The following is a 144,179-nucleotide window of genomic DNA, read 5'->3' on the forward strand; positions in this document are numbered from 1 at the left end:
AGTTGGCTTTGTTTAGGGGGGATTCAAGTCTAATGGACCCCCCACACACGCACACGTGCGCGTGCACACACGCAGGTCCTGGCACCACTGCCCAGCGAGCAATGAAGGCAGGAGAATTTGATGGTCATGACTTTGACTACAGAAATCTGAGTAAGTCAACCTCAAATCCCAATTCTGTTCTCACTTGCAGCCTAACCTTGGACAGACGACTCAATTGCTTTAAACTTGGAGGAAATGGGGAGACATTCTACATCACAGGACTGTCACACAGAACAGTGAGATAAGGCACATGAAGCAATGAGCATAGTCCTGACCTGCAATGGTAAGTCCTCGTACATAAATAAGGCTGGCTGCTGCTGTTACAATATATACACAGCTGGAAACCCTAATGCAAATGGGGTGGGGAACATCTAACCCTAGTGCATGGAGAATAAGGAAAGCCAGGTTCCATCAACCCTTTATTTAGGAATGTGAACCCCACTTTGTTTCTCATAGCCCACTCTCGGTGGCTGCCACCACTTTCCCTCCCCCACTCAGAAATGGTACTCACACTTTTTAATTAAAGCACATCCTCACAAACACATTTCTCAAACTCAAAGCAAACTTTGTGTTTCAGACACTACAGAACTTGCCAAATAAAATGGATGCAAGGAGAAAAAAGAAACTGAGACTACACTGTAGAGACAGAGCTGTGAACAGGACAATGGGAGTTGGGGGACACAGGAGCAGAGGCTCCTCTGAGCGACAGAAATGGAGACTGATGGATCCCTTTCCTTTCTGGTGAAGGCTCACTAGGGAAAGTGAAAAACACTTAGCGTTTCTCACCTTCTGCAGGCCAAGGTCGCACTTCTGCAAACGTGATTAGCAGTCATAACAAATCCCATGTTAGCTGACTAACGTCTGACCCACAGCGGGCCGGGAGCCACTATGGCCCTGCCCCCTATCAAGACGGGCCCAGGACTTTCAGAGCTGCGGGTTTTGTGGTTTGCATGCCTGGCTGGCCACCACGAGAAGGCGGGTTGTTCCCCCTGGGCGGGGTTGTCCCTTGGGGTGTAGTGGTCCCCCATGTGTTTAGCCCTGCCGCCAGGTGAATAAACGGGAAATGTCTCCTCCTCCTCCGGCTCCAGTATTTCTTTGGACTGTCCTCGGATCTAGAGTGAACCTCCCTGGCCCTGAGTGGCCACTACAGTTGTAGTAGTCCTTGCATGACACTCGGCCTGATCCTATGTGTCACAGCTCACTATCCACAGCCAAACTCCTCTCGGCAAACCCAGAGCCAGTGCCCATCCTCTCCAACACCTGTCTTCCCTCCTAGAAAGCTATCATCCCTGTGATTCTTACCAAGTTTACTGAATACGTTTCTCATGATCAACCCTCCTTACTAGCTGTTTGCCCTTGTAGATTTCATATTAGTCCAAAAATTATTTATAGAGCTCTACTAACATGGTACTGTCTAGCCCTGGCCAGGTAGCTCAGCTGGCTGGAGCGCCATACCCATGTGCCAAGGTTACGGGTTCGATCCCCGGTCAGGCACATACAAGAATCAACCAATGAATGCACAAACAAGTGGAACAACAAGCCCATCTCTCTCTCTCTCTCTCTCACTCCCTCTCTTCTTCTCTCTCTAGTCAATAAATTTAAAAAATTATAACAAAATATGGTACTATCTATGCAAAGTGTTGTGGAATTTATAAGGATTAGTAAGATAATACAGTTTTGCCTTACAGTAATTCCAGCAGGGTTCAGCAAATTTTGGCCCGAGGGACAAGTCTGGCCACGCTATTTGTTTACATGCTTTTTTATTATAACAGCAAAATTGAGTTGTGATCAACATCAATGCTTTTCAAAGCTGAAAATATTGACCATCTTTCTTTACAGAGTCTGCCAACCTGTACAGGAGATGCAAGTATAACAAAAACGCCCACTTTACTAAATGCCAATTAAAAAGCTAAAACTAAAGAATTTCAAGAATTCAGAAGGTTGCAGAGGTCACTTTCGACAGGGTTGTTTTGAGAAAACGTTTTTGGAAGAGGTGCTAATAGCAATAGGACTAAAACAATGAGAACAGAGGTGGGCTAAAAGCTTCTAGGCAACAAAAAATGATGTATGTGAAGCAGGGAAAGGTGAGAGAGGATGGAGCTTGCCTGTTACGCTGGGCATAAACTCTCCTACAAAGATATGCCAAGGCCTTTCACCTTTACCATTTTCCGTTTTACAGAAATCACAGTCCATATGCCTCCTAGTTACACGCTTCCTTTCCAGCTTGCTAAAGAGACAAACTCACAGATAAGAATTTTGTAACAAATAAACACTACCATTAATGGCATTCTCTGAAACGCTGGCTGCCTTTGGTTAACCTTCTTAATCTTCTCTGTCATTTGATATTTAGTATTTATTTAGCACCAAGAGAATGAGACATTCTTTTCCTGCCAAAACCAAGTCACATGACTATGTACCACAGTCACTTGCGAGGATTATGTGTTGCTCTTCTCATTTGTGTCGATTCCTTTCCCAAAGTCGCCTGAGGCAAAAAGCTAGACGGATTACTGGGACTCCTAATCTTAAAAGACAAAAATGCATCTGGTTAAAACAGAGATGATGTATTACACCCACAGGTCCAGGGGAGCTATTTAAAAACTCAGTTTGCATCAAAAAATTTTTATTGCAAAAAGACAATTTACACTTACACGAACATGTAAAAATATCTTGGGCTCAATACTAAAAGCTGCTGCTGTATTACCTTCTGGCCAGTTATCCAGACATGGCTGTTTTTATATCCTGTTTTATGTATTTACAACTTAGAACTGTGAACTATAGTTTTCAAAAAACATCACCACCAGTATTTAGAAGAGAAAATAAATGTATTATTTAAAATAAGCTGTAAAAGAGCTACAACATGTAAATCTTTAAGTATTATAAATTAGGTAAAAACAAACAAATACGACCCTAGCTGGTTTGGTTCACTAGAGCGTTGCCTGCAGACTGAAGGGTCCCAGGTTCAATTTCAGTCAAGGGCACGTACCTGGGTTGCAGGCTCAATCCCCAGCCCTAGTCGGGGTGTGTGAGGGAGGCAACCAATCGATTATCTCTCTCACATCAATGTTTCTCTCTCTCTCCCTTCCACTTTCTCTAAAAAGCAATGGAAAAAATATCCTTGGGTGATGATTAAAAAACAAACAACAAAAACAAATACTGGAGGGGGAGAGAGGGATAGACAAAACAAAAAAAAACCCACCTTCTAAACTGAGACAATCCAAATTCATATAACCATTCTCCTGCTGTGAAGAGAGAACGGAAAAAAGGACATTCCAAACTCAAAGGCTACAATGTTTTACTATTTCAACATAAAATTCCTCCCAAACTCTCATATGTACATGAGCCTAGAATAAGCTTCTCACTTCCTAAATTATTAACAATGTGTACATTTGAAAATAAGTATATACAATATTTCAAAGCAAAACCTTCAAGACCATATTTAAGCAACTTGACATCCAAGGAACTGAGACACCATGAAACATTTAGGATTCGAGGTATCTTGAAGATTAAATGTCCTTTCTCCCTTGTTATTCTGAAGTCTTCATTATACACAGGTTGCTTCTAAGGTAGTTTTCTTACAGAGTCAAGCATGTTGATGGAACAAACCCAGTTTCATTTTCTCCAGTACTATAAAAATTAACACAAATAAAGAAACAAACAAAATAATTAGCTTCACTGTTCACAAAGAAAGATAAACAGTCTATAATTTTATAAAATGCTTACAGATGAACACATAATTTTTTTTTTACGGAAAAAAACACCTTAGTAACTTATTCCAGTCTTTAAAAAACAGTCCTCGCCCGGCCGGGCGTGGCTCAGTGGTTGAGCGTCGACCTAGGATCCAGGCGATCGGGGTTCGATTCCCGGTCAAGGCACATGCCCGGGTTGCAGGATCAACCAGTGACTCTCTCATCATTGATGTTTCTATCTCTCTCTCTCACTCTCCTTTCCTCTCTCTGAAATCAATAAAGATATATTTTAAACAAACAAAAAAACAGTCCTCTATTAAAAGAAGTTAAAGAATTACTTTATTGAATGCCATGAAGAGGATTCCAATGAACCACAAGATACAAGATTCCTGACACTTGGCTTAAAAATCAGTTTACATGAGAAAATATTTTAGAGAAGAAATATTCGCTGACTGTATGCTCAAAGTGACCCAATTATTATTACATGGCAGACAAATCCAGCTCTAGGAAGGCAGAAACCCCACTGAACTCTGCGGTGGCAGGTAATATTTTGAGGAGTGTGCTTAGTTCTTGGTGCAACATTTTTAGAGAGGTGGTGAAAACCTGTAGTTTATTCCACAGACCACTTCTACAACTACTTCACTGCACAACCACTTCATTCCAGAAAAGGTTTGGAAACAAATCAAAGGAAGTAGTCCTGAAGGAATAAGACAGGCCCAATCAAGAGTTATTTGGGGGCCAACACATGAACAGTGTTCAACATTAAAATATCCAGTAGAATGAAAGAAATCAGCATTTATAGCAGCTATCTTGTGCTGGGCACCCTTCCAGTCATCTTGTATGAGGCTTGTAAAGAAGTGTGGTGCTTATAAATTCTTTGGTTACTAGAGGGACTGGGGAGAGGGAAGGGATGGGGTGGAACGGGTCATTGGGGAGAAAAAGGGACATCTGTAATATTTTAAACAAAACAAAACAAAACAAAACAAAAAGAAGTGTGGTGCTGCCCTCTCTTCATTATTATCATCTCTAAATTCACTCAGTGAAATTGATGAAGGCTACCTACTACTTCTGAGGACTATTAAATGAAAAAACAGTTGCCAAGAGTTAATGGTTGTCTTTACTGTGTACGGATGCTATCAATCGCCCACGCTCTGGGTAAGGGCAACTCTAGTCATTCTGTCAGGGGAAGACACACTGAGTCACCCACACCTCATGTGCTCTCTTGTTCAATACCATTCGTGCTGGCATGACCTCACAGAGAATGAACTGAGAATGCTGTTTCTGTGTAACTTCACCTCATTACTACTCTGAGGGAAACATGAGGGGGAAAAACCTCACTAACAAATGTGTTTGCGTGTGCACATGCGTGTGGATGTGTAAAAATATGAAAGATGCCAACTGATTTTAATTTGATACAATTTAATGTAGCAATTCCAGAAAGAATATGGTAAGATTTGTTTTTAATGCTAATAAAAGGAATGTAATTTACAATTTAAGAACCTGTTTAAATGTTTTCTTAAAAGCAGTATCAGAGAAAATAAAAGTAAACTTCTCGAATGGTCCTTGGCACTTGTGTAAAACCACATACAGTTAACTGGTGCCTACTGTGTGGCAGGGATGATTCAGCTACTTAAGACAAAATGTTCATATATAGGAAGAATCATAACACACACATCCAAACATTAGGCAGATGGGTGTGGAACTCATCCTAGGAAAAGAGCAAAGGTGTACTGGCTGGTGGGGAGAAGAAAAGGGTTGTTGGGTATGAGGAGCTGTCACATGGACAGGTCATTAGAGCTAAGAAGAATCTTTGTGGTTGCTGGTGGAAGACAGAAGATGAATTGCAGGTTAAAGACAAATTATGAAGGGTCCTCACTGACATGTTAGGAAGTCTAAAAATCTTGAAACAATTAAAAACTGCCCAAGTGTATGTATGTTTGTGTGAGAGAAATGCTGCTATTGAATAGATGGTTCTAATATATTTCCTAAAAAAATTAGAGATAACTGTGTAGCAGAGCCAGTCCCAAATATTCAACTCCCAGTACATTTGAAGAATTTATATAAAAGGGTTTCATATAACACAGAGGGGCAGGAAAAAAAGCAGTATAACAATTAACCTTATTAAAAGCAATTATTGAAGCAAATAGGCAAATCTTACCACGGATTACATTTAAGTGTTTGAAACTTTCCTTAGAGAAGGAAATTAAATTTATACAGATGAAAAATGAACTGCAGGACATTTTAGCTGAAAATTATGGGACACTCTGCTGACTGTTGCTATTACAATTTTTAACTGATCTGAACACCTTACACATTTACAATGTAGCAAGTGCCTGTGTTATGTGTTTAAACATCATGGGTTTAGTGGGCTGTGTGAAGAGTGCTGACTATAGGGCAACAGGAGAGCACATGTGGGCCAATAAAATTCAAGACTGGTTTTTGGCCAACAGGCAAAATAAATGTTATCCCATATTTATCATATTTATCTCTGATTAACTGTTTTCAATGCCTCCTTTTTATATCATACTCTATGGGCTGTTTGCTCAAGTTTTTCTTTTGATGGTCAGAGGAAAGATTAAGGAAAGTTAAAAGATCATTTAAAAAATTTACAGGTAAATTAAAAAAACTAGCTCCTCACAATAAAATTTATTCATATCTAATAAAGCTTTGATGTAGAATGGGAAACACGAAGCTACTGTCTATTTCCACAATCCAGGGTTTGAATTTGAATCTGAACTGTCACCTATTAACCTTGAGACCTTGGGCAAGTTATTTAACCTATCAAGCCTCGGTTTCTCATCTGTAAAACGGGCCTGGAGATACACCTACTTTATAGGTGTGAGGATTCAGGGGGGTGATACTTTACATAACTCCTGGCACATTTAAGTGCTGAATACGCAGTTGTTATTACTGTTATTGCTGTTGCTCTGCTGCTGTTCTTATTCCTCCTGGGATAACTGGAATACGTGAGGAATAGGTCGAGACACAGAATGATACCAGTTTCGCATGACATGCTGGTGTTACGCTATTTACTTAAGCCACTGGCCTGGGAACGATGTCTCTGTTCTTCCACAGAATTCAATATGCTTTGTTTTGTTCAATGAAATATTTTACGGGGCTGCTCTTTATTCCTAGTGGTAAAATAAGGTCCACATATAACATAAACTCAGAAATGATGCTCTGTTCTCTTCTCCTTTGGGCATCTTTTGTGTCTATGCCTTTTCAAAGCAGATGAGAGAGTAGTGCACTTACAGCACAAACATCCCACACAGGGCTTAGGTCAGCACATAAAGGTAAAACAGGGATATAAACAAACAAAATTACAAGGAAAGCTCTTCAAAAGGCAACATATTAGAGACAGTCATCTCCCAAAAAGTCAAAAACAGGAAGCTTTCCCCCTAGCACGGTGCTGACGCAAAAACAACAAAACACCCATTTCCTCGAGCAGAACAGGGCAGATAGCGCACTTGGAGGCCATGCTGTACAGAAACAGAGAGAACCTGCGGTGCTGGAGTCCCATTAAGCAGGTGAGATGCCATGTCATGGGAGGCACGTGGGATCCGAAACTCTTCTATGGGGGAGTGCCTCTCACACTTAGAGGACATACGGTCTTCACGGGAAATGTCAGGCAGAATAACACACCATTTTCCTTCTTCCATTGTGTTTTTTTAAAATTAAAATCCCCTCAAATACATGTAAACTGCCTTCCTTTGGAGAAACGTGCCCGCTGCCTGGACCCAGGGTCTTCCTCCTTGAACACCACAGGGCTCAGCAAGCACGCTTGCCAAATGGAAAGCAGTCATGCGCTCTTAGTACCCTGAGCAGGAATTCAGGTAAACTTTCTGAACCCAATCTGTTCTTATATTTTTACATTCAGTCTGCAAAAAATACATCTCTGACCCCAGTTAGCCTACCAAGATTCATTCAGTTAGATTTAATGTGTATCAAGACTGCTGGGAATCATACCCCATTCTCCAACCTCTACCATCAATCAGTGAGGACAGAGACAAGCAAAAAAGGAAACAGGGAAGAAATGGGCTGCGGTGTGACAGTCCTTGTTTTTGAGCTGTCAGTGACCCCAACTAAGTGATCTCTACCCTTCTATGCAGGAAAGCCCACCAGAGGTGATTTCAGCAGGGAGAAAAGTTCTGATGACGTCATTTCAAAGACTGCACCCCAAATAAAAGTGTTTTTCAATGGAAAATTTGTAACACTAATAGGGTGTGGCTAGGCAGCAAATACTGCAGTGTTTAATCTCTACCCTTCTCAGGGAATGGCATGATGGAAGAGAATAAAATAAACTTCAGCATGTCACATAATAGATGGATCTGGCAATTTTTAAGTCTTCTTTTAGAATATCAGTTCTTTTGTGCTAAAACAACTATAACTTTTGTTAACATTTGCATCAGCCTTCTTCCATTTTAAAAAACTATGTTCTATAATTCATAGTAATTTACAGGAAGGCGCTAAAATTAACCTAAATCCATTAGCAATATGCATCCTTAAAATAAATGCTGAGTGACAAAAGATGTTGATCACCAGAATTTGTGTGTGCATGTGACTTTTTAGTATCAATACTTAGAAAATATATGTAAAAATGTGAGTTTCAAAAAGAACATAAACTTCAGAGATTAGTTAAGAACCAGGTACTTCTGTAACTTTATAATTTAACCAGACTTATGTGAAGCTAAGCCCTTATTTAGTATCTCTTGTTTCCTTCAATGCCTAATCAAGTTCCAGTGAAATTTAACATCCTTAGGTTACTCTTATTTTGATAATGCTTCAGTGGCACAATAGTTTGGGCACAGGGGACATATTTAAGGAAACCTGAAAAATAACACGAGCATTTTCAAGCTCATTTCAAGAATAAAGAACATGGGATTCTGGTATGAAGACCTGAATCTGGTAAGCTAGGAAACAATTTTTATGTGGTTTAGTCTTCTCATCTATAAAAGGGGGTAATGCTAAAACTCATTTAGATGGTTATAGTAAGAATTATATGATATTAAAAAATGGGGAAGCACAATATGAAGCACAAAGTTCAAATAAATAAAGGCTACTGCCTCAGATACTTTTACAAAATGGAGCGCTGAGATATCTAAAAAAAGTTGACTACATAAATATCCACACTGCATCAAACCTCCACTTTTACCAGTCTAGAATGACAGTGGTCCTTCAGTTTCTGAAAGCATCCAGGTATTTGCTCTTAAACTCTTATTCATGTGTTGTTATTGCCCTGTTTTTCTACACTATTTTGTTATCAAGGATAGATCCTAGTCCAAAAGAATTTGTAACGACAGAGGCTGAAGTAATTTTAAATAATTGTTCAAAATTTCTATATCTTATTTATTTTACTAAACAACTAGAAAACAGGAATCTAAGAAACAGACATAATGCTTCTTTCCAAGACATATAATTATCTATTAGTTAATGGTTATAAAATGATCTTTCCAATGTCTAACTTAAGAGTGTGCCCATCTCATGCTTTCGCTATGAACAGAAAAGGTACATGGAAAAATTCTTAGTTCTGAACAAGTTCATAATTTAACCATTGGAACAGGGGGAATTTCCTTTAGTCTGTGTGGTAGTCGATATTAGCTTTATATATGGAAAGTAATTAACTTTTGTACATCTCTGACATTAAATTTAATTTTTACCTCTGTATCAATCACTTGATAGATGTGGAAACTGGGGTCCAGAGGTCCCTTTTTTATCAGGCTCTTCCTCTCCTCTATTTTTAATACAAAGAATGAAGCAAAATAGTCCTACTAGTCTTAGATCCAGCTAGCAAAGCAAAACACACACCTTATGCAAATTGATAAGAGAATTTCAAAACTAGACCACTATTAATTTTACGGAACCTGAAAGCTCAGACCTGAAGCTGCAGCACATTAGATGAGTGGCAGTTAAGTCTTTAAAGATGACACTAATCCCTCTCCTCCCTACACAGGCACCTTCTCCTCCCATCAAGAGGTGGAATCTATTTCTTCTCCCTGTGAATCTGGCCTGGTCATGTGGCTTGTTTTAAGAGGCCTTCTACTTCTTTCTTGGTCTCTTGGGGAAGCAGGTGCCATGCAGTAGGCCAGCAGCTGGGGCTAGAGTACTGTATGGTTGGATGATCGCTACCCAGGAAAAGATCAAATGTCACAATTCGAAGTACAGTTTCTATGGAATGTGTGTAACTTTCGCACCATCATGAAGTTGAAAAATCTTCAGTCCAGCCTTCATAAGCCGAAGACCTTCTGTAGCTTAAAATGTTAGCAGCAGAAAATGATAGAAAAGGATAATTAAAGAAATGATTAAAGACCCAAACAGGCTTGAAGACATACTGGGTACTGGGTGAGGGAGAAGTCCAAGCAGACAGGCTCTGAGCCTGGGAAATTAATCAAAGTATTATTAACTGTGTGAAAAAGTCAGGAAAGAGTTCACAAGGAGAGGCGTGTGAAGGTGTGGGAGAGAAAAGAGGCCCAATTTTTCTGTGTGCTAATCATTTTCAGAACCATCATTATGAAATTCATAATTAAAGCAGGTTTTAAATCTAAGGTCTGCCATCATTAGCTAGTGCGAAAAGGTCTTCCCTCAGTCAGTCATTTGTATGAAAGATGCTATATGGACAGACCTTTTCAGTGTGTGGTATGCTCTGCTTTCTTAGTCTCAAAATCCACTCCTAGAACTTCCCCATTCACAAAACCTAACAAGTGTTTTATTTATTTTATTTTATTTTTATTTTAAAAAAATATGTCTTTATTGATTTCAGAGAGAGGGAGGGAGAGGGGAGAGAGAGAGAGAGAAAAACATCAATGATGAGAGAGAGAGTCATTAATCGGCTGCTTCCTGTGTGCTCCCCACCAGGAATCGAGCTCGCTACCCGGGCATGTGCCCTGATCGGGAATGCAACCGCGATCTCCTGGATCATAGGTTGATGCTCAACCACTGAGCTACACTGGCCTGCCCCTAATAAGTGTTTTAAAGTCTCACTTTCCAAGGCCTTTATCAAATCCAAAGTCATTCTCAAGAAGGGTTTATAATGACCACCGAATACAAAGGACAAAGACACTGATGTTGACACTCCATAGTTTATCATACAATTTTACATTCCAAGAAAATTTAGGTGGAATGTTTTAGAGTTAAGTATGCATGAAACATGTTCATATCAGCTGGCTGGTGAGATGTCAAAAAGGCTAAACAAAACAAACCCAAAAAACAAAACAAAACAAACCCAGAAGAGACATCAGTGGGCTTGAGGAGTGTGGCTCTCTGAGGACTCTGGAGTAGCACATGGAGAAGCTGATGCGAACGCCCTACCCTCAGGGAACTCACCTGGGCAAACTTGTGAATCTGTTCCACCACTGCAGCGAACAAGGCGTGGACACTCTCGTCAATCAGACTCTGCATGTAGTGCACGGCCTCCTCATCGGACAGGTCTAGGCGGAATTTATCCTGAACCTAAAAGGTCACAGTCTATTAGTATTTAGTATAAAGAAAAATAGACATATTGTGAAGAGACAGACTTAAACTAATAAAGACATTACAAAAATTATGAGCTACTTCTATGCCAAATAATTCGTAACTTGTAAGTTTTGAATACTGTTCAAGTGTGGAAGTTTATTGTTTTTGCTATATGCTCTTTATAAAAATTTTAAAAATTTATGGATTAACCTTAGAGAGAGAAGGAAGAGGAAGGGAGGGGGAGAGAGAAACATGGATCTGTGGTTCCCTTATTTATGCATTCACTGGTTGATTCTTGCATGTGCCCTGACCAGGGATCAAACCCACAACCTTGGCCTATCAGGACAATGCTCTAACCAACTGAGCTACCTGGCCAGGATGCTTTATGTTCTTTATGTGACTCGATCCTTGTTGGTGGCAAACATTTTTTAGAAAAAGAAATAGAAAATACGATACTGTTCAGCCCTATAGACTTAAAAGTAGATTAAAAAACTGTTCTTTTGCCCAGCTGGGCGTGTCAGTGGTTGAGCGTCGACCTGGGATCCAGGCGATCGGGGTTTGGTTCCCGGTCAGGGCACATGCCCGGGTTGTGGGCTCGATCAATGACTCTCTCATCATTGATCTTTCTATCTCTCTCTCTCCCTCTCCTTTCCTCTCTCTGAAATCCATAAAGATATATTTAAAAAAATAAAAAAATAAAAAAAATAAAAAAAAATAAAAAACTGTTCTTTTAATGCAAAGGCGTGCTTTATTCTCTTGCATTTCAAATCTAGAACTACTACGTTTTAAACCGTGATATTTATGAACACTCTCCTTTACTGTTTCCCTGTAATTCACTGTGAAATGGATACAGCATGGTGAGGCTATATTGATACCCTCCCTCACCTTCACTGCCTAGACAAGAACAGGAACTATGTCAATCACTGGCAAAATAAACTAACCTACATCTTCTAAAATGCTCCTTTCCTATACCAGTTCCCAGTACATCTTCAAAGAACTACTTCAATTGGTCTATAACTTTCAAAGACAGAGAAATTTTTAAAATTCATTTAAAGTTACAGCTGATTCTCAGTAACAGTAAATACTAGAAAAATATGTAGACATATATGTGACAATGGTTACCTAAAATATAAAAGCCAGGTACTGAATGACTACTTTGTGCAAAGCACTGCAAGACTGCACTCGGCTCCCAGATGGCTCTGAGGCAGAGAACATCTCCATCTGTAAGATGCAGAAACTGAGGTACGCAGAATTTATGAAGCCAACCCAGCGGCCCTTAACTGATAACGGGCTTGTACTTCCAGACAACCTTACACCACTGCATCTAACCATTCCACTCTACTCCTTTTTCTTCCAGCATAACTTCCCAACATTATTTTGAGTTATTGTCAAGTTTATGAGGCAACTGATTACATCACATTCTTGATAAAACAACAGAAAACAAAGAAACCTTTTCTGAAATACCCTTTTGGGGGAAACTATAGTGAAGTACCTTTATTCAGGGTTCACTTAACTGAAACTAGAATACTCAGCTTGGGAGCACTAGTCTGAAGAAAAATGACTAATGAACATACTTTATTTTTCTTCACAAAATGATTTGCTTCATATTTTGAAAAATAGTGCCATAAAGATGGCTGGTAACAAAGGGCACTGTCATTAATAAAATCATGACTTTCTAAAAGAGAAACTGAGATGGAACACAAGATCTAATAAGAACAAGAACAACCTAACTTAATTGGCAGAAGAAATTGGAAGACTCGGTTTGACAAATACTGTTAGAACTTTCATAAATGGTTTCTGAACACGAGTGAAGCCAGGGAAAAGTGACATATGACAGAGATAAATGGGTTTAAAATAAACAGCAAAACAGACCCTAAGAACAGCAATACCAAGAAAAAAACAAAACAACTTCTGAAATCAGGGGCAGCCATCAATTACAGCTAGGGAAATTTTCATCAACCAATTTGTATTTCTTGATGAATAAGTTTTAGTCAATAAAATAATAAAATAAATGAAAAAATAAGCTAGGCCAAAATCTAGTGTGGTAAGTAGTCTATTTCCTACGAGCACGTAAAGGTGATTACTGGATAAAATAATAAATGAAATTCTAATAAGATCATAATTTTCTAAAATGGCTAAATAAAATATTTAGATTAAAAGCCCTCTCCTTGTTTGCCAAAAACTTATAAAATTAGGTAAAAAAGGATTAGCCCCATTCACGTTTGCAACAGTCTGAATATCTGTGCCTCCCCCAAATCCATGTTGAAATATGAATGCCCAGTGTGATGGCATTAGGAAGTAGAGCCTTTGGAGGGTATTTAGGTCATGAGGATGAATCCCTCATGAATGCGATTAGTGTTCTTATGAAACAGACACCACAGCGCTCCCTAGATCCTTCCACCACGCAAAGCTAATAAGAGGCCTTTGACCTCAAAAGGCCCCTCGCTTGACCACAATGGCCACCCTGATCCCAGATTTCCAGCCTGCAGAACCTTAAGAAAAAATTTCTGTTGTTTATAAGCCACCTAGTCTCCGATATTTTGTTCTAGAAGCCTGAATGGACTAAAGATAATGCTCAATCCACAAGGGTATCTTTCTAATAATGTACAGAACCAGTTATGTCAGAACTCAGAGCTTTTAGTGCCAATTACTGAATTCAACCACCAGAGAAATTCCATCCCTGGCACTGCTATTGCCCTTTAGCAATTTTATATACTCTACAAGGTAAAGATCATCTTACGTTATTTTTGGGTAAATAAAGTGTTTTACATACACTCCCCTCCCTCCCTCTCAATGAATCAAGTCAGAAGTTAATTTGGACAAAAAAAAATCTTCAAATCCACTACACCCCCTCCCATTTCCTGCTGAAACTCATGGTCAGATAGTTCTGAAAAACTGTTCACCTATGTGACAGCTTTCCTTTGTTCTTCTCTTTGCAGGATGAGTGAAAAAGCAGGTCTCTACTCTCCTGATACAGTAAGGAACCACTGTAACCATGGGTATGGATGGGAAGGATAAAGAATGGCTGTTTTCTCCTATATGCTATTAGAGCATTTTCTTTCTGATCCTTAGCATGCGTGGCCTGGGAGCCCCAGGAATCAGGTACTCTATTAGGAATATTAAAAAAGAGCTAAACTTTTCAGGACAAAAAGTAAGGGCCGTGGTAGAAAGTTTTCTCTCTAAATAGAGTGACCTATTCTTATGACTGCGGGTATGAACAGGGAAGGGGACTGAGCTGGCTGCAGAGGACTTGGGAGCCCGTTGTATTCTGCAATATGAAAAAAATTATATGCAAGGTCTCCTTCTTAATTTGTGTTACTTAAGAATCTAGGGGCTGAGACAACAAGGGGAAATGGGTTGTTAAAACCGTAATATCTCTCCTGAATGAAAAGTAGACTGCAATGTTCAATGATGTAAAAAAATTACCTTTTTCACAGTTTTATCTGGTTCCAGAGCAATATCTGGAATGTTTGCATCCACCATCAAGGAAAACAAGTTCAAAATCAGATTAGAATACCTAAAAGAGAATGGGGGGGGAAATAGCAATGCATTAGAATTCTGCAGTGCTAATATCCAGAACATTCCTAGAAATAATGGTACCTGGATCTTTATAATTATTACTGTTACTCAGAAGGAAAACAGAATATAAGACTATTCACCAGCTGTCTCAATGAAAAGCAAGCCTCGAAAAAATGTCTTATTCTGGGCTCTAGACATAATACCATTTCTAGGTCCCACACTATGGAACAAACTTTTGGAATAACCATCTAATGACTTTTTCCCCCCATTTTTAGGGAGTATCTTCTTTTTGATGGGGTCTAAAGAGAATCCACTTTATACCTAATTAGCATTTCATTAAGCAGTGAAGATCAGCCTTTGCTAAATGATAAGAGTCTGCCAATTTAAGACCACCTCAGTGTCATGGGCCAATGAATGACAGGGAAATACTGCCATCCCACTAATCATTCAGGAGTATCCTCCAGGGACACTAATCACAATTTTTAGGGCCACAGTGACTGGGCTAAATAAAAACAATGCTAAATGAATGAGAAAATAGCTGGTACTCTGCTGTACTACAAATGGGCAAGATGTTTAAATGGTGTCATCTCTGGATTACATTGACCTGGCAGGAACTAATGGTTTATCCCCACCAATCCTCAGACTTTTCATCTTATTCCAAGTGTTCCTTTCCAAAGGAGGAGCCTGGGGGGAGGGGGGGGAGGGCGCAAATGAGTACACACAGGGTACGGTCCACCTCCTGCTGTCCCAGAACACTCTCCTTGAACAGTCATGCTCTCAGCAGTCCCTTAGCACTATAGGGACAAAAGGAGATTTTAAAACCAATGGTAAAGTCACCATGACTGCTGGGTTTTCTTCGGTAACATACAGCTGTTATACTGTACACAGGAAATGGGAAGACAGACCTTTCTGATTAGAGTTTCAGTTTCAGCAGGTGAGATTATAGGACTGGGTAAAAAATGCCTAAAAGTTTGGAGGGAGAGACAGTAAGTGTGATAACATTTTGGGCCCATAAAATTCAATGGGGAAAGGAGAAAAGTGAGAATATGTGGTAGATTATATGTGGTGCAGGGTGATGAGACTGGAAATATCAATGAGGTTGAAGACTTGTAGGAATGAGGACACATCCAAAAAGAGCTGCAAGGACAGCTGGTGTTGGTTAGAGGGTAGAAAGCTTGAGATCAGGATCTTAGGAGGGGCAAATTAACTAGTGCCGAAGGAGGGAGTGGCCAAGGCTGGGTCTAAATGAGGACGAGACCCTAAGAAGGCAGGTCATGGCTGGGCCATTCACTTGGATGCTGAAGTCACAGCAAAAGACGACAATGTTATGAAGAAGACGACAATGAAAGTTTACAATGAATGACGGTGTGATCTCATGGTGTATGCATGTCTATGCTTTTCTTCTGTAAGAAAAAAGAAAAGAAATGGCAAGGAAAGAAACAGTTTCGAAGTGGCATAAGGAGCAAGAAGGGCACGGAGCCCTTCTCTAAGCTCTGTGGTCTGTAGGATATGGAAATAAAGAAAAAGGTCCACCTGAGAGAGCTGCAAGGACCAAAGTGTCTGAAGAGTACAGCCAGCTGCTACATGTTATGAAAAACAGATGCTCTGTCAGTGAGCCCCAATGACTCAGTCTGCGTGTTGATTATATACATTTCCTCCCTATCTTGCCACAGCAGAACCTCAGGAGTCTGCCAGCCCAACACAGGGGAACACAAGGCTTGTTTCTGTTTATTATCCTCTTCAAGGATATTTTTCCATTGCTTTCAGAGTGGGAGGGAGGGAGGGAGAGAAACATCGATGTGAGAGAGACGTACTGAATGGTTGCCTCCCGCATGTGCTCCAAGGGGGGCCAAGGATCAAGCCTGCAACCAAGGCACATGCCCTTGGTCATAATCGAACTTGGGACCCTTCAGTCCACAGGCTGACGCTCTAACCACTGAGCCAAACCGGCAGGGCACAAGGCTCAATTTTGAAAAGGATATTTCAGAGGTTCTCAAACCTGGTTGCTCATTAGATGCACCTGGGGAACTTCTTGAAACTATCAGTGCCTGGGCCCAATCCCAGACCAATTAAATCTGATGGGGTCCAGAATGACTCCCCTCCCCTAACGCCCATGGAGCTCCCCACGTGATTCTAACGGGCAGCCAGGGTCTATGTGAAAACGCCTGCCTTTACATAAACATAATGCGTTCCTTTTTTAAAGGCAAATATTAATGTGTTCTGGATTATACATTGGTTTAAATTTAACCACACAAGCGTCTATTATTATAGCAAAGGGGAAGCGAATGTAAATAAACAAAAGAGAATATTCTGTAAGAACCTTAAACATCCAATCACTCTGTGGATAGTATGTCACTACCTTGACTAAATGCTTTACATGTTGCCACTGACCTGCATTTTCCATTTAAGACAGAACAAAGTGACCCAAAACATAAAGTATATATTACAGTAGTCATTCAATATCCTACCCCCCAAAACCAGACTTAAAGGTTATTATGAATCTGTAAAACTATTATCAAAATATATATAAGATTAAGTTTAAAAAAAATGATAGAATTAGGAAAGTGTACAAAATCAAGTCTGTAAGATGTAAGGATGGATGTGACATATTTAATTTTTTTAAAGGACTGGGTTGAGTAGTGTTCAAGGAAAATGCACCCTTTCTTTCACCCACGTTTATGCCAGCACCATGCTACTCGTTACACAAAGATAGTCTACGTTTTTCAGGAAAAAGATGGTCTACATTTTTCAATACTAAAAACAGAAATACATTTAAGTACATCAAGTGAGATTTTTAGTGTTTCAGAGGTCTATTTCCTATACAATCTATCCATTTTGCATGCAACAATTATCAAAGTAGAATCATACAAAAAAGATTTTTTAAATAAATGTACTGTTTCAAGGAGGGTAAACATGATGAAAGGAGATGAAAGGAAACGCGATCAATAAATTCACTACTATTTGGTAACTAGGAAAACATCCTTAGGACAATGTAAGAACTCTCCTTGATACAGTTAAATGTATTCCTAATTTCAGTATTCTCACTGAAAAGTTTAGGCCATCTTTGTATCTTCAGTGTCTAGCATAAACATGGGTTAAGAGAATGAGTTGTTTCCCATGAACACTTATGATTTAAAATATTTTAGCATTACTACTGTTTCCACGGGAGAATATTCAAAATAAATTGACTAATTACTGGTATAATATGTATTGATAAATAATATATTTATAAGAGACAATAAAATGTTATATGAAAATCACACCATAAAATGTGTTCTGTCATCTGCACAACTGTAACCACTTAAAACGTAGTTCAAATGAAACTGCTGTTTATGTGGTCCACTCTTATTCAATGGTTTCCCGTTGCAGAAATTAATCAGCAATCAACAAACACCATAAAAAGGAGATGGTTGGTCTTACCTACAAACCCTAATAACAAACATTCAAATAACTTGAGCTCCAAACTTTTGACTACCACCTTATGCCCTACAGTGAATTTTTACTAAATGAACCATCTAAAACACACCATTAAAAAATAAATGTTGATCTAAATATCAGGGTCCAGCTAGTCTTTACTGAACTACACTAGCATTTTTTTTTTTTTTTTAATATATCTTTCTTGATTACAGAGAGAGGAAGGGAGAGGGAGAGAGAGATAGAAACATCAACGATGAGAGAGTCATCATTGATTGACCGCCTCCTGAAGCTCCTGACTGGGGATCGAGCCGGCAACCCGGGCACGTGCCCTGATGGGAAATTGAACAGCGATCTCCTGGACCCTAGGTGGATCAATTGCTGAGCCAACCCGGCCAGGCTACACTAGCATTTTTTAAAATGAAAATTAAAACAATTTTCATGAAGTCTTAACATAAAATTATTTAATCTCTTTGTGTTTTTCATAATAGTGAGAAAAGTTAGCTTTGTCTCCACATTAATAACCTGCCTCTTTTTTCTCATCCTACTGAACTGCTATTAATCCATCACCAGCGACAGTTTTTAAAGCACGTTGCTTTCCTTCTGCTCTTAGTACGACAGGGGACCTTTGCCATTTCTCTAGTTATCATCTCATGATATGTCACCTGCCTCCTCACTGAGATTGCCATGGTTCCATCTAGTTTTCTGTAGGCTCTGACTATTTAAACACTCCAGATATTAAAGTGGCAATCTCATCTTTCTGAAAGTGCTTCTGCAAATCAAAAGAACATTGATCTTCTCATTATTTCCTTAGCACTTCTGGAAAGGAAGATTGAGCCACTCTGCAACCCAAAGGAGAAGTAACGTGGCTATTTGTAAAATGCACGTTCGAGTTCCTGGCCTGTGGTAGAGACTAAGTTAACAATGAAGGCCTACTGAGTCAATGCAAAGACTAAAACTGACTAATATAGGATGGTAGTCATTCTGCTGCAACCAGCAGCATCAACATTACCTGGAAACACAGCCTCACCCCAGATGTGAAGCACACATTTTGGGGGTTCTCATACAAATACTGAAGGTTCTCATTCAATAAAAATACACTGTCTAGGCTCTAACCACTATATGATATTAGTAAAAGAGAAGACAGAGCCCACATTCACAGGCAACCCACTGTCACGGGTTATATCCTCACCTGGAAGACTATGTAGTATGTCCCCTAAGCTGGGATTTTCAGCTGGACTAAGAATATTTATTTAGGTTGAACACAGAGTTAGAGTCAACTGATCTTGTCATTTCTGACCAATCATCAGAGCCATGACCTGAATTTAACAAACATGATTTTGTTTTGTTTTTACTTATGATATATGATGTTCAGTCCTAAGTAAACTAGATGAAGGAAGCAGAGAAATAGTAGGATTGGAGAAAAAACAAGGGATAGTGAAAAATCAACATTTTTTAAAAGCCAAATGACTGATAAGGTGTTGGACAAAGTCATATGAACATTTATTCTTCGTTCATTTAACAAACTTCTGAATGCTCCTGAAAAGAAAACAGAACTAAAGCTGATAAAGGTGCTGAACAATAAAAATGATTGTATTACTATCACCCTAAATAAGATAAATCCTTCACTGATAAAGAAGTAGGAAGTCAGCTAGGGAGGAGAGTAATCCAACATTGTGATTACAATCCTTTGAGGCTGACCTCTGGGCGAGCTGAATGATAGGCAGCATCCTAACCCTTTTCTATCCCAGCACTGTCAAAACACAGAATATATTTTATTAAAATGATTTCAACCCACTGATTTCAAAGCCTCTGTGTTTGCATAATCGCGTGTAATGCCAGTCTCCTGTGTGGTGGGATTTAGTAATCAGATAATTAGTGGAAAACAGGAAATTCTTTTTCCCTTTAATATCAGGCTTTTTATCAAATTAGACATCAAATGTACATTAAGACATACTCCTGCCTGTGTCATTCTAAAAAAGAGTGAGGCTAAAGAACACACACATCTGAACAACTGTTTCTTCATCTATGAAATGAATTTACCAAAATTATCTATGTCGAGCAGATCAACGTACCTTCGAAGGTGGAGGAAGGCGGTGTAGCACTGCTTACGGAACTCTTGGTACTGCTCGCTCTGTGTGCCTCCCATTCCTTCTACCATTTCTTTATTCAGCTTCATCGGAGGAGGAAGAGGCTTTGGATCCCGACCCAAGATATATCCAAAGTCTATGTGGAAGAGTTTGCCTAGGTGTTGATAAGAAACTCATTTGTTTCCTCAGTTATCTTAAGAAACAGGGAAGGGGATATGTCATACAATTGGTCAAGCAGTGTCTCTTCATAGAGAATACTCATTCATGGTGAAGTCCATTAAATTGCCGACCCTCTAATCCCAGGCTTGGGAGTAGCCTTCAGAGCATATTTTAGTTTGTTTCAACTCACATTCATTCGGATAAAATTATGCTTAAAATCATCCCACAGTAATATTAAAAACTTAAATCCTACTTTTAATTCTCCACAAAGTTGGCAATGCCTGAGCAAATTCTTTTAAGGTATTAGCATAAATAAATAAGTTTCTTGTTGCAAATTTCTCATGCTAAAGTTTAAGTGAACTACCCTTCATAGAGCAGACAATCATTTATTTGAAGTATTCCTAGGACGAAGCCTTCCTACAATTCATCAAAATCCCCACCACTCCCTGCCAAAAAATCCCTTAAATTTCACATTATATTATTAGCTTCATCTGAACCATTTCCAACTCATCGGTGCCACTCATTAACTGCAGACTAAGAAACCAAGCACAGTATTCGTATCTGCCAAGAGCTGAATACAGCTGCACTGCCCACGAAGACAAACCCTGGAGCTGTCATCTAAACTCACGGCCAGAGACCTAAGAATGCGGTCCTCACCCTGACTCAGGTGGCTGGGTGCCGTACTGTGCACCAAAAGGTTGCCCGTTTGATCCCGGTCAGGGCACATGCCCGGGTTTCGGGCTTGATCCCTGGTAAGGGGTGTGCAGGAGGCAGCCCATCAATGTTTCATTCTCACATGGATGTTTCGTTCTCTCCCTTTCTAAAAACCAATTTTAAAAATCTTTTTTAAAAAATGTGACTGTTCACTTTACAGAATGACTTACCATAGAATTCATAAAGCATCTTGTGATTTATAAGAAGGTATAAAATAGGCATACACCTATTTCTTTTAAAACACTTCGGCTAAGTGTATATTAAAATTATTTATCTTTCTTCTCCACACTAAACTGTTAAAGAACCATTAAGAATCTTATATTCAAAAATCTTGTCTTACTGCCTGACCAGGGAGGCCCAGTTGGTTGAACATCTCCCATGCACCAAGAGTCCCTGGTTCACTTCTTCATCAGGGCACATGCTGGGGTTGAGGCTCTGTCCCCAGTAGGGGGCACGCAGGAGGCAGCCAATGGATGTTTCTCTCCCTTCCTCTCTCTAGAGTATTTTTTAAAATCTTGTTTTATTTATTTTTGTTACAGTTCTGAAACCTGGGTTAACACCTAGCATACAGGAGCATTCAATGTGGCTATTTTGCATTTATTTAACCATTGACATCTCAATTTCACATTTACGGCTTAGACAACTTCTAATAACATTGTTGATATGAAACGTTTTCTTCTAGAAATCTGAAAGTTCTTATAATAAGTTGTTTTCTTTTAAAATTGTCTTCATTTCCATGAAGATCTATAATAAAAATAATAAAGGCCAGCCATGGACGCGTGGCTCAGTTGGTTGGAGCATCGTCCCGGACACCGAAAGGTTGTGGGTTCAACTCTTGCTCCGTGCACATACCTACTAGGTTTTGGGTTCAAGCCCCGCTCAGGGTGTGTACGGGAGGCAACTGACTGATATTTCTCCCCTCCCTCTTCTTCTTTCTCTAAAATCAATAGAAACATTTCTTCGGGTGAGGATTTAGTAATAATAATAATAATAAAAGAGGTCAAATCTGGATCAGCAGGATGCTACCTTACTACTAGTACTGGTGTGTTATTTTGGTGTTTTTGACTGAGTTAGTATCCAACAGCAAGGCAACTTAAACTGTTGCAGGCTATTACTAACAGAAGCAGAATGTTTTACCTTGAAATTACATGACAGCATCCTGAACTGGAGGTTATGAAGTAGTTCAAGAGAAAAGCTGTATAAGAATATTCACATGGGATATGATATTAACAGCACTGAACTCAAACTCACTCTATATTATCTGTACCATCTCACACTGCAAGTGACAATTTAAATATTACTTCTCTCATATTAACGTTAGATTAAATTTTGCAAGTATGTAACATGATTTAATTTATAAATGTTTTTATTTTAGTTATGTAAGAGTAAATGTACAAGAAGTTAATACTAGGTTTTATGTAGTACATGTTTAAGATTATAAAACACAGTATGTCAACACAGGGGGTTTAATTTCTATTTAAAACAGTTTTGTGTATTACTCATAATTGAAAACCACCCTTTCAGAATCCCAAAATAGGCTCCAGGGGTCTCTAAACACAATGAAATCAATTTTTTAGAAAATCCCGAGAGTTCACCAAATTCCCAAGTGAAATCTATGATTCCAAAAAGATTTAAAAAACTAGTTTTAGAATAAGATCTGGTCATTGTAGTACTCACTGGGAAAGCATCATCTCCTAATCTCTCTCTCTTTTTAACTTTATTTTTTTGTTGAGATTATTACAGATGTCCCCGCCCCCTTTGCCCACCTCTACCCAGCCCCTGCCTGTCCTTCCCTCTGGCCATCACCACACTGTGGTCTGTGTGTCTGTGGGCTATGCATGTATGTTCTTTGACTAATCCCTTCACCTGCTTTCATCCAGCCCCTCTCCCCACTCCCCTCTGATGGCTGTGAGTCTATTCCACGTGTCCATGCCTCTGTTACTATTTTGCAACAGCATGCAGAAAACTGGAGAGTATTATGCTAAGTGAAATAAGCCAATCAGAGAAAGACAAATGCCATAAGACCTCACTTACATGTGGAATCTAATAAACAAAATAAACTTCGAACAAAATAGAAACAGAGACATCTCCTAATCTGTTAAGGTTCAACGGAATATGCTATCATTAAATTTTCTAAGATTTGGTGAAAAGTCCATGATCAATTTCTGTTAATGATTTCACTGCCTTCAACTAAATACAGGGTGGGAAAAAAGTAGGTTTACAGTTGTTCCTATGGAAAATAATACAATAATTAATAAATAATACAAGAATAAACTGTTTCACGTACTCACAAGTGTGAGCCTACTTTTGCCTGAGCCAGCCTGTATGTATCCTCTGTCCAGCTAAGCTGAGCACTTTATTTTGTGCTTTATTCTCATTCTGGGGTCCCCATTTATTTTCTGCCTTGTTAGACAAACACCATCCTCCCCTCATTATTGTAAGTACGGGTAAACCTTCCTTGGTTTTATTTAATTATTTAAGTAATGTTGCTTTGCTATGAATGTGATTCTTAATGGTACTCATCATGTGAGCAGATAACCTATCTGACCAATCTTTGATTCAAAATTGCCACCATTAATGAATCACAACATCCTAGCATCAAATGCTATCAGCCATCACCCACAGTTTATTTAATGGGCTCCATGCTTTTAATAGGACATTCAGCCCTACTTTTCATTTCCTTACAGGCATTAGTGGAATTCCAATGTCACTATGCATCGCAGCTTTCAAATGAAGAGTGTATTTCTATTCTTCTTATAAGAAAACTCTCAAAGAACAGGATTGCTGCTTAATTATAAGGCATAAAAGATTCAGTATCTAACAATGAAACCATTATTATGCTTTGCAAGTTCACAGAGTCATGTATTTTGAAAAGAGGCTATTAATGTTTCAAGAAAATGTATCCTCTTACATAGCAAACGGAACTGCTCTTTGAAAGTTAATACCTGTAGATGAAACTTGTAAGGATTTTAAAAATGCACTTCATAAAATTAAAAGTTTAATTAAGAAATTCAGGAAGTGTGGTCTTATTCAAATCTATTACCTTAAATAGTCAAGAGGTAAAGTGTATACATAAAACAAACTGAATGTTGACAGTAATTATCTTGTCCCTGACCTATAATACAAAGGGGTAAGAGGAGTTAATTAAACTTTCCTGTTACTGGCATAAGTAACAAGAACTCATTTCTAAAATTGTAGCCCAAGACATTTGTAGACTTATAGATATAACAGAAATTAATAGTATTTAACAGAGTTTCTTAAATTTCCACTTTGTCTAATAATTAAATGTGACCAATGTCAAATGTTATTTATTTTCCACACCACTGCTTAATCTCCTTCTACCTCTCTTCTTCTATTCCCTATAATCCAACCCTATTTCTTTTTAAATCCCACAAACTTGAATGCTTTAAAACATATTAAAATTTAACCTCCCCTCAAATTATTCATTGCAAAACAAACAGTGTCTACCCAGCATTAAGAAATACATCACCTGATTAGAAAACTTACCAAAAAAAATTTAATATCGGAATCTACAATTTTACTTCAGTGACTGACTTTGGCTTTGCCATATAAAGAGCGATCCAAAGGAAGGTAGAGTGACTTCCCTCCACAATCTGACCTCAAAGTAATCTACCCAGCCTAGGGGTGTGCTGGTTGCAAAGGCAGTGTTTGTTTCAGTTTCTGGGATTTGACTAGAGTATGTGCTTTTCTCCACTTGCATCACATACACACCCAAGACCTTTTTCATTACCCAACCTAAGTTACTTTCTCCATGAAGTAACGCTAGCTCCTTAGGCACACAGAGTGTACTACCTTATCATTTTTTACTTCTTATGAGAAGAAACAATGTCCTTCTAAAACAAACTTCTTTTTAAAAAGCACACTTACAACAACCATTTTCTTTATGAAAAGGTTTCAGTAAACATGAGGAGACTTCTCGATACTGAATATTCAAGAAACTTTCAAAAGATAAATTTTAAATAATGTATAAAAAGAAAACTATTCACCCGAAGACAAGTCCTTCTCATTATTTAAACAACTAAAGTACTGACCAAAGACTGAAAAAGTAATTATGGATAAAAGGTGAAGGTCTTATGTGTCTGGATCCTTTTCGTATACTTTAAGGAAAATCGAATTGGTAGATAACAGTACATCCAGAGTCTACAACAACAAAAGTGTAGACAGAAAAGAGGTTTTCCTGGAAACCCTAAGAATGGATAAAAATGACACAGAAACACCTGGTCCACTTATTCTAAAAGTACGCACTGGGTGCTTACTAAATACACAAGTTTTTATATCCCTTTCTCTCATTTCCCAGAAAATAAACATGTACATTAAGAAAGTAAGTCTGTAGTTTTAGAATCTGGAGCATATTTAATCTACCTAACTGAGTAACTTAAATACAGATAGCTGAGGATGCACCACCATTTGAATTGTAACTAAGTTCTTTCCATGTAAGATTTTGAACGTTATAAACAACTGCATTATGTCTTGAGGAAAAAAATAAAATAAAAATATAGTATATTTTTAAAATATCAAGCTTTAACTTAAAACACAGAAAGGACAACATCAAATCAATGATCAAACTGACTGCGTCTCTTTTATAACCTTTCCTATACTACTAAAATAAAGAGCTACTCAGAGAATTTAGAAGGTGGTAACTTTAAAAAGTTTGGGTTTTAGAGTGGGGGGAAAAAGAATTTTTGAAAAAATTATTCTCTTATCTCTAAAATTGTCATTCCAAATATCAGCTATGTAAGTCAAAAATGGAAAGCATTCTTACTTCCTAATGGTAAAGCAAACAAGCAAACAAAACCCAAGAGCTAACCAGCCCCCAAGAATTGTTTACTATGTGCTCAGTACCACAGAAAATTCTATTATGTATCTAATTCAACTTTCACAACACCACCAGGAGAGGGGTTCTATTACTATTTACACATTCAGAAGAAAAGATTGAGTCACAGATATATTAGATAACTTACCCAATGGTGGAGGGGCAATTTAAACCCAAAGAATTTGACTCTGAGCCTGACACATTAACTTATGCAATGCAAGAATGTTCCTAAGAATTAAAAAAGGAAGTGAATCTATTTCATATAAAAGAATGATAAAGATCAGGATAGGAAATATATTTAAACATTTCTACAATTAGGATATAATAAAAATGATTGTTTTTCTTTCAGTTTTCTGATAGAGGCTCAAAGGGTATTATTACTCTGAAGTGCCAAGACAGACAAAAAAGCCACCATTCCTCTCACTCTACAAATGTGTAAATCCAGATTAGAAGGGCCACCCTTAGAACCTACAACTAACTTGCCTGATACTATACACATTTATTTCCTTGTTCTCACATGTGAATGTTTTTCAGTTATTTAGATATTAATTTTATATGTTAATTCTATTATAAAGTCTGTATACCATAAACAATGAACAAGTTTTTCCAGTTACAGTGGTACTTTTTCTCTCCCTCAAATTCTCAAAAAATGAAAATAAATCTTTCTCCAAAGTTAGGATAAATCCAAATCATGTTTCATTTGAGTCCTGCTACAAATGAATACTCTGAATAAACTTAAAACTTCCTCAAGGACACTCTGAAAAAAGTCCATTTTGTTTCAATCCCATATCACAGCTTAACTTTTAAAATTTCTTGCTCAAATAATGCTATATTAATGCATTAATAAGTGAAACTTGATTCACTCCAAATCTGCTTCAATAAAACGACGTTACAGTTGACCACATGACAATACACTGACAAAGGAACTGAGAGCTTTACATTTATCGTGGATACACAGCGCCCTCTGCTGCACAAGATGAAGAAATGTCAACCAAGCTAAAAGCATCCAAAACAAACCAAAAAAAAGCATGAGTTTCTTGGAAATCAATAACTGACATTATTTTACAGTTTGTTTCAAATTACCATTATATAGATTTTTAAATTCTCTATATGTAGTGATGCACTTTCCTCCACACACCCCTACACTTCACTTCTTAGTCTGACCCTTTTAGGTCCTCATCTATACTTACAGGATACAACAATGCATTGGAAGGAAGTCCCCCAAAAACCCCAGTGAAATGAAATCTGGGTATCTCCTTTCTCTCTACACCTCTCATACCAGAGAACTGGACATAGATGAATCAGTGGGACTCTGATTAAAATTCCAAACCAAAGGAGAGTCATAGCTTTTAAGGCTGTCCAAATTGGCAAATGAGAAGAACAGAAAGGTGTTTTTGAAAATGGGAGAAATCTGACTTTTCATTTAAAAATGCTCCATTAACACTAAGAGACTGTACAGTTACACAAGAAATTTTAAAGTTCAAAATATTTAATATTACAGTCTGTATTGAAAGTATAATGGATCCAAAATATACAATGGAAGATGTTCATGATATTCAAGGCATTTTTAACTACCAGCACTGAAATGTATTTCCTGCAATAAACCACATTTAAAATGCACCTTGAATATATAAAAGTTGTCTAAACTATACAAAGTCTATTTATAACACATATGTAATTAATTTAACTTGAAATTGCTTTGAAGTATATGGACTATTAGTAAAAGATGACTAGAGACACAAATACAGTATTTTAAGATAAGTTATAAATTTTTAAAAGTTGAAGAACACATTATACTTCCATTTGCCTCATAATCAGACTTTCCTTATTTAATCTCATTTAATTCAAGTTGAAACTGAAAAGATTTACCCTGGTGAGGAAGACTTACACCTGGATGAAACAATTAAAAAGTAGTTAAGAAAAAAATAACTCAAAAAAAGTTCTGTTTAAAAAAAAAAAAAAAGAAGAATGTAATGTGCCTCTTACCTAGCACATTTTAAGGAAAGTTATGTTTTTAAAGGCAAATTTGAAGCACCCTCTAGTGGAAAACTAGTAACAAAAAGTTAAAACTTCAGTTTCTGAAACTTTATAAATCAATTGCCATAAAACAAGTAACTAAGAACTGGGCCAAAAAAGTAGATTAGGTACTCCTCTTTCCAAATCTTACTCTTAAAATATCCAAAGAGACAGGAAGACAGACAGACAGACAGACACACACACACACACACACGGCAGAGCAGTTCTTAAAGTCCAGGAGAGATAGTCTATTATTTATTAATTTAAAAAAATATATATCTGTAAATATAATATCATAGATATATGTTACTCTATACATTACAGATTCTGTTGTGGTTATAAAATAATTATAGAAACACATGGAATCATTTTGGTAGCTTGATACATGTGGTTAAAAGATTCAGCCAAAAAAGAGAACACCACAGGAAAACTTCTTCAAAATTACAACTCTCCCCAAACACACTGTAGCATTTTATAAATAGCCTTTGCTAAACTAGCAAACTAGGTGAGAACCTCCAGGGCAATGTGGTTATATTCCTTTGGTCTTGATTAAAGCGATTGCCTGGCTTTGGCATAGACATGTTTCCCGCAAGCAAATTCTACCACAGATGATTTTTACATTAGTGATTTAAAACTGAGTACATGAAATGCCAGATTATGTAAATTAACAGGGTTTCCATTAATAATTAGACAACATACTATGCAATATGTAAATTCTTAGTATCACAATTTGGAGAAATACTAACAAAACAGAAAATGTCCTTAACTGAGAGACCATTTTAAAAAATAACTTAGAATCTATTTTCTGAGGAAGATTGAAAACGCTTGAATTATTTAGCCTAGGGAAGACAAGGCTCCATGGAAGAGCAGATGACTGAACACTGGTTTACTGACACTTTAGGTATAGTTCCAGGCTCTGAGGCATGGTGGCAAGCTGGACGAACAAGGTCCCTGCTCTCATGCAACCTGCGTGTTGAATGGGAGATAAGAAATCAACAAGCTCCATTAGGGTCAGGATTTCTGTGTTCTATGCACATTGGTATTCCTAGCACCTACAATAATACCTGGCACATAGCAGGTGCTCAATAAATGATGATTGAATTATATATTTTTTAAAAACTTCAGTTAGTGATGAGTAGTATAAAGAAAACAAAACAGCATAATCAATAGAGAGTAATGGGGAAGGGTGGAATGGCAGGCATGTTATTTCAGATTACAGAATTAGAAAAGACTCCTCCTCTTAAGCAAATGCCACTAGAACTTGGACTTAATAACCAACATCAGACTTGCAAAGATCTGAAAGAAGAGCTTTCCAGGAAGAGGAAACAAGGGCACTGGCCTGAGGCAGGAGTGGTCTGACATTTAAACATTCAGGCTGGTCAGTGTGGGCAAGTCACAGCAGCCATAGTCAAGAGGCAGATTTTATTCAAATCGTTTGGGCAAAAGATGTTGGTTTCAAATGGGGTCAAAGCAGTGGAAATAAAGAGTGTGTGTAACTTCTTGATCTATTTTGGAGGTGAGGAGTAGACAGGATTTGCTGATAGGCTAAATATGTGAGATGAGGCCACGAGTAGTATTAAAACTGTCTCCTAAGTTTAGTCCTTAAACAGCTGGGTGGATAAGGCTACTCACTGGGATGTTGGAAAGGGTGGTGAAGAGCAGTTGCAGACAGGTAGTGCAGGGAGGGGGCAACTTTTACAACCAGCCATATAATCAGGAGTTCGAATAAGTGGTTGTATGTTTTGGTTTGAAGCTAATAAAGCAGACTGAGGTAAAGAGCTGTAAGTTTGTAAGTTGTTTCCAGAGATTAGGTTTAAAGCCATGGGACCAAAGAGTTACTAGGAAGAGGGGGGCATGGAAAAGCAAAGAATTAAAGATAGAGGTTAAAGTGAGTTAAGTTTGATGAGAGTTTAATAAGAGAAAGAACATTCTAACCAGAGTTGTACAGAAAGAGATTAGACTACTTGCATTCATCCAAAGGAGGCATTTCAAGAAGCAAGGACTAGATGACCAGCTGGAGGGTTATTAGTAAAGAGATTCCTATAAGGGATGGGGGTTTCCCCTAGATGGCCTTCCAAGGTACCATTTAAAGGGACTTTTAAGACTCTATGATTTACCTTCACTTATACATATTATTTTGTTACTAAGTAGATTCCAAGGTAAATACACACACAAACACTGGCATATAAAACGTTTATGTACTAGTAGCCATTATATGTTACCTGTTTTTGTCAGTAAGAGGTTATCCAAGTGCCTGTCTCCAACTCCAAGTATATATGTAATCACACAATATCCAGCTGCAATAACAGTTAAAAAAACACACAAAACTGTGAAAAACACAGGCAAACCAGGTTATACGGAGCACTGAATATAAAAGCAATGTGTGCTACTTTAATTTTAATTTACTCACTACTAATTTTGATTTCTCAACTAAATTCTCAAATTAAATTTATAAGCTTTGACTCTATGAAGAGTTTATTATTTGAAACTCAAAAGAAATTACTATTTGCAACAGAAAAAAACATGTAGAATTTTGTGAAATTATAAAAGCTACTTGTATCAAAAGTGAAATCAGGTTTCAGGTCTACCACTTCTCCTTTCAAACTGGACACGTGTTAAAGATGATGGTGAAAAAGAACATCTACAGAAATGCACATAATGAAGTCAGTCATCCCACAGCCGTGCTGTCTACAAGGAAACGAAGTAAATGCAGGATTTAAAAAAAAACACTTTAGGAAAACAATCTAGAAGTGCCAGCAGATAGAAATTAAAAAAATTCACTTAAGTGGTAAAGACATTTATGAAATTGACACCATAATCTTCTAAAGCATTAAGAAAAATTACATGACCAGGGCCAGGGGCAGTCACTGGCTCTACTTTTTCTCCTTTATCTTTCTCTTCTAAAGAGTGTGGAAACTTGGCATATGTTGAAAATGCTCAAACAAAATCTGAAGCATATTTCTTCCTCTCCCTTTCTCTCATTAGTAACCTGACGACAAATATAACTTGCAAAAATACATATTATTGTAACAGTATTTACAAAAATGTTTATTTCAGCCAATATGAAGAAAAACAATTAGACCACCTGTTAATGATCAGATCAACCCTGTCCACATTCAGTAAACACTGAAGTTCATTTGACTCAGGTTCTGAAGGCCGTATCCAAAGTCCAGAGGTGATTTAATTAATGGTTTGATCACAATATTAATCTTTAATTATTAAGTAATAATCACAGTTACAATTCATTGAAGCCTAGCCTCTTAGCAAAGTACTTTACTTTCATCATCTTTAACCCATCCTTCAAATGTAAAACCTCATGCTCCAAGGGTTAACGAGATTGTCCAAGGACAATGGGCTGGAATTTGAATTTAAGTTTGACTCAGAAGTCCTTGCTTATACCATTTTTGCACTGTTTAATTTCCTCCTTCCCAAAGTGGCTATTTTGATTGGTGCACTACTCAACAACAAATTTAAGCTGAAGTATATTTATTTAGAATAAATAACCATATTCTAAGTATAGGTAAAGATATATATTATCTATTTAAAAATATGTCCGTATCTAGAGAATGAACCATATCTAGAGATCACATACCATTATTCAACAAATGCTTCTAACTGTATCACTAATCTACTAACAATTTTTACTTAACTGTAACAAATCAGTGATTCTCATGATATAGTCTGTAGTATGCCAGGGATTAACACTTCGCCTATGTAATATTCTATCTACGTTTCTTCCTTAAAACAAAACCAAGCAAAGACTTATGGGGAAGACTGTGCCTAGGTAAAAGACTACATTTCCCAGACTCATTTGCATGTATCTGTAACATATTGTTCTGCTAATTTTACTAAATGAGCAGTTTTCAAATATTTGTAGGTTGTATATATGTGTATATATTTCAAATAGAAAAAGTATTTATTAAATAGACTTATGATATGAAAAAGTTTACAGCTACTATCTGAAAGTCAAGTAAAAAGGGTAGAAGATAATTGGGGCATGCAAAATATCTCATTTAATAAGGTACTGAGAGCAAGGTGTGGTGAATTAAAGATGGCAGCACATTTCTTAACATTCCTTTCATTCAAGGTGGAAACTATATTCCTTCCCCCAAAGTACCAGCTTGTCAGTCCAGCCTTCAGAAACCAACACTTTCTGCCTTCTGTCTTCTAGAACACTTCCTCCTGGAATCCGGCTCTGAGAAGCCCAAGCCTCAGAAAGGCCATGCACAGGTGATTCGATTGACAAGCCTAGCCGAAAAACAATATATACTACCTGTCTTGTGAGGGATCTATCACCTAGCCAAGTCCACAGATGACACATAATTTTTTCAGATCATAGAAAACAGAGAAGGTCTGAGAAAAGTGAGAAGGAAGAAAAAAGGGGGAAGGAAGGAAAGCAGGAAGCAGGGAGAGGACAGAGAGATACAGAAGGAGAGAGCAAGGGGGAGTGAGAGGAGAACACTTTTATTCTTAATATTTCAATCAGCGTTTCTTAGTCTTTAAATCTAACTACCGTGTATGTAATCATTTTCATGGGAAACATGGTCACATGTAACACATTATGTTCCGTTTGTGAAAATAAGAATTAAAAACAAAGGATTCTAATGGACACACACATTTTATTTCAGTGTTTGCAAGTTTCCTAGGAATATATCATATTTCTACTTCTCAGCTAAAAATGTATCATCAAGTGTCAATTTGGAGATAAGTTATGGGGTTCAAAATAATCTGGAGTACCACTTCACAGGCACAATGCTCAAAGTTAAAAATGTGGTGTATAACAAATCACTTTCTAAACCAAAAAGTGATGTTAAAGTTTAAATATAGTTGTTATATGTCTGGAAAGCCCTGCTCCCCCAGCTTTGATTGCTCAAGTATATGTGGAAATATGGACATAAACAAACATTTATATGAAACAGGAATAACATACCATACAGCATTCAGAGCTCAAATCTAATGTTAACTCCCTTATTAACCCTCCCTTAAAAAAATCTAATTAACAAAACAAAAACAAAAAAACAAACCTCTTTAAGAAAATAAAAAATAATTCTCTAGAATGTAAACTTCATGAGGACAGGAACAAATGGTTAACATATAGGAATTAATCCCATAGCATGCTGCTACTTATTTCCAGGAATGGACCATGAGTACCATTTTAAAATACCATGAGAGGCACCCTCATAACACAACACTGTTATCTTAGCTCTTGGTTTATCGAAGCATACAGATTTCTGACTGAGACTTCTCTGGAAGTCTACTTAATTGCAGTTACTCAAACACAGGGACAATCTAGGGGGAAATTAACAGATTCCAGGAAGAGATCATTTGTAATTATAAAATAGTTACGTGACTGCAAAAGTAGATTCATTAAAGACTAAATCGAATTTATACCTCATTATTACTATTAATCAAAAACATTAATGACTTCTTTTACCAACATTTTATATGTTTTAATCTTCTCACAGTGCATTTTTGTGCCTACCCAAAATCCACATGTTGAGATCCTAATACCCAAAGTGATGGTATTAGAGGTTGGGACCTTTGGGAGATACATAGGTAATGGGGATGGAGCCCTCATGAATGGGATTAGCGCCCTTATAAAAGAGACACCACAAACTCCCTAGCCCCTTCCACCAAGTAACACATTTTATAACAGGAGACCAAAGGGACTGAGACAGTATCTCAACATATTCTAAATGTGTATGAATATGGCAATCTCAGAATAGACTACTATCCTTCATTCAAAAGTATCAATGGAAAGTAATAGTTTGTAAAACTTACCACAGCTTTTAACATAAGTGTCCATAACCTCAGCGCTGATGCCATAGGGCCCATTGTCGCTTGGTGCATATTTTCTAAAAAAGTTCTGAAAAGATGATATTTACAGGTTAACAAATTCAATATAATCCTTAAACACACTAGGCATTTCAGAACTGTAAATAATGAACATAGGTGTCTAATCCAAATTTTAGTCAGTAATTATAAAACCTAGATTTCAGGAAGCATGTTCTTCAGAAATAAGTCTATTGCTATGCTTACAAACTGTTAAGACAAAAGACACACAAACAAAAAAACATATATATGCTGTTACTTCTTCAACCCAAGGAAAATAATTAAATAAAATAAATTACTACTATATCTCCATACTTAACGTATCAGTTTGTTTCATCTTTCTCCTGAAAGTGAACATGAGGGGTTTTTGTCTGTGTTTTTAATTCTCCTGAACATGAACATGAGCCTTTTTTTTTTAAAATTACAGTCAGCCCTTGGTACCCACAGGTTCCACAGTCATGGATTCAACCAGCCACGGACCAAAAATATTCAAGGGAAAAAAGGTTAAGTGTTGCTAACACATACTATGCAGCTAGGCATATTATGGTTACATCTGCACTGAACATGTAACAGAATTTTTCCCTTGTCATTATTCCCTGACCAACACAGTATAACAACTATTTACACTGTATTAAGTATTCAAAATAATCTAGAGATGATTTCAAGTATATGGGACAATGTTATATTAAAATACTATGCCATTTTATGTAAGGGACTTGAGCACCCATGAATTTTGGTATGCTTGGGGTTAGGGCCAACAGCTACTAAACACTGTTACCATTAACAATCTCAATAAAATTAAATCTAAATCTTTAAGTAATTATGATGCAGAGTGCTAAGAATTCTCAAAATTCAGCAGAAATTGATGGGTAGATAAATATAAGAGCGATGCTGACAGAACAAAAGAATCAGAGGAGCACAATAAGTACATTAGTGTCCGAAGAGTCTGAAAACAACAGGGGAAAATAGTGTATTTAACTTTTTTAAAAGGAAAACACAGAGTGTATTTAAAAAAATAAGTCTATCCTATGTTTTCAGCTTTTATGAAAACCCTGTAATTTCAACATTGGATCTATACCTAGAATATGTAAAAAACTACTATAAATCAATAAAGAAAGACAAAGAACCCAGCAGGAGATGAGGAAAGGAAGTGAGCAAGTACTGCACTGAAGACATAAATGGCCTATACATTTATTTTAAAATGTTCAACCTCGTGGGTAATCAGGGAATGCAAACTAAAACCACAATAAAATACAAAAACTTAGAAGTCTGACAATATCAAGATTAGGCAAAGAAATGTAGCAATGAGAAACATAAGAAGTGCAACTATTTTGGTAAAAAAAATTATCTACTAAAGTTGAAGATGCAAATAACCTATCACTCAGCTCAACTATAAACACAGATCAAACGTGAAACCAAGAATCAATACAAAACTGCATTTTACAAAAGTATAACTGCACAAAGCAACACAAGAATCAATAACTTTAGTGAACAATTACTTCAGTTAGAACCTATATTAAAGCTCTGCATATATTTTGTGCAATCTTTAGAAAAATACTAGAGCTAGGTACTATTTGTTTTTACCCAAATTTTGCAGATGCAAAATCTAAGGCTTGAAGATACTGGTATGTTAGGGGGTTCTCAGGCCTCGGATAAGTCTGGTTTGTTAGATGGAGTCACAGGCTCAACATACAGTTGTAGCACAAATAAAGTTTATTATAGCAACAGGCACTCTCTGCCTAGCAACTACCAAAATGTTAAAAGGAAAGATAGTTGTTTGCTATAAATTATATTATTTATACATTATAGGCACAGCAAACCATCCTTATCAGTTACAAAACAGAGAAAATACACTGAAAGGCAAGTTCCCTGATACCAGCCAAGGCTTGACCTTGCAATGAATCAATCAGGCCTTTCTCAAGACAGTAGCTTTGGCCTGCTGCTGCGCTAACTCCTCTGCGCAAAGGGTTAAGCAGTCACTCAATGTTAATGGCTAGAAAGCTGCAGAGCTAAAGTTGAACCCCAGTTTGATGATCTGAGCCTGACTTTTTAACCACTGCGCATAACTGCACCCCAAACATAAGAACAGAAAAACTATTTGCTCTGTCAAGAATTCAGAGCAACGCTTTTCTGCAAATCTAAACCCCATACCAAATTACTGGGACACACTAAACTGAAAAACACAAAAACACACTACAGCAAATGTCCCCTTATCAAGCCCCTGTTGTATTATCTTCCATCTCAGGCATATCAGTTATTCTGTGAGAATTACATACATTTTTCTTACATAGGAAAAAAGAAAAATTATATTTTAAAGGTAACAAAAATAAACCAATAAGATGTAGTAAGAACTAATCATATATTGAAAATGTAAAAAATTTCCAAAGATACACATGGCTTAGTCCTAGGATCTACTTGTCTCTTCTTATGCTAAACAAGAGCAAAGAGGTTGGAAGGGAGAACAGGGGTCTTGAAAAATAATTCTGTAAAACATGTATGAGCAAGAATATTACTATAGCACTATTCTAAACAAAATACTGAAATAATGAAATTGTTCATGCATGGTTAAATTATAATATTTCCACACTTTGAAATATACCCATGAACTTTAAGACATTTTAAATTTGTTCACCAATTAATTACTGATCTCCTATTACGTGCCAAGCATTATTTAAGAATCTGAGCATCTATATGTCCTGACATGAAAGCATTTCCAACTGTTAGCATTGTTTACTTCTAAGGAAATGAAAAAAATACTTGAAGGAAAACGGGTGATGAAAGGAGACTTTCATTTTTAAGTTACAAACTTTTATAAAGATTGAAATTTTTATAACAAGAATATATTCATTGAAATCTATAAATCTTTAAATAGATACTATACCTGAATGCTTCCTTCTGTATCAAGAACTTCAGCAACAGGAACTGATTGGATAAACTGCATGAAGCCTACACAGGAATATAGGCATAGCCTTGAGCAGAGTTATTGGTTAAGCAATAAAGATAAAGGTTCTGCTACAAATAACCTTCACTTGCTAATGTATACACTACATACCTGAATAACTTAAAAAGGTCTGCAAATACTATTTAGGTTTATACTGGCGGTTTTTTCTTGGGAATATGGAAACTTAAAAAAATTAAGCTAATTTAATCTGTATGTTTTTCTAGGCCAATTTTTATTGTCATACATAAGGAACACAAAAATTTAAGAAGGCCAAACAAACTTCTTACATCTGGCATAAAAATTTATTTCTGTATTTTGTAGGTTTTTTTAAATACATATCAATTAAAAATGTCCATTCCACATTTAAAATCACTTTAAGAGCCTGGCCAACATGGCTCAGCAGTTGAGCAACAACCTTTCATTCAGGAGGAGATTGAGGTTCAATTCCCGGTCAGGGCACTGCCTGGGTTTCAGGCTCAATCCCCAGCAGGGGTGTGCAGGAGGCAGCTGATCAATAACTCTCTCATCATTGATGTTTCTCTCTCTCCCTCTCCCTCTCCTTTCCTCTCTCTGAAATCAATAAAAACATATTTTTTAAAAGTCACTTTAAGAAATCTGAAATTGTATAATATCAATCACTGAATCTTAAAACTGTATTGTTTATTAGCTTTTTTAACTCCATCTTCTGCTCTTTACTGGAAACAACAGAAGTATAAATCCTTTAAACTGCCAAAAAGAAGGGGGAGGAGATAGTATACAAAACGATGAGAAAAATCTGGGAACAACAGGAGTACAAAACAACAAATACAAGAAAGAAAAAAGTTGAGTGAAGGAAAGGATTTCAGGATCACAATTATGATCTGGTTTTGGTGAGCCTTACTCACAGTTATTTGCAAGCAAATCAGGAGATTGGATACTCTTTTAGAATATGAAATGTCTCATTCATTACTATATCGTAAACACAAAATAGTCTTCATTAATTCACTTAAGATTTTTATTGTTTTCCTACTATGTAGCAAGAACTTTGCCAAGTAAAACATAGAGCCTGGACCCTGACTTCATACATCATACAAGCTTGCAAGTTTTAGTGGGATAAATACTATAAAATGTAAGAGTACTACGAAAGGGAATAGTGCAGGGAGACCTAAATTACAAGAGAGATCAGAAGGCATCTGACAATTTCAGCCACGTTTTGAAGGATAATGAAAGTTAACAGGTAAAGCTGTGGAGGAAAGAATGTTAAAGATAATGAACACAGCATATATGAAAGCCTTAAGGCTGAAATACCACAGTGCACTGGAGAACACGGAAGGTGGCCAGTATGGCTAAAGCCTCGGAAGCATGGGGAGAGTGGAAAAAGAGAGGCTTCAGAGATAGGGGCAGGGGTGATGTCACACCCTGCAGAACTGAGGCTTTTTGTCTTTGTCCCAAGAGCAAATGAAAGCTAGTAAATCAATTTAAGCAGGATAGAAAAAGAGCATATTTGCACTTTTAATAAGATCATTCTGAGAGGAAAATGGGAAGAGGAATCAAGAAGATTTGGAAGTGGCAGGGGAAGGACAGGAAACCTAAGAGAGATACTTTTTGTTTCTCTAGGTACTTAAGGGTAAGAAGATCTAAGAGTAACAAGACTGTGGAATTCACAACAGGAATTAGACTAGCATTCCTAGGGAATCTTCCACTAAACTTTCAGAGGTTATTCAATCTCAGAAGGATGTGAATGTTATAGATCTCTATAAAAAATTAGTTAATTAATGGCTTTTATAAGCAGGGCACAGTACAAAGCCACTCTGGCTGTAGTAACTCTGAAATGATTCAGGACAGACTGCCGTGTAAGAAACTACTATGAACTATAACCAGTTTTAAATGCAAAGAAATACACTATAAAGGTTTTCATTTTTCTTCCAAATATGATGTTTAATGATTTCAAAGAGTGGGAGGAAAGGAGAGAGGCAGGTGGGCCCACACAACTGGTCTTCAGTGCTACAAATGAGTTCAATCTCTTGTTTTAATTTTCAACAACTTTAAATTAAAAAAGGAAAAGTATACTGACTGGACATTGAAATAAACAATCACTATGTAAAATAAACTTACCATGTTTTGTACTAGTGGCTAATACTTTATAGGGTGTTAACTTCAAATCCAGATTTTCTTTCCGTAGCAGCTTTTGATAAAAAAAAAAAAAAAATACATTAACTAAATGTAAAGATTATTATGACACAATTTTATAGGCAAGTATTATAGCAGTTTAATATAAGAGATTCAAGAGGTGAACCTAAATTAAGGTTTAACTAAATTAATTACTTAACTTTCATTATCAAAATAAATTTATAAGCACTTTGGATGGTATGCCAAATTTTTATCTTATTCTAAATCACTGTCAGTAGTTTCCAATGAACAGGAGACTTTTTCCTACTAATTTATGCAGTATTTTTCTGCTCAAAGTATTTTAGACTCAGAAAAAAAAGAAATAAGAGCAAATATGTTCCTTTAAAATCCAGGGCTAGGGATGGGGTTTTAAAAAGAAGATCTAGTTGACTAAGAGGAAGGAAATGACCAAAATCCAACACTGAGAGAACTTAATTGGGGAAACCGACTTTATAAAAAGAAACATATGCAGTTTCATTTTATACTCATCACAAGAGCCATTCTGCAGTGTTCAAATACAGCCAAATTTGTTCAAGGTCAAGTGGAGACTGCTGAGCTTTCTGTACTGTGCCTGAACGTTACAAAAACATTCTGTCCACACACAGTATATATACTAAACTATAGTTTTCTAAAATGAAATGATGTTCCCCACCAACATAAGGTTACGTTCACCTTGTCCATGAGTGAAATGATTTGAAGAATAAGCTGGTCTTGGCGTAAGTCATCCCCATGCTTAAATATAACTGGATATTTGCCTCCATCTTCTGTCTTAAAGAACAGCTGTGCAGGCATAAGGGCACTCTGAAAATAAGAATACTCCTTTGAAATTTTTATACAAGTTAATGTATGAAAATTTACTATACACTGAAGAAAATGCTGACATGTAAGATAAACAAACAGGTTAAACAGGACCTAAGAAACAAGAGGGGTTGGCAGCAAGATGCATTAGGGTGCAATGGAGAAAACAGTAAGCTAGCTAACAGTACAGAACAAAAATGTGCCAAACAGAGAGTCAAGAGCCCTGGCTTCTAAGGGCAGGTATATGACTAGCTTTGCAGCTTTGAGACTTACATTACTCTTCTATAAAATGAAGGGAGATCTCAAATACCTTTATCTCTTATTCTAGAATATCTGTATGTTTTCCCCCAGAATCTTTCACTTAATTAGATGAAATCTGACTTAGTTTAGGTATATGTTTAAAATCAACAAATAATATAATTAAATTCTCTTTAAAAACAAAACCTCACAGAGAGAAGAACCGTAAGACCATCGCTTTTGGAGGTAAAAGGTCAGAACACTGTTCTGAGAGATAAGTCCCATTGGTTTTGATTACTGAGAAATTATATAAGTTAGAAATCTGGAGAAATTTATAACTTAAAGAAAAAAATGAGTGTGACAAGTAAGGAAAACAAATGATTATAATCTTAATTTACATAGGCCATGAGAAATAATAGCACAAAAAGTGTAACACAGAATGAAGAAACAAGTGACAAAGCATTTACAGTAAAATGTTAATTACAGAATCAAAGTGGTAGGTATACAGTTATTTACTATAAATTCTTTCAACTTTTTTGTATGTTTTAAAAACTTTCTTATAAATTGCTGGGGAAAAAGCATCAAAAATGCTTCAAAAATATATGTTTAGAACTTACAATCTCTAGTGGATTGAACTTTAAACTTCAAATTATCTTAAATTTGGAATATCCTTTTATCAGCCAAGGCAAAAATGTATTTTATAAATTACCTTGTGCTCTAGTTCACAAAAGCTCAATTAACTGGGAGTGATCTTCCCCAAGATAAATGACATGCAAGAGGACCTTGGTTGTAATTTTCCCTTTCAGGTTCAGATCTGATTCTAAAATTTAGATTTCACCTGAAATCTAAAGCAAGCAGATGACCACCACAGAATAACTAATACTATTCCCAGTTCCTTAAGGGATTCACTACAATATACTCTTTAAAAATACCAAACACTAAGTCTGCAACCCTTTCACCCCTAAGGAGTACATCAAAGGACAGTAAGAATCCATGGATTCCCTTGAACTGTGTACAGAAACCCAGTGTATGTGTAAGCAGTTGGGTAACTTTCTCAAAGTATACAAGGCATTCATGACACAAAAATGATTAAGCATTCCTAAGCTGGAACCATTACTCCTAAACATCAATTCAGAATTTCCAATGTTGAAATATTTTGCCTTTAAACGTATCCTTAAAGAAATCTGAACTATTTCTTACTGTAATGATGTCCTTTTTATAAATCTAAGCTGTTATTCTATGAGCCCTTTCTTATCTGATGCAAAGTAATATCTCAATGGAACTTATGCCCTTCCACCCCTAGAATCACAAAACCTGAAACGCCATGTCTCACACAGACCTGTCATTATGATGCCTGGCAGATAATGCTTCATAGGTAATTATGCTTCACAAGTAATTTGGCCCAATTTTAGAAGACAGCTGCCACCGACTGGCTGTTTTTAACTATCCAAGTGATGGCTGGTCAAAAGGAAGCCTAGCATGCTCTTCAGGACTACAGAGAATTACTGTACTACTTAAAATATTAAGGAAAAAGTTAAGCCATAGGAACAGACAGGTTGAGAAATATTTAAAAGGTTCACTGGGATTCATATCTAACCATGTGAACCTATGAAATGAATGCATACGTTTTTCAATTTAACTTTTTTATAAAAGCTAAATTGGAAAAAAGTAGGTGTGGCTCTTAGTAATAAAAAGTCCAAAAAATTAATTAAAAAACAACCCAGATATACAAAAGTATTTTACACATTTCATACTTAAATACCTACTGGTAATACAAGATCTTAAATCAAAACACACTGTTAAATAAAGGGAACCTTTTTTTCAGCATTTACTAAATCAAATAAAATTAGATATTACCTGCATTATAGTAATCTTCAAAGGTAGTGCCTCTGTTCTAGCTTAAAGAACTAGGTTCTAATCATAGACATTAGAGATCCATCACAATTACCTTGAATAGTGTAGCCGTTTCTGGGATTATTCCTCTAATTTTCACCTGGGGTTCTAAAGGCAATGGGATAAGTTCCACATCTGACAAGTTCATCTTTTCATTGTCCCCAAGCAATGCCTGTAGTCTCTCATTCTAGGAGAACAAGTCAGAAAGGATTAATTAGGTTAAAATAAAAACAGTTTACACAACATGGTAAAGACATAAGACTGATTCCATTAACTTTAAAACATCTGCAAAGCACCACAAAAAATATGTGCAAAGTAGCATAAGGAGATGGTATATATGTGAGAGCTGCCAGCAGCAGGATGCTCTAAAAGAAGCAGTCCTTTGACTACGATGAGCTGGCCTTTCACAAGGTTAAGGAACACATTTCACACATTTCTCTTGCTGCAGCTAAGAATCGGGAATATATTCAAGCTAGACTTAAAAGATTTGATTTCTGTTTTCAAAGGATTTGTGAAGCCACAAGGAGAAACTAATTTCATTTGAAGCTCAACTTTTGCATGACCAAATACCAAGCAAGAATTTCATTATGCTTCTCTTGGGCAAGTTTCGGGTTTAAAAAGTAAACTCAACTCACTCAGAGGAACTTGGACCCTACCTTTTACTGTTCATTGACTCTGACTGAGAAAACTTTTCCTAATAAATCATTTATTTTCTTCAGCTCACACACACACTGCATTGAGCCAAGATTTCAAGTCACAGTGAAATAACTTTGTCATTGAGCAACATCTGTCGTATTTAGACCAAGCCCTTCCAATCAATTTCAAAAGAACATCTATTTCCTTTGAATGCTGTAAAAGTCATGCATTCTTTGAACAGGTGAGCTTGTTCTTTAAGGGAAAACTTGACTTGTCAGTCCCTGCAGCATAGAGCACTTCAACTGTACTACTACTAAAAGGATGTATGCCTCAAAGGACAGAACTCTAGAATCAGTGAGATGGAAGTTCAGAAAAATGTTTTAAGGACCACCAGCACATTAATATAAATTTTTCCCTTTAGTAATGCCCCAATTCTCCTTTTGAATCATGGAAAGTTCAAGTTAAAGTCAACCAAAAACTGGTATGAATTTCAACATATCCCCTACAAAAATCAGTAAATCTACCTAACCAAACGTCCCATTAGACATATACTAGTATAAAGTGACATCAATTAATCTGAATTTCCAGTTATCCCAATAAAATAACCAGAAAGCAGATAATAGGAGAAGGGCGAGAAATTCAGCCACTTCTTTCAACTGCCACTGCTCTAAGCCCTGGGGTCCAAGCCACCATCATTTCTCATCTTGATTCCTCCAACAGTCTCCTGACTGCTCCTCTTCTTCAACCTCTGCCTCTTACAGTCTCTTATTAAAAACAACTAGAGCCCAGCAGTCTTGGCTCAGTGGCTGAGCATCGACCTATGGTCCAGGAGATCCCAGTTCAATTCCTGGCCAGGGCACATGCATGGGTTGCGGGATCAATGCCCACAGGGGGCGTGCAGGAGGCAGCCGATCAATGACTCTCTCTCACCACTGATGTTTCTATCTCTCCCTCTCCCTACCTCTCTCTGAAATCAATAAAAATATATTAAAACAAACAAAAAACCCAACTAGAGTGCTGCTGCTAAAAAGAAAGTCAGATCATGTCACTCTCCTTTCAAAACCTCTAACAGCTTCCACTCTGACTCAATGTTTAAGTCAAAGTCCTTATAATGGAGAATATAATGTGCTTCTTCATCCTATTTTCTCCCTCCTCACTTGTGAACACTGTTCCATGTACATATCTCTTCTAGCAATTCCCTTTAGACCTGATCCTGTCTCTGAACTGCTGACTCAATTTTTACCTTTCCCTCTCCCCACTTTCCTCTCACAAGCCTGGAGAGCTTGTATTGTGTTGTTTAACACAGGTCAATGAGAAAGACCTGCCTACTATGGGATTAGGTAAAGAGACGATATCAAGTGAGTCCTTCACATAGTTTAGGCTACTGATTAAGAAAAAGTGGCATATGAAGAACAGATACTCATCTGTCCTCATCAAGCAGAAGTCTCACTGTTGAGAGAGAGAGAGAGATCAATGGGCAGGGCATGCAGATACATTCAAAGCCAGTGCTGTTCCGAATGACTAGACTGCAGCCCTGGGTAAGTAGCTCTGGACCTGCACTTTCACTGAAGAATCCTAATCCAAATGATCTCTAGGGTCTTTCTATGTGAAATGGATTATATTCTAGGATGCTAAGATTCTAAAATAAGAGCCAATAAAACACTGTAGATAAAAATATGGACTCAGAGCATCTGGGAACAAATCTCAATGCAAACACTTGCTGAGGACACTGGACAAATTAACTTAACCTCTCTAGTTCCTACTTTTCCTTACAATCCGGATAATAATAGTACCCAACTTACAGGGTTGTTATGAGGATTAAATCAATATACATAAACTCATAAAACAGAATCCTGTAAATAATCAGTATGGTTAAGTGTTCCTATTACTAAAATTAGATAAGATTTTCATAAATGATATCAACCCAAAAAGAAAGTACCAAAACTGAGAATTATATCAAGATATTATTAGTATAAATAAAAAGCAGAGCCCATAAGTTTACCTTTTTCTTACGATTTCCGCTTTCACGCTGCACCGCCTTCATTAGATGCACAAGCCGATCCACAAACGTCTGCTGTGCAGCCAGCAAGGAACGCATAACTCTGACAGACTTGTCACCCTGAAGGGATTCAATGGGGAGGAAAATTAGTTCTATGTAGCACAATGATCAGGGCTTCTTTAAAAGCATGGGTGGTTTTTATTTATTCTTCTAATAGCTGTAAACTTCAATACAAAGAGTAATTGAAAAAGATAAATTATCCTGATTCAGAAATCATGAGAAACCTGCTATCTTAAACACTACCAACTCTTCCATAGTTGAAATATTAACCGAGTCTTCAGCAAAAACTGGTCTATCAAAAATAGCATCTTTTTTTATATACAACCATGTGACAAGATAGAATTCATTCATCTAAAATGCATTCACTCATTGATTCAGTAAGTATCTGGACGCCTATAATGTCTTCAGAAATGTGCTGGGGATATGGTAGAAACATATTAGTAGAACTAAAAATCTACCAAACGGGGTAAAGTTCTTAGGTAGCAACACTTTACATGCTTATTTAGTAAAATAAAAGTCATAATAATCAAATGCTGAAGTCTTAGGTAGTGATTCCCAGCTCATAAAATATTATAAAATACATTTTCTCATTAAATTTTCCAATTACATTACGCTGGGCAAATATTATCATCCTCAAGTTGAAGATGAGAAAATTTAAGCTCAGAGGAACTGAGATTTCTTCACATAATGACAAATGCTGTGACAGAATTGAGATTAGAATAGAGGAACAACTGCTTATTTGCTAATCAGTTTAATGGAGCAACACTCTGAGCTCAGAGAACTATATAAAAGTTTAGTCTCAATGAGCTCAATAAGAGGTGATTTAAATATTTAATAACATGAAACAGAAGATAAAAAATGCAATATTTCTGTAAATCACAGATTAATACGAGTTTTCTTTCATTGCCTGTGCACCCTCTGCTGGCTGAACTATGACACTGCTTTAAGAGTCATAAACATCGGGGGGAAATAGCTTTACAAATCTCTAAAAATTGTTTAAAAAGGAAAAATATATGTTATATGGAAATTATCTGCAATACGACCATTATCTGCAATATGACCATTGCCAGATTTGAAAATAAAAATAGCAAACATATGGAAATGAAAAAGGAAAGCGTTAGGGATTTTGTTCCACGTATAGGTTTACTTCCTTAAATCAGGAATCAACAAACTTTCTGTAAGGACCAAGGAATAAATTTAGGCCCGCTGGCCATGCATTTTCCATTCCAACTATTCAACTGCTATTATACTGCAAAACTGGCCATAAACAATATGAAAACAAAAGGCATGTCTAGGTTCCAACAACATTTTACTTAAGAACACTGAAATTTGAATTTCACATAATTGTCCTGTATCGCAACAAAATATTCTTCTTTTCAACTGATTGAAAATATAAAAACCATTCTTAGCTCAAGGGATATGACAAAACAGGCAACACGCCAGATCTGGTCCACGCAGTGTTTGCCAACCCTACATTAAACGGTTACCTTCAACAATGCTTGGCTGAATCGTCTCATTACATTCAAGTACATCTCATGGGTCTTTGGGTCTCTTTGCTGAGTATCTTGATCTTCACACTCCACTACCACATACCTTAAAAATATGTTAAGTCATTCAGATTATGTGAAATGAAACTCAGATTCATTTTGTAAATATTTCTGCCTTTCCATTAAAAGAGTAATTCATATTTGCAAAAATAAATAAATGGAAGTAATGAGATATTTCATCATCCCTCTTTCAAAAGTGGAAATGCAAAGAATCTATAAAAAAGGTAAATGAATAACAGTAATTAATTTGCACACTATCTTAGATTTTCTAAAAATTTTGGTATAAAAAAAAGCATTTTCCCCCAATGCTTTATGAGGTTCATAGAGCATTACCATCAGAAATTATCAAAATTCACACACGTATCTATCAAGTAACTCAAGATCGAGAATATTTTCACAATCTTACGTTATTCTTTTGGTATTACTTAAGACTCTCATTCTTAAAACCAATCTGAAGCTATTTCCTTCATTAAGTTAACATTCTTCTGAGAGATAAATAAAATTTTAAACTCAATATGGCCCTATTCTAATCCAATCCATTTCCTTCTGCCCTTTAAAGTCCTTGATTGTCTAAATGACCTTAGTATATTCATTGCATTTTCCTGTGTGTTTATGCAGCAAACTCATTTCCAACTGAGCAATACAGATGACTATACTGTGCAGGCTCCTTGCTCTGCTAAGGTCTCCTAGACCACCAAGTGAACACAATGGCCACAGAGATTTCTTGTGATTGGGGGTACAGACTGATGCTCATGATAAAGGTCAAGTATCAAACACCTCTCAAAATCATTTAAGCCAAAGTTCTGCTGCAAAGAGAAAGTCCATATAAATGAAAAGAAGTGTTTCCTTGGCCGGTGTTGTTCAGTGGTTAGAGCCACTGCACTGAAGGGTTGTGGGTTCGATTCCCAGTCAAGGGCATGTACCTGGGTTGCAGGTTCGATCCCCAGCCCTGGTCAGGGCTCCTGTGGGAGGAAACTAATCAATATGTCTCTCTCACATTGATGTTTCTTTCTTTCTGCCCACTTCCCCCCCCCGCTCCACTCTCTCTAAAAGTCAGTGGAAAAAATATCCTCGGGTGAGGATTAACAAAAAAAAATTTTGAAAGAAAAATAACAGTGTCATTTCAAAATACGAAGGACAAATTTAGATCAAGACTAGAAAGTGTACATTTGAATCATTTCTGAATTCTCTGTTCAGAGCAGTAAGCTAGATTCTACAAAGGACTCTAAGGGATTCCCTTGAAACCTGTCATCTTCGAGTAGAAAGGCAGACAAAACTGTCCGGGCACCCATTGTAAGATGACATCAGTGGGCCACCTTACCTGTTTCCTAGCAATTTTGTTTTGTGGGGTAAATAACCTTTATTACCTTGAAAGATCTTAAAAGTTATAGAAAAGCATGTCAAAGCATCCAAAGTTTACTTTCAATTTCAACATACTGGAATAGCTATAAAAATAAAACACTGAAACGATTTATAGATCCTGATGCCCAACATTTTACAGATTGGAGACTATAACTCTCCTCTGTGGCTTAAAAGGTTGACACTATTCATTTTAAAAGGATTGTTTGCACAACAATAGGCCCCTAAGGATTCAGCTATAGCAGAAATCCCATTTAAATCACTGGAAAGGGAACAAACAAATGAAAAAGGAAATTCAAAATGTTCAAAAGGAAATAGATCAATTAAAATTTATATTTTAATACATTTGTTGTAATAGAGTAAGCTTACAATGAGAGGCATTTAAATTGTTACATTTGATTAATATCTTTATACTATTCTGTCCATGTTAAAAAAGAATATGATCATTTTAAACCAACTATTTGAAATAATTTCCCACGTTCTCTCCTACAATCACAAAAGCAGTGTCTACCAAAGTCACAAGTCCATATCAATAACTTTTCCCCCGAGTGTTTCTGAATATGTAATATGCAGACTGTAAATATGGGAAAAAGAATTGCTCCTCAGAGAATAAATAGAGCACATACCATTGCTTCGATGAGTCAGAGATATAGTGGGAAAACACAAATCAAATCAAAGTTTGATGGAATGTTTGTAAGACTGGGAGCTGGGGTTGCACTTTGTTTATTATCTAGGAGGAGAACAATGAGCTGTTTCTCAACAGAAACTGTAGCCCTGTTAGAAACTGCTCATCTAATAGGTTTCCTACTGTTCAGCAGCTTTCAGAATGGCTTGAATACTCTTCCTACTTGAAACAAGAGATCAAAGATTCAGGAGCCTGGGGTCGGGGGGGGGAGGGGGGGGGATTGGGGACATATGTTCAACAATAAAAATAAATTTAAAAAAATAAAATAATAAAGGGGGGAAAATTATTATTAAAAATCAGGTTCTATCACAACTAATTTCAGGTGCTACAATGAAATCTGGTCTACAGGAAATCTAAAGAATACATAATTTTAAAACACTACAAATCAGTATATGCACACAGCTCTTATACTAGTAACTACTCTAGACTATAAATTATGAGCCAGAAAAAACTTGCAATCAATATGGCAAGAAAATAAAAATACCTATAAAGAAATTCTTAGTAGGTAATATAAAAATATATAAAACCTTAATTTTAAAATACCTAGGAAGCTTATAAGTACTTACTCAAAAACTCAACAACATGCCCCACATTTTGTCTTTATTTCCTTTTAAATATTTCCTTAGATTTTCATGAGAAAATATTTTTCTGTAACACCAGTGAAGAGACATGCACTTAAGAATTCAGACTGGAATATGGAGAACATTAGAAAGTAAGAGGTAACATTAAAAGGAAATAGTAGCTATTTGGTAATAAGAGAATTTCTAAGTAAACTTTTCAAAGTAAAAATGGTGATTAACAACTAGCAAAAAACTTCTGTGGGTGTATTTTCAAGGACATACTGAAATTTACTGTGAGGGAAATGTAGTTTTATGAATATTATGTTAAACTACTAAAGTAAAAGCAAGGAACTATTTTTCTTCCCGCTACTAAAGCCAACAGGAAAAAAAAAAAATCACACGGTCCAACAGGGGTAAAAATGACAGATTTAGTTAAGATAACTGATAGAGGTTTTATTCTTTGTAAAGAGAACCGTAAAGGCTGAAACTAAACAGTTATTTACTGTTTATGTAAATAATGAGCACCTGTGTTTGTAGAGAGCCCTTCAGTCAGTTACCTATTTACTGGCTTACAGGGGCAGTGTCCACAATAACGTTACAGCCAGAGAGTGGGACAACGACGTAAAACAAAAGACAATATTTTGTTTGATTTTGTCAAGGAAAGCAAAATGCCTCATTATTCTTCACAAATAATGAGCTTTCAGAATGGATACCTATTAATTTGTACTGTTTAAGCACAGTAAATTGAGCAGCAAAATTATATTAGAAATCATTTCTAGTGTTAAAATATATCAAGTATGTCAAGAAGTTTTAAATGTTCTCTCAATGTTCAGAGGCTTCAGGTAGGGCTTATTCAGCTGACTCTTCCCTTTGTTTACTCTGTAAAACTGGGTAAGGCTCCCTTGTCTAGTGTTTAATCCTAGTGCTATTTTTTACTGAACCAAAATATTCCTCATTGTGGCTTAAGCTTCTTGTCCTTTACACTTTAGAATTCTGTAGCAGATAAAGGGAAACATGCTTCATATGAATTATGTCTCAAAAAGACAATTAGCCTCCCTCTGCCTTAGTTTCTTCCTTTCCTTCAACTCAAGAGACCTAGAAAATAGAGGTATTTATACTTGCCCTATTTAACTTCAAGGGAAAAATGTAAAAAGGTCACTGAAAATACTCTGTAAATGGCTAAGTGCTAGATAAATACCTAACCCTAGTTCAGGTTCTATCAAGTTCAATTATATCATGCCTCTGCCTCAGTTTACTCATCTATAAAATAAGCAACTTCAAATTCCCACTTTGAATTTCTGTATGCTTCCAATGTTTTGGTAAATAATGTGAAAATACACACTCCTAAGGGATTCTGAAGTATCATACTTAAACGACTTAGATACCGTAAAAGGCAAACAGACATCAAACTGGAAAAAACAACCCATTACCTTACCCAATCTGATTTTAGATACTGGAAAGTTAGTGAAAGGTAGAGAAATAGTGGTGCTAACAAGCATTTCCATGAGCGCAGTTGTAAAGGAATACAGTTATATATAAATATCACACTTAGATTTTTGATGGTTGGCCATACCTTATTTAAACTGACTTAAGGTTTATGGTATGGGGGAAAAATAGTCTTAAAAAGTGACAAGAAAATGAACAGAAAATTATTTTCACATACCAGTATAAATAATTAGCCAGTGTTGAGTTTTTGCAGGCTCTTGATATCAAGAAGGTACAGAGATCTTGCTGAAAGAATTAAAAGAAATGTATATATATATTATATTATGATCTACTATTAACAAGGAGGAAATAAGAATCTACATTTGCCCATCTGTTTTCATCCATACATCTTATGTTCACAGATCAGATTTCATGCGTCCATCTAACCCAGGCAATATTATGTGAGAGGTAAAGATGCCATGGTTCAGAGTTCCTTGTCCTGCTGGAAGCGTAACATTTAGTGTAGGAGAAAGACATTAAAAAAAACAGTAGTAGAACTAGTTTAGATTGGGAAGTCAGGAAAGGCAATGAGGATGTGATATTTAAGCAAGACCAAAATGAAAATGTTTACAAAGGCCCTGAACTTGACTGTTCAAATATTAAAAAGGTCCAATGTGGCTAAAATAGAGTGAACACTAAAGTAAAGGAGGCTGAAAAGGTAGGCAAAGGTCAGGTTATGCAAGAGCTATAAGGTCACAGAATTCAGCATAAATTTTACTTTCAAAGCGATGGACACTCAGCAAAAGATCTTAAGCAGGGGAGTGAGATATTCTGATTTACATTTTATGAAAATGACGTCAACTGCTGTTCTGAGAGGTACAGACCTGTGATCAGAAGTCTAGAAGAGTGAATAATGAAGGTGGAGACAGAAATACAGATTTTTAAAAAATACTTTGTAAGTATAATTAATAGGAATAGCTGATAAAGAGGAAGTAGAAAGGAACGAACGGAATTGACAGTGACCTACAAATGAACAGTTTAGCAAATGGACTAATTTGTTATATCACAGATGAAAATTGTAGGTGAGGAATGCGCTAGAGAGTAGGGAAGGAGAGTTGTATTTTGAAATATAAGTTTGAAATGACTGTCAGATACGTAAGGGAGATCAAGTAGGTTGATCCTTTGGAGATATGAATCTAAAACTCAGGTGAGAGAAATGCACTAGGAATATAAAAATTGAGTCATCCAGTACAGCCTAGGGAAAGAGTATAAATTGAGAATAGAAGAGGACCCTGAGGAACACTAAGATGTCAAGCAGTGGAGAAAAAGTGCCGACAAAGGAAACAGAAGAGCAAAAGAGGTGAAGAGGAAACAAGGATGTAAGGTACCATCTAAACCATGAGAAGAGTTAGTTTTTTGAGGGAGTCATTTACTTTGCTGAATACTGCTGAGAAGACATTAAAAACTATGCACAACCACAAACAAAGTTATTTACTACTGCTGCAAGGTAAGTTTTAATACAGTGATGGGAAGCAAAGGCCAGAATGACATGTTAAAGACTTGAAAGATGGAAAAGAAAGGAAGGAGAGTCAGCAGGTACAAACAACTCCTTTGGGAAACTTGATCATGAAGAGAAGTAAAACAATAAGGTGGGTTTCAAGGGATATGGTGTCAAGGAAGAAGTTTTGTTTTGTTTTTTCATATCTGAATTTTTAAGATGAGAGATATGCACATATTTGAACATTCCTACCAAGGAAAGAAGAGAGGTGTCCTTGAAGGAAGCTATGTTTCTGCTGTGTAAGAAAACACAAGGAAAGGATGGAAAGCGACTTATGTCTATAAATCTGGTGATGAGAAATTGCAACCATTGTTACCTAGTGGTTTCTATGTTCCCATTAAAGATGAGGCAGAATTGTCATCTGGATATTGGGAGACAGGCATAAAAAACAGAGTAGAAAAGGTGAGAGGGAGTCACTGTAGGGCAGGGTCAGCAACCCAACTAGAGAAATGTAAAATGGCAGACAGTGTTGAGTGCCCACCTGACCATTGTGATCATGAATTCATAGTAATACCAACATACGAGGCTATGTCCTTTTCTTAGCAGTATTCAGGCATAGAGAAATCAGGCAATTAATTAGGCCTATCAAGAGTGAAGATTGTGCCAGGGGAACTGAAGGTACTAATAAAAGAATGATTAAGATAATAAGGTATGGGATAACAGGTATATTCAGAGGAAAGGAAAAGTTAGAAGGGGCTGATGAACAAAGAAAAGAGTAGAAATCAATGAATTAGAAGTTTTAATGCAATAGGGGTACTTCAGAAAGTAAGCTAGAAGTTTACCACAAAGCAGATACTTTCAGAGGCGGCAAGAATCTTATCTCTAATTTTAGAGCTAAAACTACAGTTTAAATGTGCAACACTTAAAAGCCCTCAATTAGAAAGCCATAATGTAATGTTGAATCTATGAGTTTAACAGGTAGAACCTAGACCTAAATTTTTCCTTTGACTATATGAGGATACTATACTTTTATGTAGTATATGTAACTTAAATAGAAAAACCTTGTTTGACAATGTTTTTTTCATTAAAAATTATTTACAGAGCACAAATAAGGAAGTCTTACATTTAAAATCATTTGTGAAATAGGAAACACATACTGTAAAATTTTAAACTCAATTTGGATGAACAATATTTTTAAAATTTAAAATAAAAGATTGTTCTTTAGGCAAAAATATGACCTCGTATTGAAGAGATATTTTACTAAGTATACAGGTAAGTGCCTCTAAACAGGCATTGATTGTATATAATATTATCATCTAATTTAGGGGATTAAATAAAATAGAACTAAATCACTGGATGAAAATTACACACAGAGAAAGTACTGTTTTGGATAAGGGTAATACTGATTATGCCAGACTTAAAGGATAGATTTTAAAATATCTATGATAGCCAGTAAAATAACTGAAACAGACAATATAACCTCTAAGCTAGGGCTAGAGATGGAAAATGAGGAGATCCAGGCAAACACAGGCAAGGGAAAAATAAAAAGATATATGAAAAATAGAAAGTACCACTTAAGATAGTAAAATAATCCTAATATAACTCTAATCACAATAAAAACAAATGGGGTAAAAATTCTAGTTAAAAGACAAGACTGTTAAGCTGGATTAAAAAACAAAACCTAGCTATAGTGATATTTTCACAAGAGATAAACCTAAAGTATAAGGCTACAAAATATTTAAAGGAAAGAACTAAAAAGAATAGCAGTAAATAATACTAATCACTACAAACAAAGCTCTATTAATATCAAACAAACCAGACTTTAAGACAAAAAAATATAACAGGAGTTACTAAACAGCGATAAAAGATTCAATTTACTTGAATGCACATGATAAAATAACCTCAAAATATTTAAAACAAAAGCCAACAGAAATAGGAGAATTTGATAATTTCACCATTATACAAGAGTGAATTTTACCCTAATTCTTTAAGAAATTAAGCATAAAAGTACATCAGGAAGGGCAGAGAAGATTTCAAGAACACAATGAATATGTTTACACTAGTGATATATAAACAATGATGTACCCCAAAATTGGGGAATATACCTTCTTTTCAAGAATCATGGAATTTATAAAAAATAATCATATTTGGACAATGAGCTTAAATGATTTCTGTTTTCTAACATTTGGCAAAACGTGAAGGGTGGTTTCCCAAAACTCCAACCAAGAGAAACAGGGCAAGAAAAGGGTAAGCAAAGAAGACACTCCTCAGGTGTCAAGGAGGAGACAAGAATGTTGGTATCTGTAGAGATAAGGGAGGGAATCCAGCTTGGTTGGAGATCACTTTGACATCCCTAAACACTAATTGCCTAGGGATATCTCAAAGGGGATGATAGTTGGTGCAGTATTATTACTCTACTTGGGGCAGGGGATGGGGAGGGAAACCGTACCCAAAATAATTCCCAGTGATTTCTGGGATAGCTTGGACTACCTACAACCTTCAAGGAACTATTCAGCTGACAAAAGGTAAACAAGCTTAATCAGTGAATGACAACAGTCAAAAAACAAATATCAAAAATATATAAAAACTATTTTTATTTTTAGGCTAAAATTTTTGAGTGCTAGGCAGTATGTAAAGCTATATTCTGAACATAACTTTCAGAATCCAATCGCTTCACACAATCTTTAATGTAAACCACACTGGTTGAAGCTACCAGTAAATCTCTCCTGGACTGTTTCCGTAACTTCCAAGTAAAAGATACCTGATGCCATGGTCTACAGGGCCCTGCATGACTATCTCCTGCTTTGTCGGACTCATTCGTCCACCATGCTCCTCTCCCTTGCTCACTCCCCAGAGTCAGGCACACTGGTCTCTGCTGTTCTCAAACATACTTAAGCTCTGGTCTTGGGGCCTCTATACTCCATGTTCCCTCTGTGTGAAATGCCAATCCCAGATCACCACATGGCTGTTCCCTCACCTGCTTCATCTTCATAAAGATGTTACTGTACTTTCCCTGGGAGACCTTCACTGGGCAATCTTTTCAAAACTGCAACTGACTAACCCCACCCCAACACTCCCTATTATCCTTCTCTGATTTATATTCCTCCACAGAAAATAAATATTATCTCTTCTACTATATACAAATATCAGCCCAAACACGAGAATGTAAGCTCCGTGAAGACAAGATGTTGACTGCATCATCTCCAGCACCTAGAAAGTTTCTGTACATAACAAGAGCTCAAAAAAATCTGTGCGAATGGGTGAATTAATCAATTCATTAGTACCTTAGCTTTGAAAGGGCAGAGTAACTAAACTGGAACTGAATGGTTCTTTAAAGGGCTCCCCTAAGGATTCTATGATCTTGTAGTATAAAATTCCTGTTTCAATATTTTGTATTATATCAAAAGATAAGCAGACATCCAAACTTTGGTTAACATTTAATAGTAAAAACAAGAGAGTCATTCAATCATCAACATTAACTCCTAAGTTTAAACTAAAAGTAATATATATATATATATATATATACACATTAAAAAACATTAAGTTTAAACTAAAAGTAATATATATATATATACACATTAAAATCAACTGAACTTTCTAATATCAAAACATGTAATATTTGTTTTAAACATCAGGGGTGTGAAAGATTCTTCTCAAATTAGAAGTCTTAGGGAGAAATTCAACAATACATACTAGTGCTTCTGCAAATGCACTTCCAAATGTACTTTTCAGGGCAGCACCAAATAGGCCTATTTTACCTCAAAAGTCTACTTATCTAAAGGGATTTAATTTTCCTATGAGTTAAAAACAGCTTCACAGTACATCAGCCTTAGTATCAAAGTCATACATTTCTACAATGTAATCACAAACACCAACAATTACAGTAATGTGCATAAATATGTTAACAATAAATACTGTTTCTTTAATAAAATACCAAAGCCAGGTTATTTTCACATTGCATATGAACCCATTTATATGCCCAAAGCACCAATAAAAAGCCTCAAACTGAAGATTATCTGGTGCTTTTTGCTGAGAGGAAAAGTCATAAACATGCATCATAAAATAACTTATTTAATAAAGTTTTAATATTTGGTTTACTTATCAAATCAATGTTTTAAAACCACTGTAGGCCCTGGATGGTGTGGCTCAGTGGCTAGAGTGTCATCCTGTGCACCAAAGGGTTGTGGTTTGATTCCCAGTCAGGGCACATACCCAGGTTGCAGTTCAATCCCCGGTCGGGGGGTGAATGTAAGGCAACCCATCAATGTCTGTCTGTCTGTCTCTCACACATCAGTGAAAAACATATCTTCAGATGAGGATTTAAAAATAAATAAGTAAAAGTAATGAAAAATAAAAACCACTATTAAATGTTTATCTGGTATGATCTCTCCTATAGGAAACCTGAAAAGCTCTGTACTCACCTCTAGATTTTCACCATCTGAACCTTCTTTTGTTTTAGATGCAGGAGGAGGGGAAGACACTGGAGGAAGAGGGCTGGTTATAATTTGAGAGCTGAAAAAAAAATAGGAGATATCACTGATATGTAAAATATTCAGTCTGGAACAGAAGATACACTTTTTTAAGTATAGTTCACCTCAACTGTGTCTGGATAATATGTCAGTTCCTAAAGTGTGTTCTGTGCAACACTAGAGTCACCGTACACTCTGGAAAAGAGGCCCCATTATCAAGAAATATGGGTAATAGCCTCTTGGAGATATATGTGCAAGTTTGCATATTGCTAAGTAGTGGAGTATTTTTTTAAAAAAGCCCATTTTACTTTAAATGAGCATTTCAGCATTTCTCAAACATATTCAGTCACAAGACCACCCCTACCTAAAATACACAAATTAGTGACCAGCAGACCATGGTTTGGGGAAATATTGGGTTACAGTTTATATCCTGTTATAAAATCTTAAGCAGGCTCCTAGAAAAACATTCCATGTGGCATAAGCAAGGAGGAAGGTAAACATGCATGACTAGAGACTGAAGGCCTCCAATGTACAGTGGCCGAAAACGTAAGGGTCTCTTCTCTTAAAAATAGAAAAATATAAAGTAGCCTAGGGAAGAAAAAATGTTTTTTCCTGTTTCTCAGTTCTTCTCCAAATGAAACAGAGAAGATAAAAACAGCATTAACATAACCATAAAAAATTCAGAAATATAATCTTGAGCCCGTGTCATAATTGAAGTAATTAGACTAATTCAGGTAATGATTTCCAGACCTCATTCTGTCACAAATAAATCTCATGACCTTTCACAAAACAACTTGATATCAGTAGGCCTCAAAGTTCTCACCAAAGGTTCCTATTCATCTCAAATTTTAAGATTTTATGAAAAGCACAATGGCGAAGTAGAAAGAACAGGGACTCTGGAGTCAACTCTACCTTTTGCAAGTTATATGCTTTGCACAATTTACTTCACTTCTAGGTAAGTCTAAATTCAGGATATGAATACCTACTTCAGTGAATTACTGCAACAAGCCAATGTATGTAGACTACCTCACAGTGTCTGCTACATAGGTGAGAGTTCTTAATTGTTATTATTGTTACCAGTTGCTTTTAATTCAAATAGCATGCAATTTCTTTAGTGTAACTACCAAAAACACAATTTTAGAAAAAAAGTTTGATTCCACTGACATCCCGTCCTTCATTTCATTTTTGCATGACTAGTTAATAGTACCTAGCACTTATTTAGCACTATGTGTCAGACACTTTCCTAAATGCTTTATGTGTATTAACTTAGTCAGTCTTTCAACAACCACTAAAGATCAGTTACTATTGCTATATCCCCATTTTTAAAATGAGAAACTGGGACCAGAGAGAGAATATGTAACTTATACATGTGTACACGACTAGTAAGTGGCAGAGTCAAGATTTTAACTTACGTACTTTGACTCCTACAAACACTGCACTGTAATGTTTGTGTTTTTTTGAGTGCACATGTCATAGCCATTGGTAAAACTTCAAACTTAGTATCCACTAGGGTTTGGTACATGTACAGAAAATGGAAAGAAGACAGTGTGAAAAGGAGGGAAAGTATCAGATTTGAAAATAACTCCTCCTGGGACATCCATACCTATCTATTTCTGCAGAATTTATTCCAGAACTTGACACACTCTCTGACACTGAACCCTGGCTATCCTTCTTGGTAGATTCTATTCCATTCTTTATATCATCAAAATTTTCATATTTGAGAGCTTGGACCAGCTGTAATAGATACATCAATAAATCCTGAAAAACAAACAAAGAAATAAGATAATATTAGAAAAACAAATGCAATATGGTTATAGACATAATTTATTCCTAAACATCCAGCTAACAATTCACTTTATCTACCTCTTATCAGCTATGTTACCTTTGCAGATCACTAGGATGCCTAACCTTGAGGTGTCACTGGGTCCGCATCCAGAAATGAACATAATCACATGAGGATTAAATCAATTAGTAGAAGAAAGTCACAGAACAGTGCCTGGCACAGAGTAAGTAGCCAGTAAATGCCTTTGTTTAAAGTAGCATCCAAAAAGCAAGGTAAAAAACAAAAACAAAAACAAAACAAAAAAAGGATTGATATGGTTCATGTAGAACTAAAAAATTAAGGCAGGATCCTTTTTTCAGCAATAAATTAGATAACAGCATTTTATGTCTAAGATTACATAAGAAACTCCAAATTTTCAAGTGTCCCAAGAATTTCTGTTTCACAACCTTTTCCGGTTAGGATTTTTAAAATTCTGTTTCTTTCATTTTTCCTGAAAGCTCAGGTTTTAAAGAACTTGGATTGCTTCTTAAATAAAAATCCTACAAAACAGGTACTTTAACACTCATGGTTAAGTGAAATACTTACTTTCCTGACAACTACCAATATTGATTTGAAAAAACAAATTCCAAAGCCTAAATTTACCAAACTTCTATTGACAATCAATGGGATAATTAGAACTAAAAGGTGTCAATAAAGTAGCTTTTACTTTTCTGAATGTTCCTTTAGCATAAAAAGACACTTTACGTTTAATGTTTAGGACAGAAATATTTCCTGTCTTATTTTACAAATGTAGTTCTTAGCCTTTTCCAATGCTTTTAAAAACATCTAGTATATTCCTGTTGCAACTGTCACTCACCTAATTAGCCCCCTGGAACTTATAATTAAATAATTTGGAGGCCCTGCAACTACCAATTCAATTTCAGTCTCTTCTTTTAGCCCACAAACCAGGTTAAATACCCTGTAAAAATTTCATGGTGTACCATTTTTCCCCTATTTGTAACATAAACTATAGCATTTGTAATTACTTGCTTTACTCTTTGCCTTTTCCATTATATTATAAACTCTGTGAGGACAGAGACCACTTTCCAACAACCTATTTTCCCTTACTTAATACAATATATTTTTTCCATAATTTTTTTCTAACATTGACATAGTCAACATTTTTATCATTACCCAAATACTGACAGAGTAATACACATGATTTCACCACTAAATGATTTTTTCACAAAAAAATCAAAAGAAAGGTTAACTGGCTTATTCTTATTTGAACATATCAATCAATGTCAGTGACTATCAAAGCACCCCTATGTAGACTGTTGTTTCTAAAATCTGTTTTTAACTGGAGCAATAAACATATGATTTTCTATTATCTTATTTGAGATTTATGGCATCTAATAATCATAGGTATATTTCCATGCTTTTGTAATGAAAAAAAGTGAATTACATATCAGAAATATTTATATAAATATAAATGACATGCTTTAATGACAACCTTCTTGGGAGGTATAAGTAATTCAGTTTCACTGCTAGCCTTCATTTCTAAGGCATGCTTTGGAAACACTGCTGAATGTTATCACCTGTTGTATTTTCCTAATTACAGAAAAAGACTTATCACATAACATTTTTTAAAAAGCAGCATTGTATTTAAATTCCCCAGGAAGGAGAAATTCAGAAGATAACTTTCCTCTTTTTAGTCACTCATCGCCATCTGATTTGTTGGTCATCTGGTATTCTATATTCAAACTACACTTTCCTTCATTTGTATGGAAATTAATTAACTTCAATAGTAAGTACAAAGTCTGTTTGCTCATTATATAGTCATATCTTGAAAAATATAAAATTCCTCCAAGCATGAAGGACATAAGCATAAGAGTAAAGCAAAAGAAAAAAATCAAGTATCCATCTCAGACAATTCAGGAAAAATTTCCCAAAGGCTATGAAATATTATCTAGATAGTGATCACCATCTTTCTCAAGAACAAGTTAATTCTAATGCTTCAGAGTGCAAATGCCAAGTCCCATGTCAAAATCACTCACTGTCTTCTCATTTCTTGCTGAATTAAGAGTAACTCTTCACACAGGCATTAACAGCTAGAGACATGGGTTCTGATGCTGCCTCGCAGATGTAAGCTACATCTATCCCACACACCTGTTTAAGTGAATGCTTCCTATTTTCCTGTACTTTTCAATCACCTTGCCTTTGCTCATACTGCTCTCTCCACTTGGAATGTAAACTCACGTTCAACTGTGAAAATTCTACTCTTCCTTCAATTCCTATCTCAAATACCATGTCCTCCTCAAATTCTAATGCGGAATCTCTCCTCCAGAGTGGCAAAGCAGTAAGAAATAAATCTTTAAAATTTTCCTAAGTAGAATCAAATCTGAAAGGTATTAAAAGAGCGAGTAAAGATTTATTTTACAAATGTACTAGTATAATAGGTTATCTATAAGCACAGATTTCATATATATACTACATACTGATGTTTTTCAGATAGCATGATGCTATACATACAAAAAACAAAAACCCACCGAACACCTATTAGAACTAATAAGAACAATCACTAAACTGACAAGGTAAAACATAAATATTAAAACAAAAACAATTTCCATTTAACTAACAAAATAAGACATAAAAGGTATAAAGTAGTTCTTAACAATAATTGTCACGGAATACATGTAATTTTTAAAAAATGCATAAAATTTCTACAAAATCAAAGTTTGAACAAGAAATATCTTCAGGAGGGCAGATTTAGTATCGAAAAGATGTCAATTTTTCCTTAATATAAAGTTTTAATGTAATTGTACTTAAGATTTTGGTGGAATTTCAAGAAAATGACAGTATTATTCTAAAATTCTTAGGAAGAGTAAATGCATAGAAAGTATAAAGGAAGATCTATAGGTATCCATAAAGTCTAGAAATATAGTAATTTTTTTACAAATTAAAGATGTCTTTGACATCATTTTTCTAGATATTCATTAGCCTGTTTCCAGACTTTACAAACACCAAATATGTGTTGATAGTGAGAAAATCTCCAAGACTGTGCTGTTTGGTCAATAAGGCAAGTTTTTATCAATATATTTACAGCATATTCATATTTATATTATTTTGTAAAAAGAGGTATAAACACTGTACATGGATACATATGCTTGCAATATGCATAGAGAATATATGAAAAGATATATGAGTAGCTACCCTTCTGGGGATAAGAAATGGTTGGAGGAGTGGGGTTCTATATTATTTCTTTCACAATTAAAGAGCAAAGTAAATTGGGGGGAAAAGGTTAATATTACAATAAAGAAATAAACCAAACTGTGGGAACAAAAAAGAAACAAACAAAAATGCTGCATGCTTCCGGGGATGGTTACAAGAGCTTTCCCAGAGATGATGGTATCTGTGCTCTAACTTGAAGGATGAACAGGGGAAAGGCATATGAGACAACGAAGAAACACAGACAAAGACATGGCTACTAGAGAGACTGTGACACATTCAAGACATCAGACTAACTGTCCAAACATAAAAAACAGTATTTTTCTTTCAAATGTTCCAATTGTCCAAGATGTAGCTATTTAGACAAAATGACCTTTGATGTATCTTTTGATGTGCTTATCTGATTCTATTATCTTCTGAAATACCAAAAGACATTTTAAGTTTAAAAAACCATAAATACTGTACTCCACAGATTCAGCAAAAAGGGAACATTTTACACTAATTAGGAATGAAGAAACAACATGCATGGTTTTAGTATGAAATTTACATAATATAAATGTGAGCTCTTTCTGCACATGTACATGAGTACAGTTTTCAAAACTTTGCCCCACATAATGTTTTCTTCATAACTATCAAGCGACATGAGCAACAATTATCACTTTTTTTGGACAGGAAACTGAGGTGACAATAATACAGTATACAGTGTTCCCAAAGACATATAACATAGGCATAAAGAGTTAGAGAAAAGATAAAATTCAAATCTTAATATACATCTAACAAGTCAGTAGTAACAGAATTAATGACTCAACTAAGTTCGGAGAAAGGAAAAACATGAGCTAACTTAACCACCATACTCTTTACACATATCTTTAAAATCTCAAAAAAATTAACAATTAATAATTGAACCATATTTTGCAGTACAGAATGCATGTAATGTTTCTATCATTCTCTACCTCGTAACAAAAATTATAAAATGGTCTAGAAATAGCTCAGTATCTACATGTACCCTGGTAACTCCAGACACAAATACTTAGCCTCTAAGCTTGAGGGAACTAAAGCCAGACAATCCAAATAATGATTTACAATTTTTCTATTTAAACTCTGAGCCCACATTGAGGGACTGTGTTGACTACACCACAGAGGCCTTTATTTAAACTCTTAAACATAGAGAATTAATGACTTGAGTGAAATTTCTAATAAATTCCAAAATAAATATTTTGATATTTCAAATAAATATTGTAATAAAATTTTTACTTGTGATACAGTAAAGACAATTAGAAAGGAGATGAGAATATGCTGAATCATAATGGTTAGAACTGCTCTTTGACAGGAGAGTAAATAACATCCTATTCTGACAAAATTAAACAATATCTGAGATTTTCCTCAAAGTAATCTAGTGGAGGGTAGGGGAATGGAGAGGAGAGAGTAAGAGATGTTACAGATGAAATACGATTGGCTATGAGTTGGCAACTGTTAAAGATGGGTAAATTATATGTGAGCTACTCGCTATACTATTTACTAAATTTTACTGTAATTAAATACACATGCAAATATTGACCTTAATAACTGCTTTGTTTTGCTTCTTGAAATTCAGATACCACTATGAATCCAAAAGGATTTAACTATTTTAATAAAGGTCTTTGGCAATAATTGTTCTATGGGATCAGCATTCCTATATACATATCGAGGCTTGAGAAGAATTATCCCATATCCCATAAGCACTGCAGGGTAACATAAGACTATTAGCTCATATCTGAGAGCACATTCACTCCACCAAAATTCATTAGTAAAAAAAACACTGCTGGATTAGTCTACCTCATTAGAAATTACTAAAATTCAAAATCCAGCAATACTTTGTGTCAACACAGAGTGTTCCTCCTTCCCTAGTGGCCTGAGGTATAAACAAAGCCAGTATAAAGTTCGCAGTCTTTGCTTTCCAGAGGATTCAAAACCACCTTCAGAAAATCTACACATCCACATAATTGCCAGCAACCGAAAGTATAAAGGAGTCTGAAGGAGAATAAGATGACCGTGCATCTCCACGTTTTAAAGGCCCCATGGGCTTTTCAAGGCTACAATTAAATGTGGCTTGTTGTATACTGACTAATAGAGGGGATCTGAATGATTCCCTAGCCGGTACTGCATTAAACCATTTTTCATTAGAATTCCTCTTTCCAGACAGAGCGATGCAAGCTCTGCTGCCAGGTGAGCGTCCTGGGAGAGATTGTCCTATCACGAAGCAGATCAGGAAGTAAATTTTCATTTCACAGGAGTCCCTGGAGGAGTATTTTAATTTTACTTCTGAAAACACACCTAGTACATCCTCTTCCCTTCTAAAAGTCTCCATCCCGTCCCCTCCCTTACACACACGCACGCACACTCAGAGTCTGCATCAGGCTCTCCTGACAGTGCGCCCAGGAGCCATGGATAATGATGTACCTCATCATCTGCCTGTCGCAGCCGGGCGACAGCATAGCGCCGCACTGTCGGGTTGGTGTAATGGGAGGACAGGAGCTCCAGGGAATCCTCCACGTCCATTGGCTTCCATTTGCCCAGCAGTTCCAATGCCTGTCTGGCCTCCTGAGGTAGATCCCAATTAACACATTTCAAGAATTTTGTCAAAGCCTAAAATGAGAAAAGATTTTTAAGTTAGAAACAGCAGCCTATTAACTGGGGTAGGGAAGGTCAATGGTGACTAGGCAGAGTCCACTTCGCCCTGATGGAAGTGCAGAGTCAATGACGGACTCCTTGTGTAAACACTAAACAAAATTGTACATTCAATCCTAGAAAAACAATGCAGGGCAGAAAAATAAAAAAGCATGTTGCTTGTAACTTTACAGGTAAAACTACTTTCAGACCACTCTGAATTTTTAAATTTTCTTTGGCTTTTCTTCACTATGCTTTTGTTTTCTTTAAAATACTGTAGGCCTCAAGACATAGTTGAGGCATGTCTCATGAACTCAGATGGCTCTGAGATGACCTTCATTTCACAACATCTACATGTGACATAAAATAAAGTAGCCAATGAATGAAAGTCTGAAGCCAAATGAGGGAAGATTCCTCACCACTAACCCCAGTCTTGAACACTTCTCCAGAGTTACTGGGTTTCCAAGATATTCATATTCACGAGGACTCAAATACACTGATTGTTATATCTTTCTTCACAGAAGAGAACACCAAACAAAAACTCTCCAGAAACAAGTATAAAAACAGATAAACACAGCAACAGTAGCAAACATCCTATGATTCAGCTAGCATCTTTCTGGAACCTCACTTCTTTAAGTAGGTTGCATACCGATGTTTTCACCAGACTGTCAGGTAAGAAAATTACTTTGGAGCATGTCACTCATGGTTGCATACATAATAAATGCTCTTTAAAGAAAAGTGCATACCCGTCAAAAATTCAACTTTTCCAGGATGTTTTCAGCAACTTTCAGTTCTTCCTTTAGTAGTTGCCTCAATATTATTACCTTCATTTAAATGATGCTCTTTTCTAACTACCAAATACGTTGTGTGTTTTTTTTAATATATTTTTATTGATTTCAGAGAGAGAAGAAGGGAGGGGGAAAGAGATAGAAACATCAATGATTAGAGAGTCATTGATCGGCTGCCTCTTGCAGGCCTCTGGCTGGAGACTGAGCCCAAAAGTAGGGCATGTGCCCTGACCAGGAATCGAACCGAGATCTCCTGGCTCCTAGGTCTATGCTCAACCGCTGAGCCACACTGGCTGGGCTTGAGGGCATTCTTATCTCTACAACTGGAGTCTGCATTCCCCAATGATAGCTATCTGTTTCTTCTGCACTTCCTGTACACCGCTAGTATAGTGTTTCATCTCCAAATAAGAACACAAAATGCAATAGTAACAAGCCATACAATTATTTTTCACATCTAAAATGTATTTCTAGGTTGAATGTGGAAACAAAGCAATACTTTCTAAATAACGACAGCAAAAGGTTTTCCATTTCATTGTACATCGGCAGCCTGAATAGAAGTATGTGGCAATGTGCTTATTATAAGCAAATCTTGCAGCATGCCAATATACTCAGTTCAATAACTGAAACAATCTAACTCCCAGATTCTCAGATTTATAGACTTATTAGTAAGATTTGTAACATACACTACTGCCAAGAAACGTAAGGCACTATACAAATATTCCCACAATTTTATAACGTTAAATGTTACAAACGTAAACAAGGAGGTAGTAGAATGAAGGATACAAGGAGAAGAGGACTGATAAAGACAGAAAGTATAAGAATCTGAAGACAGAATAATGATGATGACAATTCATCTTAAATCCTTTAAAGATACTTTATTGATTTACGTAGAGTACTCAAATATGATATTATCCCTAGAGCTTCCACAGATAACTAGAGTGCACATACGAGCTTTAGAGCGAGTATGTTAGGGTCAAATCCTAACTCCCAGCTCCATCAATTATTAGTTGAGTTATTTGGAGCATATTATTTAACTTTTAAGTGACCTATTTTATTAGGTTACAGTGAAAATTAAATAACTTATTGAATATAAATGCTTAGGATGGTACTTTGTAAATAATAAATACCTGAAAAATGTTAATTATTTTATTATCCAATATTATTGTTATTCTATTTCTGATGTCGAGTCCAATGGTAAATGTTAACATTACCACACTTATTACATTTTATATTAATAGCAATAAATATTTTTGTTAACTTCCCTTTGATTTTAGTTAGAATCACCTCACTAGTACCTCCTATTCTTACAATCATAAGCACAATCACTTTAGAGCTGAAAACACTGTATTTATCATATATATTTCTAATTTTAACTTCTACCAACTCAGTTAATGGAAATTTCTACTTTGTTCCTATAGGAAAACCCATTACTCTATTCAAGACACTCCTGACACCAAACATATGAGTTTTCTACACCACCCAATTCCCTACTTCTCTGAGGAAACCAACTGGGTGTCCTACAATTTAATTCAATTCTGCCATTAACACCTGGAATCAGTGCAGATTCCAAGGGTTAAGGGGCCACTCTCACAAGATCACTTCCCATTTCATATGACAATTTTGGCTCCCGAGGTTGCCCAGACTTCTGTCTGACTTGGCTACAAATCAGGGGTTCTCACAACACCTTCTTCAGTTCGATAATTTGCTATAATGGCTCACAGGACTCAGAGAAATACTCTACTTATTAGTGCTGGTATATTAAAAGGATACAAATGGATAACCAGATGAAGAGGTACACTGGGCAAGGTCTGGAAGAACCCCAAGCACAAGAGCTCTGTCCCTGTACAGTTTGAGATTCTGCTCTCCTGTCACAACCCAGAAGCTCTATGAACCCCGTCTTTACAGGTTTTTATGAAGGTTCCATTACATAGGGATGATTTATTAAGTCACCGGCCACTGGTGATTAACTCAATCCCTAGCCCCTCCCCCAGAGATCAGGGGGTCGGGCTGAACGTTCCAAGCCTCTAATCACAAGGTTGGTTCCTCTGGCAAACAGCCCCATCCTCCAAGAGCCACCTCATTAGCATAAACTCAGATGTGGTTGAAAGGAACTTACTATAAACAACAAAAGACACTTTCTCTCATCCCTACCACTAAGGAAATTCCTAGGTTTTATACACTATGTCGGGAACCAAAGACCAAATGTACATTCCTTATTCTATGGCAGTATCGGTTGTTTTTCTAATAATTTCAATTTAAAACATTCAAAAATGAAAGTATCTCCTCGCCCTGCTCCTTCCACTTGCCAAATTTCCTTACTTCAAGCACTCAGGCCTAAGTCCTGGGAGCTGTCCCCAAGCCATTCTGCACATTCTCCTCTCCTTCCCTGGCCCGACAACCTAGCTCTCAAAATCAGTGCATTAGCCGGGCGGGGCGGGGCGGGGGCGGGGGCGGGGCTCAGCAGCTGAGCACAGGACTAGGATCAGTCAGGGCACATGCCAGGGCTGTAGGCTCGATCCCTAGTCAGAGACATGCAGATGTTTCTATCTCTCTCCCTCTCCCTTCCTCCCTCTGAAATCAATGAAGATATATTTTTTTTAAAAATCAGTATATTAATCTTCTAATTATGTCTCTTTTTCCATTCTCAGCTCTGCTCCCATCTACCCTGGTTAGTCTTCCTTAAAACAACACTTGTTAAGACACATTCTGTTGCTTTGGTGGTTTCCTATTGCCAGTGAAATCCAACTGCCAAGCACAGACTTCAAGGCTCGTCAAAAGGCTCGTTTTCTATTTCATAACCACTCATGAATGGCTCAGAGATTTTCTGTCTCTAAACCTAACATTTTGTCTTACTCGTGCTTTTCTTCTACATGAAAAATGGTCATCAAATAAAAAATACCACAAAAGCTTTCTCAAATTGTAAGACCAGTCTTTGCTCTGTGAAACCTCCTTCATATCATAGCACACTGACCTTGCTCTACTTCCCATTTCTATTAGAGTAATTACCTAAATGTTTACTAAGAGAGTAACTCTCAATCAATTACTATCCTATACGTCTCCATTTTGATTGTATATAAATATCCTTTCCATAAAACAGTTTTAGTTTATATGAAGGAAGAGAAATGGTATCTTAAGCCCATAGTTTCCAATAATACTAGGCCAAGAGTTGCTGACAAAGGCTTGCTGAACTGAATTCATTTCCACCATGGTTTGCCACCAACTTCTTGTAAGGATGCAAAAATATAACTGTTTGTGTTCTGACATTACTAATGTCACTGTCTCAGTAGCTACTTCAGAAGCAGCCTCTTCAAAACATTCAGTGTATCACTATTACCTTCACTATATATGACTCTTCCTACTGCATTTTCCTAAAAACATAATGGAATGATATTAAGTAAACATAACAGATTTTTTTTTTTTTAACTAACATTTTCATAAAAAGAAAGGCTGTTTACCATGGTAAAAGCTAGTTTTGAAAAGTTACAATATTCACATTTTGGGTTCTATAAAAATGAGTCACTTCTTAAATACTATGGACCACAAATTTTAAAATACTTCATACACTTAACTGATTTTGTTGGATAAAGTTATTTCTGTGAACTTTCTAGGTGCAACAACAAGCCTAGGCTAAAGGGTTTTCACTGGAAGACTGCGTATGACGGCAAACCCTGACACAGTCATGTAGAAAAAAATAGGTAGAAAGATCAAATTTAGTTAAAAAATAAGTAAGTATAACTTTGTAAGAACCAATTTCCACCAATTTGTTTTCTGAGCACTGCTGTCTCTCCAGGGCCCAAATGCCAAATAACCTAATGCACTGTTCCTAGGAAATCGACATTCTTCCTATAAATAAATTAAGGGACAAGGGTACAGGATTTATTTGTTTTCTACAAAACTCATTTTAAATTATTACAAAGATACAAATGTGGCTGTGTGACTAAGTTCTCTGGTCACTTCAAGGCCAATATACTGAAAAGTGCTTCCTGAAAATTAAAAAATACCGTCCACTCGACCCTAGTGATCATAAGAATCCTATAATATGTCCTGAGAACTGAAGTTTCATCACCCACTCTTCGAAAACTTGAAATCAACACGTTAAATGAAACTTGTCACACACTTTATATCACTTGAGCATTTTATTTCTTTTGCACATATCTAGAAGTAATTGAATTTCAGTGGGAAGTGACTTTTTAAACAAACAATTTTTCTTGCAAGCCTTTCTATCTGAGGCAGCTCTGCTCTGTAAATCTATTCTACGCTTCCTGAGCCTATACATTCTAACAGTTTAATTCAGTATCTTGCTGTGTATTTTAGACAAGACTGTGCTACATTCAAAATACAATTTCTGTGACCGACATTCTTCTTCATTTAACAGAGTATCATATCCTAACTCTATTTTTTATAAAACACAAAATCACAAACCTGTGATCCTACTGATGAATATTTCCTTTTTTGTGGTGGTGAAGAGAGTAACACTCAAAGGTAGAGAGAATTTTAAATTCTTCCCTCATTCTCATTATGGACACAAGATAAGAAAGATGATTCAACTACAAAGAATTTCCAAAGGCCTCAATAAAAGATATAGATTCGAAGAGTTAAGATGAGCTGCAACTGGATTTTTATCTTTACTTTTGGAATTAAAAAAATACAACTGTTTCAGAAAAACAAGTTAAAGCATCTAAAGGCCATCTCATGAGATTGCAAAACATTTATTCAGTCTGAAAGATATTAATTTTCCTTATGCTTCTCTGTTTTGCCAACACATTTCATAATTTCTGCTGAGGCATGTGCATGATGCTACAGATATTTTATTTATAACCCTCTATTTTGTCTTCATTGGTGACCTTCTAACTCATAAATGTGAGCATATCAAGGAGCAGCATTGAAAATCTTTGTGATTCTGCACAGGTTCCTTAATCTAAGATTCAAGTTTCCTCATCTGTAAAACAGTAGCAATAAAACCTAAATTGTGGGGTGGTTGTGGGATAAAAAAGATCCCTGGCATAAAAAGCTGTGTAATAGATACTGGCTATTGTCATATTTTAAAAATCTTTGAACCAATGTTCTAAGAATTCATAGGCTATTTTAGGAACTGGAAGAAACTTTAATCCACTCTCATGTAATCAACTCATATATACGAGGAAATTAAAGCTTAGGTGAAGTAATCTGCCTGCAGTAGAAGTTTCTTAGTGGTAATACTAAGAGTCAAAACCAAGTCGCAGACTCAAGTGAAGTGCTGACTACCTCATCATAATTCGTCTCTCCAGGGACTTTATCTACTCCATGGCTTCATTACGGAAACAAAATGTCTAGTTCTGACCTAGCCTCTATCCTGCACTCCACACTGGCTGTCACTCTACCAACTCAATTTACACATTTCAAATTATGCTTCTCATACTCTCTCTAGCCATACTTCCTCCAGAATTCTATAGTTCCTTTAATGATGTAAATATTTTGCTATCCAACCCAGGCTCAAAGAGGTGAGGAGAAGCAAATCAACATTTTCTCTGCACCAACTACTCACTGGTCACTCTGCCAGGTCATTCACCTGTTACCTCACCTGTGAAGGAGCGTTTCATCATTGAAAGAGGAAACCAAGCTTCCAGAGAAATCTGCCTCACCTTTCCCAGCAATAAGAAGTTGTAGCGCCAGAAACTAAATCTGACCTAACCCACTTAGTCGCTGTCTACAAAACAACAAACGGATACATGTCTTTGTGTGTATACCTCCGTAATTAAAAAAAAAATGGGTTATCATGTATGTTGTTCTGTAACTTTTTAAAAAATTTGACAAGAACTATATTTCCATGGCAGTTTTGCCTCATCTTGTTCATCAGCAACAAATTTTGCAAAAACATTTTATATATAACATTAAAGAAACTTACTTTTTCTTGGTTAGTAAGATAATATCTAAACTTCCAAACAAGATCTTGTTCCTCATATGTGAGTTGCTTGGTTGGTGGATAACTCACAATAATCTACAACAAAGAAAATAAGAACTACTTTTGTCAAATATATTCTTTCTATGTATTTCCATTTCATTTAAAAATTTTCATTTACTTAAATGTTTCTATTATAGTACTATGGAAGCAAGGAGACTGCACATGCAGCTGAGTAAGACTTAAATTTACTGTTCTTAACAGTCCAAAAAGGATATTATTAGGGTATAAATGGGAGAAAAAGATGAAAAGGTCATACTCTATGAAGTAAATAACTACAGAACTAATTTAATTCAACCAAAAACAAAACAAATCAAAATAACTAAAGCCTCCCCCCTCAACAGGAAAAATCCAAACAATAAATGTTTCTCTTGTCAAGTGACATACACAACAATGCATGTGTGCACACCAAGGACTCTCTTAGGCAATGCATCTTAGGGCCACAGGGCCAGTTTATAAGTGTGCTATATCATGAAAGTATATGCTATTTGTAGCTCTGTTTCCAGGACAAATCTATTTACTGAAAGCCCCCAAATATAATAAAACTACAGAAATATGAAATTTTTGAAATTACTTTGGGTTCATCAACCTGGGGGGAAAAACAAACACACACATGAATCACATTTAAGTGAAGCAGTATCACATCAACTGTAACCAAAATATCCATTTAATTATTTTTATATTAATATTTTATAAATTCTTACGTTTAGTTGGTCTCTTGTGGCAGCATTAGGTTTGAGATCATGGTCAGAAGGTCCACTTCTTAAACTCCGGGCAAGCTTATGGTGTTTGCTCTCAACCAAGTTCTCCTATTAATTATTTTAAAATATTAATCAACAATGTAAACTTCACTAAAAGGAAATGTCAATAGCCAGTTAGAAATAGAAAATAGTTACTTAAGATAATTTTATAATACTTAATATTTTATTTTGGTTACAACTTTAGTCTTACATGTTTTAAAAATATATCATTGTTTTGAGAAAAGGAACCTAAGGGTGCTTTATGCTTCACTAGTGCCCTAATATACATGGTGCCATTCCAGCTTCTTAAAATATCTACCCCTCATTCTCCAGAAACTCAAGGTTTATATACCCTCTCTCCACTCAAATACTACCTTCTCTCTAAGATCTTCCCTGACAACCCAGATGAAACCATTCCCTCTTCCTATGAGCTACTAATACCTTGCGATACATTGTAGTACTATTGTATTAGCAGTTTAACTTCCAATAGTAACTTGAGGGCAGAGACAATGACCATGATAATCAAGTATATATATTTGGTGCTGACTATTTCACCTATGGTCAAAATCATGTTTTAAACATGCTGTCTTTGCTTACAAGACTTTTAATTTTACTTATTTTTCCATGTGTGAATTGTTTGTTCATATCTTTTTCCTAATTTTCAATTGGCTTTTGGTCCTTTGTTCTTCATCATTTAAGAGTCCTTTAAATATCAGAGACTCGGTTCAACTACTTTTGACTTTGTTTTGGTGTTTTTGCCATACAGTCAATTTTTTAATGCAGTCAAATTTATCAATCATCTCTGTTCCTGCCTCTGGATACTGAGTCATCATTAGAAAGCTTTCCCTACACTGAGAATCAAGAACCAGTCAGGTTTCATTTTTTAACATTTAAATACCTGATTCATTTGGAGGAAAAACTCATACTTGGCTTTACTGCAATATTCACTTTATTGTGGTACAGTGGAACCAAACATGCAGAATCTTCAAGTAAGCCTATACCTGTTCTCCTGAGTCCTCGCTTGATGACTACATGCCCTGGCTCTTTCAATAATTCAAATAAAATGGCTCCACAACACTACATTATCCTGATCTTATTTTTAAGTGTTACTATTTCTTGTAAAAATCCCACCTGAACTTGATTCCAAATAGCAGAAGTGGATTTATAAATCACTTTTAGATAACTGAGGTACTTACAGATATACTTGTTGAAAAGAAAGTATATTATGTGAATCTAAGTCATAATCACTCTAGATTGAAGCATTTTCTTAAGAAATTTGATAATAACTCACCATAGACATCTGAGGGTCAGGAACTTTCACTATCTCAAAGCTTGTTAAAATTGGAGATGACTCATCACCATCCTGGATTATAGTGTAACAAATTTTCAAAAAAATAAGTAAATAAAATTTAACCAAATGGTAAAAAACGAAACATGATAATGTATATTCCAATGTATTTTAATTCTATTTAATAAACATCATTCCTTCCTTTCAAAAATTAAACTTTCAACTATATTTCAAAATATATATAATTTTTTACCTTTTGCTGATGAAATATTCTGAGAAAAATAAAATCTGACAATAAAAATTTGTAATATAATTTTTAGAGATAGGAGGCCTGTAAATCAGGAGACGGTTTCTGTCTTTTTTTAAAACTTTGTTTATAATAGCAGTAGGTGAAAAATAATAGCCCAAATTGTCAAACTTAGAATAAGAAACCACAGAGCTAATTAAAATATGACACAATGGATGAGCTGCATCACTTGCAAAAACTACTAACTGGATGTTGGTAACTTTAAATAATCACAATTGAGTTCCACTCAGAAGCAGAATTGTAAGTGTGGGGTTAATGTTACTCAAATTTATACACAGTTAGAGACTCAGCCGCATTGCTTCTCAGAGGGATAGCTACTCAACACAAAGCAAACTTGAATAACGAGAATCAGTCCATCAATTCTTAAGAACTAAAGCTGTCTTATTTTGTTGTTATTATCATTTTTGAAGAATGTTGGCTTTTATTGTGATCTGATTCAGACAAGAAAGGTAATTTAGCATAACAAAATGTCATTGCATGCACACTGGAAAAGACTAAACTAATTAAGGTTGAAATTCATTTCCTCACAATTGTACACCTAGCATCAAGTTTTTCTGTCAATTTCCAAATGCTACTATCATTTCAATTTTAGATATGTGCAACAGAATCAGGAGACGGAAAGAGGGGAAGTATTGTGACTTTACTTTAGTTCAGTAATTGAGTCTTAGAGAAAACCACAAATTCCCACAGCCGTTGTTTAACAGGCTGGTTCTCAGTCACAACACCAGAAAACACATTTATCAGCCCAACTGTGACAAGTAATCTTCACTAAGGCTATCTGTCACAAAAGACAGGTGACAAGAAAGTCTATTTCCATTAGATTCAATACACTGGCCCAGCAATCTTTACACTAAGTGGAAATATGACAGGATAGGTACACAGACATTAATTTATAGGCAATTTTTCACGAAGCAGTAGAAAGGGGTCAAGAACCTTTTCAAAAATACTTGAAATTCTTCTAATTTCTATTCTGTTATTACTTCATCTATTATCAAAACTGTCTTTGGAAAGATCCTTCACATCTCCAATGTTCTAAATTACCACCTCTATCAACATGTTTTTGCAATATAAACTCCATACAGGCAGGGAATATTGCTTTTAATGAAATTACATATGGTATAAAATGTGAAATATAATTTTATTAAAATGTATTGGTGACAAAATTTCACTCACCAACATTTCCCTTTCTTTATAAGGTCATTTTTCTAATGAATTAATAAACTAAGTTAGCCTATCTTTCTATCTCCGTCTCCCCTCCCCCCAGGAAATATCATTTATAAAATAAAAAGCTGAAACAAGTTAATGTTTCCTAATCTTTTACTAAAAAGAAGGGATATAAGCTCAATGGAAAAAATATAAATATTAACTTAAAAAATACTAGAAAAGTGATCATAAATTAACTATACAGACCCTACACTTCCATTAGAAAAACACCCTTCAAGTAATAATTTATAGTTATAAATATATATATTTTAAAATCATTTGTGACAGCTTTAACACACCAAAGTTAAAATGTGATTGAAAAGTGCTGCTCTAATGAACAGATATACTGCATATATAAGCTTAGCTATATGCTAGAGAAAATATTATTCTATTATGCTATGGATCAAAAAAGTCTGTCCTCATTGCACTGATTTAAGCACTTGTCCTAGTATTTCTACCATAATTGCAGGTACCTGGTTCATGTTGTTTTGAACTATGCATTCAATTATTTCTGTCGTACTTAAACGAAGACGCTTCAACAAGCATTTAAGGTGCAGATATTTTCTAGTAGCTTACACATCAAACATACACCACTTTTCTTTCAAATAATGAGCAGACCAGAGGAAATCTAGAATTGTGTATGTTATCACTCAGCCTACTGATAACAAAATTTTCTTAATTCTGTATACATTATATAAATAAATGCAGATTTGTGTAGTTTTCACAAGCACACTTATGTTTGGGTCACATATAAAGTTCTAATACATTATATATATATATATATATATATACTCAAATAACAAGCAATCCTTAACTTTCCATAGCTTGTCAATTAAAAAAGGTATGATTCCCTCTTTTTCTTTTCCAAATGAAGTTTAATTGTTAATAAAGCTATTGCTTTAATATCCCACTTGCCAATTTTCAGAACAATTAATCAAAAAGTTTTTAATCTCTTGCATTTTTAATGAAGTCTATAACCCAGAACTGCATTCTATGAATGATCGGCTTTTGTAATCTTATAGCTATAGGATTTGATTTGTGCATAAATAAACAGCTGCTGCTGACAGCTGTCTGCTGCTATTCTGCAACCAAATAATTCATCTCAGCAGGAACAACAATAATTTTTTTTTAATGTTTCCCTTCCCCTCTACTTTAGAGACCATAACAGTTCCAAGGCAAATACCTTTTCATAATAAACAATACCATATTCCTTATCATCGCACTTGACACATCGAAACTCAACCATCAAGTACATGAAATTGGAACTTCGTTTTTCACTCTAAAAAAAAAAAGATTTTTATGAAAAGTAATCATCTTCAACATTCTCTTAAAGGATCAATATTTATTGTTAATCCCAATTCAGTAATACATGGATCTATCAGGTAACAAATTTTCATTTCATTATTATAACTGCACTGTTTCATATAGCACTACTATCTTATTATATACAGCACTACTCTTTTACCCAGGAATGCCTACTAGTCACTTATAACTCCCTCCTAAAACTTAATAACAGTGTCAGCTTATTCAGTATTTTATATACATTGCATGACAACTATTAAATTTCAAAAATAAAGATGTTCTGTACTTCTAACAATTTTAAGCAAAGAACAGCTCACCCTTAAACCATATGACTAATCTAACTATAGCAATTATTACAAGTTTTTAAAAAACCAAAAGTTAAAGTGTGTAACTAAGGACTGAAGCTATTTGAGCTTAACAGATATTTTATACGTTTTTCATAATTTATAAATGGTCTTGAGATGACGTGCAGTCATTTGTAGAAATTTTATCAATTTTTAAGTACACTGGAAAACAGTTACTTTCTCCTTAACATGAAAAATGTTGATTCTGTTAAAAAATTTGCACACCCCAAAAGCAAATACTATGTTAATACAGGAGTGAAAATCAAATGAAGACTAAGAGGGTGACTAGTCTTGACCAAAACAGTTTTAAATCTACATGTATAAAATCATATAAAGGTCGAAGGAGGTCACTTAAATTATCAGCTTTATAAAGCATATTATCATCTATTCCGGTAAATAATGGTCTCCTATTTTTTAAGGAGTAGGGGTATAAATAATGAGAAAGGCTGAGCAAAGTAAGTCCTAACATTACATTTTCTGTCCTAGGGGAACCTAAATTGAAGAATAATTAAAAAATTATAACAGCAAAGCATTTTGATTGAACTGTTTTTGTAATGTGACTATTATAAAAATTCAAAAAAGTAAACTTTTCTTCCAGTTTGAATATATGAGAATGTACTATGAATAAATTTGGAAAAGATGCCCAGTATTCATACTGAATATAAATGGTGTTAAACTCCACTAATTTGTTTTTGTTTTTTTTTAAAGGAATAATGCCAGAATAAAACTTTTATAAGTGTTCATTATAAAAATGAAAAATGTCTTTTTCCACCTCCTGAAAACTTTTCAAAGAACAGTGATCTGTGGTGGTCTCCATAAGCTAGGCATGTCACAAAACTGATACTCCTCTCTTTCCTAATGTGACTAATATAATTGTTATTTCTGCTCTCTACATACCGAATGTTAGACCAAATAGTATTTCAGTGTAAATACACAAAAAAGAAAATAATGTGTTCTCACTTTTAGAAAGTTTCATTGAAGTCATCTTTAGTTAAACATATTCTAAACCAATACATAAGAACAAGAAATAAATCAACTACTTGAGCTTTGCAACTTTATTAAGGTGCAGTCCTATACACAGTACATAAAACAAGAGTATCTTAACTGGGGAGAGAACTTGCTAAAAACAACTGAAGGTAACTGAAGTGAAGAGGTAGTACTATTGATAGATTTATCTAATATTGATTTGAACTTGAATATGAGCTGTCATGTGGAGACAGAACACACAAATGAAGCATCAAACTTACACAGGATTCACTTATGTAATATTTGGTACACATAATATCCACAATCTACTTCATGGCTGGATATAGCAATAAGATATAAGAAAGGAATATATCCCAAGTTTTCCACTTATTAGCACAGAACTCCCTAAACCACAAGTTATCCCAATAACCCCACATTTGTGAGATACCTGGCAATAAATAATTCTTCTCAAAAAATTCTTGATTTAGATACTTTAGAGAAAATATTTTGAAACAAAAAAGAGGAATACAACCCACCTCATTTATCATTTCAATTTCTCTAAATGTCAATCTGTCCAGCCAATCTACTTTCACCATGTGTCCTTGTCGATGAGCTTTGGTGAGCTGCAAAACAAATATAATGAAGAAAATGTTAACACATATATCATAGGAAGGAGGGGAAAGAACAGCGTGCCCATTACTTCCTTTTAGCATCATACTGGAAGTACTAGCAAATGTAATAAGAGAAAATGGGAAGAAAGAAATAAAATTGTCTTTGTTCACAGATGACATGATCATCTATGTAGAAAATATGAAATAATATACAAAAAAAACCCCAAAACACCCTCCTAGAACAGCAATTATAGCAAGGCTTCAGAATACAAGGTAAATATATAAAAGTCAATTACTTTCCTATATACCAGTAATAAATAAGTGGAGTTTAAAGTAAAAAACAGAGGTGTACAAATGATCTCTTAATAAAGCAGTTATTTTTTAAAAAGCATCACTTATACTAGCACCCTGAAAAATGAAGTTGGTAAAAATCTAACAAAACATGTAAAAAATATATGAGGAAAACTACAAACCTTTGATAAATGAAAAACAAACAAACACAAACAACCAACTACACAAATGAAGAGATATTTCCGTTCATGGATAGGAACACTGAAAATTGTAAAGATTTCGATTCAACCCAACTTGATCTATAAATTTAATGTAATCCCAGTGAAATACCCAGCAGATTATTTTGTAGATAACAAAATGACTATAAACTTACATGGAAAGGCAAAAGATCCAGAATAGTCAACAAGATACTAAAGGAAAAGAACAAAATTGGAGGGTTGACACTACCCACATCAAGAATTATTATAAAGCTACAATAATCAAGACAGTTTGGCATTGGCAAAAGAACAGACAAATATATTAATGAAGGAAAGAGCCCGGAAATAGACCCACATAAATATAGTCAACTGATCTTTGACAAAGGAGCAGAAGCAATACAATGGAGCAAAGATAGTCTTTTCAACAAAAGGACTAACTAGACATCCACATACCAAAAAATGAATCTAGAAACAAGATTTATACCCTTCAAAAATTGACTCAACATGAATACACAGACCTAAGCGTATAATGTAAAACTATGAAACTCCTTGCTGTAACTTCTGCTTTGTAAAAGACGCTGCCAAGAGATTAAGAAGACTAGCCATTGATGAAAAAAAATATTTGCAAGACACACCTAATAAAAGGACTATTACCCAAAATACACAAAGAGCTATTAAAACTCAACAATAATAAGCAACTGGATTAAATAATGACCCTTTTAATAGACAACTCATACAGATGACAAACATGCATATGAAAAGAAATGCCACATCATATGTATCAGAAAAATGCAAATTAAAAGAAGATATCCCTAAACACCTATCAGAATGGCCAAAATCTGAAACACTGACATCAAATGTAGGTGAGGGTATAGAACAACAGGAATTCTCATTCACTGCTGATGAGAATGCAAAATGGTACAACTCTTTTCTGGCAGTTTCTTACAAAACTAAACAATCTTATCATATGATCCAGGAATTGTGCTCCTTGGTATCTATCCAAAGGAGTTGAAAAATTTCGTCCACACAAACGCCTACATGTGAATGTTTATAGCGGCTTTATCCATAACTGCTAAAACTTGGAAACAATTAAGATGTCCCTCAAATAAATGGATAACTGTGGTACTCCAGACAATGGAATATTATTTGGCAGTAAAATAAAATGAGCCATCAAGCCATAAAAAAACATGGAGGGGGGGGAAAAAGAAAAGACTTGGAGGAAACTTAAATGTATTATTACTAAGTGAAAGAATCCTGTCTGAAAGCTACATACTGTATGATTCCAACTATATAATATTCAGGAAAAGATAAAACTATAGAGACAATAAAAAGATAAGTGGTAACTCAGGGTTAAGAAGGGAAGGAGAGTTGAAAGGTGAAGCACAGAAGAGTTTTAGGACAGTAAAACTACTCTCAATGATAACTGTAATGATGAATATGTGTCATTATACATTTGTCCAAGCCCACAGAATGTATAACACAAAGACTGAACCCTGAAGTAAACTAGGAACTTTGGGTGATAATGATGTGTCAATGAAGGATCAGGGGTAGGGCACATCTGGCCTGCAGGTCTTGGAAATCATTTGGTCTGGCCCTGCCAAGACAATCACAGGCAGGACTCGAAAGTCAATACATCTAGGAGCTTTTTCATAGCAACAATAATTTTGTATGGTCCATTTTAAATAACCAAATGGCCCTTGGCAGAAAAAAGGTTCGCCACCCCTGATGTAGGCACATCAACTGTAACAAATGTACCACTCTGGTGGGGAATGTTGATAACAGAAGCTCCGCATATGTGGGGGCAGAAGGTATATGAGAAATCTCTGCACCTTCTCTTACTGTTGCTGTGAACCTAAAACTGCTCTATGATAGTTATGTCACCTTCACATTTGCTGTTTCCAGACGTAACAGAAACCATACACAACTACAGGATAAGAAGGACTTGGCTAGTGACTCATCAGTATGTTTTCTTAAACAAAAACAATTCTTTAAAAAAATTTAAATATCCACAATCTGTCATCTAGATATGCTAAAAGAAAAGTAATTTTCACTCCCTCCAGAATCCATCTTTGCTGCTAAAATACATCACTTCCTATGTAGCATATTCTTAGCTTCCACATATGAATACTAAAGATGACCATTCTCAACCTTAGGAATAGCAACCAAAGAACATATGGTCAGGAAAGTTGTACCGTAAGTTGGTAAAGCCACTTTGGAAAAGTTTAAAAGATCCTAGATACAGTCACATTTGTGCATCATTATTTGCAATACTGAAATTTTAAGATATAAAAAAAATGTAGCCTGGGCAGGCGTGGCTCAGCGGTTGGGCGTCGACCTAGGATCCAGGCGATTGGGGTTTGATTCCCGGTCAGGGCACATGCCCAGGTTGCGGGCTCAATCCCCAGTTGGGGGTGTGCAGGAGGGAGCCAATCAATGACTCTCTCATCACTGATGTTTCTCTCTCTCTCCCCCCTTCTTTCCTCTCTCTGAAATCAATAAAGATATATTTAAAAAAAAAAAAGTAAATGTCCATCAATAGTGGGAACTGTTAAGTAAAGTATAGTAAACACACACTATGAAATACTACAATCAATATACCCTGATAGGGAAAGATCAGTACAGTACAGCTAAATGCAAAATCAGCTGCAAAATGAGAGGTACCACTTACGCTATGACTGACTGTTTACAAGTCTGTCTCCTGCACCAGACTCTGAGACTAAGAGCAGAATTTCTAGATGTTTCTCTGCCTGAATTAGTTTTATAATTTCTGCAGAACTGGAAAGTTACAACTCAAAATGTCCCTAGCCATTTGAGCTATTTACCTATTACTATGTAACAAAGCACCCCAAACCTTAGTGCCTCAAAACAACATTCATTTTATTATTTCTCATGATTTTTGGAGAAGTCAAAAGGTCATCTTTTTGAGGGACATCTGAATTTTTTTTTTCTTCTATTGGTATAGCAAACTCACATGAATCTGCTGTCATTTGGTGGCTGAAGCTTCACTCACATTTCTAATGCCATTGTGGAAAAAAGGGTGGGCTCAGTTGGGAAACCAGGGTGGTGGGCCTTTTTCTTTCTGCTTGTACTCTCAGTGCTGCTCCCTCTCCAAGTGGTCTTTCCAACAGCGTAGTGGGACCTCTTACATGGTGGCTCATTGTTGCCCAAACTGCAAAAACAGAAGCTATCAAGCTGTCTTAAGGGTTAGGCCTAAAACAGGTGTCACTTCGGCTTCACTGTATTGGTTAAAATGAGTCACAGGGCTAGTGAAGATCAAATGCAGAATGATGTGAGTATCCAGAGGCATGTTTCATTGGGGACCTTCTTTGGAGATTACGAAGCAGAACACGTATTTATTGGAAAGTCCAAGCATACAATACAACTGACTGCTCAATTGCAAAAGAGCAAAGAGAAAGACTATGGCACTGGAAAGTCACCTCTTGGCTGGGCTTTAGGCAGCAGGGAGAGTCTAGAATTAGGTATCATAATTACTAAATGACGGCACCTGCCTTCCTCTCCAAAATAACCTCCCACAATTCTCCAAGTGACACACTATACTCCAACCACCCTCTTCAGTTCTTCAAGCCATAAAGCCTTTACTTTTACGACTCAACGCAGACTGAATAAATATTTTACTAAAATGTATTAAAATTTTATAAAACTATAAAGCACTCTGTAAAGTTTAGCAGCTATTGTAATTAGCCCATAATTTATGTCACTTCATCTCTTATGGGCGCTGATAACATTGTAGACAGACTTGTTGTTCTCTCCATGCTGGGAACATCTATAAATCATGAAGACCAAAAATGAACTTTAACAATTTATATTTCATTTTGGGTCTGAAATGTCAGTGACCTAGATCTTTCAAAAGAGAAAATCTGCATTGTGTTAAACAGCAGGATAAAACTAGTACAATCTGTTTCAAATCACGTGTGAAGAAATAATCCTCACTAGGGTGCCCATCCTTGGAAGAAGATAAGTCAAGAAATCAGTTAAAGTGTCCTCTCTTTTTAAGGAACACAGGTTTCTACAGAATTCACGAGAAGCCACATAGAGCTCGGAAGAGAAGCCCACTGTCACAGAAATAACAGCATAATTATTGAGCTCTAACTTCTCCAAAAATAACAGCAAGGGGTTTGAAAGCTACTTAAATAAAAGAATCCGGAAGAACTGAATAACAACATGCCCAGGAAACTGGAGTACTAATCATGTATTATCAGATTTAGTAGTAGGTCAGAAATGATGTCTCAGACTAGTAGGTGTTCAATACAAGTACTAAGGTCAGAATTAAAAGTAGGCCAACTTGCTACACTGTATAGAGACTAAGAACAGTAGGGAAAACCAATGTCAAACCAAACAGTGACCCCTGGGAAAAGAAAAATTTCCATGATCAACACAACTCACAATTCAGTGCTCCTCATTCATCTGTGGCCCTACTAGACTATAAGCTTCTCCAGTGCTAGAGCTATGAATAGTTAACAGAATCTAGCATTTATTTGTTAAATGAATATTTCTATTTACTGAAAGGCCTTTTAATGTGGAAGGGTGATAGAATGGAAAACAACTGTTTGTATATTTGGAATTCTGCTAAAGAGCTTGGGGAACTGATGGGAGGAGGGGGGAGAGTAATTCTCTAAAACAAAGCTAAAAAAAAAAAAAACTATTCACATCCTGGGTCACTTTTCCCTAGTATTTGTATAGAAACCCACCTCATTTTATTGCACTTCAGATGTTGTGGTTTTCATTTATTTATTTTTTACTAATTGAAGGCAAAACCCTCTACCAGCAAAAAGACCATGACTCTTTATTGCGGTGGTCTGGAACAGAACCCACAACATCTCCAAGGTACACCTGTACTCTCAACATAAATATGTATTACTTAATTGTTGTTGTAAGTTTCAAACAAGACATCTGCTCTGAAGATAATCATAGAATGTTAAACAAAAGAAGCTAGTTCCCTGCCCTCACAGAACTTGAAAGTAGGAAGGGGTTAGCCATTCTCATGATAAATGCCGACATGGGTCACTAACAATGAAACCATAATATGAAAGTAATGAACTATAATGGGGCTCTTGAAAAGGCCTCTCAGGCACATTAACATTCAAGCTGAGACTTAAAGGAAAAGGAATCAGCCAAACAACAGGATGACCTCTTCCAGGCAGGAGACAGCTTGTCTGCCAGCTTGTCAGGAAGCCTGAGGTGCCCGGGCATTACAGAAAGATCAGGATGGTGGTCCTCAGTAAATATTTAACGAAATGAATCAAGTTCTCTTCACGGTGGAAAGTAGGAAGCTCTATACAAGCATGAGATGCTTACTGGAAATCAACTTTCTTGAAGTCATCATGATCTAGACTTTTCCTTACAGTAGAGACGACATTTTAAAAGCCCAAAAGGGAAAGGTAAAAGGAGAGGGCGAGGAGTACTAAAACACAGCGCTACTGTTTCAGATCTGCCCAGGGATCTGTAGAGGTAAGTGGGGAGAGACACACAGGCTCAAAATGAAACTCAAGAGAATGAATTCTGCCTTACAAATTTTCCTTAGCCAGTTCTTTCCATATTCACATACCTACTTTATCTTAAAAAAAAAAAAAAAATTAAAACCCATGAACAGGTATTTATCCACAATACCAGATATGTGGCCCAAGTTCACAGATGCTATGAAAAGTGGATTAGTTTTGTTTATTGAGATGATATAATTGCTTAAGGAGTTTAATATCTGTAAAAAAAAAAAAAAAAAGATGAACACATGAGAATATAACTGATAGAATACAAAAACTCAAAGATGTATACAAAAGTTTGATTCTGACTTTAAGCACCCACACACACGTTAACTACGTCTGATAACTTGGTAATATAGTATATGAGCAAGTCAAATAAGCTATTTAAAAACAACTCAAAACACCAAGCCTTGCACTAGCCAGAAGGTTTCGGGTTCAATTCGCAGTCAGGGCACATACCCAGGTTTCGGGTTTGACCCCTGATCAGGGTGTGTACGGGAAGCCACTGATTGATGTGTCTCTCTCACATCAATGTTTCTCTCTCTCCCTCCCTCTCTCCCCCTCCCTTCTTCCTCTTCTCTCTCTAAAGTCAATAAAAACATATCCTTGGGTGAGGATTAAATAAAAGAAAAAAAAAAGAACAAGCCTCACTTTTTATTTTAAAGCCAACAGAAAATTTAAAGGGGGTAAAAGCTTTACAAAAGCATAGAGTTGCAAACACTCTGAGTATCCAACCAGAGGACTGCTGAAATGAATTATGGCATATCTGTACTTGAAGGCTTCACAAACATGTTGTACTAGTACACTAAGTACTCACTTAAGCAAAATTACCTATAACAAAACAAATTTTACCATAGTCTAACTGATATAAAGAAGAGTTAAATTCCTATGGCACCTAATCAACATTATAAGGAAATGCATCATTTGAGGACCTGCTGTATCTTAAATGACCTAAAACAATTTTGAGATACCATTAGGTGTAAAAGCAGAATTCAATTAAGCTTACACACCATATGATCTCAGTTTACAAGTATCTACAAATACATTCACACATAACACACATACTAATTTACTGAAAGCGTATCAACCAAAATATTGATGGTTATCTCTGGGCAGAGGGTCAGAGGTGTGCTTTAATAATCTTCTACTGTGGTAGAAAATGTATATTACCTTTGTAATAAGAAAAAATAATGTTATTTTTAAACTAAAGCTATTTTTAAAACAATTCATTGGGCAAAAATCTCTGTTGAGAAAACCACTAAAGATTAGCATTTATTAAGATATACTAAATAGTTATTTTACCTCATAATAAAAACCCATTTGATTAATATAACTTCACCATATGAAATGAAAACCAGGTACTGCCCAGCCAGGCATGGCTCAGCAGTTGAGCATCGACCTAGGATCCAGGAGATCGAGGTTCGATTCCCCGTCAGGGCACATGTGCAGGCTCGATCCCCAGTTGGGGGTGTGCAGGAGGCAGCCGATCAATGACTCTCTCATCATTGGTGTTTCTATTTCTCTTTCTCTCTCTCCCTTTCTCTCTCTGAAATCAATAAAGACATATTTAATACAAAACAAAACGAAACAAAAAAAACAGGTATTAACATAATTGTTCTCTCAAATTATTTCTTCCAAGGGCCTTTCAATTAGGTCCAACCAATGAACTATATTAATTAAATGACGCTACCATCGTCAATATGTGGTTACTTGGCTTATATACACACATGCTTTCTTAGGGAATCTAAGGGGGAATATAATGACAAAGCTGTATATTTTTTACCCTTTTTTCTCTGCCACTTAAAAAACCACCACAAATAAACAGAAAAGATCCATTCTGCTTTGTCACCAGACAGAAAACTTTTAGATTCACAGAGCCTATGTGAATGTTCAAAATTTCTCTCTTAAAGCATTCCTTAAGGATATTGGCCAGCCCGGCCGGGTGTGGCTCAGTGGTTGAGCGTCCACCTAGGATCCAGGCGATCGGGGTTCGATTCCTGGTCAGGGCACATGCCCGGGTTGTGGGCTCGATCAATGACTCTCTCATCATTGATGTTTCTGTCTCTCTCTCTCCTTCTCCTTTCCTCTCTCTGAAATCAATAAAGATATATTTAAAAAAAAAAAAAGGATACTGGCCAATAAAAATGCCTGGTACTACCATATGTAAGACTATTTTGTTTCCCAACATGATCATACACGGTTGGGTTTATTCAACAATCTTATATGTTGCTCCTCTAAATTCCTTCAAGTTAAAGGCCATAATATAACTCTTTCAACTCTTAACACTTCCGTGAGCCTAGACTACAACTGAGCTAAATTAATAAATAGTCATTGAACAATTGAACAGAACACCATTATCCCTCAGCCAGTCTATTTGCATAATACACTACGGTTTACTCATAAGTTCCCATTATTAAAAAATATAATTCTTCAATAAATATAAGACAATGAGTGTTATCAAATAAAATACAAGCGATGCAGTAATTTATGATTCAAAACAAAATGTAGTTGTATAAAAGAATTTACTTGAACTACTGAGTAAAAAAAGAGTTGTGTGTGTAGCTTAGGGAATCTGCACACAAGCCAGTGTATTTAATTCTTAGGACGCAGTGGAGCGCCTTCAGCTTCCTGATTAACAGTCTTAGCCACAAATCTTCAATTTTACTTTGAAACTTTACACAGAAATCTTACTCAGGAAGAGCAGTCTTTGCCTCATAAAAGTTTCATTCAGCTAAACTCACAGATTAATCTAATCTTAAAACCATGGTACTTTCTATTTTTTCTGGCAGGAATTATAGCTGTAAAGACAGACATAAATCAGTATTATTTTAGGGTTCAATCTTCCCTTCTCAAAAACTAATTGTCTACTTGCTACCATTAATTTCAAGAAAAATCGAAAAGTTTAGACAGTCTTAGACAACAGTAAGCAAACCAAAATGACTAATAGAAAAGATTCTACTATGTATCATTAGGAATACATTTCTAAGAGATTCCCAAATCCTTCTTTTATGACACAAAAGAATGGCAACACATAATCGAATAAGCTATGCTTATAAAAGTTACACATATTATTTAGAAAAAAACAACAACTGTAGCTAAGAGGTATTTTTGATGTCAATAGTGCCACTAAACAAGTTTCACAGCCTTGAATAATTTCAGCATCTGTCATCATACTCTGTTATTATTGTCATTTACAAACATTTGAGAACAAATATAAAACAAAATGAAACTTTTCTGCTCAACTCAAATTTTATAGCCAGGATCCTTGGGTTTTTTGTTGTTGTTGTTTTTCATTTTTAAAGCAACAAATTTCTCCATTAACACTTTTGATCACTGTTTGCCTTCCTCTAAAATGTAGACATTAAAAAAACAGAAGATTTTGTTTGTTTCTTGTCATTAAAGTACATTATTACAGAAAAAATACACAAATGGGGCACTTACATTTTTGTGGCAACATGAAATTATTTTTACTGTACTCATTACTATATAGTCAAGTCTCATGGGCTTGTTTTATATTGTGGATAAAATGTAAATGGAATAACCACACATACAGACAAAATCCTGTATGCATTTTGTATGCCCATTTACTTAGATGTGGGTTACATACTATGAATAGCAGATTCGCATTCCTAAATTGCTATACCTAGTCTAATAACTGCAATGCATATACTATTCACACCATAACTAATAGCAGTTCATAAGTGAACTGGTTGGAAGATACAAAACTACAGATTATCAAGTTGCCTCTGCTATAACCTCAATCATTATCACCATGGGGGGGAAAAATGACACTTCTTTATGTGAGGAGACCCAATCAAGTACAGATATTACAAAGAATAACTTCCCAAGAAAAGCCCTACCATAAAATCAATTAAAAGTATCTCTAGGGACTTAGTAGTCTATTCTGGAAACAATAAACTATGTAATAACAATGAGGAGAAAAGATCATTAATAGGTCCTATTAAATACTTTATTATATTAAACTAGTTTTACACGAATATTATTCCACATAGCTGCTTCAAGGTAGAAATGTATTCAGAACCCAAGAAAAGTAACTGATCTGAGGCGGTTTCCTTTTCAGAATAGCTAAAAAATGTTAATAATAATGGCATTATTATGATTCTTATAATTAACAAAAATAATGGAGCCCAACTAACCACACTTTATTAATGAAAAATAATCACAAATACAGAAATAACTAGTTATTCAATGAGCCAGAGTTAAAACTATAAATCAGGTATTTTGACTGCCAGTCTTTCTACCCAGTTATAATGTATCTTATTATTATTTTAATCTTCCACCAGTTTTGATAGTTCTATTAATTTTAAAAGCACAAAATGAAACATAATGCTTCCATTTTTCAAAACACCTCCTTGGATTATCCCATGTTCCCCATTTCTCTAAAATCTAACTACAAAATACCATTATGTGCATAAAGATTTTTAAATCCAAATAAATCATCAATTTGATAATCTATTCTAGTATTTGTAATTAAAAAATGATGCCCAGCTTATAACAAAACTCATTTCTTAAATCATATTTCTAAAAGCCAAAACATTTGCTAACCTTATTTTCCAATAAATCCTTTCCCTTCTCTAGGGTCATCTAACATCAACATCAGATAAGTAAGTAATGTTGGGTTTGACTTCCAGTTTCAATAATGTAAAAGATGAAGATAAACTGAAAATCCTCCCATAGCAAACAACTAAAAAAGTGAAGTAACAGTAAAACAGGTATAACAATTTTGGAAAGTAAGCCTTGCAAAAGGTGAGTTTGCAATCTAAAATTACAATCCAATGAAAGCTGAAGTTAATAATCATAATAAAAACTAGAATATATCCATCAGAAATTCATATAATAGAATATTTGAAATAAAATAACTATTCCAAAAACATTAACATAAAAACATAAATCAAGGAATCAAAACACAAGAAAAGTACAAGATGTAATTTATTCCTATGGCTACACAGTAAGCCTTCATAGTTGGTCAAGTAATTCTTCCCTCTCTGTTCTCCTTTTTCAAACACAAATGGCTTTATAAAATGGAGCTACAAAATCTGCTGAGATCAGTATGATATATCATCAAAACTAGAGAAGGGAAGTAAAAGAAAGGAAAGTTATAAGCAATTACCACTTATGAAAACAGAAAATTAGCAAATACAATCAAGCAATTAAAGTATATCATGACCAAATAGGATTTATTCCAAGATGTAAGAACAGTTTAACACAGAATATCTATTAGTGCAATCCATTACATTATTAAGTGTTTCAGGCCTTCCCCACCCCAAGATCAGTAGATGGGAACTCGTAGGACTTAGAAGCAGCTGTAAATCATACCTAAGATTGAATATAGCAACACAGAAAGAATATACAGGTAGATGGCTCATTAATGGAAAAAGATACAGGTGGGGTCTCAGCAAAACCGTACACAAGTTTCCTGTGCTTTCCCCTCCCAGCCCAGGAAGAGACACACTTGAGTGTGCTTCTTTATCTAGCAAGAGAAACATAGCCTAGAAAAGGCATTTGAGAGTCAGAGATTAAGGTTTTTATTGGGGGCTAGTTACACAAGCATTTTCTCTTTCAACTATCAAAATTATAGAATCCTGGAACAAAAGCAGGTGCTCGCCATAAATCACAATGTACAAACAGCCTAGGCACAGTGAAACATCTACACCAGTTAGGGAACGTTTCAGAAGCCCAGTTCTGAAACACCAGCCAAGGGCCATCTTTGCAAGTAGGTCCTTCTAAAAATAACAGCCTCAGGCCTGCTATATTGTTTTCTGCACATTAAGTAATTAAAGGAGGGGGGGAAATGGTCAAAAGGATCTTACAAAGTTTTTGTAAAGTTTCAACACTCATTCGTCATATAGAGTTTTGGTAAAATAAAAGAGAACTTTCTTAACCTGATAAAAGAAATACACCAAGAACTAATAGCCAACATTCTTACCAAATGGTTAAATGTAAGAAGCATTCTCATTAAAGTCAGAAACAAAACAAGGATGCCTCTACTACTTTTCCTATTAGAAAATGTACCAGAGTTTCTTGTACTAGTAAGTACAAAAATAGTTCAGAAATGTTGTTGGATACATGATTAATAAACAGAAATCAATATATTCCAAAATTCCTATTACTACCTTTTTACCAACCTAAAAATATAATCTTCAGAAGATACTTACAATAGTAACAAAAACACATAAAATTTAGAAATAAACCAATGAGAAAATGTATAGATCTTCATCTTGAAAATCTAACAATTTCACTCCTTGATTTCTACACTAAAGAAACTCAAAGGGATAAGGAGACACATACAAGAATATTTATTTAGCGCTGTTAATGCAAAAAGCTGAAGTTGTTGAGAGAATAAATAATAAACTGACTTATTCATGCACTGGGATACCACACAATAGTTTAAATGAAAGCACTTGAGCTATACAGATTAACATAGATAAATTGCAAAATAGCATCAAGTATAAAAAAGCAAATTATGAAATGAAAGAATGAGGGAAATCTTTACAAATGTCTATGATTTTTTGAATCATTTATTAAAAAGATGTAAAACAAATAAAGCAAAATGTTAACATATGATCAATCTAAAGAGTGAATACATGGATGTCTATTACATTATTTTAGAGACTTTTCTGTTTGAAGCGTTTCCTAATAAAAATAAAAAATTTAAATACATATATACATAATTTTAAAACGCAGACGTTTAACTTACCAGGACTGGGAAAACTGAATAAATCTAGAGTCTGAATGCCTTCTTACCTGCTCTTCTCACTGATCTTGTGCTTTTATTACGACTTCACCAAGTTATTTGATTAACTGCCTAGGCTAAAAAGTACTTTGATAAAGAAGATAAAACTCAATTAAATTAGGTTGTCTAACACAGACCTACTTCTTCAATGTGATTTTAGAGTCTTCAAAACAAAAGGAAAAATATAAATATTCTGTGATCCTTAGGGCTTTTTCCTTCAAAATGTCAGACAATTCTTGTCATAAGCCCTTCTGATGTCCAGTCCAAATCACCTCTTGAGAAACACTGTCACTTTGGGGTTGAATTCACTGAATCTCTTTTTTAAGTTCTCAAATCAATAGGATGTTTGCCTTTCTTCAAACATGTTGAGAACTGTTTTCTCAGAGTCCAAGACTAACTTCTAATTTGTACTATTATTCTATCCCTTGACTATAATTGCAATCCCAAAGTATAATGGGACAACTTTAGTTTTTTCCGAAAGTTCCTTTTATTCCCCTTTCACCAAGTGATTCCTTCACATGAATTATTATTAGTCTTAGAGTAGCCATGCCTTTTTATTACTTAACCTTCTGAAAAATTATCCTGTGATCAAGCAATAATTTGATAAAAGCTTGGGTTGAATAAAAGAGACTCCTTCACCAATATTAACTTTCTAGCTGCATCATTTTTTGCGATCACACAAAGGAACTAGCAGTGGCTTCCTCTTCATGGCTCCTAAAATGTTTCCAAAAGATTATCAGCATCTGTTCTTCTTTTACATTTAAAAAATTTTTAATTTATTAATTTGAGAGAAAGCAGAGGGAGGGAGAGACAGAGAAAGAGAGATTTGTTGTTCCACTTATTTATACATTTACTGGTTGATTCTTGTATGTGCCCTGACTGGAGATCAAACCCCCAACCTTGGCCTATCGGGATTCCACTCTAAAGGACTGAGCTATCCAGCCAGGGCACCATCTGTTCTTCTGGGCTTCTCCTTAGTAAAGGTTTCTCACATGTCTGTACCCTGAAGTTCCTACCACGTTGTTTCTTTAAACAACATATATCCTGTTTGCAGTCATGTTTCCTTTTCTCCTAAATCTTAGCTCTTTGAGATCTAAGGGTGAAAGAAATCTTAAGAGTGACTGTTTTTTACTGCTTTTAATTTATGCATTAACACCAACTGAAGCCATAAGTATTGTTAAAACTCCAGTTCATTCATAGCACAAATATGTAATAGGTGCTCACTCATCACAGGCTAGTCGCTATTTACTGAGTTACTGGGCACCACCTTTTTATGTCATACCTGAGGACCTCCAGGTGTATAAGATTTGGATATTGCGACTTATCTTTGGAAAGACATTTAATAAAGAATTTAAAGACCTGATTTTAAGTCCTGGTTCTATAACTTAGTAGACATAACCCTAAATAAATCATTTAATTTCCTCAAGCTTCCATCTTTTCATGAGTTTAAAAACAAAGTACGTTTCATAAGTTTGTGTCAGGCTCAGAGTAGGCCGCCCCCAAATATCCACAATGGCATATTGATTACTTTGAATTAAAGTTACTGGACAAGCAACCAAGGCAAAAACGGAACATGGACCCTAACTTGTCTCCTTGAATCAGGAAATAAATCTCCTCTGTGAAAGATGGCCTCCTTGCTCCAGAACGGCTAAGAGAGACACCCTATGGCTAAAGTTAAGGAATCTAGGGCCAAAACGCTTACATAAACGAACTTTGTTACTCCTTTACTAATTTACTACCCAAGTCCAAATTTTGTTTAGAGTTCTCACTAATGAGCACCCAAAGCTATGGTGCCTTGTCCTGTCATTTCTTCATAAATTTATTGTTTGGCTAAAAAATATAAAAAGCTGGCTGGTTCATCATTTCAGAGAGCATCATCGATCCTCTCCTATGCACACATATTAAATTGATTCTTCTCCTATTAATCTTAGGTCTTGTGTCAATTTTATTTGTCTACCATAGAACTCAAGAAGAGTAGACGGGGGCATTTCTCCCTCCCTAAGCTATGTTACAAATCCGATCATTACACTTGTTAGAATAAAATGAAAGTAAGATAAAGTAGTAACAACAGCTAACATTTATTAGTGCTTAGTATTGCCAGGCAATATGCTAAGTCCTTAAAATATTTTATTTCACTTATAGTTAGTCCTCACAACACCAAAATAGGTATAACTATTATTCCTATTTTACAGATGAGGATTTCATGGCTTAGTAAAAGGTGAGTAGGTAATCCAAAATCACATTTAAATAAGAGACACAACTGGAATCTGAATTAAAAATGGCCTCCAAAGCCATGATTTTAACCATTTCTCCATTTTAATGTTCTCAAGCTACACTAGAGGGTTTTACAGATATTCAAACACTTTATACATGCAAGGTGACTATCACCATAGTTATCGTTATTCCTCATAATGGAACTAATAATAATGCCAACATCAACTAGGTAATATACTTTGCCTCCAATATTTAGAAGTGTGCCTTCCATATAGCAGATGATGATGGCTGGGACAGAGAACTTGTCCACATACTTAAAATAAAAATCTCAGTGAATTCCTCTAATGCCTCAAGACAAGTTCCCATTCAATGCAATGCATTCAATGAAAAATATCTTCTTTCAAGAGCAAATGTTTCAGCAGGTCAAATAGTACTATAAAAAAACATAAAGAGCCTCAATTCCACCTCACTAAATTATGTGACCAAAAATTTTCTTGTTACCTTAATCTCAATTTTAAAGGACTGTTTTGTGATCATAATATTTGTCAATGTTTATTCAGAAGAGCCAGGGTAGACAGCACATTCAAGTAATCCTGCAACTAAAAAGAAAATGTGAAGAGAGCAAGTCTTTTTAAGACTTCCCTCAAAATGCGTGAAATATCTCATTCAACTTTCTAGCTCCTTCAGACTAGCTCTTTCATGGCCCACTAAGAAATCAACCATCTCCTGAAGAATAATTTAATTGAAAAGCAGTGTCCTGGGTGGCAGACATGAGTAACGTGATTACCAGAAGACAATAATATGGTTAGTTACTCATCCATTACAAATTAGTAAGCTGGCACTCTAGACCAGTACTATCCAATCAAACTTTCAGCAATAGTGAAAATATTCCATATCTTCACTGTCCAATAAGTAGCCGCTAGCCACACGTGGCTATTGAGCACTTGAAATGTGACAACATAAAATCCTGAATTTTATTTAATTTTAATTAACTTAAACTTAAATTGCCACATGTGAATTGTGACTATTAGAGCTCTACATTATAAATAACCATTTGAATTAATTGATATGAACCTATTCTCAAGATACCAGTTATTTCTGGATGAACTAGAAAAATCCAGTTCCTACTGCTATAAATCTGAGGTCTGAACCCTGGACCAGAGTGACCCCATGCAGGGAATTTGAAGGCCAGTCTAAACCATCACATCTTACACTACTTCACTGCACCAATGCTCACCTATACTCTGCTCAACATTCCCCAACCTATCTGTATCACTCAGACTACAAAACATTTTTCATCTAGTTGTTACTTTCTCTTTGCCGCCTCTTAATCAAATTGACAGGAACTAAAGCACATTCCAAAGGTATCAAGCAGAGATGCTAAAATGAAAAGGAGACAGTAGAGAAGCATGCTTTTGCACTAACCTTTCATGTCTAAAGACATGGATTCAAATATAAATCAAACACTAAAGCTTGGTAGTCACATCCAAAACCCCAGGTGGATATGCATCCTAGTCATATAACTCTTAAAATATGACAAGCTGAAAAACAGAGCAGATGGGAACAATGGGCAAATTTGTTCAAGGCCACAATCATTAAAGGCTGGGTCATGGACAAAGAAAGTGTAATAAATGTCCCAGGAGTCTGGCTTTTGATTATTTTCACAAATCAATTCAAACAGAAAGATACTATATTACTAAAAATTAATTAGGAAAATGTAAAGATGGGAAAGAGATAATGAGGAAGATGAGGGGAGAGTGTATTTTAATATTCATTTCTTCCTGTTCCCTACTAAGTCTAAGAAATCCAATTGTATAAAATAACTAAGCTGAAGATTATTCAGTTTTGTCTCCTTTTTTCATACTCATTTTTCCTCAAAGGGAAATCCTACAAAATTCTTCTTCTGAAAGGATTTGATTTTTTTAAATGTTAAACCTTGAAATAAGATTATAAACTTCAGTTATTCATACTGCAGTTATAATTCTACTCTCCTAGCTGAGCAGTACATCAGAATAAGAATATTTAATCCAGTTTGCGTCTGAGGTTCTTTGTTTAATAATTACCTAACACTGTCTTTTCACAGGCCATTGAAATAGTTCATCTTAATTTCACAGTCCTCCTGTGCCATTATCCCTGGGCAGCCATGACTTAAGCGGTTCTGTAACTGAATAAAGTTTCTTACATTGCAGTTTGAAAACTGTCACCATGCTATTTATTTTGGCTCACGGGTATACTTCGTAGTAACTATGCTGTCCTATTATTAAGATTTATGTACACCTTTTTACTCTTAAGCCAACTGCCTTCTTAACAATTAGAAACAATCACAGCAAGTTCACTGGCCGGAAAATCAAAGGGCAGCAAGAAACAAGCCATTTTGCTCTAACCTCTGAAACCTCATCTACTCGTATACTCATCTCCTGTCTTCAAGTGAGGGTGTGAAAAATATAAGTATGACACCTACAATTTGTTCCTTTTGTATGAAAACAGAAACATGAGCATCCACATTCTTTCCCAGTTTTTAAAAGTGTATTTTATCAAAAACAAATTCAAAATGTTTTGCAGGAGAAAATGATAATCTAACTGAACAAACTTTTTAAAGTGGAACCAGAAAACTGAGAGGTGGGGGGAGGGAAGCAGAGTGACAGGGAAGGAGGGCGAAAGACAGCTATTCTGGCACAATTTTAAACAGAAAACAAATCATTTTAAATTCAGAACAGAATAAATATCAAAGTATACTCTCTCCCTGGTAAGTTTAGAAGTGAAGACCGTAACAAACATCAAAGTACACCTTCTCGTTACAAGGCAAGGGAAACAGACTCAGGAATCCAGTCTGAAAATGTAAGTAAAGCAGCAGGCACTAATGCAACAACAAAAACAAAGTCTAAGAGCATAGCAGTACCATTCACATTAGGCAGGCCCTGAATTATACTTTGCTCTAGGCATATTCATTGAAGAAAAAAAATGACATGAACACAACACATTCACAAATGCAAACTGGTGACCACATTATTATTTTCTACAAAGGTTATAACTATAAAATCCAGGTAGATAAATAATCTCAATTATCTACTATTTCAGGGCTTTTAGAACCAAAGAATACAAACAGCTACGCAGAGCCTAATAGTTGATTCTAAAATTCTGATTTTACAGGCTCAGAAATGATTTTCCCTGAGTAGGATGGCAAATCTCTGGCTCATACTGCAGTGCTCTTTCTCCTGTAAAATGCTCCCAAGTGCCCAAACTTCCAATTTCATCAAACCTAAGACATCACTTTCAAGCACATTCTTCAATAGCAGCAGGGATATAATAAGTTCTGGAACCTCAAAGAACATGACCCACTGCTGTACAGAGAAGAATGAGACTTATTAGCCCAAAGTACCAAGAAATAAAAGACTGAAGAGGGAGCAGTTCCTTCAACAATGCTACAAACATGATGTATTTTTTCCCTTAAGAAAAGTAATTACTGGTTTTAATGGTTTCTACTTAGTTTCTGGGGAGCATGAGTTAACACCAATGCAAGCTCTAAAGTTTCCACTCAAGTAAAATGTGTAAGTCTATTAGGGTCAAAGAACTTTGGAAAAAGCTCATCTGCAATTAGCACCATAAGAACTGTAAAATGCTTATTCTCGTTAATTTTTATTCCTAGTATTTTGTTTTATTATTTTTTAACCCTCACCCAAAGATATGTTTTTTTAATTGATTTTAGAGAGAGAGGAAGGGAGGCCGTGAAAGAAACATCGATCAGTTGCCTCCTATACAAGCCCCGACCGGGGATCAAAACCTGCAAACTAAGTATGTGCCCTGATCGGAAATCGAACCCGCAACACCTTTTGGTATATGTGATGATACTCCAACCAACTGAGCCACTAGGCCAGGGCAATTATTATTCCTATTTTAAAAATTCAGAAACCAATGCATAAAGAGTTATTCAAAAATTGTTAACCACTCTGGCCAATAGAGATAGCATATAAATTTTAATAACTATCTCTTTAAAAAGGAGGACCACCTTGCCATACTTTCCAATATAAAAAATTTAGATTGTTGATAATTGTTATCAACTACCAAAAATGTTAACAAGGCTTCTTCCCAACACCTCATGTGGCTCTGCATGCTTAGTCATTGTTTCTGGAGTTCCAAATGTGCACTGGTAACAAAAAAATAGATAAGATCCCATACAATTTTTTAAGGGGTTATTCTTTCAGTCATTAAAGTTGATAATTCTCAAGTCACATCTTTTTTTCCAACCATAAAATTCAGAAATGTATATTCTAACATTCTATGATACTAAAAAACTAGAAGTCCAGTTCAAACAAATTCCAATGTTGTATATACTGCTATTTGAAGAATGTCACAGTCAGTTGTTATAAAAATTATTTTTGAACCTTCCATCAGAAATAATCAGGAAAAAATTAAGAACATATGAACAGAAGCCTAAATAATTCATTTAATGAGAGCCAAAGTAGAATTAAAATACAACCATACAGCTTTATAAATGACTCTGCCCATTCCCCTTCAAAGTTAGAATTTTAACCACAATATGAATCATAATACTGTTCTCAATAAAGAAATTAAGAGCATTTGCTTCAACACATGCTGCAAAATTTCTATTAACTATTAAAGTTTATAAAAGTCACAGGGTAGCTTAAATGAAAGTTTATCACTAAGATTAAACTCTTAACAAGAAGACATACATGAAAAGCTTAATAGCTTTCCTATATCCCATGTAAGAATGTAAATAAAATCTCAGAATGAGTAGCTAAATTGAAAACTAAATTGTATTTATTTAATTATGGAGGAGAATGTTGACAATAGTAATTTGGTTAAAAAGTTTATTAGAAAGCCATGACATCATTTTTCCATAAAAGAACTATATAAAAAAACAACAACACAGAATAGACTTGACAACAAAAATTTTATGTTGAAGCACAAAGCCTAGCTAATGCAAGTACTTATTCTTTATAATTAATGTTTCTTACATATATGTTGAGGCAACAAGCTGCAAAATGCTTGACATCAAAACCTCTAGATATTTAAGAGTGAGTTGTCTATACTGATAAGACTGCAAAGGAAAATTACACGTAAGAATTAAAGAAAGTCTCTTAAGAATTGTAGAAGGATCTTTAAACAGCATTTAGCAGAGTGCTTTGTGAAAAGATACTGACAAAATAAGTTATTACTGTTCTGATTTAAGCTCAGATTTGAGTTTAGCTTCTGTATTTCTAAATGAAAACATTTCATTAAAACAATTCTGAAAGAAAAAGGTAATAACTCCATCTACTTACAAAAACAGAAGTGGGAGTGAAGTGAGGACAATTTAGACTAATCTTTACTTCCAAACAACGTAAGAATCTCTCTAGCATTTAACACTTGGCACCAAAAAAGGTTGGTGGTATCTTGAAAATATACCAAAAGCTCCACATTTTCAAATCTGATGGGATTACAGACACAAACGGCCACATAATGTATGATTCCATTTATATGAAATGCCGAGAATAGGAAAATTCATGGTGAGAGAAAGTAGATTAGTAGTTGCCAGAGGCTGGACAGAGAGAATGGGGGATGAATGCTAATGGGTACATGATTACATTTTTGATAAAAATGTTCTAAACTTAAATAGTGGTGATGATTGCACAACTTTGTGAATTTACTATAACTTAATGCACTGTATACTTTCTAAAAAGTGACTTTTATGATATGTGAATTATATTTCAATAAAACTACTATTAAAAAATTAAATCTAAATTAAAAAATAATCTGATAGAATTCAAAATGTTAATTTATACAATAGACATCATTTGGAGCTTCCCACCAGTTCCAAGTTTCTTTTTACCTTGGCAAGACGGCTCATCTGATCTTCTGAAAGAGTACTGCTTGTTCTGCCAGGAGTTTTTGTGGGTTCTGATCCATCTGCTTCTACATTAGGCCAGACTTTCAAGTCATGCATCCCTTGGCGAAACATGCTAGGCAAAAAGAGAATGTTCAGGGTAAAAGTAAATTAATACAGTTCATTACAGGAAATTTTAGATCCCTAAACAGAGAGAATTCTACACTAGGAAATACATGTCTCTCTTGCCAAGCTTTAAGCCTCCAGTGGGTTGTAAAGCAATTAACTAAGCAACTAAAACCCATGTAACACTGCTTTTCACATGGCATTCTTTCCTCTTCCAAGCAGTCAGAACTTTTACAGAGATTCTAAAGGTAGACTGGACAAGTAGAAGGATCAGTAATGGACCATACTCCCTTCATCATTTCAGTGGAGATCTTAGAAATAATGGAGACCAAATTCCTACCCAATGAAAGAGTATCACATTTACAAAGACTGAAACAAAATCTAAATAATTACACAACTGTCTACTTTACATGACAAGTCTGCATAGTAGACTGCACAAACTGCTGGGGTTTAAATCCCAGTTGTGCCATCTATTACCTACGTACCCTGGGTAAACTGATTAACTTTTCTGTGCCTCATTCTCCTCATCTATAAAACAGGATTATAAAGAGTACCTGTATCTCACAGGGCTATCAGAAAAATTAAATTAAATAAATCAGCACAAGTAAAAAATACTTATAGTAGTACCTGCCACATAGTAAGTATTCAATAAATGTTAACTATTATTATCTTTTTCACTAGGTACAGGTTGATTCCTGTTCTGTCTTCTTTTCTGTAAGAACAATGTCTCATGGGAAATACAACAGTGGATTCATATAAGAAAAAACTCCCATGTCTATAAAACATAGAGTCAGAACTTCAATCTGAGTTTGGTGACCCTGCTTTAAAAAAGTGAAAGACTGTCTGACCTTTGGCTGTCATGTTTCCTCCAAAAAACTACTAAGAAGATGTAGAATACAGGTTACAGGTTGAATAAACCCATAAAGGAACTTTAGACAACTATGTTTTTTTAGATATGCTACTGTCAAGTTTCTGAGTTTGTTTTTTTATTAGTTGCAAGGGGGCAATAATTAAAGTCTTCTGTTAGTGTATTCTCTCTTTTAAGTGTGTGTGTGTTTTTAAAGAAAACTGTTCAGACAATACAAAGCCTACTCAAGTAGCATCCTCCCTAAGAGCAAGCTGCCAATTGCAGTGGAAAGAATAAGAATGTAAGTGTGTGCAGGTAAATAGGCAAGTCCAAAGCATTTTGTTCTCACATTAAATATTTTTAAAAAGAAGCCCGGCTGGGCGAGGCTCAGCGGTTCAGCGTCGACCTGGGATCCAGGCGATCGGGGGTTCGATTCCCGGTCAGGGCACATGCCCGGGTTGTGGGCTCGATCCCCAGTTGGGGGCGTGCAGGAGGCAGCTGATCAATGACTCTCTCACCATTGATGTTTCTATCTCTCTCTCTCTCTCTCTCCCTTCTTCTCTCTGAAATCAATAAAGACATTTAAAAAAAAAAAAAAAGAAAAAGAAAAAAAAATATAAATAAATATTTTTAAAAAGAAGGCACATGTTGCATATATATTGATACATTTTTTTCTATCTTTAAAGACATTGCACTTAACTGTAAAAGTTTTACATACATTTTTAAAACTATTATCATGTTTTGACTAATGAAAAATTCCTTCACAGATTTTCCTGGAGTAATAAAGAGGATTTTCACTGAACATTATGCAAAGTAATGATGCCATAAACATTTAGATTGGGAACTATAAAGAATAGCTACGAGCTCATGAGCACAGTAAGATTAAAGACCATATCTGTTGCAAGATTTAGCTCTAAGGTTGGCAATAAACAGGTAATATCCAGCAACCACATCTGTGAAAGCTTACCTATAGCCCCAATACAAATGCACTGACTGGCAGTGAAGAGCCAAAAGTCTTAATATTTACTATGTCAGAGATAAAAACAAATCACAATACAAAAAAAGGACATATACAAGCCTTTCGTAAAGTTCATTTTCTTCCCCTTTCAACTGAGATGCAGATTTAACATCAAGCAGACATCTTAGTCTCTAAGAAACTGGTACAGTGAGGTAACAACATCACTTTAAATGAATATCCTCAAATGTACCTTCAGAAACATCAAGTACTAATGGAAAATTTCTTTTTTCCACCTCCCTACACCCTAGTGAATACTTCTGACTGGCTGAACCTGACTAAATAAAAAATAAGTACGTTTGGCAGGAAGTCAGTTTACTAAATGATTTAGGTGGCTTGGGATAGATCTGGAGAGAAGATTTAAGGATAAAGGACTTTGAGGGCAGGGGTGATCACAAGTGACTCAAATGATCAAGTGAACATATTACTTTCTTTTGACACTAATGGAAACTTCGTAGAGAGCTACACAGCCTCCAGGTGGCAAGCCAGAAGACACTCAGAGCATCATGTCCACTTGGGAAATTAAGCCAAGCAGGCAAGACAAAAGAAACAGCACAGCAGGACCTCCTTCAGATGCCAGCAGAGGCCCCAGCAACAGCTGCTGCTGCTGTTCCAGTTCCCAGTGCCAAGGCACTACAGCAGCAACTGCCCTGACTTTAGAATTCATATTTGGAAAATACATCTGCAAGAGAAATCTGCAGCTTGCCAATTCAACCTAATGATCAATCCATTCCTTATCTACTTAGAAATCTCACAACCTAGACTTTCAAAATGAGGACAATTAGTTATTCTAGCCATATTCTAACAGATCGGTCTTTCAATTATTAATTACACTATTCCCCAAGAAGTACTGCTTCACAATGACTCAAGTACACAAAACAGGTATTAGCAAATAGCAAAAGCTGATAGTCACAAAAGTCCCAATACTATAATGCAACTAGTAGGCACTTTGAGGACCAGTTTTTAAAAGCTACTAAGACCACATCAGGACGACTTACAGTACAAGGCAGGGAGCATCTGATGTTATTTCATTGCTTACGAAACATTTGAGGAAACTACCGCCTCCGTAAGTCATGAGAACGTGGAGGCACATGACATGATTTTTAATGGTAGGTGGAAGAAAATCTGCACAGGCTCCTTGCTGAGGCCACCCAGAAGCCTCATGCTGCTTTCTCTCCCTGAATATCAGCAGCACCACACAGAGAGGCAGCTGTGCAGCAGTTCGAGTCGATGTTTGCACTCTGCTACAGAACCAGGAACATCCTGAATGTAATATTCCTCCACAATCCAAAGATGCACAGAAGTCCAGTATCATGCTAGGGAACCTCTCGGCTTGTCTCCCCTGAAACCCAGTTCACCCTCAAGGAAAGGCCCCAGGACATAGAGAGAAAAAGGGGTTAATTTAATTGCAAAGGTTTTCTTCCAATTCCTTTTTCTGAGGTGAAGGTCAGTATAAATGTCAGGCTAGAGGGAACAGAAGAAAGTGATCTAGGTATTTTGCATTCCTTCCCCACTGCTCAAAGTATCAACAGAGCTCTATTACTATCTAATGTTATCATCTGGCTAAATGCCCTACTACCATATAGGAGTTCAACTGGTAAAAGAAAATGTGGATGTGAAACCTTATCGTTAACCTTAAATTAAGTGACAGGGAGTTGAATAGCCCCTTGTGTCTGACTAGGCACAAATAGAACCATTCTAATTAAAGAAGGATTTTTTGGGTAGGTATTACATACATATTTGCAAAGCAAATAGATTTACTATCATTTGTACTTCATTAGAGTTTTTTGCTTCAATTTCTAGTATTTCTTAACATTAGTAACAGTTATTTTCATAACATAGTTATTTTCATTATTTTTATCATTATCCACCAAAGTTAAAGAACACTTGTTTTCCATGTACAGCAAGATATTAAATTTTTGCTTTCAATTAAATGAAAGTAAAAAAAAAAAAAAGTGAGCTGGTTTAAGTAAAAATATCAAGGTAATAAGACTGTATGTATTTAGCACAGAGATATGCAGGGATTCCGAAAGTTGTAAATCAATGACTCATATTTCAGAAACCCTGCTCTCAGGGAGGTAATTTCTCAGGATCAGTGCTGCTCCCCAACATGTTTCATTTGTATCTAACATCTGATGTGTTCAGGATATGGAGGGATAGCATAAACTATTTTTCCAGTTAACAGAAAACAGATGACTCTCCAAGATCAAAGTCTTAATTTACTTAAATTGAAAATTAACCCCCACTTATTGCTACTAGTGCCTTTATGAAAATCTTTGGGCTTTAATTACTTCTTAAAGTAGAACATATACTCCTGATTTATGTTTCAGGCATGTTTCCAGCATGTTTGGATGGAAGGTAAAGAAATTACTTTTACTGGGATATGCATAGAAATACAAATGAAGTGGGAACCAGAGGATAGAGTAAAGGAAGAAACTCTGAAGAGAACTGCATGCAAAAGTAATGTAAACAGACTACTATGAAAAGGTTAAAGCGGTGTTCCACAGGCCACCTTTCACAGAATCACTCAGGATGCTCATTAAAAATGCTGATTCTTGGGCCCCGCCAGATACTCACAGAATTAAAATGCAGGAAGGTGCTTTAGTGAGTTTACCAGATGGCTCTTACATATAGATTTAGATTACCACTGATTTCATGCACCTTTAAAAAACTTGCGAAAATCTGAGTGAAACAGTATCATAAAAGTCAATCTGAGAGAGAGTTTATTTGCTTTAGGTAGGTCATTTCAGGACACGTCTGAGTGGAAATTTCAACTGTCTCACACCCATACTCTAATCAGAATGTCTCCTGAAACTATATGCTACAGTCACCTAAAATGCATGAGTGCTGAAGAGGTATTTTTATGAGGGAACCTCCAGTAATATTCCAGAAAGTAAACGACTTATGAAGAGGCAAGGAGGTAAAGCCACAAGGTCTATCTGGCTACTTCTCAAGAACATTTAACCACTAAGACTACAGTATGAGAAATAAACTATTATGTGCTCTTTCTCTATGGCAAGCAGATCCCACCCTAGGAAAGTAAAAAGGAATAAACACTTTGGAAAAGGAACAATACTGATTTAGTGTCTGTTCTACTGTAACACGCTATTTTATCAAAGTCTCACACTATGTCTAAATTATTATTCCTGCATAGATTTCAATAATAAGTATCGCTTTAATAGCTACATTAAACTAAAATACCTACCCACTACTCAGCAATCAAGCTATTCTAAATGGAATTACATCTAGATTTTAATCATTGAATTTAAGCCTTTCTGACATACTCTATTCCTGGGTAGAAAAATTCAGTATTAAAAAGTGTTGATTATCTCTTTAACATATTCAATGCAATACAATTTCCCAACAAAATAACAAGTTTTTTAAATTGAGAAAATAATATTAAAATTTGTCTGACAAAACAAAGAGAATCTAGTTCATTACCTACCTTCCTAACCACCATACCATATACTATACTGTTTCTCTTCTATGTCAATACATAATGAATTGAATACATAAGGGTACCATTTCAAAATAGTTGGAAGCAGTGGTTTATTTAGTAAAGTGTTGAGACACTAGCAAACTACTGTTTAAAAAAAAAAAAGCTGACCCAATATATCACTCTTTTCCCAAAGTAATTTTAGATAACTCAAAGATTTAAATGTGAAGAATTAAAACCATAACAGAAGAAAACGTTTTCTTTTTACTGAGAAAGGACTTTGTAAAATTCACAAGCCATTAAAAACTGATAAATTCAACATCATAATTTAAGATCCATGAATAGCAAGCAAACAAGCAAATAAATAAATATTTAAGATATTCAAAAGAAAATGTCCAACAGGAAAAACAACATCTGTAGCATTTAACACACGAAGGGCTGATTTTACATTAATCTACAAAGACCTCCTTATACATTAGTAAGAAAACTAACAACTCAAAAGGAAAAAAGCCAAGAACTTTATGGTATGTGAATGATATTTTGATTTTTAAAGAATGGGCCAAGGATACCAAAAAGCAATTCACAGAAACATAAGCACAAATGGTACATGAACATATAAAAATATGACCATCTGCTTTCATATTTAATGACGTGAAAATGAATTCAGGAGACAAACATTTCTCAACTTTAAAATGGACAAAAAGTAAGTAGTCTGATAATATTTAGATTATGGTCTCTACTTTTTGGCAGTGAAAGGAACTAGGACATCTTTCAGAGACACCAGGTCTGGGGCAAAAAACTGCCCAATGAACCTGAATAGCTCGTCTACCAGAAAGCAGAGAAGCTACTAATGACTACTGGAGTACTAGCAAAAGGACAGGGGATCAACTTGAAGGGGATCAACTTGAAGGGGCTCCTATTGACCAAAAATGGGAGTTTCTGAGCATGATAAAGAATAAGGGTAGCAATGGAGACATTTCAAAAATGTTTAAGACTAAAAGCTCATGACAAAACTTAAAGACAAAAAATAAAAATCATCAATCATTACCTTTGCAGGTTACCAGGGCACTAACTCATTCTTAAAATGAATGAAAGGGAAAAATAAAACATGTCCTTCCTATATGCACTATATACAAAGGTATCTCAATACCTGATAAAAGATCAAGTTCTTTAAAGAAAAATCCCAATTGGTATATACAGAATGAATAATAGAATATCAACAAGTCTCTAAAGATAAAGAGTGATTCCTCTGTTCCAGGAGAAAAGGAACAGAAATATGGGTTCTGGTTTTTATAATAAATTTCTATTATCTGCACATTTTAAAAAACTGAGTTGAGAACTTTCCTATTAGAATCATAACCACTATTAGCAAATTAGTGCCTTTTAACTCTGCTTATTGTCCTTATGATCAGTATATGTCAAAGCAGAAAAACAAAACTGTTAAAGTATATGCCATAAAGCCTTTTTCCCTAAAAGTGAGATTCTAATGTCTAATGACTCTTTTCTAATAGAAATCACATTACCAATCACTCACAGTAGAGTAATAAAAATTGTGTTTCCTAATTAATCCATCTGAATATCCCATAGGATGCATCAAATTCAGTCTTGAGAATGACAGAATTATGTACCCAACACATACACACAGAGAACCAGATGGGTATAAACTATTAAAGCTTCCCAAAAAGAAAAGGGTCAGAAAACTACAACATCCCTGCAGATAGGAGAAGAGAATGCTTACCCATATTTTCCAAAGAGCGAAACCGTGGTCCCACCCACAGGTACTGCCTTTCCTGGTCCATACACATCCCATATAGTCAGGGCCACCTGGGCATTCCTGGGCAGGTCAGGGTATTTCACAGGAAGTTTTAGCCATTCATTCCAGCTATGGAAATAAAGTAAACATAAACATATGTTATATATATATAAAACTTTCTTTTAAGTTAATTAACACACCATATGAGCAGGTTTGGCCAGAGAAAATGTCCCAAAGATTAAGTTAGAACTACAAAAAATATTGTGACAGTTACCTCAGTTGCTCTAAGCAACTTCAATTTTAAATACAGAACACATGAAAAAAAATTTTTTTTAAAAGAAAGTTCATAAAAACTAACACTGGTAAATCCTTTAATCAAAAAACTCAGGCAATATCACTAAGACACAGGGGATATGATAATGGCTAATAATATGGGAAAACACTCACACCTGTTCATAACCAAACTTGTTTTGAACCAAACTGTGATTCTCTATAAGCATTCCCCAGAACACAGGTTTTGTAGTATGAAAAGAAAAAAATCAGAATTACTCATATTACATTCAAAACGCTGCTGAGGATAATATGGTCCTACAATGTACCTCAATAAAGCAGAAAACAACAAAAGCCTTAAAAAGTTTGAAGCAGACAACCCACTACCTTTGTAACATGAAGTTACCAGACAGCTCTGGACAGACATGACATTTTTTCTGAGATTTTTTGTTCTTCAAGTTATTTCATTAATACCGATAATGCTTACCTATTTGTTTTCAATGCCTGTAATGCATGTTTGTACATCATTTCTCTAAGGAACATCTGTTCTTAATATATAGTAATGACAGCAAAGCTCTTTTATTTACTTAGTATTCACCTCGGCACACTTTCTTCTGTATTCAAACTTCACACTGCATTTATTTGATAATTTCAGCTCCCTTAAACAACAGCTGGCTTTTAATCCCCAAAGAAAACTATGCAAAGAAAGAAAAAGAAAACTACCAATAATATACAGAGTAAAAGACAGCAGACACAAAGAATTGTTTCTCTCTTTACTCAAAAGTATTGTTTTCTCTAAACAGTCCTCAAAGGTGCACACACCAGTCTTGGTCAAACATATTGTACTGGTAAGAAATTGAACAGCACTTTCAAAAACTTAAAGGACAAATCATTTATATACACCACATAAGTTCAACGACCTACAGGAAAATTAGAGATGACTATCAATTTAAAGGAGAATCAAAGTCACTAAATTCTTTTCTTCTATAAAGGTCTTGAAAAAATAAATCACATGCCTAAAAAAGCCATTCTCCACTACAGGTAAGCTTGAGGAACTAAATGAATTTATTTAATTACTATCCACATGGTGGGCCAGGCTGAAAAGGTAACTACTAAGCAGTGACATCTTCTGCCAATGAACAAACCACAAAGGTTAATCAACACAGGCTCAAGTTAAAAAGTCAGCGGGCGACAACATCCGAATGAACCGTAAGAATGCTCACCTCCACATTATCTCCTCTGACTAGGAGACAGTACGTATGATCAAGCAATCACTGGCCTTAAATCTTTAGCAATCCAACACCAGGCTGCCCACTCCTTTAATCAAAGCAACTGTATGTGAACCTGTTTTACATACTGGGCTTTTGCAGAATAATTCTCTTGAAGAAAATTAACCTGCAGCTAAAAAATAGTTTGAAAACTGCTCTAGGTATTTAGAAATTCTGGAAGGATCTGGTCAGGCATCAAAAAGCTGTGCATTCTGAATACCATTTTGTTCTCTACCTCCCCATGCACCATCCCTACCCCAATCTTCATTAAGCTCAAAACTAAATTCACCTGGCAACCTCCCCCACACTGCAAGGTCATAAAGCCTGATTCCGGATGATCTGATCCCCACCATGCACCCCCACCCTCACACACCACTGTACTAACTCTCTAGTCTGATTAATGCACTCCTAAATCCTAATGTTCTAATTTCTAAATTATGTTAGACTGTTAGTATATCTCTCTCTCTAAAGTCATTTTAAATCTATTATGGGACAAGAATATACATTTTTAAAAAATTAAATTACTTGCCTACAGAATAATTTTCATATATAAAACTTTAAAATGTGCAGAACTTCACATCTAAAAATGAGAATTTTACCATAAGTATAACTAAAGAAAGTACAAGTTTCCCTTACTATGGGCTCTCTTATTATAGGACAGGATATGATAAAATATGATGGAATAGTCTTAGATAAGTTTTGAATTCATTATTCAAACTGTAACAACTCACTATCAGAAATTCAGAAGTCAGATTTAGATAATTTGGAATCTTATACTACCCAAAACTACTGTCTAAGGAAATGGAGACATTTGGATAGCAAGAGATCCTTTTATGGTATAATTTATTTTTTCCACAGTTTACAGAATATTTCTTTTAAGTAAGTGCTGACAGAAAATGATGGCTGTGTAGTTTGTTCTCACTGAATTTAGGAGAGCAGCTTTTGTTCTGATATATTGTTTTAAAAAATTAACTCTTACAAATACTAAAGAGCAGAATGTGCAAAATCTACAAATGTCTCCCCCTAAGCCAAAAGAGCTTACTAGAGCATACTATTATATTAAAAAACTGAAAAAATAAAAAGCCTATCCTCCTGTTACCTGACCCAACATGAGGTATCTCCTCTTTTTTTTTAAGTAACTTGTTAGTTACTTTTATTATATTCTTTTTATATATTGATTTTAGAGAGCAATGAAGGGAGAGAGAGAGGGAGACAGAAATAAACACATAGATTTGTTGTTCACTTATTTATGCATTCATTGGTTGATTCTGGTATTTGCCCTGACCTGGGTTCAAACCCACAACCTCGGTGTATCAGAACGACACTCTAACCAACTGAGCTACCCAGCCAGGGCCCAGGACCTATTTTCTCAGCCTATTTTCTACACAGCTGTTTTAAACCTTTTAATTTTATTTTAAAAAGCTATTCCTTAATTATTTTAGAGCACTTATTTTATAAGTAGTTGCACAATTTTTAAAAATTCAAACTTTTAGAGAGCAAATATGGAAGTTTTTATATCCCTTGAAAATATGTAACACATAAATAATGCAAAGAGGAGTTGGCAAATGGGAGGAGGTGAAGGACTTGAATCTCCCTGTAACTGAGAATTTGCTTTTGCTCTAATTTTATTGCCAAGGCATGAAACAAAACCACTGTACGATTTTTCTTACCAAGAAAAGTGGAATTCATAAATGTTGACTTTCTAGAACTAAATTTGTAGGTGTAAGTCTTTTGGGGGGTCACATTCAACCTCAAAAAGTCCAATAAAAAGCTTTGAGCTTTGTCCCTGTAAAAATGCACAGGAGACACAAAATTCTGGATACAATTTTAGGGTTTTATAGATACACTGATTCCAGTATAACTTCTGATACATTTAAGAAATTTTGGCCTGTTGTTTTAGGTGTAATCATTATACTGTAGTTATGTTTTAAAAAGAGATATACAGAAATATTTGTAATTAGGTATTTGCTTCGAAATAACAGTGGGCATAGATAAAACAAGACTGGCCTTAAGTTAGTAATTATCAAAGCTGGGTGACGGGGCCTTGGAAATACATCATATAATTCTCTCTACTTTTAGAGATTTGAAATTTTCCAGAACTATATATACAAATATATACTTTTGTGTGTGTCTACAAAAATACTACTAAAGAAATTACATCATTTAAATAGTTGGTTTCAATGCAGCCAGATCATCAGAGCTCACACTTCTGCTCTGAAAAACCATTCTGAAAAAACCCTTCCCAGCCTGCTGGGCCACACTTGGTGAACACCGCGTTGTGCCCTCAGCAGCAGAGCCTGGCAGTCCATGTGGCTACACCTTGTCTTCCATGAGCACTGTGGGCATAAACTCCTTCCTAGAGGCACACAACCTGTGTATCCTGTAGCTAGCCTACCAGGGTACTGAACAACACTCATGGATGGAGCATTAAAGCAGCACCATATAACCTATCAAATAAATATCCAAGAGGTTAAATTAAGGACCCACAATATTGTTCCGGAAAAACGGGAACTTCATGTTCATTATATTTACTTTGCATCCTGACAATGGTTTGCTAATGCACCATGCTTAATAAACCATGAAATTTTTTTAAAAAGTTATTTTCATATAATAAAAATATGATCTGAACAAATAACAACAGATCTCTTTTTAAAGACCTGAGCTCCAAACATCTGATTAGACAGCATTTCAAAATATCAAGAGTGAATATGTGTTCACAGAATAACAGAATTTAAAGATGCTATACATGTGGTTTTGATTTGGGTCATTTTGTGAATCATTCAAGCTCTTATAAAAATATGTCAATATACTGAATACAAACAAATTCAGTTCCATCTTAATTGAGTTATGTTTAATACTTTATTCTGAGTAGGTTTCTGCTTTAAACTATTCGATCAATGCTTACAAGTATTAAAGAAATTTTTAAAAATTTCTCTGCAGTCATTACCAAATCATACTTACAATATCTATAAAGAAATGGGAGAATAATCTGGAACCCACCATATGCAAGAAAACAACTTACTTCCATCTCGTACTAAATGCCTTGTAGGAGGTTCTCACTGGCAAGGCTAGAGGCTTCCCTTCTGCAAAAACTTGACAAGTCACATAAAGGTCAGAGCAAGTCTCTTGGTACAATCCTGAGAACTTCAACATTGGGTCTTCTAGAACAGCTTTATAACTCTTTTGTTCTCTCTTCCCTTCCAAACTTCCTCTGGAAGTATAAAAACAAGAATTTTTAGAAAAATATTTTTTAAGCATATAGACAACAAATACTAGATTTTATGGTTGTGTCGCAGTAACCTTATGCTACCTAAACATTTTCCTGTATATGAAATTAAAGTTACATCTAATAAAGGTATCTTAAAACCTTAACATACCTAAAGTCATTTCTATCTTCATGAACATATTTCTCTGTTAGGCTTCTTAATTTTAAACCCTGTCATCAACTCTTGGTCGACCTCCTAGACATCACCAGCTTTCCAGGCCTTAGTTTCATTTCTATTAATTTCAAGCTGAGCACTTATCTATTCTTTCAAAACATTTATTGTATTAAGCAGAGAGGCCCAGAAATGAAAGACAAGATAAACAATACAACATTATAAGATAATGTTAAGTTCTTGCTTCTGAGGAGAAAACTTAACTTTTAACTGCATATTCTTTATATATATATATTTTTTTTTACTATGTAGATGTATTATCTGATCATTTCTTTAAATTAAAAAATACAGTGTAGTAAGTCATAAAAAAGGCACAGGAAACTAAAAAAGAGGTAGAAATATCAATTGGAAATCAAGGTTGTAACCATATTCTCATTTTATAAATGATGAAGCAGAGACTCAGAGATCGGATCTCTAAGGATCACAAAGTAACAGAGCTGAGAATAAAACCAGGGCAGAGAAGGTCAAAGCTAATGTACTAGGAACACATAAGAATACCGTGCATCAAATAGTCTGGGAGCTTAGGGGCTTCAAGTCGCAGAAAGATGTCTGTAATGAGCCAGGATAATGTCTGGGAAATGGGAACCAAAGAGGGTGAGAGTCATCCGAGAAGAAAAGAATGGCATATACAAAGGCAAAGAGAAGATGGTATGACTGGGGAACTTCAAGTTGTTTGGTATAGCTAATGCATCAAGCTCATTCATGTAGGGAAGAAGCTACAGAATGAAAAGGAGGGGGACAATGAAGCTATGTAGCCACCAAATCCAGTAGAGTGCCTTACACAACGAACATTCAAAAATCTGCTAAGTGAATTATCTGAAGTGACAGTAATATAGTCGTACTTCTATTTATGACACCTTTGGCAGGAATTTAAGAACATAATGAAGAGAAGGAATTAAAAGCAAGATCAGTTAGATTTTCAGTCAAAGTTAGAAAAGAAAAAGTTAGGCTAAGGCTAGGGCAGTGGGGTAGAAAACATATTTAGCAAGTAGATTTAAGACAACTTGTGAATGATTAAACAGAGAAGGGAAGATACAGTGTCTCCAAGATTCAGTTTTCTTTCTTAACAAACTCCATGAATGTTGCTAACAATCACCAAACTAGGGTGAGACGATATAGAAAGTTCAGAGTTAGAGGGGTAGGCTAATACTGTGCTCAATTTGGAACAAGTTATTTTTAAAGTGCTTTGGGACATCCAAAGTGACCATGTCTGTGGGCAGTCTGATATTCAATTATTACAGTGTTAAGAAAAGAGATATCAAAGTGTAAGCTGTTATTAAAACCAAAGAAACAGATTTAAAAAAAAAAAAAAAAGCCTGGGGAGAATAACTAGAATTAAAGAATTTACTATTCTCTGATTTTCTAATTCTAAATTGATACTCTCTCCAGCCCCCACAAAAAAACAACAGTCTGAGAAGATAAAAGGTGGTTAGTACTAAATTTTACCAAACTTCTGAATAATGCTTTATCTTTGCCTCAAAATAGTCAATGTGTGTATCTGGTATTAATGGACCAGTTTTTTCTTCTTTCCTTTTAATGTTCAAAAGTTCAAACAATACATTCTTATGTCCAAGAAATACTGAGAGCAATGAGACTGAGGGAAAGCCCTACACCAGGTCCTGCATAAGCATCTAGTGGTGTTTGATGCAGAAATTACCTTAAATGGGCTTATAAAGTATTATATAAATGGGCAGTATGGTTGCTGACATACTATTTTTACCATCACCCAAAACTAACAGTAAATTGCCAGAGTCTTAGGTAACTTCTGAAAATAAAAAGAAACAGTCAAAGGTGCACTTGACAACTGAGAAAATGTACGTACCGCAAGTATACAGCCCTTTGCCTGAGGAATATTTGTTAACTACTGACATATTATAAATGATGTTATGATTAATCATTTGTGACAGTTTTTGCATATGAAAATACACCTCGAAGACTGCCTTAAAATGGGCATAATTACCAAGTCGGTCCTACCTGTGCCCCCCACCTCAGTTCCATTATTCTCGTCTCAAGATGTCATGCCGTTGGCCAGTCCCTCAACCGTGATGCCCCAAGATTTTCCTGCAAGGCTCACTGCTCCTGTTTTCCGGTCCCCCTGCCACTGGCACCCTCATCTTCGACTCACTCCCAACTTCTCCGGTGAAATGACGCCGGACTATGCCAAGATCCGCCCCACCCGCTGTCACTTCCCGGGCTTGAACACTAGCGTACGTCCAGGCGCTCATCGTGTTCTCCGCTAACACATCTGCCTGTGTCTACCTCTCCGTAACGAGGCGCTCTCTGCTCCATCTTCCGGCCCCGTTCTAAAGAGTTTCCAATTATTAACTGCGGGGAAGGCTTTGCCAAGACTTGATTTCTTCATCCTTAAAATGGAACAGTAATCCTCCAAAAGCTTGCTGTGCACAGCAAAACGCTTTGAAGAAAGTAAGAGACCGTGGGACTTAAGGGCTTATTCCTACTGCTGCCCTTTTCCCACAGACGACGTCCTCAACCCGTGTCCCACGGCGCCCTCTCCACGCTCCCTTCGGCCTCCGCCGCCGGGGCCACCGTCCTCCCCACCGCCCCCAGGCCGGCCTGCAACCTAATAACCACCCCCTCCCCCAACCCCCAGGACGCTGCCTCCCCGTCCCTGAACTCCAGCAATGCCAGTCCCTGTCCCCAGATTCTCTTACATCTTAAGCTGCACGTTGATGTCCAGGTCACAACTGTAGATGTAGTGAAACTTCTCCGCTTCCCCCATCGCGCTTCTACAACACCGCACCTACCGCGGGAAGCCAGGCGCTGGAAAGACGCCGCGTTTGAACCGGCTGCTTCCCATAACACGGGCGCTTCCGGTTCCGCCTCTCGCCCCGGCGGAGCCAATCCCTGCCTGGAGCGCGACCCGACGCGCCGGAACTCCCCGCCCAAGAGTCCCTTCTGCGCGTGCGCAGAGCGGCCGGCCATCTTGCTTGAGGGTAAATCGAATGCCGGAAACGCCGCCGCGCTGGTTACTTTCCAGGCTCTCTGTATTCTTCCTGTTTTGACGCGACTTTTTTTTTTTTTTTTTTAAAGAAAACAAGTTGTCGGGAGCTAGAGCTGTTCCTAAAATCAATCCGAAAGAAAATGCGTTTCAAGAAAATAATTGTAACAGCGTTCACTGGCTGCGGGCTAAACGGGGAACAGCCACAAGCATCAGCCTGTTGCCAAGTTTAGATGGAAGGCGTCTTTCCAAAAACTTGTGGACTTAATACAAACTTGGCGCTGTCAAGCATCGAGTTCCTCTTTCTGCTCTAAAGAGTGGAGCGAGGACTAGACAAGGAGGAAAAAACAAAAACCAAACACCGAATTCCAGGGTTGGCGTTGCCGGTCTTCACGCCGCTTTGGACGAAGCGCTCGGGGCCTGCCGCTCTGAAGACTACACGGTGGTTAAGACCCAGAAACGCGCGGTAATGGCTCTAGAGCTCAGATTTCTAACCCCTCCGAACTCCTACAGTTCTTGTCGTTATAATATTTCATACCTAAAAGGCTAACCCCCCTTTCCAACTAGATTCAAACTCTGAAGGCGAGCGGAGCGCGCGGGAATATCCGGACCTGCCCCCTGGAGTGCCCGATCCGGCGCTGAGCTGAGTAATTCCTCTTTGTGATTATCGGTGGTCGGAATAAAAGTGTTTTCCGCTCCTGTGTTTATTGTTAAGTGCCGCATTGGAAGAGGGGAAGCACTAGACGATGTGTAATTTATACAGTAATTAGGGGAAAATATCTTTCAAGGAAAGGTTGAAGGGAGTGTAGCGCCTTTCAGGGCAAAAAAAAAAAAAAAAAAAGATGGCTAATGTTCAATGTTTTGACCAGAGGAGTTCTCAAAAATATCTGTGGAAGCAAGTGTAAGGAAAACCACGACAGCTCTTCTCCCATAACCAGGAGTTCCAACAGCGGAAGAGCAGGCTTCATTTGTTCCAAAGCGTAACTACCACCCACGGTGGGAATTTACCAACAAAATGCAACTGCAGCGAACAATAAAAACTGAACTTTGGAATCGTCAGACCTGTCCAACAGTAAAACAGATATTTGCACGTGGCCCCGTCTATGGATACGCCTAGCAGTGGGTGTGAGGTTTGATACCAGGTTTCTAGAACTTGAATAAAATATTGGCAATTTGTAAAGAACTAAGTTCTCTGACCCCAGTACTGACTTAAATTACTTTTATTACAGTGCTATCTAATGTCTAAATCTAAATAAAACTTCATACGTAAACATACACATGTATTGCTTATAAATTATTTAAACACCAAGTTTATAAATTAAATATAAAAACTTATTAACAACCTTAGTGTAACACTGTCTTTTTGCTGAAACTGTTGCTTACAATGTGGCTACGGCATCGGCTACTCTTACAGGACCAGCTTTGAAATTCTGCAAGTCTCTGCTGTGAGGTGCAAGTGGAAGGGACCAGGCTAGAAGACACTTTGGGACTTTGACACCTTGACTGCATTCTCTCAGAGCAGGCTGAGGCCCCCAGGGAGGGGTCGGGTCCCTTTTTCTAAGGCACAGTCTTGCAATCTTGGGTCAGGGTTGCATCAACCAGCTGGGTGATGGCCAGGATGTCTTGCAGGGGTGAGTCGGTCATGCAGACCAGGGCACATGAAGAATATGTTCCTATGGAAAAAATGGAAGGTAATTTATCCTGACATATACTACCACATACCGCATGGCAATTCAATTTTCTTGCCTCATTTTCTATTCAAATTACTATGAAATCTTCATTAACGTAAGTACTATGATGGCGTTTGGCCTTTACTTGGCCCCCAACGCTTTTTTTTTTGTCCTAAGTCTATCCTCTTCTCTCATTAGCTCATAACAGTTAAAGTAATATTAATTGACCCAACACAAGTCACAAACAATACAGATAAAAACATAAAAATGAAATGTCAGTACTTAGTTCTAAGATACTCACTCATAGAATCCAGCATAAATTTATATTAACTTTTAAAGATAATTATCGAGAAAAATTAACCTTAAAAATTTATCATGGAGCCTGGCTGGGCGTGGCTCAGCGGTGAAATTAAAATAATCTCACAGTTTCATTTGGTCCAATTTAAAAATTGCCTTTACAACTTTTCTAGTAACTCTGGGCCATTTAGAATCTAATAGCGTGGTAGAACAGACATCAGTGCCAGGACACTTGAAAAACCCTGCCTCATAAGCCAAGACTCCTGGCCATTTGTGACAATGTGGAAAACTGACACCTTTGGAATGTCTCCCAGTGACCCTGGAGCAGGAACCCCTGAGACCTGGTGGTTCCATTCAGAAAGGTAACTTCGATCAGCTACGAAAGGGAAACGATCAAAAGCAAAAGGCTTCTCTGATACCTTAGGACACATCTTGCTAACAGATGCACAAAATAAATCCAGATGAAGCACAGATGCTCACAGAGCCAGTTCTAAGCCACGGGGCTTGATGCGGAGACTCTGAATGGAGTTGGGGAAGGGAGCGTTTGCAGTCTCCCCGCTCCAGGCGTGGCTGCCTCTCTGCGGACTCGCTGCAAAACAAACGCCCAATGCTGCTTTCGCTTTTTGCCTTTTTTCTTAAAAGCAAAAATCCTCTTTGGATTTCTGTTTCGGTTGGCGAGAACGAGTACTAAGGTACACCTTAAGTAAAAGCACGTGGGTGTAACTCGAACTTTCGAAAAGTGGGGATACCTGTAGTGTGATAGAAACTCTTGAAAATACTGTGAAAGAAGAATACAAGAAGGGGTAGGTTTTTGAGTCAGATGACTTAACCAGTGTTGGGGAGGAAGGTGCGGTTCAAGGAGTCTGCTCTGAGAATATTGTCAGTCTTGCAATGCAAAAATATAATGGTTTCTTTTGCATGGGTTGGGGAGAAAGACTGAGACTCTCTAAGGGTCCAGTATAATTTTGTAATACACAGAGTTGATGGGGCTTAGAGTTGTTGTTTTTAATTTTAACATTCTGACTGAAGGCAGTATAAATAACAATCAGACATTTCTCACACAGTTTTTCGGCTCTCCTTTCCAAGGTCTGAGTAGTAGGTGTCACTCCCATATTGAGTGAGGAGGGTGGGGAGACTCAAAGAGCTCAACCCACCACCATGTACTTGATAACACATTGGGCAATTTCATGTATATTATTTGATTTAATTATTTCAACAAATTAGTGAATTAGGTACTGTTACCCTGTTTACAGAAAAGTAACTGTAAAATAAGTTAGGTGACTTGCATTTGATTAAGAACAAATACAGGGCAGAGCCAGGTGTATGTCTTCATAAGGCATGATATACTAACCAAACTAATTAAATATTCCAGAGCAATTCTTAAACTTCCTTGTTGCAGCAGAAAATAAATTATTGATGGCAGTATCTTTAGCATCCTCAGTATTATTTAGCACTGCTAGTGATACCTCTTCCTCTCTCTATAATATTCTCAGGTAAACATCTTGACTCATTACAGGTTAACTACATGGATGGAGGAGATTCTGGCCCCATCAGCATCTTTGCAAGTCATCCATTTATTTAACAAGTGTTTACTGGGTGCTTAAAATATGCCCTGAACTATACCAAGTGTTGTTTTAGACATGGGTTTCTCCAATCTCACCAGGGAGAAAATGGTAACCCCATCTGCGTGTGATACCACCCAGCATCCCTCAGTGTGCGTTTTCTATGCTCTCATGCAATCTGTCCCGTAAGAACATAGGCCCAAAGAGCTTTATTTCATTTGTTTTATAAACATTGGGAGGTGATAATGATACCGAACCCAGGGTCGTCTGCCTGCTGCTCAAAAGCCAATAATCAAGACACAGGGTCTGATGGAAAGAAAGCAGGTTTATTCAAGAACTGGCAGCTTCAGAAGATGGGGGGACTCTCGTCACAAAGAGCATCTTAACGTCTCAGTGCAGGCAGGGGTTTTTATGAGCAGAGAAGGGGAGGGCGGAACAAAGGAAACCTGAAGGGATTGTGGGCTCTCCTTGGGGGTGTTGTGTGCAAGTCGACAGTAACCGTCTTGGAGCTGGTCAGGAGACGGTCTGACTTTTCTTGGAGGTGAGCAGATCTCCTGGAGCCAAAATGCCTGAAGGCTGGAGTCCGCTTCCTTTGAGGTTTGCTCCTACAATCCATTAAGCAAACAGGCTGTTTATCAGTAGCTACATGTGAATTCACAAGGCATAATTTACAGAAACAATGTTAAAAGATGGTTGGGTGGGTTACAATAATAACTTTATACATTTCTGAGAACTCACAGTTGTTAGAAAACCCATTGCAACGAGTGCATCTTCAGCCCACATTATGTTCGAGCTGCAGTTCTGCCCTGTGTTCATTCTTTGCTCGCGCTTCTACATGCCCCGCAGGACAGAGATGCTGCTGTTATTTTTGGCAATTCTTATTGCCTTCCTGTGCGCATTTGTGTTTGTGCATGAATATTTAATCACAGGAAGGTTATTGACCCGACACTCAGACTTGCTTCTCTGAGACAGAAGCAAGAGGAGCAATCAGAGCCTGAGTCCATAGACAATAATTAGCGACACAGTTAATTCCTCGTGGTTCCTGAAGTCATTCTAAGTCACGTTGCCACCTACCCAGATTCTGCAGAAGCACAGGGAAAAAAATGACAGGGACCCTAAAAGGAAGGAAAGCCCCTCACTGTGGTGTAGACATTTATGTTTTAATGAGAAATGAAACAAAAAGTTTATGTAAACACTAAAAGAAACCCTGCAATGAGAGAGAAGGGGGTGAAGGAGAATTGTTTAGTTGAGAGAGTTGGCTTGGATTTGAGCTGTGCGTTAGTGTAAGAGTTCTGAAAGTTAATCTTTCTAGAAAAAGGGGGGGATCCTTGGCAGGCTGGAGGGGGATTTTATGAGGGAAGAAAGACTCAAAGAGAAAAAGTGAGAAACAAACACTGGGGCTTCTATCTTTTCAGAGAAATCAAGTCTGATTAAGGTGCCAGGTTGAAACTTTGTCTCTTTTTTAGTCTTAAAGACTATTGGAGGAGGTCATTGAGAGGACATTATTACCAATTGACTGGAGAGGGGGACCAGGAAACTGGAGTCTCCTCACCCTTCCCCTGTCCTTGGAATATACATTTTATTCACCATTTCTACAGTTGGAGCCAGTTTCGAGGATGAACCTTGAGAGAGTAAAGTATTATTGAGACCATCTGGATGGAATACTGTACATGCATGAACAGAGTTAAGGCCTCTGTATAGACGGTGAAGATTCTGACAGGTGGGTGTACAGATCTACTTATCTTTCAGCCACTAAGATTTGCAGGGAAGTTCTCTTGCTTATTAAAACTGCCACCTACCACCGCCCTAGCTGGTTTTGCTCAGTGGTTAGAGCCACGGCCCATGGACTGAGGGGTCTCTGGTTCAGTTCCAGCCAAGAGTACCTACCTTGGTTGCAGGTTTGATTCCCGGCCCCAGTAGGGGCTCATACAGGAGGCAACCAATCGATGTGTCTCTCTCACATGGATATTTCTCTCTCTCCCTCCCACTATCTCTGAAAAGCAATGGAAAAAATATCCTCGGGAGAGGATTTTAAAAAACAACAAAAAAAACCATGCCGCCTCCCAGTCTGGAGTGGCTTGCATCTTCTGTCTTTCTTGCCCTATTTAGAATTGGAGCTAAGTTTTAGTTGTTTTGTGAAATTGTTATTTTGTATTTGCCTTTCAATGTTTGTTTGAAGATATCGGTTCTGAATATCCTGTTTCTTATTCTATACACAGATCTTGCCATTACCTTCACCAATAAGTGGTACAGTTGGTTCTTGTTACTCATGGTAGTTAGATTGTATATGGTCACCATGCACCGAATAAATATTGAAATACTGTTCTTAGTGGAAATAAGGGGTTATGTTCCTGAGAGCCTCTGGTCATGACATTTATCAAACAATGAACATGCACCTTCTTTATGTATGTTTCTATCCATAGATACATTATTTAATATATAGTGCTGATTTGTTAACACTAAATGTATGGCCAATAGTAGCATAGCTCATGAATAAAGCTGATCTCTCGTGTAATTTCTGCAAGGGGCACGTCACATTCTTCTTGCACCCAGGAAAACCAGGTATGAGTTCAGCACTGCACTGGGGGGCCATTTTAAGCAGTGAAATGGCCATTAAAAAAATAAAATAAAAAACACGCAAAAATTGCAAGAAACAAACCACAACATGGCACTAAATAGACTGCAAAAAAAGGCACTTGTCTGCCATATGAGAACGGAGACAGGAAGGCTGAGCAGAGGGCCCTGCTTGAACCTCAGCTGGGAACACGCACATCCAGGGGCTCAAGTTTTTCACTGCTCTGTGTATGTTCGTAGTGGCTGTGAGTATTGACTTTGGGGTTACAAATAACTTTCAGTGAGCAGGCAAATTAGCAAATATAGAATCATGTATAATGAAAATCAACTGTATTTGTCCTCAAAAAAGAAGAAAAAGCTTCTCTAGACCAGTGCCTATGAATCAATTCAGATTTTGATTCAATAGACATGGGCAGTGGGGCTGAGAGTCTTCATTTCTAATGAGTGGTACTAATCTGCACCATCCATCGCTCTCCACTTAGAGACACAGAAATTGTCTTGTAGAGATTAAATTGCTAAGACCATGTGATAATTATAGAGTTGGAACTAGAGTACAGGGTGCCAGGAGAAGATAGGCCTCTGTGATGCTGATAGGCACCTGATTAAATTTATGGTTAGGGCTTCCTAGGAAGCTAAGGTCTGCTTTGGCTGCTCCATTCCTTTCCCAAATCTCTTTGCATTTCTTGAAGGCCACCTCTAAGCAATGGAAGGTTGACTCAAGACATCTTAAAAAGAACAAAACCTTTCTTTCTAATAGGATTTCTAATAAGCCCAGGTAAGAGTCCATTCCATTCTTTCTGTCATGCCTACATTTTACTATGTATCAGTTTGTGATTCCTCTGCTCAATGGCTCATCACATCTGATGGCACAAAAATCAGGTCTCCTACCTGAGACTGCTTTACCTTCCAGATCCTTACTTCAACCTGTGGTATGTTGTTTTCCACTGCTTCTCAAGGTGCATCCTCTGATTAAGCTCTAGCCAACTGCAGCCTTCGGTGCAACTCACATTTCCTCACATACCTGTTGATTATGCTACGTCTCCTCCTTACAAAGTCCGATCTTTCATCATTATCCCACTTACTTCAAGACCAGCTTCATTACATCTAGCCCTCTTTGATCTTCAGGCACAAATTTTCCAACCTTTTAGATATTTTTGAAATCCCTGTACTTACTGGCATGCATATGTATGTACACTTGTTATCTCCAATAAGTAGCCTAGAGCCAAAATGAATTCATCTTTGTAATTTACACAGAACAATCGCATGAAGATTTGTTATTGCACCTGTCATTCATTCATTCTTTTAACAAATATTTATTGAACATCTGCTATGCTATGGGCCAGGCATAGCACTGCAGAGAAAATAGACATAGGTAGGTATAATCTCTGCTCTCTCTGAGTTACAGTCTCAGGGAAGACATAAAACTAAAATAATACAACATTCTTCATTATTCAAGGATTCCATATTTACAAATTTACCTATTCTTACTAAAATTTATCTGCAACCCCCAAATTAATACAACACTTTTGTGGTCATTTGCAGACATGTGCAGAGCAGGGAAAAAATTTGAGTCATTTAATGTGCACATTCCCCCCTGAGGTTGGACAAGGCAACGCTCTCCTTGTTTCAGCTCTCATACTGTAAACAAGTTCTTGGCAATCTATTTAGTACCACGTTGTTTTGCCTCAAACAGATTGCCTAGTTATCCGTGACTTCACTGTTCAAAACGGCCCCCAGTGTAGTGCTGAAGTGCTGTCTAGTGTTCCTAAGTGTAAGAAGGTTGTGATGTGCCTTACAAAGAAAACACATGTGTCAGGTAAGCTTCATTCCGGGCTGAGTTACAGAGCAGGTGGCCATGAAGTCAATGTTAGTGAATCCACAATACGTATTCAATAGGTGTCTTTAACAGAACACACATAAAACTAGATTATGTATTGATGGATGGAAATGTTGGGATGAGAGGCTCACAGGAACTTAACCGTATATTGTCACCTAAGAGCAATGGCTCAGGATTCACTAAGTCATCCTTCATGGCTACTTTATAGAACAGAACTACATAAATAACCAGAATTGACTACAATTAGTCACGATAGTATGAAAAGTAACATAGTGTTCATTGGAGTGTGTCAGACTGGTTCTTTATATTTTTGTGGGGTGCAGATGAGATAAGGAAGGCTTTGCAGAGGAAGAAGGGATGACAGAGATCTGAAAGATGAGTAGACATGGGTGGGAAGGAAGAAAAATGTTCCAGGAGAGGAAACAGCCTGGCTTTTCTCAAAAGTGGATGAATTGAAAGAAGCACGGAGCACAGTAGGAAGGGAGGGTGTTAGCTTGCCAGGGCTGCTGTAACAAAGTACCATAAACTGGTGACATAAAAAATAGAAATTTAATCTCATGCATCTGGAGGCTAGAAGTCCAAGATCAAGGTGTCTGCGGGGTTGGCTTCTTCTGGGGGCTCTGAGGGAGAATCCAGTCCATGTCTCTCCTCTGGCTTCTGCTAGTTGGATGGCAATCTTTTGGGTTCTTTAGTTTACAGAAACATCACCCTGATTTCTGCTTTCATCTTCCCATGGCCTTCCTCCTGTGTGCATGTCAGTGCCGAAAATTTTCTCTTTTGTAAAGGCATCAGTCATACTGAATTAGGGCTCACCTTACTTCACTATGAGCTCATCTTAACTAATTGCATCTGCAATGACCCTATTTCCAAAGAAGGTCTCATTCTTTAACATAAGAATTTTGAGGGAACACAATTCAACCTATGATGGACAGGAAAGACTATGAAAGGGGGTTAGAGAGGAGGGTGAAGCCAACCCTGCAGACTTCACCGTTAAAGGCAAGGCATAAAAAAAGGAAAGAACTGTGCACTTTCCACTGACATTCCTCCAGATTATATGATTGTAGTCTTTCCGACTCTTTGAGCTACTTTACCACTTTGCAAATTGTAGGCAACTAACAGCAATGCTGTCAACGTAAGAAATATTCAAACCCACAGAGAATTTTTGTGAGTTTATTTGAGCCAAGCTGTCAACAGTTTCTGGGAAGCAAAATCTCAACAGATTAAGATATTGCTCTGGAGAACGGCAGTTTTGTACCTTATTTTATATGTTACAATCAAAGGGGGAGACGTGAGTTACATGAAATCCATGGGTGATAGATTAGAGAGGTGGGAGAAAGCAGAGCGGGAAACCTCTGGGATTGGGTGAAAAGTAAAATGATAGACACATCTTTTACATAGGTGGGTACAGGACAGTTAACAGGCAACAGTGAACTCAATAACAGTGAGGGGATTTGTGGTCTCCGCAAAGCGATGCCTGCGCTTTGAGGGGTTGGATGTTTTCATAAATGCAAAAAGACGATAGACAGGCTCAGTTAAGGTAAAGATCTGTCAGGGAAGATGCTGGCCTAGGACTTGACTACCTGCCATAAACTGCTTTTAGTTAGAAAGTTTTAATTTCGGACCATCCTTTGTGGTTACTTTAGGTCTCTGAGATTTCAAAGCCTTCCCTGAGCTTGTCAGGTTAACCTGTGACCCCTTTTCATCCACAGTGCAAAATAATTCTTATAGACAAATCAAAATTGACTTCACTCCACCATCTTTGCAAAAACCAGTTTTACCTTAATTTGCACACTCATGTCAATGTTTCTAATCCAAAAGTATGAGAGATGATGTTTGAATTTTCTTTTGAACTGGTTATGAAGTCGGCCTGATTTCCTCTTTGATTAAGGAGTAGAATAAAATTATTATTATGTGTTTATTTTTATACCTGTATGAGTTATCATTTTACCTTTTTCTGAAAATTACACGAATGGGAAGGCCTTAATGGATGATACGTTGATACATGAACAAGTGCATGAATAAGCCAGGTTTCCTAGTAAGTAAACTCCCAAGAGGCGAGACAGTTTAGTTCTAGTTAACAACCAGATTGAGAATGACAGTGTTGAACTTTATCTGAGCCCTGTGTTCTTGGAAAATAGAGATGGTAAGAAACCCCTACTCTTTGTGATCTGGAAACATGGTTTACTACAAGGAACCCCCCCCCCATCACCTTACATAAAACTTGCTAATGAACCTCTTCTTATTTATTGACAAGATCAGACACAGACTCTCCAAATTTCTATTCTCTGTCTCATAAATAATTAACTAAACTGTTTGTCTTCCCCAAATTAGCTAGACACAGAGAGAAATATTTCCTGCTTGGTGACTTACTGAGACTCTCCCCACTCCCAATTGTAAAATCTCTCCACCTGTAACCTGTCTACTTCTCCCTATAAAAGTCTAAGATGAAACCATCCTGCTGAGAAACTCTCATCTTTGGATCTGGAGTGTTTTCCCTACAGCTATATCCTGAATAAAAGTAATTGTCTTCTTTGTTTTGTTTTGTCTTTGACAAGAACCAATCAATCATAGATTCCAAGTACCTCCAAACAGCCCTGAAATTGGAGTGAAATCTAGAATTTAATAATCAACTCGTAGGTTCAGTGAAATTATTATTTACTGTCAACCTTAGTTCCAATGTCAAATCGATTTGCTTTTCTTTTCCCTTCCATAGCCTAAGTCTCATCCTGCAGTTTTTGCATCTACTGCGTGAACATATTATTATTGGGATCCTCTGCTGTCTTCTCCCTGCATACAAAGAATAATAATTCTCTAATAAAAATTAAAAAAAACCTTCTTATTGGATTGAACTATAATTAAACTAAAACAATTTAAAATTATATAAACAAAGAGAAAGAAAAATTCTGAAGGTAAAATTATACAAATGCTCTTTTGTCTCTTGTGGCACTTGATGAATAGAGTCCTTTAGGATTGTTTCCGGCTAGACGACGGGACCTTGGTTCTTGTCTTCTTGAAGGAAAGATTTCAATCTAGAGACAAAGTGTAAAAAAGAAAGCAAGAATTTATTAACTGCAGCAAAAACACACTTGAGACAGTGAAACAAGGAAGGGCATAGGGGAGGCCGCAGGAGAGCCTAGGCTGAGCTGCTCTGGCTCACTGGGAAGTCAGAGAAAAGGGGGCCTTGGGGACAGGTTCAAGGGGTTAGCCCCAGATGAGCTGCTGCTGCCCATTGCTCCCCTGGTTGCAAGTCTCATGGGGTCCCTTGGAGTTTAGGAGATTCGTGCCTGTGGGGGAAGGAGAGGGTCAGGGAATGGCATGCTCCCTGGAGGGAGAGCGCAGGGGACCTTCCTTTTCAGGGGTTTTAAAGGCTGGGCGTTTTAGGGGAGCTCTTAGGGGAAGGTCAATAGAATATTCATCAGCTTTATGCTGATGTACCAAAATGAGATTTATTCTCTTATTTAGTCTGTCCTTGGGTGTGGTTGGCAAATGGCACCTAATTGGATTTCTGTTGTCTGTCTCCCTGGGTGGGGTGATTTAAGATATTTACCCTCTGGATGGGGAGGAGAAATGTAAGCCGTTTACTTGTGTTTTTGGTTTAGGGAAGATAGAACTTACACGGTGGCTGCAAGCTGCTGTTTAACTGTCTGTCTCAGTTTCCCTATTCCGCTTGTCCTGGAATCTTCCTGGCTTCTTACTATTCTGTAACAGTATCATAGGCACATTTGATGACATGCATTTCAGTATTTGCATTTCCAGATGACTTCAGGGGTTACTGAAAGTGTTTTTCAGTGCAATGCACAGAAGCTATGGATTCCCCTTCTCTGTAAAAGGCATCCTTTCAAAATGCACATTTTTCTTATACTGATTTAAATAGTTCAGCCATGACTTAGAATTTTTCTGTGGTTTATTGATTTTTTCCCCTTAGCTTCACAAATGATCTCACCTCGAACGGAAAAAGACCTCACCCTTTTTTATTTCCTTGGGATGAGATGATTTGCATGTTATATGGGTAAGGTGACCAGAATTATGAAATGGCATAATGTATTTACAGGTCAGTATTACTATATAGAAAATCCAAGCTTTATTTATTCAATACATGTGTGGAACACCTAGAATGTGTAAGAGACATGGTTTTGCCCATTGGTACTTATTTATTTAGCTGCTTTCTTTGCCTTTTCACCCCTCATTGATTAGCATGGAATATGACCTTTATTTTTTATAATCACAGAAGGTCCTAGAACAGAGCCAGACAGATATTGGCAGTAATGTGTGTGTGTGTGTGTGTGTGTGTGTGTGTGTGTGTGTAATTACGTATGTACATCTATGTTAAATTGATTAGCTTTTGAGTATTGCCTCCAGGTAAGTGACAGTGAGCATTTCCAAAATCCCTGTTTTTATTAATATGTTAATTTTTTAAATACTGAGACAAATAGTAAAGTAAATAACCTTAGGACATCCCACTGGGAGCAACTTAGACAAAATTTTTTTAAAAAGTGAAGCAATAGCCCAGCCGGGCGTGGAGGAGCAGCTGAGCGTCAACCTAGGATCCAGGAGATGGGGGTTCGATTCCAGGTCAGGGCACATGCCCAGGTTGCAGCCTATCAATGACTCATCATTGATGTTTCTATCTCTCTCTCTTCCTGAAATCAATAAAGATATATTAAAAAAAAAAAAATGAAGCAATAAGTTCAGTTTTGCTAGTGATCCCAGGGAAGAGTGGTGATTAAAAGAGAGAGAGAAAGAAAGAAAGACTCTCCATTTCGGTGTTGCCTTATGCGAGAAGGAACGGTAAGGCTCCCTTTTGGAAGTTCAGCCGATTGTTAAGTGAGCAAATACATTTCGAGAAGGGGGGAGCGAGCGAAACATCACCACGCGGTGCTGATCTCTGCCTTGCCCCAGTCTATGCTTAAGGGGACTGGCAGGCCCCTGGCGAGGTTTGAATCTTAGGGTGGGTTCATAAATTCCCTTTAGTCTTTTTCCTTCCCTCCCCACACCCCATCAATCAGAGATTACACCCGCGCAGAGGCAGGGCCACCATTAGGAAGCTGGTTCACAAAGAGGCAAAAGGGGGCAGGGGAGAGGGAGCTGCCCGGGCACAGGGTCATTCATTCCCTGACCCCAGGCAATCGTCCTCCTGCACCGGGCAGTCCAGGGCCCAGCCCAGGTTAAAACACACACCTCTGCCGGGTGGGCGGCTACGGGGCCTCCGCGCTTTGCAGAGCGGCTTTCCGCGCAGTGGGCCTAACGAGGCTGCCCTGGCCGCGCGGAGCCGGGGCGCGCTGCGCCCTTCCCTCTACTTCGCGCTTCAAGGACTCAGGAAGCTTCGGGGAAACAGGATGGGGTTTTTCCCTCTCTCTCCCCTGGGATGAGCATCGCGCGTCCTGCGGGACGCACTGGCGCGCCTCGGGCTTTCGGGCTGCGCGGGGCGCTCCGGGGCAGCGCCTAGGGAGGGCCTCGCCTGCCGGGTCCGGGTCCCTGCGGTTCACCGTGACCCAAAGAAATACGCAACCCGTCCGTTTCCAACCTCGGGCCTTCTGGGCAGCGGTGAAATCTCGCGACCCCGGGCTCTCGGGGCGTTTCCCTGCGTGGCGTGGCCACGCTGCCCGCGCCCCACGCCCCGCGCCCCGCGCCCCGCGCCCGGCCACGGCCTTGCCGGCCTGGGTGTCGGGCCGAGGCTGCGGTGTCTCAGCGCTCGTGCTCAGGCACCCCGCGATTTTACTGAAGAGCGTCCCCGAAGCCAGAGCAGTGATGCTGGCCATTCGCACGTGCCCACGAGGAGCCGCCAGGTGCTTCCTTTAAGGTACAATTAGATACTTTGTGCGCCGGCGACGCGGCCCAGCCCTCTCGTTACGGTCTGTGGTTATCATGGTTCTATTTTGTTATTAGTTATGGGCGTTGGTAGCGTACTGTGCTAGCTTATAAGTTAAACTGTATCACAGCTGCGTGCCTGTAGGGGAAACAGTTTGCGTCGGGCTCAGGACCCTCCGTGGTTTCCACCTGCACTGCGGCTCTGGGCGCATCCCCCGGTGAGGGTGGGGAGCTCTGCCGCCCGCAGCCTCGGTTGCTGTCCTTTCTCTGCCTTCCTCAGCGTTTCCCACCGGGTGCCCCTCCCCAGTGCCTGAGAGAGACGTCCTGGACTTCCAGTTGTCCAGCTCGTAGCTCTGATTCTTTCCTCGCTTTTCACCCCTGCAGCCACCCAAACGCACTCCTACCTTCTCCCGCCCAGTGGGGAGGCTGATCTGGAAGGGTGGCCTCTTGTATTAATGTCTCAGTATACAGGTGGGTCAACCCTCGATATTAGAGTCTGGATGGAGAGGAAAGTAGTGGACAGGATCAGGTTTTAAATAAATAAAGGTGGAAACCTGGTCCTTAGATGGGCCATTAGGGGAGTAGAGGTAATGGACCCTGATGGCAGGAGCTGGGAAAGAGCAGGATTTTAACTTTTTTTTTTTTTTAATATATCTTTATTGATTTTAGAGAGAGGAAGGGAGAGGGAGAAGGAGAGAGATAGAAACATCAATGATGAGAGAGTCATCATTGCTCTGCCACCTCCTGCATGCCCTTGACTGGGGGATGGAGCCCGAGACCCAGGCATGTGCCCTGACCAGGAATGGAACCGCGATCTCCTGGATCTTAGGTCGATGCTCAGCTGCTGAGCTATGCCTGGCCAGGCAAGAGCAGGGTTTTAAAGTAGGGCCACATTATGTTTTTCCTAGACCCTAGGTATATTAGCTCCTTCCTTCATTAAAAAGAAAAAATACTAAAAACTATATTTTACACCTGCATTAGTAAAAGATGAATATAATTTGGATTGGATCATATTTATTTTTTTCTTCTGATTTTAAAAGAAATCAAAATATGTTCCTAGACCCCTAAAAGCAACCCAGGTCCTAGGTACTGTGCCCAGTGCATAAGTTGCCCTTCATTTGAAGGGCAATGAAGGAGAATGGTTGGAAGCAGCAGTGAGGATTGGGCAATTGTCTAATCTACCTCCTGACCTTGAATAGATGGTGTGTTAAGAGGAAAAATGAAACAACAGCTTTCAGAAATGAGCCTGAAGTTATTGCCTGGTTGCAAAAGATAGTTCCAGAAGGCCCAGGGAAAGGATTCAGAGACAAAGATGGAACTGAGTCAGGCTGGGCCAGTGTGGCCAAATGGGAATAAGAATTCAGGTGGTGATAGATGACCTGGACTTCTGGTGCTGAGGGGCACACCAATGTGGGCCTGATGCCCTTGGAGCCGTCCGGTGATGTTTCCTAGGTGGGGTGATGGTCCCTGAGAGCTCTCCTCTGGGAATTCAGCTCACTGGGTGCCTACTTGACCCTCAGAGGGAATGCTCCCCCCTGCTGTGATGGTCTGTGAAACCACCGAGAGGGTGCAGACTGCATTTGAAGTACTTTTTATGCCTTATCTTGTAATTCTTACAACAACCCATTTTATAGTGGAGCCGGCAGAGAAATAGAGAAGTAGCTTCTCGTCTCTTGGTGTGGTGTGTGTGTGTGTGTGTGTGTGTGTGCATATATGTATATTAGATGTTCCTGCTGTGTAACTTGAAAAGTGAGGCCCCTGAGTAGTATTTTATGGTCCATTAATGTATAGGGAAATGGTTTTATTCTTCAGGCTGTATGTCCTTTATGTGCCTGTGCCATCCATAATGTAATTGCCCTGGATTACATTAGGAAACGTTTCTAAAGCAAATTCAGTGTTCTAAGGACATTTGCTTTTTTAGGACGTGAGTGCTAAATCATGTTTCGATAACAGTGAAAAGACAGATTTTTCAGCTTTCTATATTTAAAATAGCAGCTATCTGCAGTCACAGTTATCACAACGGGAGGAAAGTAAAAGAGCTTCCTATTTTCATTCGATAAATGTGTGAGGTGTTATTGCTTGTCAGGAGCCCAGCACCTGGGTCTAACTTGACCCTAGTAGCTGGAGACCCTGGACAAGTTCCTTCCTTCCTTTAAACCTCTGTTTGCTAGCCATGGAAAATTACTTAGCTCAACTTTTGGGAGTTAGTAGTTGCTCAATAAATAATAATTATTTTACTTTTGAATGCTCACTTTGTGCCAGGTATTTTGCAAGTTCTTAGGGACTCAGGGTTGCTCTCAAGGAGTTCATAATCAAGTGGTGAGACAGTGAAACAAAAAGTTACCCCTCGTCTTACACATAGATACACAGACACAGTTGTGCATGCTGTGATAAAGCTCTGCGCAGTAAAACTATCCTGAAAGTAACTAAATGCTAAAAGGAACCAGAGGGCTCATGGTGAGATGGTAGCCTTTGGGTTAATTTTCTGTGTGTCTGGTAGGGGAGTCATAATTGTTCTGAGGACATCTTTTTTTTAACCTGAGCTGCTCAATTCCACATCAACTGAGAAGGTACAGCAGAATACAACTGACATCTGTGTTCTTTTCTGGATGAGCAAAGCAGCGTGGAGTAGGAGGCAACACCCCAGGGGCCGGAAGGTCCTGTTCTGTCCCTCCTTCTTTCCAAGCTGTCTTCTGTCCTGCCTGCTGTCAGCTCTCATCCTGTGAGCATGGGACAAGCTACTTGCTCATGGAGTACCACGGTGAAGGGTAACATGGGAAGGGTTTTCTATCTTCTTTTTTCTTTATTTCTTCTTCTTTTTAAAAAAAGTTTATTTTTACTAAATGAGCAGCAAGAACCCCAAACTTACTGTTTCTCAGAATCAACAGTAAAGAGCCCTGCACGGCTGATAATGTTTGGAGTTTTCCTCTCTCTGGGATTATAGGCCTTTTCACGATGCTGATGCACGGTTTTTAGCTATGTTAGTTCTGTAATGTTAGTTCTGAATGTTTTCATAATATTCCCCTGGTAGTGAGAAGCAGGGAAAGATTTATTTTAAAGGGGAAAAAAGAGATCATTATTTCAGCCCCAGAGTCACAAGTTAAGGAGGGAAACTTGGAAAGCGTAAATGCAATACTCTCAGCTCAAACTCCACACCACCTCGGGTTTTGCCCGGCTCCATTTATTTATCATTTCAATTACAGAAGAGATCTGTTGCTACAAAGGGCCATATTGTGTCTATTTTTCTAAAGAAAGGAAAGGCAATTTAAGGCAATTTAATCTTTAAACTCTTTTATGTGAATATTTTTTTCACCCTTGTGTGCTTTAGGAAATGAAGAACTTTACCTATAAACCAGTTTCTTTTCATCTTCAAGTCATCTGAACTCAAACAATTTGTTTTTCACCTTTTATGATAGTCCCGTACCCTTTTCAACTGAAGCTTAATTATTATGTTTGCCAATAATTAACAAATTCACTTTAAAAAAATCATAAGAATTTTACCAAAGATCTTTAAAATTTTCACTAATTTACATGCCTACCTATGGTTCTTCTCGAGCAAATTGTTTGTTCAAATTGTTTTTCCTACGTGTCATTCAAGAAAGGTTAATATGAAGTGTTTTTTCTAATGATACCATTAAGACCTAAAACAAACAACCCTCCGCCCAAAACCATATGTTCAGGTATATTTTAAGGGTGTTATTTACTATTTCAAGTGCAATCTTCACACCTAAGTGGGAAAATCAGATATGCCAGGTAGGAGCCACTTATCACTAATTTAACAAAATTACAGAGGCTACTGAAAATATCACACGCTCTGGTAAAACATCTAATAACAAAGGTAAATATATACTAGGAACATGGAATGCTCGCTTTCCATACAACTGTGTGCATTTTATATGCTTTTACAGCATATTGCAACACTCAAAACTAGGATCTTGACTATTTCTCCACCCTTACTGAACAGATCAAAGTACTGGCACTAACCTTTTGTGGTAGATTTGTCCTTCAAAATAAAGAGTAAAGTCAAGAAATCTAGCCCGGCCAGCGTGGCTCAGAGGTTGAGCATCGATCTGTGATCTAGGAGATCACGGTTCAATTCCTGGTCAGGGCCCATGCCTGGGTTGTGGGCTCGATCTCCAGTTGGGGGTGTGTAGGAGGCAACCAATCAATGACTTATTGATGTTTCTTTCTTTTTTTTTTTTTTAAATATATCTTTATTGATTTCAGAGAGAGGAAAGGAGAGGGAGAGAGAGAGATAGAAACATCAATGATGAGAGAGTCAAAATGGGAGAATCAGTGAATTTGAAGACAGATCAATAGAATTTCCCTTTTCTCAATAATAGAGAGAAAATGGGCTGGGGGAAAAAAAGTCTCAGGGACCTGCACTAACCATTGTATCTGTAGAGTCCTCCAAAGAAGGAAGAGAGTGGGATTGAAAACTTATCCAAAGAAATAACAGCTGAAATTTTCCCAAATGTGGTGAAAGACATAAATCTACAGAGTAAAGAGCTGAGTGACTATCAAATACAATAAATCCAAAGAATCACATCCCCTCTGATGATAGGTGTTAGCTAAAAAGAACAAAAGCTTCTGGGCTAGAGAGAAAGGGCCCATCGTCATATTAAAGATCCTTACTGATCTTTTTACCAAAAAAACACTGCCCGGGGCAGGTGGACAGCCACCCGGAACTGGATTAAAGTCTCCAGCTGCTCTTCTGCAGGCCTGTTTTTCAAAGCTTTGCTTCTCTTCATTTCTTTCTTCAGAGTGTTTGTTTTACACGGAAATATTTTGTGTCTTCTTTGTCCAATAAATATTTATCGAGCGTCTCTGTTCTGATCTAGGCACTATGAGAGGTTCAGGAAATACAAAAGGGAAAAAGGCAATTGACGGTCACCTCAGGGTTTCAGAGTTCAATGGGAGACACTAATGTTGCTATGACCACGTAATAAGAAATGTCAGTGGAAGTTGGACCGAGTGGAGCCATGACTTACACTAATGCAGTTTTGGTTCTTATGGGAGAACATGTATTTATTTAAAAACATGAGTGCTAACCTTACTGTTAATTGATGGCAGCAAGGACTACTTAGATCATGGGTGCCCTTCTATTTGCTGATAGGTAATGACAGACACTACCCTGGAATAGGAAAATTGTTCAGATCAGTAAATAATTAAGGGTCGGCTTCACAAAAAGATCAATTCCCCACAAGGGAGCTTTGTGCGGGGCTGCTGTCACTGAGCAACCCCAGAACAGCTGCACCCAAGTTCGGACGCTGGTGTCCACGCTCAGACCATATGTCGCCATCCTCTGCAATGCACAGCACCCCAGGAAGGGATGCAGCTGCACAGCCCAAGGCCCTTCTCGTGGAGCCCAGCCTCATGGTGGAACCAGTGGTACTCAGCCAACCACATTGCTTTGCACAGGATGACATGAGATTTGAGGAGACATACATGTGTCAACCCTTTGTCTTTGGTGTCCAGCCTGAACCAAATGATGATTTCTTGTGTTGGTCATAACCCTGTTTATTAAATACTTTTAAAAAATCTATATATGTATATGAGGAAACAAAGGTTCAGACTGCCTAAATCCTTTGCTCAAGGACTCCAAACCGAGATAGGCGGAATTACAGTTTCAGAACAGGTTTTACAACTATCAGGCTGGGGTCCTCTCAACCTCATCAAACTATCATTTCTTGCAGGATTGAATCAAAAGAGGGTATAAATTCTGAATGAGAAAATACATTATTCATAGCTTGAAAAGTTAAGCAGAAAACTCTTCTGACTTAAATGCTTAAAGATCGGGGAAATTCCCATTATTGACCAGACAGAAGGCATTAATGTTTCATTTACTAATGTTATGAGGTTTATGTGTGTTTATCTTTAAAATTTGAGGAAATGACTTGATTGGCTTCATTAACAAATATTCTTTTTTCATATTCTGTCTGCCTTCAACTGAATAGGAAATAGATTGTTCACACAATATTCAAGCTCTGTAATATCAAACAAGAAACAATCAGGATTGTACTCTCTATAACGGGCAATTTCTGGGGGCCAGTCCAGCCCACAGGATAATCTCCCTTCTGGGAGACCATTGATTCCAAGTGAGCTCCCTGCATCCCTGTGTGTATGTGTGATCCTCTCTCCTGGCCTGTACCTGAGTGGGTCAGTCTGGGACATCTGACCTGTATGGCATCCAAAGGTCATCTCTCCTGGGATATGATATAGGAATCTAGAAATGACCAGTCTGTATCAGGAATTATAATATAGGATGTCCTCAAAAATGTATACACACTTTGAATAATTATAAAGGTGGTGTTTATTCAAGTACATTTCATTTTCAAAATTGAGCTATCAGCTGTTAAATTAGGTATACATTTTGGGGGAACACACTGTATGTAAACAGAAGCTGAGAAAGTCAATCTGCAGAGAGAGAGAGAGAGAGAGAGGGAGAGAGAGAGGGAGAGAGAGATGAAAAAGACATGTCAAAAGAAGGAGAAGTGAGATATTTACAGACATTACTTCTACCAGCTTTACCGGGTCTGGTTCTCAGCTTCTTCTGAGCCTTAGAGGCATTCCCGAGTTGGATCCCAGAATTGGGGTTCTTTTAAACCCCTCCATATCATTTTAATAATTTCTTCTGTTTGGCTTAAGGTAGCTTAAAGCAGTTTGTTACTTGCACTTAAAGTGTCTTATGTAATGACTGGGTTTCAAAAGCTCTGTAAGGTCTGGTCCTCTACTATATGACCAGCCATATTTCCCAATGTTTTCTAATGTTTTCTTTACATTTACTGTTCTCCTCTTTTACTCACGTGGCCCTCACATCTCTGCTTTTCCTCAAGTTGCATATCCTAGCCTAGAATGCTTTTCTTTCTTTCCAAGTCACAACCTTTCTTGACAAAGCTCAAGCTGAACACCCTTTCATGCAGATTTGCTCCATCTTTTGACTCATAGCTTATATTAGTCAGAATTGGTAGGCTGTGTTGTAGCAACAAATTACCTTGAAATATCAGTCATTTAACAAATCTTTATTTTTCATTCTGCATTTCCAATAAAGGTCATAAAGGATTTCACTTCTACACAATCAGTCGGGGACTGATGCCTGAAAAATTAGCTGTATCATCTGAAACACACGGTAACCTTAATTATTGAAATTAAATTTGTTCTTTCTAAATAATTTTTGGACTGTAATATCCCATTTATTTGGGGAAAAAACTTCAGATATACCCAACCTTATAGCATATCTGTGGACCAAGAAATAAGTGAACAGAAACCATGAGATTCCAAAATATGCTATAATATTTTAGCATTTATCAGTCGGGTTTTCTACCCCTGAAGATGCAAAGGCTATAAAAGCTTTGTTTGTAATTATAGAACACTTAAGTGTAGGGAACGCAAAAGAAGGAAAACAGGTGGCAACCAGTTTAGGAGAAAATTTTCTCTGCAGATATTTTCCCCCCTTCCTTTAGAAATAACAGAAGCCAAGACCATGTCAATATTTAGGGCTCAAAGATGACAGATGATGCATGAATAAAAAATAATCCAGTTTGGTCAACATAATGCAGCCAGAGGAATGTGCTAATTTATTTAAGTTGTATCTTTAGGTAAGACCTAGAAGCTCTTGCTATAATAATTAATTCCTTTTTTTTTTTTTTTTTTTTTGCTTATGTCTTAGAAGGAAATAAGTCAGTGTAAGAATCCTGCTTCTGCCTGCCTTGTACTCCCTCATCTGCTCCCACCTCCCCCCCTCCTACTTTACCGTCTTTGGGAAAAGGGCATTAGTGTGCAGGGGAAGGAGGTGGGAGAGGGGTGCTGGTTACAGAATGCTGCTGCTAGAAGTAGCATTATATCCATTTTATGAAGATAAAGTCCTTGTATCCATCCCAACTCCCCTGGCGCTCCCTGGGACTGCAAACACGGGGAGTCATTCATTCCTTAACACCAAGTGCACCACAAGCTATCCGTCTTTGAAGGAAGAATGGCTGAGCTAAAGAGCCTTCCGCATACCGGTCCAGCTGGGATGCAGCTGGGTTATGGGAGTCAGGGCAATTGCCCTTTATTTTCATTTTCCCTCTTGAAAAAGGCCCCTTTCTTTCCCTCAAAAGTGACTGATGTTAAAGAGTTGGTTTGGTTGAAACACGGGGGAAGGCCAGGAAGAAGTGAAATAATCCCTCGTAAACCTGCGAAAAGGCTCGATGGCAGGCCTTTTGCGATGACAGCAGAGGCCACTGTTGACATCTGGGGAGAACAGAACGCTGCAGACCAATGCCGAGCCAGACGGTGCGCAGTGTGGGTTACACGGAGCAGGCGTTCGTAACGCCGACCCTGTCTCACGGAGGCAAGGCGGGCGCGGGCGCTGTTCTCTGCTTTGGAAGTCAGGAAAAGGAAGCGTTTTCAAGATATTTCTGTCAAGGGTGGTTAAGGAAGACACAGGGTGGGGCTTGGCTGCCGATCAATTTCAGGTATTTTGTGGGATTTACGTATACGGAACGGTTCCTTTCTTAATGATGACAGGTGTACATACTGCCCCTGAGTTCTGATTTCCACAAACAGCTTTCCCCACATCTGACGAGAGGGAGAGTACATTTTACATTTAGAAATATAACCCAAGAGAGAAACAGAAGAAAAATCAATAATTGGTAACAGAAACCTTAGGTTCATTATTGAATAAAACTGGAAGAAATGTCATAAAATTCTACCAACCAATCTCATGTCTTCAGAGAAAAAAATGTCTAAGGCATCAGGAAGTGTTTATGACACATTCTCTTCTGGAGCCCCTCTACAACCACGTCCCATGTATTTTCTCAGAGCTTGCTTTTTTTTTTTTTAAAATATATCTTTATTGATTTTAGAGGGAGGAAAGGAGAGGGAGAGAGAGATAGAAACATCAATGATGAGAGAGTCATTGATCGAGCCCACAACCCGGGCATGTGCCCTAGATCGGGAATTGAACCCTGATCGCCTGGATCCTAGGCCGACGCTCAACCGCTGAGCCACGCCCAGCCAGGCTCTCAGAGCTTTCTAAGGAAAGCCTAACAATTCTAGTAATTATGAGAATCAAGATATACTTTGAAAAACCTAACCCTAAATTTCCCCCCTTGACCTTTTTAATAACAGCTTTATTGAGATATAAATCGTATATAATAACATTCGCCCCTTTAAAGTGTACATTTCAGTGGTTTCGGTATATTCTGAGTTGTGCATCCGTCACCACTAATTTTAATACATTTTGTTTGATCACCTGCACCCATTAACAGTCACTCCCCATTTGCCCGTCACTTAGCCTTTGGCAATCACTAATTTACTTTCTGTTTCTATGAGTTCACATATTCTGGACATTTAATATAAATGGAATCATACAATATATGACCTTTTGTGCCTGGCTTCTTTCACTCAACATAAAGTTTTCAAGGGCTATCCATGTTGTAAAATGTATCTACTTCATTCCCCTTTAAAGTCAAATAATATTGCGTTGTATGGCTATGACTCATTTGCTTATCCATTCGTCAGCTGATAGACATTTGGATTGTTTCCACTTCTGATTATTATGGAGAATACTGCGATGAACATTTGTGTAAAAGTTTTTGTGTGGACATAATGCTTTCAGTTCTTTTGGGAATATACCTAAGAGTGGAATTGCTGGGTCATATGGTAACGCTATGTTTAACTATTTGAGGAATTTCCAAACTGATTTCCAAAGTGGCTGCTCCATTTTACATTCCCGCTAGCAATACGTGAGCTTTCCACACATTTCTCCAACACTTGATATCATCTGTCTTTTTGGTTTTAGACATCCTGGTGTGTATGAAGTGGTAGCTCATTGTGGTTTTACTTCGAATTTCTCTGACGACTAATGATGTTGAATTGCTTAATCCACAGTCACAAAGATTCCTATGTTCCCCCCCCCCCCTTAAGAATTTTACAGTTTTAGCTCTGACAGTTAGGTCTATGATATATTTTGAGTTAATTTTTGTGGAGAGTGGTTAGGGTCCACTTCATTCTTTTGCATGTAAATATCCAGTTGTCTTTGTACTATTTGTTGAAAAGACCATTCTTTCCCCGTTGCATGGTTGTGGCGCCCTTGTTGAAGATCAGTTGAGCATAAATGAAAGGGTTTGTTTCTGGACACTCGATTCTATTCCACTGATCGGTATGTTTAGCTTTATGCCAGTACCGTGCTATTTGATTACTGGAGCTGTCTAGTATTTCTCCCTAAATTTAAACTGGTTTCCTCTTCTTGTGCCAGAGAGAACAAGCTGACGGGCCTGCTCCCTCATTATAAGTCATTCTTTTCCCAGAGCATGGAACATCTCAGCTGGAAGGGAACTTGGTGATTAGCTGGTCCAGTCACCTCATTTTAGATGGTGACTCTAAGCCCCAGAGAGTGGCCTACCTGATGTGTTTATTTGGGCCTTCCTGAAGACATAGTACCAAGTTTAAGAAATATCATCCATTTGTTATATTTGTTTCAGACTTTTATTTTTTGAAAGAAATCAAATAGCACAGACTCTGTGCACCTGCCTAATTCTCTTCTTCTCATCTCCACCCCAGGAAAAATCTACCCCCTTGAATCTAGTGTGTATCATTTCATGTTTTTGTGGTTTTTCCAGGATCGATACATAGTAGTACCCTTTTTTTTTAAATCATGCTTTTCTCATTGTAGCATTGTTTTTAAGGTTTCTTCATGTTGATACATGTAGCTTACATTCGTTCATTTTAAATGTTCTATCATATTTTATTTAATGAATATATCACTTTTATACAGCCGTTCTCCTGTTGAGAGACATTTGTGTTTCCTCCCTTTTTTCTCCTCAGCAATGCTTGTACATTTGTCCCCGGGTTCAGATATGAGAGAGCCTCTGGTGGAGAAATGCCACTGGAGAGCAGCAGAGGACCTGCAGCTTTTAAAGGGGATGTTGCAAGCTGCTCACCAAAGTGCTTCTTATAGCCTCTGTTTTTCACATCTTCACTTGTATTTGATATTGTCACCCTTTAAAATTTTTCCCATCTGATGTGTGCATAATGGTATCTCATTATTTAATTTGCATTTCCCTGATTACTAGTAAAATGGAACATTTTTCTCCATATGTTTATTGGCCTTTTGTTTTCTTCCCCTTCTGTTATATACTTAAAAATTGCATTTCGGTATACTGTTTTTCCCCCTATAGTATGAAATGGCTGCTTTATTTAGCCAGTGGTTAACTGTGACTCCCTAAAGATGAGTTTATCCCTCTGTTTCTGCTGACTGGCTGCTGCTGCCACCGTCACCACCAACACCTCCACTACTGCTGTTTACCGATTGACTGCTCTATGCCGGGAATACTTACTATTCTAGTTCTCACAAGAAACTTGCAGAGACATATTATGATTTCCATTTTAAAGATAAACTGAGGTTTAGGGCTAAGTGATGCATATAAAGTTATTCAGCTAAGAAGTGATGGAATTACTATATATCCATATTAATTTTCTTTAAAAACCTCTTTTCTCCCCCCCCCCAAATTTTTCTTCTATCCTGTCTTTCTCTTTATTTATTTTCTCCAGATGAATTGTCTTGTCCCCATTAATTTTTGTACTATTTTAAATACGATTTTCGCACATTATCAGGGGCATTTAAAATTTTCTTTCTGTCTTTTAATACACTTACTTTGTAGTACATAGAAATTTATTAACTACAGTGTTGATTTTAAAAAATAATTATTTATTGCCTTTAGCAAATACATTGAGTAGAATGGATGCTCAAGATGTGCCATTTGGGCCACCATTTAAAATTGTCAGGTGAATAGTGAGTCATTTCTAACTAACTCCAATTCAAGTAATCCCGGGTAGCAGTGATTGGGACAATTCCCTATTTCTTTGAGTGCTAATGATATCTGTAATAGCCTCTAATGCCTTCCTGAAAGCATGAAATATGTGTCCTTTGTCTCTGTAATCTATGCTTTGTCATAGGAGGAAACTGAACCAATCTAAAATGTTACGTTATTGTGAAAACTATTTGGGTGCTTGCATGATATTTTATGCACAAAATAATTGCTACTTGATTGATGACTTATTCTGATATTCCAGGTGGAGATGGCAATCTGGCCTTGTCTGTCTTTATTCATTTATTCTATTCAACAAACATGCATTTAGTTCCAATTATGTGGCAGGTACTGTGCTTGGCTGTGGGGATAGTAATCTCATATCTAATACTTATCAAGTATCTATATATGCTAGGCATTGGAATAGGTGCTTTATACCCATCATCTCATTTGATTTTCCCCAGACCCTTATAGAGTTATTAACCCAGTTTTACAAATGAGGAAACTGAGGCTTAAGAAATTAAGCAACATGCCCAGTGCTACCAAATTTGTAAGTGGTAGCTTTTGATCAGGCACACATATTCCCTGCGTCAGAGTCTTGGCAGGGAGGGAGAAGGGCAATGAGAAGGCCGAATTTGAGGCATTTGAGTGTGGGATTCTGGGAAGGTACCATACATCGTAAGGATGATGCAGTTTGTCAGTCAGGGAAGTGAAAGGAAGCATCAGTAGCTTATTAAAAATTTTGCATGTCACTAGACCTGCTGTTAAATTTAATTGTTGGAAGTGGGCAGAGTAGAGAACAAAGGCCTGTCTGCTGAAATGAAAATGAGTAACTTATGTATCTATCATCTATCTATCTATCTATCTATCTATCTATCTATCTATCTATCTATCTATCTGTCTGTCTGTCTGTCTATCTATCTATCTATCTATCTATCACCTATCATCATCATCTATCTATCATCTATCTATCAACTATCTATTATCTATCTATCATCTATCTATCTATCTATCTATCTATCTATCTATCTATCTATCTATCTATCTATCTATCTATCACCTATCATCATCATCTATCTATCATCTATCTATCAACTATCTATTATCTATCTATCATCTATCTATCTATCTATCTATCTATCTATCTATCTATCTATCTATCATCTATCTATCTATCTATCTATCTATCTATCTATCTATCTATCATCTATCTATCTATCTATATCATCTATCTATCTATCTATCTATCTATCTATCTATCTATCTATCTATCTATCTATCTATCTATCTATCTATCTATCTATCTACCTATCATCTATCTATCTATCTATCATCTATCTATCATCTATCTATCTATCTATCTATCTATCTATCTATCTATCTATCTATCTATCTATCATCTATCTATCTATCTATCATCTATCTATCTATCTATCTATCTATCTATCTATCTATCTATCATCTATCTATCTAATCATCACCTATCTTTATTTATTTGTTACTGTTAATTGACCAGAGACCTTATTTACGATAACTGATCTTCACAAGGAGCAGCACAGTGGACCATAAACCATTGTTTCCAGGCTCACTTGTTGGAAGCCATCTTCTGACCTACGCTGCTCTGCACTGGGTTCTGAAAGTGGTACAAATGGATTTAATCATTACTGGCATCACTGTTTTTATTAAAGGTGAAGTATGACAAAGAAGGTCCGTGCTTGTCAACAAGGCTGCTTAGCACTTCATGGTTTTCCTTTCCAAGTGTGCTTTTGCAAATATTAAACAGACAAATGATTCTACTGTGATGCGAATAGAGGCCACACAGCTGTGACTCCACGGACTCCGTGAATATGTTCCCTGCAATGTCAATTAATTTTGCTTCCTGAAGCATATACTTTCATGTATAGTTTCATCCATGCTGTGTGTTCTGCCTGAAATGATTAGAGGCCTGCTAAACTGGATAAAAATAACAAATTAAAAACAGGGGAAAAAACACAACGAAACATAATGGCTTTTCAGGAGTGAGGCCAGAACTCAGTCTGTTTTCTTTCCATTTTCTATGTTTTAATTTATAGTGTAAATTAATCGCCTTTCTCCCACCCCTTGATAAGAATGGTCTTTTGCACTCTATTAACCCCAAGTTCTAGAGAGAGGCAATTTCCTAACAGGTGAATTAACAGTAGATAACATTACTTCAAATGCCAAGTCATTTAATGTATAATTGAAAAAAAATTTTTTTAGGAGCGTGTCAGGCAGTGTCTTAACTTCTTTTTTTTTAAAAAACATTATAAAGAGTCTTTACAAACTAACTATAGACTCCCTACCTCCCGAGAGTGAGCACAAGAACAACTCCCACAACCAGTACACAAAGAAATAGCCCCCAATTTCCAATTACTTTTGCCGCTGACAGTTCACTGGCCTGTTAAGGCGCATTCGGCACCATTGTGTGGACGGGGCGAAGCCAGGCAGCCGTGTGCGCCTCTCTTTCTGATTACACTGTAATTAGACTGTTCCACTAATGGAAGGAGGGAGAAAAAGTTTCCGGAGAAAATGACATCCAGTGAAGCTCGCTTTGAAAAAAAATCGCTGGCACAAAAGAATCAAGAGTAACCTTTTTGTCACGAGCCCTGTGAAAGGTTTTGTGCGTTAACTAAGCTGCATTAAAAATGAAAAGTTGGAATCTCAAATTAGCACAGGCATAATTGCATGTTTGCTTGCAAATAATAAAGCAAATAGGTGATTCAGACAAGCTCATTAGTCAATAATAAGGCCTTTCAGAGATGTGCACAGGAGACTTTCTGGACGCAGAGGAGCATCTCTAAGATTTCCAGACTCGGCTTCTGCTCTGTGAATTCACAGAGGCTCCCCGACTGCTCCGAGGGGAGAAGCCCACCCTCTTGTCCTTGGGCTGGCTTCACCTGAGAGCTCGGCGCTTCCTGTAGGTTATTAATGTATTAGTCACCCTATAAAAGTTCTCTTGATTTATTTTTCTGGTGCAGAATTTAATTCCTTCTCCTCTTAAAATTAAAAACTCAATTCAGTCTCTCTGCTCTTTCACTGTTGCCCCGACACCCACAGTCTTTTTTCCCCCTTTCCTTCCTACTTTTTTTCTCACTCAACTTTGCATTTTTAGTATTTTGTGTGAATGTGACATTTTCCTTTTTACCTGTAGAATTTCCCCATTCTCTCTCCCCAGTGTGGATTGAAAATGGCAATTCTTTATTCAGTGCCCTGCAAATGACTAGCAATCTATTGCAGGTACGAATATAACCAAATGTCTCCCTTTTTGGTCTTATAAATGCTTAGAAGCTTGGATGCCCTTTGCAGTTTCTCCTTTTTTTGTTGTTGTTAACAGACACAGCAAAAAGAGTTTTAGGGATGGGAAAATGTTGAAATTATCAGTTGAATGCATTGCTCTGATGAAGGGAAATTTTTATTTATGTGGATTTTTATATATCACTGGCCCATGCCTGGTTAACTGTCTATATACCTGCTTAGCTGTCTATAGAATGATCTTCTGGTTCTGTTTCTCTTTTACATGGCAATTAAAAAACATTGTATTTTTAGCAGATTTCCATGGTGACTGTATTTTTCAAACAAAAATCCAGGATTCAGAATTTGACAAAATATTTTTGTGCCAATTCTGCCCTTGAGAAGCACATTTAGATTTAGATTGTGAGATTGTGACAGACTTGAATGCTGAGATCTTTCCTTGTTTATGGGATGACGGCATTTAAAATGAGGATCCTTGATGGGTTTCAGCATAGATCTGTGGTATAGACAAAGTATAGGAGCTTTATATACAATTTTTAATATACTAGTAATATCTTCATTTTTTTCCTCTCTCAAGAGAACATATTTGAAAGAAAATGAGTGAAAATGACATTGTTCACGGCCGAGACTCAAAGGTACTCTGTTTTATTAAAAATCACATTTTAAAGTATTTTTCCTATTAACATCTAATTACACCACACAATAAGATTGATCTTAAAGTACTTCACAGCTGTTATGAACAAATGAGTGTGTCATGACACCTTGGTTGAGAACTGGTGATTTAAGATACGGTCCCCCGTGTCAAGGAACATAATGTAGTTTGAAATTATTTGTGATTCTCTACCTCTTATTGCCAACAGAGAAAAAGGAGGAAAATGGAAGAAATGACAATTTAAAAGGGCCCATTTCAAATATAAGATTTTTCATCTTGCCTGTCTTGAGTGCCTCTGCCATCGACCTTATGACTGTCATTAACATCATTCGTGTGATAACCACCATCATCAGGCCCTGCAAGTCTGGGACTCACACACAAGAAAGGACACCATGTGTCTCTGCTCTTGAGGGCCTTTGTGATGTCGTCTAGCATTAAAACACACACACACACACATACTAAAAAACAAACAAAAGATCCTTTTTAACAAATACTTGGAAAGTGTATTTTTAAATGGATTAAATTACTCTTAAAATAAATGTTCTTAGACTTCTCTGTAGTAGTTTATACTTCATACTTCATTCATTATTAAGACATGTAACATGTAAAGTTGGAAAAGCAGAGATTGAACAACAACAAAAAATAGAGCTGCTTCTCTTGATGAAATATTGGTGTGAGTTAAATTTTTGTAAATAGAGAAGCATTTTAATTGAAACGTGAACATGCTTTTACATAAATGGGACTGCTCAATTTTAAACTAACCTTGCAGCAAGTTATCTATTAAATAGGACACATTTTTTTTAGCAATAGAAATAATTGCTTCTCAAACTTTTTAATATATGTTTTAGAATTTTTAAATTCGTATTTTCTTATATTGGATTTTCTTAGTTTGACACCCATTCAATGTGCAATCTTTTTGCTCCCTTGTATAAACAGGATATATGTAACAAAACATTTACTTGAGGAGGGTTCTGATTTCAGTTCCCAAAAATGTTGATAGATCTTGTAACACTTGTGACCCCAGAATATGGGGTTGATTTTTTTTTTTTTTTATGCTTTCAGTTTACAGTACACCATCACTATTAGTTCACCCAAAAACTCATTACTCTACCCTACTCCTATAATTATGCCTTTCTTCTACATTGACTTTATTCTGTTTAATATATAACTTTTTGTTTGAATGTGCTTTTATAAGATACATGTTTTAGTTGTCTGTATGTTTAATGTCTATAAATGGTGTTGGTATGACATTCTGCTTTTTGTTTAACTTTTCACTAAGCACTATCAAAGATCCACTTATTTTGCTGTGAACATGGGTTGAACGTTTAAAAGTTAGGAAGCAGCTGGTAAGCAAGTAGTCTTGACTCTACTATAAAGAGAAGTTTTGGGACTAGACTAAGAAAGCAGGCATGGATCAGAAACAGACTGATACCTAAAACATCCCAAAGTATCAGCATAGCATATCATTAAGCACCAAAATATGAAATACATGGTAATAGTTGGTAAAATTTAAGAGAAGGAAATCGGGGAGGGGTGGAGAAGTAAAAGAAATCTGGGAAATTGAAGGATCCGAGATCTGAAAACGGAGCAAGGGGAGATATCGCTGCAGGAAGTGGGGCAGGTAAGAGGGCTGGAGATAGAGCCGTGAGAGGAAAGGCATAAACTTGGACACCGCATGAAGCAGGGAAGCGAGAAATA

At 36.9% G+C, this 144,179-nt stretch overlaps 1 protein-coding gene and 1 long non-coding RNA gene across 2 annotated transcripts; one reads left to right on the plus strand and one right to left on the minus strand.

Annotated features, from left to right (window-relative positions):
• Window positions 1-3,314: 3,314 nt before the first annotated feature.
• On the minus strand, window positions 3,315-112,899 carry PIK3C3 (phosphatidylinositol 3-kinase catalytic subunit type 3). The gene is made up of 25 exons (XM_081149698.1): window positions 112,733-112,899; window positions 109,646-109,834; window positions 105,071-105,214; window positions 97,915-98,044; window positions 77,056-77,142; window positions 75,091-75,186; window positions 72,401-72,472; window positions 71,074-71,178; window positions 70,316-70,408; window positions 63,437-63,622; window positions 57,611-57,765; window positions 55,960-56,050; window positions 50,279-50,346; window positions 45,952-46,057; window positions 44,408-44,524; window positions 41,825-41,956; window positions 39,514-39,642; window positions 38,788-38,857; window positions 36,634-36,698; window positions 33,702-33,786; window positions 30,143-30,217; window positions 20,183-20,351; window positions 14,601-14,691; window positions 11,046-11,171; window positions 3,315-3,663 (listed from the first exon to the last, which is right to left on the minus strand). Exons 1-25 carry the CDS (start codon window positions 112,798-112,800, stop codon window positions 3,649-3,651), a joined length of 2,664 nt encoding a protein of 887 aa, XP_081005824.1. The 5' UTR covers window positions 112,801-112,899; the 3' UTR covers window positions 3,315-3,648.
• Window positions 112,900-112,980: 81 nt separating this feature from the next.
• On the plus strand, window positions 112,981-114,294 carry LOC308562751. Its single transcript, XR_013999676.1, has 3 exons — window positions 112,981-113,014; window positions 113,112-113,485; window positions 113,587-114,294. It is a non-coding gene; the product is annotated as an uncharacterized lncRNA (long non-coding RNA).
• The last annotated feature ends 29,885 nt before the right edge of the window (window positions 114,295-144,179 follow it).

The sequence above is a fragment of the Miniopterus schreibersii genome, assembly GCF_964146895.1.
Source record: "Miniopterus schreibersii genome assembly, chromosome: 10".
NCBI classification, from domain to species: domain Eukaryota; kingdom Metazoa; phylum Chordata; class Mammalia; order Chiroptera; family Miniopteridae; genus Miniopterus; species Miniopterus schreibersii.

What these genes read in the sequence shown, in the direction of transcription:
- PIK3C3 (XM_081149698.1), bottom strand. Translation starts at nt 112,800, where the DNA reads ATGGGGGAAGCGGAGAAGTTTCACTACATCTACAGTTGTGACCTGGAC. An exon ending in AGCCACTAGTACAAAACATG is followed by an intron (nt 36,699 to 38,787) that starts GTAAGTTTATTT and finishes ATTCCTGTGTAG; the next exon opens with GCTTCATGCAGTTTATCCAA. An exon ending in CAGATAAAACTGTGAAAAAG is followed by an intron (nt 11,172 to 14,600) that starts GTAATTTTTTTA and finishes GTGACCTTTTAG; the next exon opens with GTTCAGGATAAATTCCGCCT.